Source organism: Lissotriton vulgaris, chromosome 7, assembly GCF_964263255.1.
Source record: "Lissotriton vulgaris chromosome 7, aLisVul1.2, whole genome shotgun sequence".
Classification (NCBI taxonomy): domain Eukaryota; kingdom Metazoa; phylum Chordata; class Amphibia; order Caudata; family Salamandridae; genus Lissotriton; species Lissotriton vulgaris.
In genome coordinates, this window is record NC_141695.1 from 1,687,890,828 (window position 1) to 1,688,035,006 (window position 144,179).

General features: G+C 45.7%; 1 protein-coding gene across 1 annotated transcript; it reads left to right on the top strand.

Moving 5' to 3' along the window:
• The first annotated feature begins 29,603 nt into the window (after positions 1-29,603).
• On the top strand, positions 29,604-84,532 carry LOC147706320 (uncharacterized). Its single transcript, XM_086929066.1, has 5 exons — positions 29,604-29,658; positions 33,663-34,025; positions 45,058-45,127; positions 66,397-66,489; positions 82,361-84,532. The coding sequence occupies exons 1-5, from the start codon at positions 29,631-29,633 to the stop codon at positions 82,821-82,823; spliced, it is 1,017 nt and encodes a 338-aa protein (XP_086785192.1). The 5' UTR covers positions 29,604-29,630; the 3' UTR covers positions 82,824-84,532.
• The last annotated feature ends 59,647 nt before the right edge of the window (positions 84,533-144,179 follow it).

The window sequence follows — 144,179 nt, forward strand, 5'->3', positions numbered from 1 at the left end:
GGAAACAGGTTAAACTCGCGTGAATGCGACACCTATTGCATTGCAAATGATTGTTGTCTTCTACCTGTCTTCAGTGTGCTCGAGGGCGCGTGGTTACATAAGAATGGGTGGTTGCACTTTCGTTACCCCTCTCAATTTGAATGATGACGTTCTTGTAAATCTCATTCTGCGCGAGAGTTGGCCTTCTTTTATCTCTGCACGTGCACACTGACCTGCCGCAGTAAGTGCGGCGTCTGATTGGTGGCGCAGTTTCACCTCCTGTCACGCATCAGACCGGGTGTAAATGGAATCCGTTCGCCGGAGCGGGAAGGCTTTTCAGCAAACTGTCAAAAGAGCGCGCCTTCGAAGATTGCTTTAACAGTTTCAATTGCAGAGTTTGCAGACCCGCAGTCTGGCGTGCAAGCCTTTGCCGCGTCTTTTTCAACCAATCTGGGCTTCGCGCGCGCCGCTTTACCACTTTGCGAACAATTGGAAGCCCGCTTTTCATATCCACTTAGCGTCGACGCCTGGGAAAATTGGAAACATTACTGCAAAGCTCGGGAACATCGAGTGACGCCGAAATATGGCGAAGTGCGACAGGAAACGACTGGTTTCATTGTCCCAGAAACAAAATGTGAAAAGACGCCGAGATTTTTGATTACTTTAATGCGCCTGCTGCAGGAATCTGCGTGCTACCTGCGTTGGTTCCATGATCTTTTGGGAAGGGGGGTGGGGGTGAGGGGAATGGGGGAGAGCAGTCGGCGGAAGAGGGTTGAGATAGTATATGTTCAGACAACGAGCCTAGACTCCACCCCCAGTGCAGAGACTCCGCACAGGTGACGTTAGGAGTGGTGAATTATTAGGTCCTTGGTGTTTCAATAAGGACCTGTAAAATGGAGACCCAAACTTCAGTCCTTTGGAAATCGATGAAAAAAAATTCAATTGAGTCGAAAAATAGTGCCATCTCATCTGTCACTTCAACCCAGGGCCACTGAAACTAAATGACAGGGGATGACCAAATTATGCGGCAATACAATACTTCTTATGTGGTGAATTGTGGCAGTATTGCTTGTGTTTTTTTGCTTTTGTTATGCGTTAACTCTGGGCGCAGGTTTCACCTCACTAGTAAAAGTTTATCACTACATCAACGTACAGGATCAACAACGTAAATGTGCGCAGCAGGAGGCCTTCCACCTTCTGCAACATCTATGGAACTTTTTTGCAGTAACTCTATATCCTTCTGAGCTAAAATAAAAAACATTTTCTTAAAATCTGTTCTCTATGCTGAAGATGCTGGATTTTATGGCATGTGCGGCTGATCTCAAATTATGCGGAAAATACTGCGGCTGAATGAAATAGGCAAGAGTTATTTATGTAAAAACAAGTTGTTATTATTCTTATCTTCCTTTTTAATATTGTTATTATTAGTAGTACTGTGATCGAGAGCAGTAGAGGGTTTGAATCAAGCATAGGTATGCGTCACAAATTATCAAAAAACTCCGGGTTCATTTTGTGGTGACGCCGGATCGCAAAGGAGAAACCAGGATAAAAACAGAGACTTAAATGCATTGCAGGCGCTGTAGACGTAAATGGGGCAGGCAGGCAGGTGAATGCTTCCTGCTCACATTTGTCATCAATAAACACCCTTATGTCAGATTAAATATTCAGGGCGTGCGGCACGGTGTGATCCTCTGCAATAATGCATGCTGGCATGGTTATCTGAGCTGTGATGGAGTTCCTAATGTTCCTTTCTATTGGCCTCTGGAGGCCCTGAAAGCCACAGAGCTGGTATTTAGGCAGATGTATGCCTCCAGCTGATCCCAACTTGGGTTATTTGATTATTTGTATGTGGAGTGGGAAGACATTTAGAGAACTTGCCAGAATGGTCTACAGGAGAATGTATGTTCAACCCATGATTGCGCTGGAAGAGCTGTGAGAGTCAGGGGCATATTACCAAGCAATAGCGATAATTATCGCTATTGCTTGGTTAGAGACAAAAAATTTACTGCAGCGTTGGGGCGATTTTTACCGCAAATAAACCTTGGTATTACCAAGGTTTAACGCAAATGCGGTAAAAATCGCCGCAAAACATGAATATCGCTGAAAAGTCAGCGATATTCATGCATTAGTGAGCTAATGCTCTTAGCCATGTTATCCACCTCCCATTGGATAACATGGCTAAGAACTGCTCAGGGCAGGTGTTAGCTTTTGGAGATATTCAAGCTTAGCGCGAATATCTCCAAAAGTTGGTAATAGGAGATAGCGATGTTAGCGACTGTTTCCAGTCGCTAACATCTTGGCACGCCCACTTTGCATGTCATTAGTGATAACTATCACTGACTTGCAAAGTGGGGCCCAAGATGGTCGCTATCTCCTACTAGCTGTCGCTAACTGGTGTTAGCGGCAGCTAGGTAATAGGGAGATAATTTTATCTCCGCTTTCTTGGCTTTTAAAGCCAAAAAAACGGAGATAAACCCCCTTGATAATATGCCCCTCAGTTTTGTGTTTATTCATTCTAGATGCGCTCTGGAATGGAAAGTAATCCAGAGGCATTCGAAATACAGACAGAGGTGGGATATAAAGTTCTGTAGGAGAGCCTGGAATGTGTCTGCCCGTGCACCAGCCCTCCTAGCCTTTCAGCGGCCTACCGATTCCCATTAGACAGAGGAACACGGTGCTGCCTTTTTCAGGTCTGCAAATCATATTGTTACCAGTTATATAAAATATACATACAGTGGGCTTTGGCTCCTCCCAGAGGAATATCATTATCTCAACAATTGTCTAGTTGGTGTATCGTTCCACCTTCCGGACAAAGCTTTTCATTGGAATGCATGAGGGACTATTTTACATCTGAAAAGTATACTCAATCATGATTCATGAGTAAGAAAGGAATGTGACTCTGTTTGTGTTGTGGATGGTATTAAGTGAATTAGATTGAATGAGATGAAGTCTGGTGGTTTGGCCTGATTTTGTGTTCCTTTAATTATGTCATATGGATGGTGTGATTTGAACGGCGAGGTGTGAGCAGAAGTAATGTGGTGCAATGTGGTTTTGTGTGTTGTCTAAATTTCTTGCTGAGGTACGGTAAGTGGTGGTGCTACTGCCAAATGATGCAGTGTGGTGTTCAATAAGATGTGTGGTGGTGATTCTTTTGGATGTATGACGTTACAACGCATGCATTTACATCGCATGCCTTTACAACGCAATTATTGCAACGCAGTCCATTACATCGCATAGTGCTTTGGGGCGCTGGATAGTGAATAGTTTAATTTACTATTCCAACTCCAGTCCCCGTGAACACTAGGGAAGGTTATTGGATAGTAAATTAACCTATTCCCTATCCTAGAGCGCCCCCCAGAGCAATGCGTTGTAATAGTTTGCGTTGTAATGGTTGCGTTGTAAAGGCTCTGCGATGTAAAAGTTGCGTTGTAAGTGTTGTTCACCGATTCTTTTCTATAGGGTAGTGAGGAGGGTTGTTGATTGGTTTGCGCTAAGGTTACTCTACTGTGGAATAATGTGATATCATGTGATCTGGTGAGCTTTAGTCGGATGGTCTAATCAGTTGTGTTGGAGCCGAATGTGGTGTTTTGTGTGGTATACGAGTTTGGTGTTTTTATTTTGTCTTGTATTATGTGGGATACTGTGCTAGGATGTGGCACTGGATGGTGTTTTAGGAGGAGGTGATGGGTTGTGATAGACAGGGGTGTGTTGTAGTTTGCAATGTTGGTGTTTCACTTTCCCAGGTATTGACTGACTGTTCTCTGATTAAATCTTTTTGGATGGTTATTTTGTTTTGGAGTATTTTTGCCTATAGGATTCTACGGAGTGCCGCTCCTGAATTAAGTCTTGGAATCTTTATTTAATGGAGGAAGTTGGAGAGCTATCATCAGAGGGTTGAAGGCTGGACCAATATTCGTCAGTCTAGTTGCTCATTTGCATAGAGATGAGGCAAAAACAGTCCTGAAAGGTTCAGCTGTCTGTCCTTTCCTTAAAAACCGATGGAGAACCAAATTCATTGTGTGCCGCAGTTTGGGATCTTCCGGTGCTCCTAGTCACCTCCCTCTGTGTTTCGTACTTCAGAGTCATCATTGGATGATGAGATTTGCTCTTGATGAATGGGGTCTAACTCTATTTGGGGTCTAAGTTGGTGCAAGTGTGTAGCTGTAGCCTGGGTCTTGCCCCAGTAGGGTGTATAGACTGTACAGATGGATGTCTATGTGATCCTTGTGTCCAGTGGGAGCAGGTGTAGCACTTTCAAGGCAAGTTTGATCATATTGATCATATTGACACGCAGCACTCTGCAAATCCAGCTTGCATTACATTACCTCACATTGCGCGTTCAGGCATTATTTTCAGCGGTCGTGGCATCCTTTGTGTTCTTTGTCTTTGACTGCACTGTAAAGAGTGGACTTGTGGCATCAGCCAGAAGCTGAAGAGAGGTGTTATGGGTTTAGTGCAAGGATCAGGTCTTCAGTAATCGGAGGGCCTATTAGAGTCACCTAGGGCTGTTTCCCTCAGCTTGTGTGGCCCTATTCAAGAATCCCTGGCATGAACTTCATGGGAGATGTGTTTACGTGCAAAACTTATTCAGCTGACCTAGGGTCACATGAGCCCCATTCAATCTCTGAGGGCAAAGGGGCTGAGGGTCCTCATTAAAAATGAAAAATAGCCTGGGGTGGGGGAGTGGTGGAGGCTTGTAACCTATGGTATCACAGAAACCACTATAGCTCCATCCATGGGAGAGTGGGGGGCGAGGTTTGGCAGCAGGAAAGAGCTAAAATGGGGAAGGAGCATAGGTGGGTCACTGAGAAGCAAGGACTCTCACGACTCATGGTCGCATGACCCTAATTCTCAAACTCTCAATTTCAGTGGTGGAGATAATGTTGTTTTATTAATCGCACAAGAAAAGGGGAAAAGGAGCAGCATTAGGGTCAATCACCCATGCTCCTTAGTAGGAATATGTTAATGGGGTGCCTGTTCCTGTAAAGAGAAAGGGATAGTAAAAGGTTGGAGTATACTACTTAGAGGGGGTCTCCCTTGCTAGAAAGTGTTGCCCTCACACACCCATATGGATGTCATGCTTCATTATTGGGCTTTTGCTCCTCGTGGGGCCGGCGCTTCAATGCCCCAGGGCACCCGCGGAGGGCCGTTTAACGGAGATCTTTTTATTTTAGCCGTGATGATGCGTGCAAGTGTGTGGAGATAGTGGAAAATTGTGGTGAAAAGTGAATGTAGTCTAAAACTACCTAGAGGGTACACAGGGATACGTTTATTCAAGGGTCCCTTAGGTAGGGTTAAAAACAATCAAGTGTAGATGGTCAGCACAAAGTTATGGAGCATGACTATCTGATATGTGATATATACAAAACTTCGGTTGACATGTTTCACACCTTGTTGGTCCAGGAGGATCTGTGGCATTTCTTCAGGACCAAGAACAAACATATACCCTACCCTACTCAGGATGGGTTATTTATTGTGAGAATTTGGTTTTATGAACCAATCTATAGTGGTGAAGCACAAGGTTAAAGTACCTAAGTATTGCCCACCTTTCTCTTTAGAGTAACATCCACCCCATTCTGATGGTAATCTAGTGTTGTCATGCAGATTAATGATCCCTTGCACAATTTGGTGTGAACAGGTAAAATGTAAATTAAGCATGTAAATACAAAGGTCAATGACTAAGCGTGGACCACCGAGGTGGTGGTCCACATGTACCGTTCTTCAAGTGCCAAGGGGTGGAGACTTCATGCTGGAAGGGGGGCTCCCTCGACCATAGAAAAACAAACCCACATTGCTCGACAACCAGGAAGGTAAAGTTACAAAGCACAGACTTATTAGCACCTGGAGGCTAGTGGAGCTCTAAGGAATATACTAAGCATGCCAGCAATTAACAAACATTATCAATGCCAATTAGTTTAGCTCTTCTTTACACCTGAAAGAACATATTTCTTGATTAGCAAGATTGTAAGTGTAGTTGGGTGAGTGGGTGAATTTGAGAATGAACCAATGAGGTGGTGAATGAACGTATGATTTCCTAACAGACCTATGTTGTCCATGCCCAGCACAGGTGCCACACAACCTTAGGAAGTATTCATGTACAACCCTGTACAGCTAGAGACTGAAGCAAAGATCACCTCCTAACATGGTGTCTCCTACAGTCCTTTCCCCCAGCCTGGAATGACATTTGTCGTTAACGTTGATGAGAGAGTACACAAAGATGGCAGACTGTGGCAGGGGGTGACTTTCCTGTGAAACCTGTTACCAGGATGGAAGATTCAGGTAGGCTCTGCTGTGTTGTCATGTTGAATGGATACAAATGGGCAGGGAGTGAGGGAAGGGCTTCACTTACTGCTGAGAAGTAAGCATTGGTGGATACTGGCTTCTGCTGTGAGCAGTGGACGCAGGGCCGTGGTATTGTGTACCCCACTTGCTGAAGTCATAATGGTGATTGGAGGAACAAACCAAGGAGTACCCCAACACTAAAGACTAATCTAGCCAAGTCCCCCAAAAGGCTAAAGTGTTTATGACACCCCAAGTTCACCTCATAGCTCTGAGTGAGACAGGAGAGGTGGAAATGAAGGATAATGGAAAGGATATGACAAATAAGAAGTAATTTAGTGAGGGTGGTAAAAGTAGGATCATAAGCCCGTGATATTGGGCAATTCGGGAAACGTCGCCATTTGTGAAGAAATCCAAAGTTTCTTGACTTCTCCTGTGTTCCTTGCAGCTGGATAGCTCTCCCAAATGCATAGGATTCAGACTGCAGGGAACTATCTTCCCTTTATCACTCATGACTGCTCTAACCATAAGTTCTACGGGGAAACATATTAGCACTGCGCTGCAGCCTCTTTACTCTAATTTCTTCTTCTGGAAGTCCCTCCCTGGGTCTTTCGAAAGTGGAAAATGAAATGTACGTGAAAGGGAACGGTAAGAGACCGCAGAGCAGTCCGCTCGCGTCCCTACATGGCATCAGCGACATTTCTGCTGCACGCAGGACTCCATTTGTTGTCCCATGTGGTGGGTGATGTGCCTGTAGACAGTTTAGCTGTCTTGTTGCCAACCTCAAATAAGTAATAAAAACATAAATAAGAAATACACACAAATATTCATACACATAGAAAGGCTTTCAGTCTGCTATTTTCAACCATTGGTTTGTTGAACTGTTGATCACATTTTTGTGTCACCTGCCACAGTACACAGCTGTGGCAGCGGGTCACCTTTCTTCATCCTTTGAACCTTTTTCACTGTGAGTGATACAATCTCCCTCATCATATGTGCACATGCACCTAAAAAGAGGTGCACTTTTTTGGCAGAACTCGTGGGTCAATACTTTACTTTGCCAATGCATTGGCCTTTCCGCTTTTTTTTAATTTATTTTTTTAGTATTCATTGTGCGTATCCATTAAGTTTTCAGGTCTGAGTAATTCAAAGTCAATAGTACATTTTGATTGCGGCAACAAAATGTTTCCTTTTATGTGCAATATAACTAACCAATTTGTGTAGCTACCTGCTAAGAAACACACACACTATTATATTAAAGTTATATGAAATGGTTAATTTTTCTTTAAATTTGCGATTGTTATTGAAAGGATATAGGCAGTATGTATAATCGGTGGCCCGTTAAAGTTTTTCTTTTTTGTGGCATATGTTTGCGAAAAAAAGTATACAAAGCACCCCACAGTGGCGGTTTCTTCATTAGGGCGTTGGGGTCCCGCCCCTCTGGTTTACAGGCATGTAGAACTTCAGTCATGCGCTTCTAATTGCCTGCTGCCTCGCGTTCTGAGCATCATCATGCAACTAAGCAATAACTGGATGACAATTGCACATGTGTATTAATCTCTCCATTAGGGCTTACTTTTAATAACCCTTGATTGTTATGCAAAAGATGCTGCAGGAGTGATGCCATCACACAGATGAAATTGAGTCTCACAGGGCATAGTACACAGAAGCCCAGCGTGAAGCTGTCAGACAAATGCCACTCATTCAGTGATAAACATCCGTTTCGTAGAAGTCTTCTGTAGTGTTTTAAGATGACATACTGTGTGCTTTGACTGTGTTGTGGTGCTCAGGGAATTACAGCAAATGCCGCGGTGTCATGTATTTTATTTACTGATGTAACATAGATCTGTAACTGGGCTTCTTGCTTTTTAGGGAAATTCCTCCATGAGCCTTTTTCCCAGTTAGTGATATAAGTCTTGATTTTAATTACCAAATGTTATTGAACCAGTTTAAGCCACACATCTTATTTCATTTTGTATAATACAGTTTTATATATGACCATAATCCTCTTAACAAGTGTCGGGAGACAGTTCTCCAAAAATTGTGTAATCAAGAAAATGAAGGCATGTTTCTGCTCTACTTGAAATTAATTTTAATTCATGAGAAGAGTGATTTTTACAGCCCTATCTTGGCAAAGACAAGCCTAAGCCGCTTGTACACTGGTTGTGTGGGTCTGCAAGACATGTTGTATTCACTATATGGACTGTAATCCTGCCTGCTGCTTACCATAGGTTGATTTCAGTGTCTCTCTTCTTTGCAGCCTCCTAACTGATTCCCAACCTGATACATCCCTTCTGTTTTCTTGCTCAGGGGCACCGCTCAACTACAACTTTCCTGTCTCGGGGTGGAAATTAACTCCCTTCCATATTCATACCGCCTGATTCATCAAGCTTTTTGGCGCTCGCAAAGGGCCAGATTCTGAGAATCCGGCCCTTTGCGAGAGCGATTTTTGCATTTGGGATTCAGCATCCCAAATGTAAAAATCGCTAATTGCGATCTCGCAATTTTGCGAGGAATGACATTTAAGGAATCTCTATTTGAGATTCCTTAAATGCAATTCAACATCCTATTTAAATTTGCGAATTCGCAATTTCTAGGCGCAATTTACCGCGAGGTCAGACCTTGCGGTAAATTGCGAAAACTCAGAAAAATGCATTTAAATGCATTTTTCTGAGTTGCATGTTACACACACACATGTCCTTTGGACATGTGTGTGTGCAACACCTGTGTCACAGATCATTTGTGTCGTGATTGGCAGTAGTGCAAGAACCAAGAACACCACTAACCTTATCCTGTGGCCAAGCAGAGACGATATCTGATGCTAAGTCCCTTATTTCCTCACAACACGAAACCCAGCAGAGAATATAAGATACTCTGTCAGACTCCGCGCCCCAGAGGAAAAAAGGGAAAGAGGATGAAGGTGTGTTCCCTCCTTTTCTCGCAGGGACTTGCTTTACTCTCTGGGCTGGGTCTAGTAAACCTTCAAGGCTTTAGGTGGGATGACAAAACACACAATTACTCATATACTCAATGACCCCTATTCACTGTATTGGGCAGTGCCTTTCCTTCACTCACCAGGATTCCTCTATTCCCCTCCTTTAGAACTCCAGAATAAACCCAGTCTTCTTTTTTGTTATGCCAAAATCAGAAACTACCAAAAATGCAGGTTCAGGAGGCTAATACCAAAACACGAGCCTCTCCACAGCACTAGTCTCTTTCACGAAAGGCACTTCTCTTTCCTTCTTGCTCCCTAGTATTGTTATTCCCACAATACAGGGACTAAAATTACCCACAACCAGATTCAGTGTCTCTGGCACAAAGAGTTAATGTAGGCTTCCTGAGAAATGCAAAATGTCTCGTAGAACAAAGAACAGGCGGTTTACTTTCTTCTCTCAGTACCCGCTTATGCACACAAAAAGAACCTCTCTACTAAATGAAAGCGTTTTTCCATGAACGCGTCCGGAATCCGGTCGCGTTGTAGAAATTGACACGCTTTTACTTTTCTTGCGGGTAGAATAGAAGCGTCTCGCGCCTCACACTAACACCGCGGCTACAATTACTAATAATCGGAAACAAAGTATCCAAAGTTCGATGTTCACAGTACATGGAGAGGAAAGGCGCGCCCGCGCTTTCCTCACAAAAACAAACAGAATGGGTTTACGATACCAGCCGGTATGCAATGACTCGTAATCCAGGACAAACAGGCTTCCTGAAGGCTGTATTCTTCACGCTGGGATCCGGCGGGGAACACCGTCCGCCCTTCCTAGATTCAACAGGTTAATTGACAAGCACCTTCCCCTTGGAGAAGAAGTGCTTATGTCCCACAAGGAAATCCCAGGGCAGTCTGGGACTTGTAGTTAAAAGAACTCTTCCCGTTTTCACTGCATATCTAGAATTCCGCCCTCGGGATTTCAGAATCGCCACAATTTGAGGGGTGCTACAGGGTGTCCTTTGGACACCCCTGGCACCCTTCAAATCGCTATCTAATTTGCGATTAGCAAATTGCTAATCGCAAATAAGGAATACTCACCATTCATTCCTATGGGCCTTTTGGCCCATAGGAATGCATGGGGAGTTTTTCCTTATTTGCGATTAGCAATTTGCTAATCGCAAATAAAGAATGTGTAGGAATCGCAAAAAATATTGCGATTCCTACATGAATCCCGTTTTGCGAGTCCTTAACCACTTGACTGCTAAGGTACAATTACTCTGGTGCTGTAATTTCCATTGAAATCAATGGAAAGTCCATGACGAGTTACCCTTGTCATTAGCGGCGAAGAGGTTAATAGCGATTCGCTATGAATCGCTATTAGGGCCTCGCAAAACGGGAGAATGATTAATCTGGCGGATAGTCCCACAATATATGATCTCTCAACAACACTGTTCCTGGGAGAAACCATCAACTCCCCCCCTCGCAGGGCCCTTCTTCTAAGAGTTGAGGTCCCATGTTTGACTTCCTCTATCAGAGCATTTCAGTATGGTTCTTTCTTCTCCACCATTTTTAGATTTTAACAGCCGTTACTGCCGTTTGTCAAGCCCAGACTTATTGGCTGGGCCAGTGCTTGTTCCAAAAACATTAACAGCTTCTCACTATACAGGGGTAGGAAGTTTAAAAGAAAATATGAAGTTGTGAGGTCATGAATTTCTCTATTTCGCACATCCCTAATGAGGTGGATAGAGTGAGCTTTCCATAAATATGGAATATGTCATTAAAACATCCCTGTGCCAGTGTCTCTAATCAGTGAATTTTTCAGATTATCAGCCCGATTGACACAGTAAAACAGATTTTCTCTTAAACTTAGCTGTCTGTAATCAGAAAAATATCTGCTACAAAGAAATTGCCAACAAAGACATTTGTGACAGTAAGTCTGTTCTAACTTACTTAATTAGCCACAAAGAGGCTGAATTTTAAAATATCCTACATGATTAGGACACCTGCTGCAGAGATCTGTGTTCCCAGAAAATTTGAGGGGAGTAAAATAGGGGTAAGTTAGCTTTAGTGGTTATCCCGGTTTGGGAGAGTTCTGTGTTTCGTCCGATCACAGTTTTGATTCATAAAGTTGCATAGAGGCATAAGGTGCCTACTGCAAAGCACATCGTGTAACATGCATATCACAGATTTGTTTTTTATGTGTATAGGTAAGTGGGCTACTGCTTTTGAAGTTGGGATAACTTTTTTTCTTCCAGTTCATTAATTGCAACCCTTCCAATATAGCACATTGATCTAATTACTAGCATCAAGGAGCTGTATGCAACCTGTAAATCATGGGCTTAGATCCTTATGTTTTTTTGCTCAATCGTTTGCTAATCTAAGATTGTAAAGAAGGGTTCCTCTTGGAAGTAATACAGTCTTGTTAGTACAGACAACCACAATCAATTTGTTAAGTTTTATATCCTGACTTTGTGTTTCTCCCGACCATTCACTCTTCACATATAAGGCCTGATTTAGATCTCGGGGGATGGGTTATTCCATCTCAGCTGTGACTGATAACCCATCTGCCTAAATTTAAATCCCATAGGATATAATGGGATTTATATTTCTGTGGACGGGATATCCGTCACCGTTGTGAAGGAGTAACCCATTAATTGAGATCTAAATCAGGCCCATAATGTCTGTCTACACGTATGGACGATATGTGAATCCCATCCCTTATAAACCCCATTGTCTTTTGTAACATTTCCTGTAATGATTTACACACTTTTATCATTTACTAGCAGCCCGTCCCGACCTTGTCCGGGAGCAATCAGGCTTCCCCAACCCCAGCCTGACCCGACATTGCCCAGCAGCCCGGGCACCCGGCTGCTCCGTCCCCCGCCTGCCCGACCCCCGCCTTCCCCGACATTGTCCCCAGATGTCACAAAGGCCCAGTGTTTAGGCACTCGGCATAAATCTCCATGGCAGATGCTGTAAGTCCCTGTCCCCCGCCTGCCCCGACTTTGTCCCCCGGAGCCTTTCCTCAGGCGATGTAAATTGTACCCTTCTGTTTTGTTGTAACTCCCGTCCCCCGCCTGACCCGACCGCCGCCTGGCCCGACATTGTCCCCCGGAGCCATACCTCAGCCGATCTAAATTCTATCCTTCTGTTTTGGTGTAAGTCCCCATCCCCGTATGCCCCGACCCCCGCCTGCCCGACATTGTTCCGCGGAGCCTTACCTCAGCCGCCGCTCCTCAGTTCACCGCTCCTCGCCGCTGGTCACCGCTCCTCCCGCCGGTCCGATGCTCCTCACCTCCTCCCCCGCGCCATGACCGCCGCTGATCACCGCTCCTCCCCCGCGCTATGTCCGCCGCTCCTCCTCGCGCTCCTGGACGCCGCACCTCCCCGCGCTCCTGACGTCAGCACGCAGGTAGCGGCCGGCGCTACTTCGATGGGACTACTTTTTTTATAATGTAAATTTTTTAAATATAACGTATTTTTTAACTTTATATAGCCTATGTCCATCTGCACACCCTGAGGATTACAACGATGTATCGGGTGTGTGGATTGGCGCTGTGGTTCCCGAGTTTACCCGCCTCAAAGCCTCAAAGTTCTTCCTTTATAATAGTAGTATAGATGGCGCCTCTGTGTTTGATGTAAAGCGCTCTGACGCCCAACACTAGGATGAGCAGTGCTGTAAAATAATTAAATAAAAATTAGTAGTGCTATTTAAGTCATTGTTCATGCAATTACTCATACACACAAATAATTTGTGCATTTTTACAGGGCATGCACATATCTTACATAAGGGAGTTGATCAAAGTCAAAAACCTTACCCAAGTCATAGTTTCTCTAAATTGCTTGTGAAGTGATAAGTTGAGTGCCTTCATTTCCTTTGATTGGATTGGCGTTTAGGTAATAGGATCCAGACAGCTCCCAGTCAGGGTGATACTTGAATTAAAGCAATGATGGCCCTTAAAACAGGTCATAGACTTGAGCCCAGCTACCAGTGAAAATAAGGAAGTCCCATCACTGCCTGCACATTGCTGCTCTGAGTGAATGTCATATCCCCGTGTTGGAAAATTACACCAAGACAAATTCTGCATGTTGCCCTGAGTCGGACGGATCTCAGATCTTGGTTGTGGCCAGAAATGTGATCCGGCAGAATCCCCCTGCTTTCCAGCACTGCTAATGGGAAGACATGGACGGCAGCAGAGAAGCCATAGTTGCCAGCAGGGTTACTAAAGGTGAGACATAGGAGGCCAAAGGAGACACATGCTGGCTCATGTGGACAATGTGGATGATAGGGACATCCTCAGGAATCCAAAGAAATACAGAGATCCCGATAAACAGCAAAGAGAGGAAAATGCGGGTGTTTTTGCAAATGCAAGAGAAATGGGACATCTGCACCAACTCTTCCTCTTACATGGTGCACATGTTCTTATAGCGTTCCAGGGAATAGAATGTTATCAGAATACCAGCTGGTTGAGAAAACGGATTGACTGGTAGGCATGTGCAACTTTGCGTAGCTTTTTTCCATGGAGTACGCAAAATTCTTGCGAGACTTGTAGACATTGCATGCACTGTGTGAAATTGGTCTTCCCTTTGAAAACCCAGACTTTCATAATGGTTTAAATCCAAGATCCAGCCGTCCACCCTCTGTTCGCTTATACAACCCAAGTTCTATAAATAAGACAATCCCACTTCTGACAACACATGCATCATCTATTATGTGTAAGTCGTGCAGGAGAAGATTGCTGGTGAAACGCAAATAAGTAACATCAGTGGCTTAGTAGAGGTGCCTTGGGCCCTAATGCAACAAAGGCAGATGAGCCGTCGATCCTTCGGAAATGAAACAAAAACAGCCATAATTGGGTACTATAGGCTCCTCACACCCCTGGACCCTGGACCAATGTAGCTGCTGCACCATTCATAGCCATGTATGACCTTTAGGGGGTGCCAGGGATCGCCGTTCGAACCCTGGCATTCCCCTTTCGACCCCTGGCATGCCCTATGCAACCCCTGGCTTCAGAAGTGGCAAACTCAATGCCTGGAATTCAGAAGAAGCATGTCCTAATGGACATTTTTGGGGCTCCACTTACCTAGTATTCTGTTGATTTGTTTACTACACAAATAGTGAATAATATTAATCATTATTAGTCTAAATCAAAAAAGAGTACAATTACCTGGAAGATGATCTTTCAGCACCACAAAAATTACAAAATTCAGTGGAATGACCCAGAAAAACACCATATGCCACTACAGAATGGATGAGCTCTTTCTTGAATCCAAAGTTCATCTCTTTGAAGGACTTGAATGACTATGTCTGTATGTGTTGTCTCTGTAGCGTGAACCTAGCCAAAAGGCAGCAGAGCTTTGTACAGTACCAAGACAAGCATAAGTTAAAGAGTGATAGGATAGGTAGCTGGGTTGTGGACAGTTAATGCATTGTGTTGTAGTGTTCTTTAAAAAGGTCTGTCTTCAAATCTTTTCTAAATTGAAGCAGCATTGGGATGATGCTGCTGGATATGTGGATGTTGTTCCAGATCCTGGGTGCAAAAATGGAAGAGGCCTGCTGTCTTCTTTGTTTTCACTTCTTAGTGTTCTGTCTGGTGGTGTCCTTGTTGTGACGAGAACCACAAGAGATGGTGAGCTTGTGTCTAAGATAAGCAAGAGTGCTGGTTGAGATGGGTTTATAAATAATGCAGATGGTTTTGAAGATGGTGCAAGCGAGCTAGCAGGGTCAGGCTGGGACAAAAAATAGGCCTGGGGCACAAAAATAAAAGTTGCTCCATTTAGTGAATTAGATATCTAAAAAAAAGTGGTCTATATTTTCAAATTGGGGCAGTTTTGAACCTATAAAGACATGCTGTTCAAGTATTTTTAAAGGTATGGAAGACTGCATGGATTTGAGATTGCTGCAGGCAATGTTTGCTTCAAATGAGGGAAATGAGCAGTAAAAACTGGCCCAGCAGCCCATAAAACCCATAAAACACACACAAACAACCAACAACATGGCCCACATGCTGACCTGTAACCAGCTGTAAAACATTGAGTTGTTGGTTTAGGTGGGTGGAACCCTTCTAAAGCAGCAACCACAATTCTTCTCAGGGTGAAGTCAAAAGCTACCCTAAATTAACCTGTGCTCAACCCTCGGGTAGCATGGCGCAGAGCAGTCAAGCTTAACTCAGGGCAATGTGTAAAGTACTTGTGCAACACTTCAAATACAGTGAAAACACGCCACAAAAGCAGTCCACAACAGAGTTCAAAACAATGCCAGGTCTAAGACATGTTTAAAAGGGCTTCTTAAGTGATGGCACAATCAGTCTTTTTTCTTTAAATAGGTTCTCTTGTTCAGTTGCAGTATTCCCAGGGTCAAGTATGTTCTCAGGAGATGGTGGCTGATGCCCTATCGTAACTAATTTCTCCTCCCCACCTCCAACTTCCTTTTAAAGCACCTCCTCTGTGCCTTACTTTGAAAGTACCCAAGAATCGTGTTTTCACGATGGTAGAAACATATTGTCACCAAGTAGGCCTTTCCTCAATGTTCTAGCCATTCCCCTAATTGAATGAGCACTCCTTCCACCTGACAGGTTCAGAACGGGTTCCCTCCGCAACTGTGAATGGTGTCAGACTGTCTAGAAGGGTCCTGGGGATGAATAAGACACCCCTGTCAGACATCTCCAACTGAAAACAATAAGTGCCAAGGATGAAGTGTGGCTCAACGGTTAGAGGCGGCAGCCGCAGAGGTCGGCCCGGGACCAGGGTTCAATTCCCCAAGTGGCCGGGTGCAAGACCAATGTCAGCGGGCCTGATACATCTCGCCTCGGTGCCACTCTAACCATGGGGTCCCACGCTGCAACTCTGGGCAATAGCTTGCTTAGTCTCCACTCCGGCCCCATCACCGCCGGGGATGCCTGGCTGCACCTTTGGGATGCCCAGTAAAGGGACCATCTCACAGGGAAAGCCAGGACGGGTTCCCCAGTGGTACAGCGCTGGGACGCTCCAGGGTAACCACGCGCTCTATAAATCCAACATTCGTTCATTCATTCATTCATTCATTCATTCATTCATTCATTCATTCATTCATTCATGTCCTTTGTCCAGCCGGTTGTGTTGCTGTTCACTCCCACATAGCTATTCCAACTTAAGGGGTCAGTAGTTAACCCCTCCGTGCTCTACCTGGGCTGGTGTCAGGCCCTTGGGCTAAGTTGCGCGGTACAAGTCTCCTTTTATTCATTCATTCAGGCTGTTGTTTTCTGAGCTGGAGTTGTTAACTCTCCCAGCAAATAATGTGTATTCCAGCTCTAGAGGAACTGAATGGCACAACTGGATCTGGACCAGTTTTATCTCAGGCAGCACAAAGTACATTTTGAGTCATGTTGGTTTTCCACAGAAGCTGTTATAAATCCGATTTCACCATTTAGTCAGCGATTGAACCTGAAGTGTGAAATAGTTTTGAATTATTTCTCTAGCATTTTCCCAATCAACAATGTAGAATAAATACTTTAGGCACATCTAGGTCTGTTCATGAAAAATCTAGCACAGCCTGCACAGTGAACCTAGCTTTTTAGTTTTATTCGACTGTGAGGGCACACCAAATTCATTATGCAGTGTTCCCTATTATTATTTTCACCCTACTCTGTGGTCTTACAATGTACACTTTAGATGTGACAGATGTATAAGTGAAATGTACTTTTCTACTCGGAAAAGCAAAGTTTCCTGTCAAGTGTTACTTTGGTGCATAGTCGGTGCATATCATACATTCATAGAAAGCTGCCTAAGAATAGAAAGCATGAACTATATAATATGAACATGATTAACTATTTAAGATTTATTTTTTGATCACTTACAGAAAATTTGGGGTCAAATAATGGACACAGGATCTCACATGCTGTAATATAGCAACAAAGATTAGAACACAGGTCACCTGGATCTCCTGCCTATAATTTAATCCTTTGACTAGATCAACTGTGTTTGGAACGATCATTTGCAATCATTCAGCTAATATTTCCACCACTGTTAATAGCTCATTGAAGCAAGATTTCACTGCATAAAGTGGTATTTGATGATTTGACATATGACTCTGTCCGGGGAACAAACACAGGTACTTCAGGAATTTAAGGAGGATGTATATTCTTTTAAATGGGAACTTGAGGATATGTCAACACACTTAATTCAACCAGAAAGACCCAAAAAAGAAGAGGAAAAGGCACACTAACACGAGAAGAGAAAGTGGATCATGAATATTACATTAGTCATCCTACACTACCCAGCAGGAAATTTCCCTAAAATGCTTTACTAGTATATGCAAGCCAGCAGGAGTTCATGTTCTGGCTTGCACTGTTCATTATTTATAGTACACAGGAGGCCTACCATATCTGTATGAAACCTTTATATTACACAGTAGTGCTAGTCTGACTGTTGTCATGGAAAAAGGGGAGAGAGAGAATTTTATAATAGGCTCTAATCCATCCATCCAGAATTGGCTAATATTACAAAATTGTATGCTATCCTCTGTACCAAAGAATCCAAACGAATTCTCTGCACCTATCCTGTCTCATGTCTCATGGTAGAGCCTTCATACTCTTTACGTGGCATGCTTCATCCTCTGGTTCCCTCATATAGTACCGGCTGAGGGAAAACAAGCTGTACAACGCAGTCATTATATCCCACTACATTTACAACTCAGTCATTACATCGCAACATCCTTTACGACGCATGTCACTACAATGCAGCAATTACATTGCATGTCACTACAACGCATGACACTACAACGCATGTCACTACAATGCAGGCATTACATCGCATGTCATTACAACGCATACCATTACAACGCATTGTACCCCTACACTATGCAACACTTACCCTAATGCTGCACCCCCTGGAGTTAGAATAGTAATTTTTACCCCTACACTATCCAAAACGTACCCTACTGTTGCACCCCCTGGAGTTAGAATAGTAATTTTTACCCCTACACTATCCAACACTTACACTACTGTTGCACCCCCTGGAGTTAGAATAGTAATTTTTACCCCTACACTATCCAACACTTACCTTAAATGCAATGTAATGGTATGCGCTGTAATGGTATGCATTGTAAAGATGTAATGCAATGTAAGGGAATGTGTTGTAAATGTAGTTCAAAAAAATTGTTGTTATGGTTTGCAATGTAAATGTATGCGTTGTAAAGGATGTTGCAATATAAAAGTGCACTGTAAATGCATGCGTTGTAAATGTATGCGTTGTAGCATCATACATTCCCGACTGAGTGGCCTAAGTGGGTCACTTGTGCCAGTCACAATTTGAATCCAATATAAATCTGCTGGAAAAAGGAAAGATATTGTCTGCTACTCTATTCTGGTAACGGATTTCTTGCAGCACTTGGCTCAACAGACATGACACAGATCTGTGAGGAGTTTGAACAAAATGAATAGACAGTGTGGGGGCTTGTAGTGTTTGTAAATTGCATGTGAGTAACATGGGACACAACCGATGTTTTAGGAGGTTACGGCAAATATACAGATGGGGCAAAAACTGTTTGGGTATACAACAGAGTGTGACAAGCTTGGGGTAAAGAGCAAAGTCTGAGAAGCTTGATTTTCGTGAATAAGCACAATGGCAGATGCGGGACAGATGAAAAGTTGTTGTGAGTAGCTAGGGACACATTGAGAGAGTGAAGAGATAAATGTACAACGAGAGAAGGCAGAAAGAGCTTGGGGCATATACATAGTCAGTGTAAAATGATTATGCAATACATTAGAAGTAAGAGGCTCTAGACCACCTGTACAGATATGGTGAGTGTTGGACCTGGACTTCGCTGCAGGGTCATGCCACACCTTTTGCCTTCACCCTCCTACTTTTTGCAGAATTCTTGTTGGCTGACATTATGACTGTGCCCTTTATCACTGCTAAAGTGATTGTGCTCTCTCCTTAAAATATGATTGAATTGGCTTACACCTAATTTGCATATTGAATTTACTTATAAGTCACTAGAAAAGTGGTACTTCATGTACCCAGGGCCTCTAAATTAAATGCTATTAGTGGACCTGCAGCACTGATAGTGCCACCCACTTCAGTAGTACCGTAAACATTTCTCAGGCCTGCCATAGCAGCCTTTGTGTGTAGTTTTAAACTACAATTTTGACCTGGCAAAACAAACAGTATCCCTTGTCTAAAACTTCCTTTAAAAAAAAGAAAAACTTGTTTTATTGAAGAGCAAAAAAAGGAAAAACAAGAAAAATTACAATTAATGCATGCAAAAGGAAGAACTACCGGAAGCAGTCAGCTTAATACAAAAGGAAACAAAAGAATAATATGAAAGTCATTAGGCACAGGTGATGGTCCTAGAGTAGATAACACAGAAGCCATAGAAAGCAAAACAATTGACAGCTCCAATAAATGTCCTATATGACCCATCCAGCTATTGTGCCACATATAAAGCAACCACCACATCTAAATTGAGTATAAACACAAGGGACTACGAGGATCCAAGTGGGGGGGCCCATGCATACTCAAGAAACCACTACACCTCCCAGCACACATCAGTCAGTGTAGCCTCCTTCATGGCCTGCAAGGCCCACAGTATCTATCAGACTATAGGGGCATGTCAGCACCTGCAGTGTGGATCTATCCTTTACCTATGTCAAGAAGGCGGTCCATGCTTTGTCGAAAGAAAGCCTTGTGCCGTGCTATGTGGCAGTCACACTTTCCATAGCATACAGGTCCCACATCTTGGCAAGAATCATGGTGAAAGCCTCTGGGCCCTTCCAACATAAACACAGCCACAAATCTAGCAGCAAGGAAGCAGGGTGTAATTAATTTGCCCAAAGGAGGGTTACGTGGGTAGAGGCGCTCCTCATGTGGCACCCCAAAAAGAGCCTGGAAGGGATGGGGGTGAAGCGTAACATTCAAGATCTCTGACATTTGGTGGAAGACCTGTCTCCAGAAATCAGCCATCACAGGACACTCCCAGCACATATGGAAATATGTTCTGCGATACCTACAACCCCGCCAACAGGTGAATCTGACAGCAGGGCAGGGTTGAGAAACCAGCCTAGGAGTCATTTATATATGTTTTCTCTTTATTGAGAACAATTGGAGGTCTAAGCTGCTTTTTGCCATATAGCACCCCAATATTAAGCATGGGCGAATTTTGCGAATCTCGCGTTCGCGAATTTTGCGGATTTGCGAACTCGCAATCCGCAAAATCCGCGAATTCTCGCGAATTTGCGGATTTTTTTTTGTGTGTTCGCGCGGGTTTCTGCCAGTTCGCGAGGGTTTTGTACAATTTCGCAAACGCGAACTTACCTGTCGGGTCGCAAGTTTTGCGAACTTGTTGTTTCTACGTGTCCAGCCTGTTTGGGACACTCTTCTTCATCACTGCCACTCTCTGTCACCACTGCCACTCTCTGACTACTCATGCCACCCTGTGGCCCACCCATGCCACCCTCTGTTTCATCACAGCACCCTCTGGTTGTCCAGTCAGTGTACATTATTGTGGCAAAGCAAAGCACACCTTCCCTGCCTCAGGTGACCTGAATTAATTTGGGGCTGATTAATGTGTCACAGAATATTTTTTTAGCTGGCACCTGCTTCCTTAGTGCTTCCTGATTAGTGATCTTTTGCACTTGCTAAGTGCTTTCATTGTTGCAAAATTAGTTACAACACCTGCCCTGCCCCAACTGACAATAATGAATTAGGGGCTAATTAATGGATTTGAACTTCCAGCCTGGCTCCTGCTTGTCTCCCTTAGCTGTAATTCAGGACCTTTGTGGCATATGTGTAACTATTCTGAGGTTCAGAGCAGGGTCACATAATAGTTGCAAGTAGGCAACTGAACTCTGAAGGGGCCCTTCAGGAAGCACTACAGAAAATGGCTACTAATGATGAGCCTGAACTTTTGAACCTGGTAAGTAGTTTCAGTTTTGCTAAGATCGTATTTCTGCAATTTAGCGCTTATTCGCGGGGCGCGAGTTTGTACTGGGAAGCCGCGAACTCACGCGAACAGTGCGAGCAAGCCATAAAATCCGCTGCTCGCGGATTTGCGGATTTTGCGGGAGATTCGCGAATCTCGCGGATTGCGAATTTACCGAAAATCCGCAAAATCCACGAGCGAAACGGATTTTCCGCCCATACTTACCCAATATCCCTCTTCTATGTCCATACCCAGGCCTCATGACCACTGTGCAATGTAGTTAACCATAGTGCTGTCTAGATTGGTTACCAGTGTTTTGTAAGGGCGTGAGATCCCTTTTGCCCTGTTACCTCCCTTCATGACACTTTCATCATTAGAGGCATGCTCCCTGGATTTTATGTTTCTTTTGAGCCCAGTGTGTGACCTATGTCACCCTGTATCGATCAGTGCGGCCTCGAGAGAAATTGGTTGAACATTGGTTTCTGGTTTTGGGAACCCTATCAACATACAAATCTTTATGGGTAAGGTCTGCAACCCCATGCCATTGCAGGATCCTCCTATCCAGTATTTCAAGAAAAAGTCTGAGGGGCATATTATCAAGGGGGTTTATCTCTGCTTTTTTGGCTTTAAAAGCCAAGAAAGCGGAGATAAAATTATCTCCCTATTACCTAGCTGTCGCTAACACCAGTTAGCGACAGCTAGTAGGAGATTGCGACCATCTTGGACCCCACTTTGCATGTCAGTGATATTTATCACTAATGACATGCAAAGTGGGCGTGCCAAGATGTTAGCGACTAAAAACAGTCTCTAACATCGCTATCTCCTATTACCAACATTTGGAGATATTCGCGCTAAGCGCAAATATCTCCAAAAGCTAACACCTGCCCTGAGCAGTTCTTAGCCATGTTATCCAATGGGAGGTGGATAACATGGCTAAGAGCATTAGCTCGGTAATGCATGAATATCGCTGACTTTTCAGCGATATTCATGCATTGCGGGGATTTTTATCGCATTTGCGATAAACCTTGGTAATACCAAGGTTTATTTGCGGTAAAAATCGCCGCAGCTCAGCGGTAAATTTTTGTCTCCAACCAAGCAATAGCGATAATTATCGCTATTGCTTGGTAATATGCCCCTGAGTTACCTATTATAGAGGAAAATAACTTAATTTGCCAAGTGCACACCACTTTCCTCCAATGATACAGGCTGGTCAGGTTAGAGGATAGCGAGGACCCTACAGCAGCAAGGATGTGCATTGTAGATGTTTAAGGGGAATCTTCTAGGAAAGTTGCTCTAAATTAACCCACAGTTCCGGCTTGGAGTAATCTAGGAAGCCAGAATGTTACAAGAAACGTTTGGAACACCCAGGCCACCCTCACATGAGGAATGATAAAGAGCTGTTCTAGCAATCCCAGGCGGTTTATTACTCCATATGAAGGCCCATACATTCCTCCGGATGAGGGAGATCACTGCTTTTGGGATTTGAAGCGGTGGAATTCTAACAGTATATAATAGCTGCAGTTAAAAAAAAATCTAAAGGCCGTTAATTCTACCCATCAAGGAAGCCTTGCGGTGACCCAACCTATGGAGGTCCTCGTATTTAGGAGAGGTGGGATGTTAAAAAGGAATATATCAGAGGGGATCCTGAAGTATGGATACACATAGGCATTGGAAGATGCTTTGCACCCATGAAAACCCTCAATAAGCTGTTGAAGGCTGGATGCCTCTGGGTCAATCCCCATTCCCACTAATTTGTTATAGTTTATTTTGATATTGGACAACTCCCTAAACTCTCGTAAAGTAGCTTGGAAGGTGACCAAAGGGGTCAGTGAGAGAGGTCAAAAAACAAAGCATATTATCTGCAAACATAGTGATTTTTAGTTGCATGTCACCCAATGGGAGCCCCCTTATGTTCTGTAAGCCATGATCTAGTTTAGTGACTGTGTTTTAAAATCCCCTCCTCACCCCCCCCCACACAGGTCTTTTCATAATTCATCTATCATCTCGCGGATATCAGCCTTAGTCACCAGGGCTGCAGTATCAGATGTTGGCGGTTGTGGATGATCTAGAGTTGCCATCATGGAAGTATGAGGGTCGCTAGGCTTGGGGGTGTTCTGAAGGAGTTCTGCTATGCTTGGGCCCTTGGGATTTTGCCTTCTTGGCAGACATTGGAAGAGAAAAGGGCCACACAAGACCATTGCGGGAGAGCAACATGTGTCTGCTGAATCCTATATCACAATCACCCCCTCAAAATGGTCACAAAAATGGGGGTGCAGGACAGACCCCACTAGCTCTGGGAATAAGTGGATGGCAACCCACTGTGCTATAGTGGAACACCATATTAGCGAGGGGGCTTCCTTCCGGGCCAGTGTTCCCAGGAAGTCCCCACAAGGAAAAATGTGATCCCAACAGGCTGATTTAGAATCAGGTTTCAGATGGACCCCTACAGGAAATCCATCATGATCTCACCACAAATCACTTCGGCTTGCGCTCAGTCAATCACCCAGCCCACCTCTGTTTAGTTTGTTCTCAGTACCTGTGCAGGCATCGCTGGGATGACATGAGATGGAGTGCTCCACACTAAGCATGGGCGAATTTTGCGAATTCGCGATACGCGAATTTGCGGATTTGCGAATTCGCGATCCGCAAAATTCACGAATTCGTGCGAATTTGTGGATTTTTTTAATTTTTGCGTGTTTGCGGGGCGCTTTGCGTGTTCGCGGGAATTCGCGGGGCGCTTTGCGTGTTCGCGGTTTTTGTTTTTTGCCTGGTTAATCACTGCCACCCTCTCATTTTTTATGCCCTTCTGCCCTCTGTACCACTCGTTTCTGTGCCCTTCTGCCCTCTGCCCCACTCATTTTTTGTCCCCTTCTGCCCTCTGTCCCACTTTTGTGCCCTTCTGCCCACAGCCCCACTTAGAATGGCGCCGGCAAGCTGCCAGCGCCATTCTAAAATAGCTACAAAGAGCTTCAACAGGAAGCACTAATAGATAAAGTAAAGCAGGTGCTCGAGTTGAAGGTCAAATTAAGTTACACAATCATTAATCACCCCAAGTTTGGGGTGATGAATGATTGTGTAACTGAATTTGAGCTCCAACTCGAGCACCTGCTTTACTTTATTGTTTAGAGCTTCCTGTTGAAGCTGACTTTTGTAACTATTTTAGAATGGCTCTGGCAGCTTGCCGGCGCCATTCTAAAAGAGTTACAAAAGTCAGCTTGAACTTTTGACCCAATCCGTTCCGCTCGCTGATTTTGCGGGAAATTAGCAATCCGCGAGCGGAACGGATTTTCCGCCCATGCTTACTTCACACCTCTAGGGAAGGCCAGAGGAGGCCTGTGTCCAAACTGTAGGCGTCTGTCACCCCTCAAGTTGGATTCCTTCCCCAAGGCAGCCACTCAGGCCCACAGGTTAGTGCCAGCAACTGGTCACAGGGAGCCATGCTCCACTCCATGAACACACATCTTCAACATACGGCCTCTGTTGACCCCCAGGCTGTTACCGAAGGAGTCCAGGAGGCTTGAATATGCCTCCCTTGAGCTCCCTGATGTATCTGACCACAATACCTTCAGCCGCTGGAGGTACTCCCTCTGCACTGTTAATCAGGGAGTGGCTGCACCCGGCGTTCAGAACTCATTGCAGTGTTACACGATCCTGGCATCAGAGGAGTCCGTGGAGCTCATAACGGGAGGGTAAGATGTTTACCCACCCTATTCACCAAGGCATTCTTCTCCCCAATCTGTTTATCTGCCATGTCAGGCATATGGGGTTGTCACACTGAAGGAGCTCGGCGAGGATACATCTATATGGGTTCTCGTTGTAGCGACGCCCCCCAAACCTTCCTTTTGAATACATATAGATCACCCCTAGCATAACTGCTGGAAAGCCCAGAAAGCAGGGTGCAGTGACTTAGAAAGTAGGAAATGTGCTTTTAAATTTGCAAGTCCTGATACTGAAAAACTCTTAAATTCATTGTTCACTACTGCAAGGCCTATCTCTCCTGTAGCATGATGTTGGAGTTACCTTACTACATTTTATAAGTGAAATTTACAAATGGGAATAGATAACCAGTTCATGTGTGGTGTCTCTGGGATCAAAATTTAAAATCTTAACATGGTGAAGTTGGATTTTAAATTGCAATTCTAAAAATGCCACTTTTAGAAAGTTGGTATTTTCTTTCCAAAGCCATTTAGTTCCTGTAGCCTGTCTCTGGTCCAATGACTGGGTGTAGCTAACAGTTGGGCTGTGTGCATTCCTTCTGGATAACCTCACACAATGGTGAGGTTAGGTGTAACTGGATAAGCCATCACTGAAAGGAGGGGTGGGAGGAGCTGGGCCCAACACCACCTGCAATTGATTAGGATGTACTGCCTGTAGTTAGACCAGAGTCAGGGCCAGGAAGGGAGGGTATCTGTGAACTTCAAAGGTGCGCCTTTAGAGCGTCTCTTCACTTCAAAGCCATAACTGTGAATAAAAGAAGGGCCTCAGACACAAAGTCCTCAGTGCACTTCTGGACCTGTGGATACTCTGTCAGGAAAAGGGCTGATGTGCTGCTACTGACTGCCACTCTCCTGGACTGCTGCTATAAATGACCTGCTGCCTGCTGTCCTTTGCCTGGGAAAAAATAACTGGATCTTCCACTTCATCTTGACCCAGAGTGAATCCAAGGGCTAGTCTGCTGGCCTGCTGATTTGAGCCCCAGGGACATAAAAGGCACACAAACCAGCTCCTGGACCCAGCTGCAGCGAATTCCTGACCCTCGGGTGATGTCACTCAGGTCTTTGACCCTTTGTGTGGCTCAGTGAGCTTAAGTCAAGCTTTTTTCATGACCACGAATGGGTCCATTTGCACTGAGACCGCATCGCTTCAAACGTAAATCAGTGTGAAGCTGTGTCAGCCCGACTACTCAGACTGCAGCTTCGACCACTAGCAGGGGTTCCCCACTGTGAAGCTCTAGTGACGCCCGCCCGTGAAGCCGGCCGGGTCAGAGCCCTCTGCCGACAGCATCCTGCGACACTCTCCTTGCTCCCTGCAGCCATCTGCAACACTAAGGCAACTCTTGGCATGAACTTGAGATGGTAAACATACAGCGGGACTAACCTGGGACTGTATCCAACCTGCACTCCATCGTAGTTGGCCTGAACTTTTGAATTTGACCCGGTCCTTTGGGACCACGTATCCCGAATTGGCACTTTATGCTTTTTGGGGCTATATTCACGATATTTAAAAATTCATAACTCCGGTTCTACTGATGGGATTTTTGTCATTCTGTTCTTGTTTTAATTATTAAATAGTGCTGTATTTTCCTATCTTAGTGCAGAATACTTTTTGCGTGGTGTTTTCATGGTGTTACTGTTTTAAGTGTTGCACAAATACTTTACACACTGCATTAAGCCTGACTGCAATGTGCCACCTACCAGAGGGCTGAGCACAGGTTAATTTGGGGTTCAATTGTGCTTTATCCTGCCAAGGAGTGGGTTGCTGCTTAAGCAGGACTCTTGCCTCAGTCAACCAGTAACCCAATATTTCAAACCCAGGAGCTTATGTGGATGATGACTAGAGAATGTGAACTGCATGGGGTGGCACAGTGTTAGGAATTTGCAAGACATGAGCAGGTAACGTGACAAACTTTAGGAACATGCATAAAGAGTGTGAGGGTCTTACAGCCTGTGAACTGACAGAGTGAAGAGTTTGGTGTCCATAGACAGCGTGAGGTTTATGAGGCACTAAGAATTGTGGGGCATGAACAGACAGTTGCCCGGAGAGTCGCTGTAATGAGTAAAGTATGTATGTAAACAGTGGGAGATTGGTGAACAGGGACAGTGGGAGATTATTGTGGGACAACTAACTGGAATTGTGGATACATGCACAGAAAGCATCAAGGGGATAAGGCCAATAGCCAGCCATTGTGAAGAGCTGTGGGCAGATGGACACACAGCAGGGATGAACTGAGGGCACTGGAATGAAAATATGCACCTCCAGTGATGGCAAATGGTCATATTCACTTGTGCTGAGGCAGGTCACCTTGAGGCAGTTTTGCTCAACCTAGTCACAATCCAATGGACGAGAAGCTACAGTCAATACAGAGCTCAATGAAAAAGACTAGTTCCAGATTGACAAGTAAAACAAGGCTCGAGTTTTTCATCCTACTTGTTCAACGTGTATGCTGACTACTTAACAAGACAATCTGGAAAGTGAGAGTGGATTAAAAATCAGCAGAAGAAACATAAAAAAGTATTCAGTGTAATTATGACACATTTCATGTAACCAATGGTGAGGCGGACATGATAAGCCCATGATAAAAGTCAAAGAACAGAATGAAAGAATGGGCCCAAGGCTAAATGTAAAAAAAGATTAAAGTGAAGGAAAAAGGTGCAGCAACCAACTTTAAGGTTGATGGTGAAAGCCTAGAATGGTGGACAGATTCTGTCCTCTGGGATCAACCATCAATAATAAAGAGGCATATTACCAACAGCTAGCGATAATTATCGCTATGTTGGTTTAGCGGCGATATTTTTATCGCCGAGCGGCGGCGATTTTTATCGCTTAGGAACCTTGCTATTATCAAGGTTTATCTCCTAAGTAATAAAAATCGGCCGAAATGCATGAATATCGCTGAAAAGTCAGCGATATTCATGCATTACCGAGCTAATGCTCTTAGCCATGTTATCCACCTACCATTGGTTAACATGGCTAAGAACTGTTAAGGGGCAGGTGTTAGCTTTTGGAGATATTCGCGCTTAGCGCGAATATCTCCAAAAGTTGGTAATAGCAGATAGCGATGTTAGCGACTGTTTCCAGTCGCTAACATCTTGGCACGCCCACTTTGCATGTCATAAGTGATTAATATCACTGACATGCAAAGCAGGGCCCAAGATGGTCGCTATCTCCTACTAGCTGTCGCAAACTGGTGTTAGCGACAGCTAGGTAATAGGGAGATAATTTTATCTCTGCTTTCTTGGCTTTTAAAGCCAAAAAAGCGGAAAAAAAACCCTTGATAATATGCCCCAAAGTTCCTTCAGTCATGACACACACCGCAGTTTAGCACTGGGCAGAGCTGAGTTGGCTTGCAAAAGATTTACAAATACAGGTCTGTCCCTACAAGAATAAAGATCAAGCATCTACAAGTGATGGTAATAGTCCTTGTGACTTCCTATGGTTGTAAATGTAGCACAATGAGGAATCGGGGCAGGAAGAAGATAGATGGCTTGGAACTGTGGTGCTTGGGGAGACTTCTAAGAATGCCATGGACCACTAGGAAAATAAACAGATGTGTGCTTTGTTCAACTGACCCAGTACTTTCATCGGATGAGCAGATTGTTGCTCTTACACTTTGGACACTTATGGCCTCATTCACGAGGCCCTACCGGCACTATTGCTCAGAAGAACACCACTTTTTTGACGTTCTGGTGGCGCAATGTGCCACTGGCATATTTATAAGGCCACGTAAATTCATGTTACATGGCTTTTCATGGCCTTATAAACATATGCCTCTTTCATGCAGAAAACTGCATGAAAGGGACGTTCCATGGGCGTTCCTGAGGGCGTTCCCAGCTGCATTCATGGCTTTTTGACGCTGCCCACATTATGAGAAATCGTAAATCTGAGGCAGCGCCAAAAACTTACACCTCCCCAGGGGAGGCCGAAGGGATGCACAAGGAGGAGAAATACCTTTATTCCTCCTCAGTTTTCCTCTTTCTATGTGTTCTGCAGCACTAATGGAAAGAGGAAGAAGCCTCTTGTGATTGTTTCTGTGCAGGAACATGTCCATTCCTGTACAAAAATAATCATCCCGCTACACAGACACCCTTGCACAATGGTGCAAAGGTGGCTGTGTTGGCGCACGGCAGCTCATTGTTTGGCAGCACAGGGGAAATGGACAGGAATGCACCATTATCTAGTAGATACGTTGCAGGCCTGCTGCGCTGTCCTACAGCAAAAAAACCATAAATGAGGCCCTTAATGCTCAATTCCAGGCCCTTGGAAAAGACCGTGGTGCATGGAAAAAAAGGAGGAGTGACTCCATCACAGCAGCAATGAGTGCGCCTTTCAGAAGTCCTAGGTGGTCTGCAGGAGGCTTCATAGACTTAATGACACATAATAGGACAAGAACCAAGATAAGGAAAATAATATATAATTCTTTTTTTCTTTTCACCTCCCTAAATAAGTTGAAAAAAACAGAATTACCTTTTTGGAGAGTTGGCCTGGATGTGTGTTACCTGCCTGCTCTCGCAGAATCGGATAATTATCCGCCTCCCCCCTGCGCTGGCGGGAAACATGATAACATTAATTATGTGTAATCCACTTCTCCCTCTAGCTCTTTTGTATTCGGCTCTTTTATCACAATGAACATGTTGTATGGGGACCCCCTGGCAATTTTTTGAGTAAAGAAGCAAGTGTGTGCATGTGTATAACCCACACTGTGTTTACATATGTGTGAGTGTATGTCAGTGTGCATACTTAAATGTGTGAACTATTTATTACCTCACCCAGCACCTCTTTCCTTCCACAGAACAGGAGGAGGCCTCAGAGAGAAAAAGAGGGATGGACAGAGAGTGCCTTGAAAGTTTAAGTAAGTAATGAACTTTCAGATCAGTGACAGGTGGATGTATGACGGTACCACGCGTACTTTCACAACGCGTACCGTTACAACGCTACTTTTACCACGCAAGTCGTTACAACGACTTCCGTGGAGGGGCGCTGGATAGTAAATTATTTAATTTACTATTCCAACTCCAGTCCCCGTGGACTCTAGGGAAAGGAGTTGGATAGTAAATTAAAGTATTTACTATCCTGGAGCGCCCCCCAGCGCATTTCGTTGTAATGACCTGCGTGGTAACAGTAGTGTTGTAACGGTACCACGTTGTAAAATATGCGTGGTAACCGTTGCATACCGTGACAGGTAGGCAAGTAGTTGATGTACTTGAGGTTGTTGTTACAAAGTCTGCACATTGGAAAACTGAAGCCTTTTGACTACAAAACACCAAATCACAATGTTCTAGATGTACATTGTGATCTGCAAATGTGTTTGGGACTTGCAATGTATGCACCGAGACTCCTTGCAAATCATTGCAAAATGGAGCTTCAACTGGGTTCTGGTTCCTAGGGATTCCTGAGATGAGCTCAATTTTGAATGCAAATGATCGATTTTACGCACACACACACACACACACACACATTAACACACATTACAGAGTGGTGGTAGCAACTTTGTAGTTATAGTTATGATTCGCAGAGAAAGGAATTCCTTGAATTTTTGATTTGTAATAGTTTTGCCACCGTTTGAAGAATCTCCACAAAACTTTACAGACCTATTGCTTTTTCTGCATTTGCTGACGATGCAAGGTTTTGTGCTGATAAGTTTAGGGGGCGCAAAAAAAATGGAGGTTCCAAAACACGTCTTTCCTAAATGCGTTTTCCACAGACTTTTTAGACTGACGTAGTGGCAAAATGACTGAACAAAGTTTTGGGGAATTAGGCATGGATGTAGATTTTGGTGTGGAAAGGACCATTTTTGGTATTAGATGTGAATTGGTTCAGTTGTTTTTTTAATAATAAGGGACAAAAATGTAATGATATACTGGGCTGAAGTCCATAGTGGTAGTTTTGCTGTACACAAAACAGCATATTATTGGTTAATAATAGCCCTTACAAAATTAAAAGGCAATCATTGTTTAGACCACACTTCAGCTGTGTTCTGGGTTTCCAAGTGAGATAAAGGTCATTACATATTTTAAGGTATAAGAAGACATGAGGCACTTTACAAAAGTTTTAATAGTTAGGGAAAAATATTTATACTGTTGTATACATTTAAAAATAATGTTTATGGAGTAGCGCAATACTATCTACATAGTTCTGCGTTAACTATTGAGATAAAAAAAAGAATTATGACAACAGACACTCTATAATACACAGTTCCATTCCACTCTATGGCATACTGCCCCACTCTACAGCACACCATTTCACTCTATGACATGTCACTCCACTCTGCAACATGCCTCTCCACTCCACTCTACATCACTCTGCAGCATTCTACGGTGCAACACACCACTAACTGTATGACACGCTATTCCACTCTATGACACACCACTCCACTCAACTGTACGACACACTACTCCACTTTGGGGTACCTGGTGAAATAACAAAATATATACATACGACAAAAGACACTCTATGACACTGTGCTCAACTCTACTGTAAGACACTCCACTCAACGACTGTCCAGTCTACGACACTCTACTCCACTCTATGCCACTTAACTCTACGCACTCTACTCTACTCCATGCCATTTTACGACACATGAAAGCTCCTCAATATTCCACAGAGTTCTGCAAAGGTGGGGGAACAAGCACGTAACGCTGCTCGCACTGATTTTTAGTTCCGGGAGACTGTTCTGTGCTGCAAAATCAGCACAAATGGTATCATGCACGTGCCAGAGGGTGCTGCTTCTTTGCTGCTGCTAGAGTAAAATTTATCCTGAAGTGACAGCTTTTTCACCACGAACGGTTGCGACGATTTGCGTTAAGAAAATCTCCTTGCGTGCCCTCTGTGCACCTGAAAATTGAACTAGGGGACGCCAATTCTCGCTTGCCCTCTCCAACTTACGATTTGCTAGTAATCATGATTTTATTGGTGCGGAAGGGCTACTAGCCATGGGGTTGACATGCGATGGGAATGAGCAAGATGTCAAAGGATTTCTAGGAGCTATGGAGGTACAAAAGGTCATATATATATATATACAAAGCATTTTGGAGGTCACAAATGGGCCAATTTGCAGAATCGAGCTGTTTGTGACAGCAAAAAGCATTTTAAATGTTCAAAAGTATAATTTTGATTCAGTAACTTGTTACCGAATTGCAATTTGGGTTTATTTGAAAGGTGCATGATAAGGAAGACCCTTCTAAATACCAATTTGCATTGGCATGTATTAATGTTTTGCGACTGCATTACGGTCACACATTTATTTTTACAGACTACTGGAAGGTAGTGGTAATCATTCGCAAATCGTAAGGGGTCCCCATGAGGCCCCTTCCCCTTTGAGAATTAAAAAAAAAACAATTTTTAGTAGTCCCATGGACCACTGCCTACTGTAAAAAAAATCTAACTTAAAAGTTTCATTTTTCTTTTGAAACGCATCCCGTTTTCCTTTCCCCAAAACGGGCTGCATTTCAAAGAAAAAGATGTTTGCTGGATTAAAAAGCAATCACAGACATGGTGAACCTGAGATTGCTCTGACTCTTAATGTGTCACAATTTGCAACCTTCATCGTTAATATTCATGAGGTAAATCAATTTGCAACCCCACTAGAAATCACTATTTTAAAATATATTATTTAGCACTTTAGGAATTGTTTTTCCAAATTGCAATTCGGTAAGAATCGCAATTTGTAAATCACTATTCCTAATTTTTGGACATATACCCCCAGATTCATCATTGTAATGTTTTGCGAGTCCTTAATAGCGATTTTTAAGGAATCGCTATTAAAGACTCGCAAAATTGGATTTATGTAGAAATCGCAATATTTTTAGCGATTCCTACTGATTCCTAATTTGCGATGAGCTAATTGCTAATCGCAAATAAGGAATGGCTTTCCCATTCATTCCTATGGGCCTAAAGGCCCATAAGAATGAATGGTGAGCCATTCCTTATTTGCGATTAGCAATTAGCTAATCGCAAATGTGTCGCAATTTCAAGGGTGCCAGGGTGTCCAAAGGACGCCCTGTTGCACCCCAGAAATGGTAATGTACACTGGTGTTGAGCACACACATGTCCAAAGGACATGTGTGTGTGTAACATACAACTTAGAAAAATGCACTAAAGTGCATTTTTCTAAGTTTTTGCTATTTACCACGTTATGTTATGTTATGTTATATTAACTTTTATATAGCGCACGGCTACTCAAAAAGAGTGTCCCGGCGCTTACTAGCGTCCCCAGATTGCGAATTCGCAATTTTATAATGGTTCATGAATTGCATTTAAGGAATCTCAAATTGAGATTCCTTAAATGCAATAAATCGCAATTTAGCGATTTCCCAAATGCAAAAATAGCGCTCGCAAAGGGCCAGATTCTCAGAATCTGGCCCTTTGCGAGCCGATTTCGGCTTCATGAATCTGGCAAATAGTCCATGGAGTCATGTGGATACTAGAAGGAATCACCAATGGGATGTGATAAGAGACATGAAAGGTGCAGTGTGTCCTGGAAGAGGGGTATAGGAGCTGGGAGAGAACTGTGGGAGATATTAATGGCTATGGTAACTGATGGTCAGGGCCGGACTGGGCGTAGCGGGCACTGGGCAATCCCCTGGTGCGCCGCACGGGTGGGGGCCGGTTTTGGGCCCCTGGGGGCCGATTTTGTTACAGGGCCGTTTTTGCAGCATAGCTGCAAAATCGACCCTGTAACAAAATCGGCCGAAAACCGGCCCTGGCAAAGAGCTCGGCGGCACCCACAACCGCGGGGGCGGCCGAGTACTTTGCCAGGGCCGGTTTTGGCTCCCAGTCTGGCCCTGCTGATGGTATGCATTACAAGATTGCTTTGGTGGCTAATTTTCTTATGGGTGTCTTTTTTTTCATTCCCAGAGGAAAGATCAACGCACCACAGCCAGCTCCCACCTGCGTCCAAAAGGCCAAGGAAAACCTCCCCAAAGCCATTGGCAGGAAATTCAATCAAGAGGTACCTGGGTGACCGCGTGCTGCGATTTGGGCCTGCAGGAGTGGCAAGGGTCCCTAAAAGCCCCCTCCCAGCAGGTCATCTCTTCGAGAGATCTGGGAGGAAACACACAGAGGATGAAGACGTTGGGCCCCACTGCAGGGTGCACTGGACAGACCAGATGAATGGGGGACTGGGGAGACCCCTCTCTCCATTCCAGAGTCATGCTGACCAGGGGTCTGCACAGGACAGAGATGGAAGCCCCAGCCAGAGCAAGGACAGCAGTGGCACAGGTGAATGAGTAAGTGAGTGAGGGAGTGAGTGAGTGAGCGAGTGAGCGAGCGAGTGAGTGAGTGAGCGAGTGAGTGAGTGAGTGAGCGAGTGAGCGAGCGAGTGAGCGAGCGAGTGAGTGAGCGAGCAAGTGAGTGAGCGAGCGAGTGAGTGAGTGAGTGAGTGAGTGAGTGAGTGAGTGAGCGAGTGAGCGAGCGAGCGAGCGAGTGAGTTAGATCGGTAAAAGTGAGTAAGGACAGCAATGTCAGTGGTACAGATGAATGAGTGAGTAAATCAGTGAATGAAGAAAGCAATCTAAGTGTTACAGGGGAGTAGGTGATGGAGTGAGTGAGTACAGCAATGTCAGGGGTACAAGTGACTGAATGAGGACAGTAATGTCAGGGGTACAGGTGAGTGAGTGAGTAAGTATGACAATGTCAGTTGTGCAGGCAAATGAGTGGGTACCACAATGTCATTGGTACAGATGAGTGAGTAAGAGAGTAAGTGAGTCAGTATAGCAATTTTGGTGCAGGTGAGTGAGTAAGGAAAGAGTAGTTGTGATACAGGTGAGTGAGTGAGTGAGTGAGTGAGTGAGTGAGTGAGTGAGTGTGTGTGTGTGTAGGTGAGTGAAATTTAAGTAGTTGTGTTTTGAGTTTAAAAGTTGATGACGAGAGTGTGGCACATATAAGATTCTTTGATAGGAAGATGTTTCACAGTTAAAGGCCATTAAGAAAGAGCAGGGTGCATTGTTACATTAAGGGACCATGATAGAGGAACCGATTCATAGTTTTGAGTTCATGAGTTGCTAGCCTTTAGAATTTGTTTTACCATCACAGCCGATGCAAGACAACCTGGAATACTGGAGAAGCGCTACAGAACCAGCGCCACTAGAAATTAATGTTAGTAGGGAGCACAATGCTTGTTACACTAGTTAATTCTCACTTAACTTCAGTAATTTCTTATTACATTTGTTATGTAAGATTCCAAAAATGATACAATTATGCCACATCATGTAATTACGTGATATTCATGGTAAAACGTTTGCACAAGCACTGGTGTACAAGGCAAACAACCAATATGCAAACTGCTTCTGTTTGCGCCACTTGTGGTTTTGTGCAAATTTTTCTAGCACAAAATGCATTTTTGTGTCCAGCAAAGATGGTTTATGTGCTAAAATATAGCCACGTGTTGGTTTTGCATTTCACCTGATTGCATGCAATATGGCTCAATTTTACAGCATTTTGTATAATTATGCAAATACAAATTCACGAGTTTACACACCCCTAGTGGCCACCAATAGTGAGTAATTGTGAAGAGCATAAGCATACATCTGTATTTGTATACTTAGTGTAAGCAGCACAGTACTGCCCTCACCTCAAGTGACACACTTAATGTAAAGTGATTTTGCATATGGTTTGCTTTGTCTACACATACCCAGTCCCAAAGCCATTACCTTGTCTCTTCGCACACTATTAGTGTATTACATAGTGACGTACATTGATATTGATGGTAGATGGTATTGACGGCAGATGAGGCCCATCCGATATGGCCATCTTCCTGCCTTGTAACCTCACAGACCCACTTAGTTACAGCCCCTGGATTTGTTACTGGTGTTTTAAGGCGGGTAGTGTGGACTGCATGTCCATATGTGTCTTTGTGCTTGTGTATACATGATATGGGTAAAGATACAGGGCGAAACACAAATTTGTTGAAGGTAGGGGTCGCTAGGTCCACGATTTTGCCAATTTTACTTTCTGCTATTTATTTTATTTTATTTATTTATGGGCTTATAAAGCGCTATGAATAAACTCCCAAGGGAGTATCTCCGCGCTGTAGCTGCCAGTGCAAAACAGAAAAGGGAGCGCAAAGTTGAGAGTGCTGTAAACAAGGAACACTTTAAAATGAACCAAACAGAAACGTTTTTAAATGTTTTCTAAATTGACAGTGGTCATTACATTGCCTTAGTGACAACGGAAGTGAGTTCCACAGTTTGGGACCCACAACAGATAATGCTCTTCCACCCAACCTGGTTTTCGTGATCTTGGGAACATTTAGTAGCAATTGGTCACTAGATCTAAGGGCACGGATGGGAACATAAGGAATAAATTTGTTCGCCAAATACTCAGGTCCCAATTGGTTGAGGCCCTTGTGTATCGTACAACATGTTTTAAACTTCACTCGTTGACGTATTGGCAACCAGTGAAGCTCATGAAGTAACGGTCTGGAGGGGGATCTAGGGGGTGCATTTAACACCAGCCTAGCTGCCGTGTTTTGCACCACCTGCAAACGGTCCAAAACCTCCTCGTTTGCACCTGCCAGAAGGCCGTTACAGTAGTCAAGCCGACTAATGATCAGAGCCTGGACCAGAGTTTTCCTATGAGAATCAGGGAGGAAAGGAAAGATTTTACGAAGGAGACCAATCACATGAAAGCATGCTCCTACAGTGATGTTAACATTTTGCTTCATGGTTAGCTCTGGTTCAAGTCTGACACCCAAGTTCTTGACCATAGTTTTTGGCACAGGGACCGGCCCCAATTCAGAGGGCCACCATTCAGGGGACCATTGAATCCTGGCTTCACCAAAGAGCATCACCTCTGTCTTTCCAACATTGCATTGTAAAAAGTTGGATGACATCCACCTTGCAACTGCCTTCATCCCATCGGAAAAAGATTGTAAAATATCCGAGGTGAGAGTTTTAAAAGGGAAGAGCAGTTGCGTATCGTCCGCGTAGGACACTGGACAGAAACCAAAAGCTCTAGTAACATCTGCCAAGGGGGCCACATAGGTGTTAAATAGCGTAGGGCTCAAACAAGAGCCCTGTGGAACCCCCTTGGAAATGCTAACTTCCCCCGATTTAAAATCACCCATGGTGACAGATTGGGTGCGATTGGAGAGAAAGCTTCTGATCCAGTCCAGTGCCCTTCCGCCGATTCCACTCGCAGACAGTCGTTCGATCAAGATGGTATGGGAAATCGTATTGAACGCTGCCGATAGATCCAGTAACACCAGGACAACAGAATAGCCTTTGTCCTGGTACAACCGTAGATCGTCAGTTACCGACATTAAAGCTGTTTCAGTACTAAATTTAGGTCTGAAACCTGACTGCGAGGGATCGAGACTACCAGAATGTTCTAGGTAGGTAGATAGGTGTTTATTGGTGTGCTTTTCGATGATTTTCCCTAGGAAAGGTAGAAGGGAAATAGGCCTCAAGTTGGACATGTTAGACCAAGGAATAGATGTGTTCTTTCTAATAGGTCTAACTAGGGCTTTTTTCCAGGCCAATGGGACCACTCCAGATGCCAGTGATAGGTTTACCAGTCTCTGCACATCAGGACCTAGTAAACTCCCCAGCGGACCCATAAGTCTGGCTGGAAGTAAGTCTGCCGGACTTCCGCTTTTAATATCAGAGAATAGTCTCTGAACTTCCAGCAGTGATATTTCAGGGAATTCGTTAAAGGCATAAGTATTAGTAGAAGTTGTCAGGATGGGGGTCCTGTCTAGGCTAGTTAAGTCAGGACCTAGTGCTTTTATTTTATCATAAATAGCCTCAATTTTCTCTGAGAAAAAACAGGAAATACTGTCACACAGGGGTTGTGAAGCCATGTCAGCACTTTCACAAGCTGTTGGTTTTATGAACGTGTTGACAATTTGATATAAAACTTTAGAATCATTACCAGCAGCATCTAGCTGAGCAGTAATATGATTTTTCCGTGCTAGCCTTAAGGCTTTGTGATAGATGTTGAGGTTGATTCTATAATGGTTTTTATCTTCCTCCCTGGCAGATTTTCTCCATGTTTTTTCCGACTTTCTAGCCAGGCGTTTAAGATTACGTAATTCCTCTGAATACCAGACCTCCTGTTTTCTGGCAAGTCTAGGTTTAAAAGTTTTTAGCGGGGCAGTATGCTGTACTGCAGCATCAACGGCATGCTCCCAATTCAAAAGAGCAATATCAATATCATCTGAACCATCAATTAAAGATGGGGAGTATTTAGGTGCAAAATTAGCAACATTAACTTTATGCCACTGTCTACGTTTAGGTTGGATATGGATACAGGGAGTGAGACATGGGTCATTCATTTGCATGGAGAACGCAAGCACAAAATGGTCAGTCCAGGGATGTTGGCTAGGAGCATTACATTTTATACCGGGAAAATTAGATATAATCATATCCAGAGTATGTCCTGCTTGATGCGTTGGTCCACTATTACATTGTTGTAATCCTAAAAAAGAAATGTCCGTGAGGAAAGACTGTGTCTCACTATTAAGCTTATCCTCACTATGGAGATTGAAATCACCAAGTAACAGGAATTCTTTATTGTGGCACACATGAGGGGCCAGTGCTTCCACTAATTCCTTGGACATATTTTTTAAAGGACCTGGGGGCCGATAAACTAAAGCACCTTTCCTACTATATTTGGGAGAGGAGCCAATCCTAAAAAGCAACATTTCAAAAGATGGAGTAGAATGTTGATCAATAACCGATATGGAGATCTCTTGTTTGAACTTAGCCTTTAGACTCCACCTTTAACTTTGGTTTGACACTATTTACCTTAACACTATAGAAATACCCTATATACAGAAATAGGTGTATGTGTTGTGTGCATGCACACATTTGTATATGAATGTGGCACACCTGTCCTGTCCATGTTCCTATTGTCTAAAACACTAGCTGCAGTCAACGGCTATGTCTTCGCTTATGTACTCTAATGTCATTGTAAGAGAGAGGACTAAATACATTCAAGGTCAGATGAGACTGGACACATGCAATTAGATTTCCCTTTTTCTTCCTCCTCTAACCTTAAAAAAACAATTTTGGCAGGCCCAGACTGGCCATAGCGGGCACCGGGCAATCCCCCAGTGCGCCGCACAGGTGGGGGCCGGTTTTGGGCCCCTGGGGGCCGTTTTTGTTACAAGGCTGTTTTTGCAGCATAGCTGAGCCAAGCACTTTGCCAGGGCCGGTTGTGGTTCCCTGTCCGGCCCTGAATTTAGGTGCTCATTCTACATTTTCTGGATTTTGGTTCAGGGATACTCTCTGATTCCAGCTGGGATCCCTGCGTCAACATTCGATAATCACAATCTTATCCCCAGAAAGGGAAATCAAGGAAGTAGCCAGGTGAAAGAAATGTGCGTTCCCAAGCATCAGTAGAAAGGTTGTGGGAAATGATCCCCTGAGGGGAAACAGGGTCAAAAAAGTATGCACTCAAACCATGATTTTAAAATAATTTGGCCAAACGGCTATTTCTTTTACGAGTTATTTCCATCTTTTTTTATTTCATTCTTCATTTCTTTTGTCTTTTTCAGTTATTCATTTGTTAGATCTTTCGTTCTTTGCCTTTCTTTCCTTCTTTCTATTCACCTTTCAATTGTTGTCTCTTTTGTTCTCTCCATTCTTATTTCATTCTCCCATCTCCTTGCTACATTCCAGTCCTTCTTTAGCCTTTCGGTGCCAATAGCTTGTCCGCTTTGCATACATTTTATGAAATCAACAATTGCATGAAGAAATTCGCCCTTCAAACAAAAAATGAGTGCATGTTGACATGACCTAATACTATGCTGGTTAAAAATTCTCCACAACAAACCCTTGCATTCCGTTAGCAGCAGGGCTCAGATTGAAATGTTAATTAAGCATTCTACTAGTAAATGACAAAGTCTGCACTTAGTTATGAATGGTTTTGGCAGCCATTTAGAACAGTCAATTGTTTGACATAAGCCAAAGCGCAAGTAGTGCAGCTTATTTTTAGGTCAAGCCGAAGCAGCGCACGCGCTGCTCTGGGAGGCATGCTGTATTTGAGTATGGAGTTGACGCTCTGACCACTCTCCGACATTTTTTTCATTGGCTTGGGCCATTGTCCTGTGTAAATGCTGGCTTCTGACTCGTTAAGAGGCTTTTTAGCCCCTCCGTAGTACCGCCCTGTCTTCATTTGTAATCTCCCATGAGGACTGGCCATTTTACTCCTGTTGTTACACGGTATGTCTTATTTAGTCTGTAAGCACTATTTTCTCTAATGAGTTTCTCATACTACAGGCACAGCATGTTTTCCAGGAACATTCAGCGCACCATGCATGCTTTCACTTTCCAAGCAGCCTGGGACGATGGCGGCCACTTCTCTGAAAAGAAATAGGTCCTTCATGTACAAGCGTTTCAGCTATTGGCATTGTAAATAATAATGCCTTTTATTTGAGTGTTAATTTATAAAAACAGATGAATAAAATGCATTGTCATTTACAATGGCAATAGCTTTAACTCTCGCAAATGTGAGACCTATTGCATTGCAAATGCTTTTTTCATGAATCTGCTCCTCCTTTAATACTTTTTCTTTCTCTTCTTTCATTGCCCTTCCTTCCTGCCTGTTTCCCGTCTTCCTTTGTCTTTCATTCCCTTTTTCCATATTTTTCTTCTTCCGCACACAAATGCAAGAGATTTTTTTTAACTTACCTTCAGCTGCCTGTGTTGGACTGCTTCAAATGTCAGTCTCGGAAAGACCCTTGGGGCAGACACACAAATCCCTACCGCCTCAGATACTGAAGCAGGAAACTGAGAGCTAGAGCCTGTGCAAGTACCAGCTTTCAATCTCTTGCATTTTCACCTCTCCCCATCACCTTAAAAGCAAATCGCCAATGGTCACTCAGTATCCATTGCCTTTCCAGTACAAATGCCAGCACATTTTCATCCCTGTAGCTCAAGAAAAACCTGCAGAAAAGGTTCTGTACAGTAGCGGCGATGCAGCGCACCTAATGTAGTTTATTTGACTTATTTATTTCTTCACTTACCTTCGTTCAGCCGTATGCCGGAGTTTACTACCCCCACCCTGCCACTCCCCCGCCCGCCTAACCACCCGCAGCACTCCCTTGAGAAGCCGCTACTGGTTCTGTATGGTAATGCCCGTCAAGGGAGTAGTGAAGCACCCGCTTTACCAGCCTCAGCTAGAGTCAGAATAACTGGCTCTTGATTTCTCCAATTTACTTTGCTAGGTGACCCCAAAGCACAAGAGAAAAGCTAGAAACTAATAAATACTTTACGGAAGGAACATGACTAAGCTGTGAGACAGGGGGAATCAAAAATGGAGAAGATAATGGAGTGAGAGAGATGGAAAAAGAGAAATAAGAAAGGGCATTAGTTTGAAAAAAAAAAGAAAAAGAAGATGGTTAACAAAGGAAACAGGATTGAAAGAATTAAATAAAACTAACGAATTAAAAGAAGGAAAGAATAAGAAAGAGTGGAAGAGAAAGATGATAAAGAGAAAAAAGAAAGAAACAAAGGTAAAGGATAGACTCAATAAATAAGGAGGGAATAAAGAAATATAAATTGGAAGAAGGAAAAAAATGAAGTTACATTTTAAAACAATGAAATAGCAAAGAAGAAAAATATGGAAGAAGGGCATGAAAGACAAAGAAGACTGGAAACAGGCAGGAAGGAAAGGCAATGGATACCGAGTGACCATTTGCGATTTGCTCTTAAGGCAATGGGGAGAGGTGAAAATGCAAGAGATTGAAAGCTGGAACATGCACAGGCTCTAGCTCTCAGTTTCCTGCTTCAGTATCTGAGGCGGTAGGGATTTGTGTGTCTGCCCCAAGGGTCTTTCCAAGACTGACATCTGAAGCAGTCCAACACAGGCAGCTGAAGGTAAGTTAAAAAGATATCTTGCATTTGTGTGTGGGTGAGAGTGTATGTGTGAGAGTGCTAGCATGAGTGAGAGTGTGTGTGTGGTTGCACTTGTGTGTCTGAGAGTAAATGAATGACAGATTAAATGGGGAAGTAAGGGAGATGGTAGGAAATGAATAAGATGAAATGATTCAGTCATAGTAAGTGTGAAGCCGTGAGACTGAGAGTGAGTAATAGCGCAAGTTGGTGACAGTGACAGTGAGGGCTAATGCATGAGAATGAATGACAGGGTGAGGGTCTAAATGTGAGTGAATGCACGATTTTGAAGTAGAATGTGTGGGAGTGAGTACATGTATGAGTGAGCGAGATTGTGAGTGTGTGATTGTGTAACATGTGACAAGTCTGCACTTTGCCCTTGCATACTGGAAGTAATTCTTGGCATATGGTATACCAGTGGCAAAATTCCAGAGCTGGAATATTTGAGGTAAGTCTTTGTAAAGAAGGCACCCATGGCAAAATCCTGGTACGGGAGCACTAAAGGTAATTATTGGCATAAGGGATACACAAGCCAAGATGTTTGGCATTATGGAGGATAGCAGGCATCCAGGACACACTACTGTCCTACTAAGGGTCAATTTTGACATATCAGTCACTGTGAGAAATTGGGTTGTTGGTTGACTGAGGTGTAAGCCTTGGTTAAGCAGCAACTACAATGCTTGTCAGGGTGAGACTCATATCAGCACTAAAGTATTCTGTGCTCAACCGTCTGGTAGCTAGGCACAGCATGTTCAGGCTTAATTTAGAGGCAATGTGCAAAGTATTTGTGCAACACTTCAAACAGTAATAAAGTGAAAAACCCTGCTCAAAAAGGATCCCACTACAAGTGTGGAAACAGAGCTTATTTTAATAAATAATACAAGACCAAAATGACAAAAATCCAATCAGTATGACATTTTAAAGATTTTTGGGAAAATAGCACCAAAAAGCACAACGCGACTAATGTAGATATCTGGTCTCACCAGACTAGAAAAAAGTCCAGACCAACTGAGATGGAGCGCAGGAAGGCTACACGGGCTAAGGTAGGCCAGCTGAACAAATTGCCTTAAATTATGGTTTACAAAGCGTTGCTTAGTTCCACGTTGGAGATGCATCACGCAGCCGAAGTGATGTGTCGTTTCCGAGGCTGTGATGCGAGGGCCTGTGCTGTCATCTAGGATCTCGTTGGTGGGGCTTGCAATGTGAAGTCTGGCGTTGAGGATGCGGCATGCAGCTGGGGCGATGCGTCAGTTCCGAAGAGCTGTGAGACTGTGATGCAGAGTCTGGCTTGTCGTTGAGGTTGCCATCAACGAGGGATGTGAGGGGCTGGGAAAAGGAAGCAACACACAGCAGCAGTTCCATGGGATTGCGAAGGCGGTGCAGGACTTTGTGACTGGTCCAATCCACTCAGGAGCTGCGATGCATGCATGGGTTCTGCTCAGGTTTGTGCTGTGAAGCAGAGGAGATGTGTTGCTTCCGCTGGGTCCACAGAGGATGACAGAATACATTAAGCCCATTTCCAATGGTCCAAGACTGGAGTGGCACCACTTGGCAGGGTAGACTTGCAGATGGCAGTGTCCAAGTGTTTGTGCAAGTTTGCTGGAAGCTTTTGTGTCTCTGAGGCTTCAGATCAGGAGGCCAGCCAACTAGCTCCTGACTCTGGGTAAAAGTGGTGCAGGTCCTGTCCTTCTCACCCAGGGAAGAAAGCAGCAGGTCAGCCTAGCAGCGCTGGAGTCCTCCGGAGCAGTAGTCCAGCAGAGTAGTAGTCCTTACAGCAGCACAGCAGACCTTCGTCCTAGCAGAATATCCACAGGTCCAGAAGTCTACTGAAAAGTTGGTGTCTGAGGTGCAGTATTTATTCCCATTTGTGCCTTTGAAGTGGGGAAAAGCTTCTAAAGGCATGCCATTGAAGTGCACGGGTTGCCTGCCTTCCTGGCCCTGGCTCTACACTAACTAGAGGGGTTATTCAGCTCTTTGTGCGGAGACAGGACACAGCCTATTCAAGTGTAAATAGGGGTGGGCTCCTCCCTCCCATCCTGCCAGTGATAGACCAACTAGTCACAACTAAGCTCCCCATTGTGTTTGGCTGTCAACTACACCCATACATGTAACTCAAAGACATGCTCCAGGCACCAAATAGCTAAGGCCAACTTTCGTAAGGTAGCATTTTCAAAATTGTAATTTGAAATACAAAACTTAACCATGTTAGGATTTTTGATTTCAACATTACATTTCCAGAGCACTAAACATGAAGTTGCTACCTGTTCCCATTTTGAAATTACATTTATAAAATGTAATAAGGTAAATCCAATGGTATCTTAAGGGAAAGGTAGGCCTTGAATTCGTGAAAAACAAATGTAAGAGTTTTTCACCACCAGGACATGTAAAACTCAAAAACACATGTTCCACTTTTCAAATATATTGCACCCTGCCCACTGGCCTGACCAGGGCCTTAACTAGGAGTGACTTATGTCTATTAAAAAGGAAGGTTTGGCCTAACCGAAGATTTTCATTGTTCGGTCAAAATGACAGTTTAAATCTGCACGCATACAGGCTGCAATTGCAGGCCTGAGATATGTTTAAAGTGCTACTTACGTGGGTGGCACAATCAGTGTTGCAGGCCCACTAGTGACATTTCATTTACGGGCCCTGGGCACAGGTAGTGCCACTTTACTGGGGGCTTGCAAGTACATTTAATATGATAATTGGGTGTAAGACAATTTACCATGTTTTAAGGAGAGAGCACAAGCACTTTAGCACTGGTTAGTAGTGGTAAAGTGTGCAGAGTCCTAAGACGAGCAAAAACAAAGTCAGTAAAAAGAGGGGGTTTGAAGGCAAAAAGTTAAGGGAACAACACCACCAAGGATGATCTATCAGTCTGCCCCAGGTTCATCTTTCCCAGGCCAAATACTCCAGGTTATTCCTGGTCTCAAGTTTCAATCGCAGATTTATAGTTTCACTTTGCATCTGAAAACCCTTATTGGGGTGTTTGTCGGATACAACTATTTAAAAGAGAAAACACATTTTTTAAGTAATCTGACTCTTGTTTGATTCATTCTTGGGATTTAACTTTAATAAGCTCATTTATTTCCATTTTTAATTGAAGCCATTATTATTCCTTTATTAAGGTTTGCTTGAGCCTCATTTAACAAATAACCTTGATACCTTGTGTAAATTGACCTCCCTGCTCACCTCTTACTAATGTGTGTTCACAAAACATGCTTGGTCTCACCTGTGGTTGTCCCTTCCTCAGTCTTTTGAGATATGCCAGCCTTTCAGTTAATCCCTTGATTTCCCCCCACACAGGCTAGTCCATTGCAGAGGAAGACATGTAGACTCAAGCTTGCAGTGTGTGTCCTCCATGAGGACAAAACTCAGCCCTGTATTTCATTTGTGCCTCCCTTTATTTCTTTCAGAATACACGGCTGTGACTTTGAAGCCAAAAACGGAGCCCAACGTGGACCAATGGCAGCAGGTCTATACCAGGTGAGGCCATACACTAGCTGAAAGCAGATTAGAGACCTAAATGGTCTCACCGGAAAGGTACATGATGAAAGATTGTCTTAATTATTGATTATCACATTGACAGTATGGGCTGGATCACAAATGTTCCAGTTTTCCTTCACTAGGATTTCCCACTAACATCTTATTTTCACAGTAAAATTGCACGAGGCTGTGGTTGCAACAGCAATAAACCATCATTCATCTCAAAGCCCTTGCCAAGTTTTGTCTGCCAAAAATATTCTTCCCATTTTTCTCTCCCGCCATCCCTCCAACCCCAACGTAAGATTGAATCATGGCTGCTCCCTTTTACCACCTGTTCCGAGACATGACGAGCCCATGCATTTCGACGAGTTAAAGTAACCTTTTCGTAATATTTCATTACCAACACATCTTATACTATTGTATTTATTTCTTATATATTGTATGGGTTTGACAAATATATTTTTGTTAATGGTGACTTCCCTAAACAACTTGTAATGTAAATTTATTTTTGGATTTCTCTATATGCATATATGATTATCAATTTCTAGGGTTATCACTATCAGAAACCTGTACCACAGAGTACTATCAAAACCTCATGCCTCTCTGTGGTTGGAGGATATATAGAACTGTCCACAGTTTTATTTTCAGAAGGACACTAACAGACGTTACATGTTAAAAAGGGATGTAGTGTTAGGTGGAGAGTTTGGGGTGTGACACCCCTCAAATAAATGCATCATTGGCTTTGTAGATGGGTCCGGGGGCCGTGAGTCAGGTCTGCTATCTCTGTGTTGAGTTTTCCTATCCTGAGCCAAGAATGAAAGACAATAAAGAAAGACAAGACAGTGACCTTTGATGTAAAATGGAGGAAGAGACAGAGATATCAATCTGGTGGCTGAATATTAAAATGTGAAACCAGATAAACTGGAATCAATACCAGCCTCCCCGGATGTCTAAATTGTGTGATCCTAGGCAAATATTTTATTTTGCAGAGCCTCCTTTTTTTCATTATCACATATAAGCGCACTTGTAAATATTTGAGTTCTGGGTGTGCTATTTGCTAGCACCTCTTATATTTGATTTAGTAAACTAGTTTAGTAGATATTACCTCATCTATAGCAATTACTCCATCCGTAATAAGAATCTAGACCACATTTAGGGGTTACAGGACTACTGACTTTCCTCTTAGTTCACTAATGGCACTGCTCTTGGGGTGCGGGATCCATTAATTTTTCTAAAAAATTTCCATTTTAATTAATTTCTGTCGATGCAATGATATAATCTGATGTATTAGGGTGAAATGCTTCCGCATATTAAATACATAAACTGTTTTGAATTTTGTTTTCATAGCTAGCTCCTAAAGCGAAACCAGAACAATGTCTCGTCTCTGATTCGGCTCACCTTGTTCATTTACCGGCACACCCTCCTCTATTTGCATTGGGCTGCCAGACACTTCAGAAAATTATTTGTCAAAAGTGAGGCCTAGAAACATAGAACCCTGCCCACAGGCACTGGTTTTATGGCTCTACCATCAAGGCTTTGTGTAGCAAAGATGAACAAGTGTGCCTGCAGTGAAAATACATTAGTTTAGTCAATGAAATTTAGTCAATGTGAACTCTCCACCCTGCAGCCCACTGTTTTTTAGTTGTGAAATTTAGGATTCACATTCACTGAATTTCATTGACTAAGCTAAGTAATGGTGATATGGACCATGATGGAACGCGCACAAGTATGCGACAGCCCGACTGAGTATGTGCTGCGTCCGTTTTTAATCGAAAGGTGCGTTAAAATGTAGAGTATCAGGAGGAGAAACACATTTTCTTGTTTATCAGGGGGGTATTTTTGTAGCCTTGTACTCTGCTGTGGTATCCTCCAACAGAGTAGAGCCTCCTCTGTCAGAATTTCAATTGCTATTTAAACAGCTGCAGAGTTTAGGAAAAATAAACCAGATTTCAGTAAACTTTAATGTATGAATTGATAAACAGTCAGTACTGTTGAAAACTTTTTTAATTAGTGCATTTAGACTGTGCTCATGAAGCCCAACTAATACACAATGCCTCTTGCTTTATTAAGCTTTAGATTTGAACCTGACCCCTCAGGCTAATGGGAGTTTTGTTTTTCATTTTCAGAACATGTTTAAATTCAATTTGTTTGGTCTATTCCAGTTAGCAATAAATCTACTAGATCTGCAGTAAAAACCAACTCCACAGTGCTTTGAGATTATAAAGAATGATTGCTTACCATTTTTTCAGATGTGTATTTAAAATCTGATAAGATGATAAATTCACTCAAGCTCCAGATTCATTTCTGGAACAATTTGCTGATAAGCTGAAGGTCACCTTGGCTGAGGGGACTCCTTAGAGGAGACAGAAATGTTCTTTCATAAAGCATGCAAGCAGTGATCCGCTTCCCTCTAATCCTCCTATAATGGAACTACAGGGTAGGAAACCAAAAAAACATTGAAGCAAGACTAAGCGGAAGAAAGAACAACATCATTTGCAAAAAATCATTACAGCCTGTCATTTAAGCTGTCCTGGTTGAAGACATACTCTCATAAACGTTTGATTATTTAATCCAGTGACTCCAGCCCAGTTATTTTTCATTCTGTATACAGCAAACAGTGCTGATTTTCTAAATTATTAGGTGCCAAGGTCCTGTCAGGTGGACACTGCAGCTTGCACCATCTATTTCCTCTGCCAGTGCTACCAATGACAGTACCAACACAACTACTTACCATCACACTCTTTTAAGTTTAACAAGTCACATTATTTCATTCCTCCAACGTTGTGTGTTGTGCTCATACCTAAATAAAGGCAGATAGCGCCATCATGTGGCAGACTGTCATTAGCGCCGGTGATGACAATTCATTGTTGGTGCCAAGCACTGGATACCACCGGCTCAAATTAAGCACTGACAGCAACTGTTGGGTAACAAGCAAATGAAAAGTGCAGACTGACTCCTGCTGCCACCTTGTCTCAGAGTTGTCCATTTAATACCTGATTAAGACATTAGCGGGTGACAAGAACTCCAGGAAAACAAGGGAATAAAACAATGGAGGAGTCAGATGTTGGCCACAGAAAGGGGAGAGCTAAAGGTTATAAAGGTAGTTGGTGAAAAATGCAGGCATTGGAAATGTGACAATTTGAATAAGCAATTCTAGTAACAAAATGAAATGAACTTGTCTCTACTGTTCTGTCAAGTGACAAAGAAGCAGACAGATGGTGTCTCCATGCACTTTTCAGGGCAGCAGTAGTTTACTAAGTAAATGCAATTGAGATGAAGGAAGGCCAGAAAAGCACAGGTGAATTTTCAAGGGAACCTGGGGAGATAAGTGAGGGGAAAACAAGAAAGGGGCACATCTAAGGAGAGACTTCATATGAAATACACAAAACTCAAGTAAACTCACTGACAGGCAATATTGCCAGCACAGACTTCAACTCTTTTACTGCCACCACCAACTCTCCCTTGGAAAAGGAAGTACTACTGATGTAAATGAATGAGGCAGCCATATTGGATAAGTACAGATTGTCACAAAAAGTCACTGTGAGCATGAGGGTGCTCCCTCCCTCGATTCCTAGAGATCGACTCAGCCCCCCTCGAATTAGGTCAAGGAAGGTAACAAAATCCCATACAGAGGGGAAAAGTGGTGAGTAAACAAAGAGAGAGAGAAAGACATTCCCCCTATAGGTTGGTAGTGGAAGATCAGGACTGGATGCCTCGGGAACAAGGTCTGAGTTCAGACTATCAAGTTTAGGTCTCCATCTACTGTTGAGAACACAAATACCTAACAGGTCAAACCGCAGGAGGAAAGTAAGGCATGCATATGTCAAAGATTGGGACTTACCCAGGGCCAGCAGATGGCACACTTTAACTGGACCCGGTGTACCACGAAATCAACACAGAAGCCGGAGATGAAGACACCTGCAGCACTAGGATGGAGGAAGTCTGGAAGAGAAAGGCAAACTAAACAAATGGGCAAGGAGGCAAAGAACAAGTCCCAACAGGAGGATTGAGTGGAGTGGAAGAGGGAAAAACAGCAAAGGTGAATGAAAAAGTCAAGCTGGTTGCAAAGTAAAGCGAATAGCGAGGAGTCACAACATCAACTGTTGCTAGACAAAGCAGCTCAGAGTTAGTCAGGCATCTGTGTGTGTCACTATTGACCAGGAAGTTTGTCTGATTGTGCTGTGCTGGTCCTCTGGTGACTGGGGCTGCGCCTCTGCCTCTGGAAAATGTAGTTTTACATATAAAATGGTGTAATTTCCATTGTCCCCTTGCCGTCTCTTCCATGTTTGTCTTCCCTTGTGCCTCACTGTGTCTCATGACCTGACACATATTTCTTTCTAGAACTATGGGACATGGTGGTCTCGACACAATTCAATATGGGCAACCCATGTCTCCCCCCACGAGATCCTCCATACTTTCCAAGGCGACCAGACTCTCCGACCCCTTACATAAATCTGCATTCTCCTCAACATCTCCTACGGAGTATATTGCATAGTATGTGTTCCTAAGTGTATATATCAAGGACCCCCTGAACACAAATTCGTTCAATTCCTAGGTCAGAAAAAAACAATTATGAAGAGAAATAAACCTAGGCAATTGTATATTACTGTCTACACAATGGTATATGGGACAATTAGCACATCCAAGCGAATTCAGTTGTTACTGTTGAAAATGTTTTAATCAGTCATAAAAACAATATAATTTAATACATTTGTTAAAAAACTGTATAACCATACAGTCAGAAATAAATCAAACATAGAATAATAGTTGACAGTTCATTTAAAAACAACAATGTTGAAGGAAAAATAAAAATACAAATATACAACAACGGCAAAATATATAGTGGCACAATAATTATCGACGCGTGTTTCGGCGAACTAGCGCCTTCTTCAGGATTAGCCACAAGTTACTGAATCTCAATCACGACACCCATACGGAAAGGACAGTCAGAAAGTGCCAATTTTACTGGTAATTAAAATCATCAAATTTCTTAAGCGTTTTAGTTCTAGGATAAAGTCTCCGTTGGTCGTTAAAATCGAAATAAAAAGGTAGAACTTTGTGAACATTCTTCCGGTTCCTGTGACGTAAGACGCCAGGACTTATCGTTCGCCTTCGGTTTTAATAATTTTTATCATTGCTAATAGCTATCGGCTACACTGGCTTGAACCGAAGGCCACATTTTCTGTCAAGCTTCGCCAGAGATGCAGCAATCAGGTCGTCTCTCCGGAACGTAACACGAAGTTCTACCTTTTTATTTCGATCTTTTATTTAGATCTTTAGTATAAAATAGTTGAACCCCTCCATTTAAAAACTTTAGCAATGCATTTCTGCCACCGTCGCTAACCTGCTCTTAAACGCCTACCACACATCAGAGCCTGTAAATGTGCTACAACTATGAAGATGGCAGACAGTTACTCCTAAACATGGAAATATCTAACCTGGAAGCTTCGCTGCAGGCCCTCGTCTACTTGCAGTGGACCACTGGATGGCTCTAAATCACCTAAAACTGAGTTTTTATTTTAAATCTGACGACTTCACTTGTGGAAAAAGTTCCTAGCAGCTTCACAGTGTTAAGTAGCTTCTGGAACTCTGACCTCCTCTGGAAAAGTAAGCAACCCCTGTGTGATTATGAGCTCTGAACTCTTCCTCCTACAGCAGGTAAACTTGGTGGCCAGACCTTCTTCTACATGTTGAGGACACAGAGAAACCTCTTCTCCAGCCTGAGCTTCCCACCTGAGTGTACAAGTTGCCATGGCTCTAGTCCTTTGTTGTCTAGTCTATGACAAAACCCTTAAAATATGGTGCTCCAGCAGGCTCCTGTGTGCAAACTACTGCACATGCTGCGCACTACCAATAGATTTCTTCTTCTGAGGACACATACATTCAGCCATTTAAGCTCCCTAAATCTCTCTGTGGCCAGACCTTTTCTTTCAGGAATCTCTGCATAGACCATCGATCATTTCATGGATCAGGGCCAAAGGTTTATCAACAAAACCTTTCAACATAGCCGACTAAAAAGGAAGCTCAGGTCAAGACTGACAGTCCCTACAATGCAATACAAAGCATTTCCTTTTCTGACCATCCTTTTGTCGCAGAAATCATGCATTGTTGGGACACGCTTGACTGTACAAATTGACAAACGCTGCAACATCTTCTCAACCTGGATCAGAAGGCTTTCGAATCACCTGCAGTTCTGCAATGCAATAACGACTTGGCTACTGCCCACTGCCTTTCTACTCACATTTTAACATTGTCAATGAATATGGGAGTAAGTGAGGCTCGAAGCTCAAGTGTTCCTTATGTGGGATGCTACTGAACAATAAAGCTCTACCCTGACAGCCACTGTTTTTCCAACAAGAGTCTACACAACGCCAATTCTGCAGCGAAAAGATGGATCCCCTCTGCTCTTTACCCACAAAACTCAACATTTCCATCATTGGTCACATTATAAAGATATGTTGTGCCTCCCATACATGCATAGCAGTGCTGGGACAATCCATGAAAAATCTTACCCAAGTTATTTTGAATTTTGAACTCATCGCGAGTCGCGATGGTATTAATAGACTAGATGAAATGAGAACCTCCAGCTCCTACATGTATACTCCAATGAATTGAATCGTTAGTCAAGGTTCATGCAAATATTTCAGCTGAGGGTTTGGCACTCACTGCTAATGCTTCTCCACACTTTGGGTCATAACCTGATGACATCAAACAAGCCGTTTTCTTTACACCATTTAAAAAACAAAACTTTATCCATCTGATCCTGCAAATTTCACGGGTTATTAGCGTATGCAGTAAAAACTAAGGAAGCAGAAGTTACCAATTACTTTCAGGGCTATCTTGAAGCAATTGGCTTTGGGCTGATCTACAATTCCGCCATTGAGGACCTGAAACCTCTCTCAAAGATGTGAAATAAAACGTACAAGATCTGAGAGTCTAAGATGGACCGGCTGAATTGATCTTGCATTTTATGTCAGTGACATTTGAAATTGTGGATCGTGATATTCTCCTTGGTCACAAGACCTGGTGATTGGAACTCAACCCAAGGCACTTGGAATGGATTTGCGGCTTTCCTAGGGGAAGGGCAAATATACTGATATAGGCCACCTTCCCTTATATTCAGTGCCACTGAGCTGTGGGGCCCTCCATGGCTCAACACTGGTGTCTCATCACTTTTAATTATTTGTAAAATGTCTCTGGAACAAGTAATCGGAGATTATTATCTTTGGTACCAAATGTTTACCAACAATGCCAAGATTTGTCTTGACCTCCATGGATGTTCTGGTGAAGAGTCTCACATGTGGAAAGATGGATGCAGGAACCCTGTAAGATTTCATTGAAGATAAGAGGGTGATCTGCCTAATCAGATGCAGCACTGTTGAGTCACTGCTTTTGGAGTGTCCTCCATCTGCAGGTGGACTAGCAAAGTAACAGCTGTAGGGAATCTACGGGATATGAGAGTGAATACATATTTTAGCTATCATTCAGCAGTACTAGTAAGGTGGCACATAATTATTTTAATGTAGAGTCCTGATCTGTCCTGGGCTCTACCTTCAGTATTATAAGCCTCTGATTCAGATGTAGTTTTCTACAGCCTTCACTTCTGTATGGCTATATAGCTAAATTTGTCCAGCAAAGTATTAAAAGGACCATCCGGTGACCAATGTTATAGTGCATTTCACAACCCAAACTGACATCACCAAGCAAAGGAACATTCTAGAATGTCTGTTGTTAGTGAGTATTGGAAATGCGATAACGGCAAACAGTTTTTTTCTCTACACTGAATGGTCACTTCAGCAACAGTCAGAGCAAAATCATCCTATTAGGTTTATTTATCCTCAGCTGAAGACATTTTGACAGAATCACAACAGCAACTGTGTGGGTTGAAAATTGAATCCCTAATTAAAAATGAGAAGTACCAGCGTTCATGCGGAAAGCTGTCCACAGACGGTTATCACAATATTTTTCAGTCTTAGCTATTTAGCAGTCCTCTGGGTCTCTTCGCTCAGCTCTGATGCTATACTGGTGACCCCATGACGTTTACTGATTTACCTCTGTGGAACATCGTAAGTAGCAGGAGCCCGCATCTATTGTTGTACCTGGAAAAAATGTATTTGACATGGTACAAGGATCTAGATTTTGAAAAAGAGAGAGTAAAATCATTTCCACTTACCATCAAATTGAAGCTCTATACAGCGAGTAGCCGCTACTCAGGAACCCAAGGTTAGAGGTAAATTGGTAGTAGTTGCTAAATAGTTACATGTGCTTCCTTTTCCTGGTAGGCTTAGTTGTGTTAAGTTTGTTTAGTTTGTGCTCTTGAGAACTCATGCATTTACCCTGTTGTTTTGAATAGGAATAGATTAATGTAAGTGGAATAATAATGGGAAGATGAGAGATGTCAGTTACAAGCATGTCGTCAGATAGCACACTTATTGTATGCGTGTCAGCAAACAGTTATATGCACACTCATTTTATGCATGTCAAAGGTCAGTGATTCGCACATTAAAAAAGCAAAACTACACTTACAGGTGTGTCCATAATACGTGATACGCAAACTAATTTTAAGGATGTCAACAGTCAGTGATATGCACGTTTAATTAAAAGCTACACTAACAAGTGTCAACAGCAAGTGATGAATGTATGACGTTACAACTGATATATTTACAACGCATGCCTTTACAACGCAGTATTTACATCGCAACATCCTTTACAATGCATACATTTACATTGCATACCACTACATCGATTTTTATTTTTAACTACACTTACGCATTCCATTACATCACATTAAACCTTTACAACACATGCCATTACAACGCATACCAGCACATTGCATTTAAGGTAAGTGTTGGATAGTGTAGGGGTAAAAATTACTATTCTAAAACTCCAGGGGGTGCAACAGTAGGGTAAGTGTTGACTAGTGTAGGGGTACTATGGTATGAGTTGTAATGACATGCGATGTAATGCCTGCGTTGTAGTGACATGCGATGTAGTGTCATGCGTTGTAGTGACATGCGATGTAATGGATGCGTTGTAGTGACATGCATTGTAAAGGATGTTGGGATGTAATGCCTGCATTGTAAATGTAGTGCGATGTAATGGTTTCATTGCAAAGGTTGTTTCCCGCAACTCATTTACAAGCATGTCTGGAGTGGTATCACATTAATAACCCCTTTCTTTTGCTGTTCCCTCAACTGTGTCTCAAACGTCAGTCAGTGATTGGTACACTTTGAGAGAAGTTCTATTTTGAAAGCGCGTGCAATCAGTGAATCTACCTCCTCCTGTCTTGCAATCCTCTGGTTATCCCCATGTAAAGTGAAGGGACTGGTTGGATTCATTCCAGACTTACTTGGGTGGCATTGGTGCATCAAAACTTCACCCAGAAACAAAAAGATACCTTCTTTTACATTCAACTGGCTTTGTAGGTTGGTCTATTCTTAAACGTTTACTTGATGTGGCAAGAGCAGAGGGTGAGGTAATTGTTGAATATATGGAAGCCATAAAGAAATTGGAGGCTAGGTTTGATGTACAACCAAGCATTGTGGTACTTGCACAATAAATATTTTATGAGAAAGTAACATACTGGTGAAAATATTGATACCTATTTCTCGGAACTTAGGAGATCAGTGGCAGAATACAACTTAGAACGTTTTATAGATCAGTTGGTCCGCAACCAATTTATTAGTCATTGTACTAACAAAGCAATCCAACAAAAATGGTTGTGCTTCAGCAATGCAACGTTGGATGAGACATTACGCAGTGCTAAAAGTATAAAACGTGTCAGATCTCTGTAAAGGAATTGGAAGAAAAAAATGGCACTGCGAATGTTGTAAAACTCAGAGACAGTAATGTTACTAAAAATGTTCAAGCTAAGGAAAGTAGATAACCGGGAAGATTGATTAAAAGTAAGTTTTTCAATCAAACTAATTTTTGCTTCAGGTGTGGAAACCCCAATCATCTAAAAGGAGGGAGATTCTGCCCGGCAAAAATGGTCACATGCAGCAATTGCAACAAAGTGGGACATTTTGCCCAGGTATATCAGAGGGCAAAGAGAAATCCAGGCAAAGGGATGAATGTGGTCATGGAAGATTTAGGAGAAGGGTCCAATTGCAGTTTTGAACAAATTCAGAACGATTCGAAGGATATGGTATTAGTAATCAATGGAGGAGAGGTCAGGTCATTGGATTCATCAGATTATGGTGACCCCTACATTGATGTATTTGTGGGTGAAAAAAATAATAAAATTACTGGATGATTTAGGAGCCAGGATCACAATGATTACTGATGAACTGTTCCAGGAGAAATGGCCTGGCAAAGTTTTATAGCTCCTGGATTGTGCCACTGTTTCATACGAGGGTACGAGAATTGAGTTAGCCGGATTTTTCAAAGAAACTTTGGCTTTCTGGGGTAATGAAATCTTTAGGAAAATATATGTGGCAATCAAAGGTTTGTGCATTTTGAATTGGTTCCACCAAGGGCTTTTCAAAAAGGTTTTGAGACAGGGAACAAAAGACCAAGGGCTAGATGTAGGTAGAATAGATTTACCGATTTTAAATTACCGAATTTTACCGATTCGGTAATTGAAAATCGGTAAATCTATGGTGTCAACATGTAGGTATTCCAGATGTGCTGGAATACCGAATCGGATGATTTCGGTATTTACCGATTCGGTAAATACCGAATCGGTAATGCCCTTCATTCCTATGGGCTTTGAAGCCCATAGGAATGAATGGGCATTACCGATTCGGTATTTACCGAATCGGTAAATACCGATTTACACAAGTGTGCAGGGGGTGTCACTTTGACACCCTCTGGCACCCCCAAAACAGGCTCGGGTGCCATGTGGCAGGCATACATGCCCTAAAGGCAGGTCTGCCTGTCACATGGCATAGGTTTGCATGCACACATGTGCATGCACACTGGAATCGGTATTTTACCATCAAATTGGATTTGATGGTAAAATACCGATTCGTTAAGGCTCCTGGGACTCTGAAGAGTCCCACTACATATGGGTGGCTCAGAATCGGTAAATTTACCGATTTTTGATTTTGCCGAATCGGTAAAATTACCGAATCAGTAATTTTACCGATTCGGTAAAATAATGCCCCCTACATACCATTCACCTATTTACCGAACGGTAACGGCCGAAAATACCGATTTTCGGCCGTTACCGACCGACCTACATCGGGCCTCAAGTCTCTGTCATTGTGTATATCACATGGAAGAAGTAAGATCCAAATATTCTTTAGTATTTTCTGAGAAGGTAGTCATGATCAATGGATTTTATCATGAAATAAAGGTTAAAGAGGGGTCCATTCCCATAAAGCATAAACTTCACAGCACACCCATTCTCAGTCAGAGATGATCTAGGGAAAGAGTTGAGAGGTTTGTGTGACAAAGGTAGAATAGAGCCCATTGAATCATGTCTTTTGTTGTCTCCATTGGTGGGTGCAAACAAACAGAACAGGGAAATAAGGGTTTGCATTAACAAAACAATATGTGTAGATTTTACATCGACACCCAAAGATTTCCAACCTGTTGCAACTCATTACTGGGCTAAGAGGTTCAGCAAGTTGGACTTATCCTTAGTATAGCATCAGCAGCCACAGCCCGTGCAGGTAAGAGTGGTGAGGTGATGGGGGAGATTTCGAGAAACGAGGATGAGGGAAAATTACTTATTTATTTTATTTTCCCTCATCATTGTCTGTTGAAATCACCCCACCCAGACCCACCTCCCCACATATTTTTACCTGCACGGTCCCCGGCTGACCATCAGGTGGTCAGGGCCGGACTGAGAACCAAAACCGGCCCTGGCAAAGAGCTCGGCCGCCCCCCCCCCCCCACCCCCCGGGGGGGTTTGGGGGTGCGACAACGCTCTTTGCCAGGGCCGGTTTTCGGCCGATTTTGTTACAGGGCCGTTTTTGCAGCAACGCTCTTTGCCAGGGCCGGTTTTCGGCCGATTTTGTTACAGGGCCGTTTTTGCATCACCGCTGCAAAAACGGCCCTGTAACAAAAACGGCCCTCAGGGGCCCAAAACCGCCCACACCCTTGCGGCGCACCGGGGGATTGCCCGGTGCCCGCAACGGCCAGTCCGGGCCTGTAGGTGGTCTTATAACCTGAATCCAGAAAAAAGGCAGCTTTTGTCTCACCGTTTGGCACGTTCCAGTACTGCAGGAGGCTATTTAAGTTGGCTACTGTTGGGGCAGTATTTTAATGAATAATGAACCACCTTTTTAAGGGAATGAACGCAGTGGTAGCATTTCCGGATAACGTGTTGATCTTTGCAGCATCCAGAGAAGAACATGACAGCATTCTTGACCAAGTGCTGTCCATTTTCCAAGAAAAAGGGGTTCTGCTTAAAATGGAAATATATGAATTGCGCAATGACAAAGTGAAATATTGCAGCCATGTTGTATCAGGAGACGGCATCGGACCGAGGCCAGGTTTAGTTGATGCCCTTATCAATGCAGTGACACCCATTGATAAAACAACTCTAAAGTAATTTATGGGTTTATGTGAATATAATGACAGTTTTACTTCAGATTATGCCTCTCACATTAAAGCGTTTGACTGGACTGTTAAAAAGGTGTTGTTTGATTGGTATATCAAGTGTCAGGAGGTGTCTAAAAGACATTTAGCAAGTTCCAAGGTTTGTGAACCTTTCCACCCCAAAGTGTCTTGCTGCATAGCTGTTGATGCCAGCAATCATGGTTTAGGGACTGTACTTACTCAGAGTGAGGAAGGTGTAGAAAACACTATTGGTATGCGTCCAGAAAACTCAGGAAGTCCAAGACTTGCTTCTCCACTATTGAGACAGAACTTTTGGCTTGTTGGTGGGTTATAAGAATAAGCCCTATATGCGGGGAACTAAGTTCACTGTAAAGACAAACCACAACCTTTGGTGACAATATGAAGTTTTGATAGGGTAAAAGATCAAACTACTTGCATAGCTAGGTTGTCAATGAAGCTCTTGCAATTTCAATTCGACATTGTTCACATTCAAAGAGTGAAATATGCAAGAGATGATTCCTTGTCTAGATGCTGCTCAAAAGAATATGTTGATGTGGATGATGAACGATGCAAGGAAAGTTGTTTGATTGCAGCAATCAACTTGGAGCAGATGTATGCGATATTTGAAGCAGAATGGAGGACGAAAATTGTAGCTGATGAAGTCATTAAAAAACCCATCAAGTATGTCATGAAAGGATGGCCTTATGAGAAATCTGTTGAGGTAGCATGCCAGCATTTTTGGAAAGTTGCGGATGATCTGTCAGTGGAGTACGGCTTGATGCTCAGAGTTGAGAAATTGGTACCACCTACTGGGTTGAGGTACAGGCTTATCAAAATGGCTGATGAGGGACACTTAGGGCGTACCTTTACCAAATGCCAGCTAAGGCAAATGTTTTGGTGGCCTTCGATGGATAGAGAGGTAGATGAATTTGTCAGTAAGTGTGCCATTTGAGCCACTTTAGAGAAACTTTTTGTTGTCAAAAAACTCCCTTAACAACCGATTGAGTGGGCATCTCGTGCATGGGAAAAAATTGGGATTGACCTTGCTGGCCCATTTTATGTCCTTTCAAGCTAGTGCAGCTTTGAATTAGTTTAGGTTGAATTATATTCTAAGTGTCCTGAGCCTAATGCAAATACTGTAGTTTTTGATGAATATTTTCATGCGAGAAGGCTTTCCACAGTTTCTATTGTCAGACAAATTTGTCCAATTTGTAAATGAAGAAGTGAAAAAAATTTTAAGGTCTGGAGATGTAAAGCACTTGAGAACATCACTGTACCATCCCCAAAGTAATGGTCAGGTGGAGCGCATGAATTGGGTGATGGTACAGTGTGTTTGATGGCCAGTTTCAAATAAGTATGCTGTAAGTTCCATGCTATGGTTCTATTGTAATAGCCTACAAAGTTCTACGCTGGTATCTCCCTTTGAATTGTTGAGAAGAAGAAAGCCATTCACTAAGTTATGCCAAGTTGAATGGGGAAATTGATAAAATTCAGATTGTTGTGAGATGAATGTGATGTGACAGTCAAGAAAAACACTGTTGAGGTAAAGGCCAAGCAAAAATAGGTCTGTGAAAGTCAGTCTAGGGGGAGTGAGATGAAGTTAAAAATAAGTGATGTAATCGGTATCCGGAAGGGAGTGCATGTGCAAAGGCGAAGAAAAGTTTTAATGGTCCTGTTCTGATAGACAATGTCTGCGGTAACGCAGTCAGAGATGATCATAATGAGTTTGTGCTCCAGTGAGAGGTGATGATAAAGCCAAAGGATGGTGGTCTCAGGAGCTAAGGTACCTACCAAAGGGTAAGGGGTGTTACGTGCCTCACCAATGGACCACTCTTAAGAAAGTGGGGAAGGAAAAAGATCCCTTTTTAGGTCGAGCCTAGGCAGTGCATGCGCTGTCTGCAAGACCTGAAGTAATGACAATACAGAGTGTAAACCCGCCTGCTGCTTGGCATTGGTTCACTCCTATATGCAGGCTCCCTATTAGTCGGTGCTGGCAAAACGTAATTTCCATTTTAGCCTAGCAGTTCCGACCAACTACAGTTTCATTACACTGTAGGTGCTGATGTGTTTTGTTTGAGGACTACTTATTTTTACCATGGCGCCCGCTTAAGGGGCTGCCATTCACATAGGTTTTATGTACACTGGCGGGTGCCATGCTTTGTTTCAGCACGGCGCCAGCTTTAATGTTTAACACCAAACATCACAGGCCTTATTTATGAAGGCCTTGCGTCAGTTTTGCGCCGCCGGTGCGTCACTTTTTGTGACGCACCAGCGGTGTAAAAAATGCGCCCTGTTGCGCCATTTTTAAACCCCTGCGCCACATTATACTTGCGTCAGGTATAATGTATGCAGAGGGGGCGTTCCTCCGCAAAAAGCCTTGTAATAGTGACGCAGTGAAATCTATGAGATTTCACTGTGTCACTGTTAGGACGCTGTTGCGTCAAAATCTTGCGCCTGCCTCACAGCAGGCGTAAGACTGACGCAAGCCCTTTCACATGGGGCTTTCCCCATGTGAAAGGACGCATTGCTGGAGTTGCGTCACTTTTGTGACACACTCCAGCAATGCGTCACTTTTGCGCTTACAGATACGTCAGAAATACTGACGTATCTGTAACTCCTTGCGACATGATGCGTCATACATTAAATATGACGCATTAGGAATGTCGCAAGGAGTGCGCAGTGAAAAGTGACGCATCGCTGTTTTCACGCAGCAATGCGTCACTTTTCATAAATGAGGCCCCACGTACTTAAGTTTTAAGCCAAGGCTCTGCCGAATGAAGACAAATTTTTCAAGGTAAGCACTGATTTTGGTTTTCAGGACAGGGAAATGTCTTCCTGCTCACACCTAACTTAAAACAAAACCACTCGGTAGCATATAATTATAAAAGCTGTTTTTTCTACTGAGACTCCGGCGGACACGCTTCATGCATGTTTGCCATAAATTACCTCATCTTCCTGTGGCTCCCCCCACCTCCTCCCGCACATTGCTACCGCTCCGACAGAGGAAATCCAAATGTATGTGGCCCTTTGCATTGGGAATCACGTATTTAACATACAATGTGAATGGCTGGTGGAAATATTTGCACGTCCTGTTTTAACACGAAGCAATGTCAGCATAAGTGTTGTGCCAGGGGGCCAGGGGTGACTGGGGGGGTCAACTCCGGGGCCTACTCTCAATGGGGCACTTTGATTGAGATCTAAGGCCTTCACTTGGCCACACTTTAAATAAGGCACGGACACTGGGATAACTGTGTTGCTCTGCACGTCACCGCCAAGTGCCAACGTACGTACGGGCCCCTTTATTAAGAACCCGGTCACGTGTCTCCCACACTGCACGCCTGTTGCGTCACAGGCGTGCAGACACTAGAACACAACACATAAGGGCCTTCTTTTTGAAGTCTTTTTTTTAAAATTGTACAGCAATCCTAGAAAAAGGATAATGGCCTAACGGTCTAAGTAGTGGGGGCTACTATTCCAATCACTCCCAAGGCACGAGTTCGAGTCGGACTGCTGCCAGGCTGCCAGCTAATTTTATTCTCCTGCAATGTCCTATCGTATTTTGATGATGTTTAGGGCATCTTTATTTTAAAGATATTAGGATCTGGTCTCTTCATCACTAAACATTTTTATTTTAAAAATATTAGGTTCTGGTCTCTTCCTCAAGAAACTACATTACAGGAACATTGCTACTAATGTTAACAGTAGCAAATGCATGACGAAATCTGTTTTGATGTGTGCAGAGTTAAAGATATTTGACTAACACGATGTTTCTGGTCACCTCCCAAGATCAGCTAATTTTTAAGTATCTCATGTTGACACACTCAAGTGTCAAAAACATAATTTAAGATTTAGTCAGCAAATGGGTAAAGTCTATGATGACTGTGGCACAGGAGAAATGAAATTGTGAGCATTGTGTGATTCTGCAAATTAGCAGGATTTAGAATCGTGCCTAAAGCAGCCACAAGGGCTTGAGGACGTGTGCAGTTCTGAGTTGCAGGCTTCTAAAACTAAATTAGTAATGTTCTTTAATCAACATGATTTAAATATTTACTTATACACACTCTAACCACAGCGGCCAGTGCGAGTCTGCATCTGAGGCTCAGAGTGACTGAAAACCATGGCCCCGACGAGGAGTCTCCAGCAGCCTGGATCAGTCGCATGGTACCATGATGAGAGACACAGACGGGGTGCAAGCAGCGGCGGACACCAAAACTGAATTACAAACTTCCACCCGCTAGCACCACCCACTCAGCTGACTTAAATTTGGTCCCTCATTTGTGTTGGCCTGTGTTTTTCTCCCTATTGCCTTACCGTGCCCTCCATCTTCTGTCCCCCCACCTGCGTCATCTGTGTTCCTTTACAATAACCCCTATGTTGCTGCCCCGTCCGTCCTGTCCGCCTATGCTCCTTCAATATCCTCCTTCCCTGTGTTGCTCTCCCCCTTGTTTCTTCTACACCGTTTGCATCTTGCTACCACTAATACACAACAACACCCTGTCTCTTGGTGTTTTACTATTGGCCTGTGTGCATTGATTCCTTATCTTTATGAGTCTTTGTGGACAAGTGTCTGATCTGTTGGACTTTGTAAATAAATAGGTGTCTGTAGGTGTGTCATTGTGTGCATGCTTTTTGGGTGCATGTGTATCCGTATGCTGCTTGCCTGTATGAACATACACAGAAAACAAGCATTGGAAATGCAATTGGTCTCGCATTTGTTGGAGTTTGTAGCTATTGGCATTGTAGATGGCAATGTTTTGTACTTGCGCAATAGGTCTTGTATTTTTTGAAGCTACTCTTACGCGAGTTTAAGCTATTGGCATTGTAAATGACAATGCCTTTTTTTAATGTTTTTAAAACCAAAACAAAAATAAAAGGCATTGTTATTAGCAATGTCAATAGTTCAAACTCGCTTAAATGCGAGACTTATTGCATTGCAAATGCTTGTTTAATATAGCCCTCGCCCACTTTAATAGTGGCATGCTAAATTATCAGGTTCACCCTCACTCCTAAAGATCAGGCTGGGCTTAAACCTATTTCAGGGACAACTTATGAAGATAGTTAAATACCTGAAGAGATAAAAATTCCTCATCCACTCCCGGGGTATCCCTTTATTAGTGGGGTGGATGGGAAAGATTAAAAATATATAATATACGATTGGGGTTTAGGATGCAATGGTCCTATGACCCTAAAATTACCATCATGTTTCAGCCCTATACTAATAACTTGAAGAGGTCCTGTGCTTTTGTCTGGGTGGGTTCATAAATTTAACAATCCCCCAGGGATGTATTTTACCTGTTCTTGTGCGGCATGCAAATATACCCAAAGCTTGCACAGGCAGCGCAATACTGGCCACTCTTGATTGTACCTGCAATTACAAAATATGTGTGGCACGAGGAAAGGTGCCATCAAGCGGCTTCTCATACGTGACACGCACATCTTCCCTTTTTGTGTGCCTAATCACATGCTACTAATTGTGAGCATTATTTGTCACTCATTGTTGTCTTTTTGACCTAGTTTCTATTTGAAACGTTTTATAGTGAATCACCAAGCGGGTGTCGAGAAAAAGGAGCATTCCCAAAACGCAAAATCTCCATGCATTTTTCATGGACATTTTAGGCAACTCCACCATAAAAACTGCTGCACAGATTGACACCAAATTTGGCAGGAAGCAAGATCTTGGCCCAGAAAGTGTGCTTTTTGTTAACCCAGGGTGGAGCTTGCATAGTGGTACTCCTCGGAATTTTTAACGGAATTACTGGAAATCACTCTAAAATTCCATGGCCTGGCAGAGTCACTCATTGTCCCCCCCATCCCACCCGCCCCGTGAAACCCCTACCCCCTTCCGCTAAACCCTTTTCCACCCTCCCTGCATAGTAAGGCCTGATGGCTGGGAGACTTACCTTCCTCCCAAATCGGTGCTCTGCTCCTGCTGCTGGCTCCATTCGGCTTCCACTGCTCCAGGTCAATTAACAAGAAAAACTGTAGTGCGCATGGCATACTGCGTGAAGGCATGTCTGACTCTATGAAATCCCATTTTATTTTTTTTCAAATTCTACATATACGTATATCCTTATAAACAGAAGAATAAGCCTATATCCCAACACAAATATATACAACCTCATGTACTTATACCATAACCATACACAAATATTTTGTTATGTTAGAATATAATTTTTATTTAATAGCTAAATATATTGTTATACCCTTAGAAAAAGCTTGAAAACTAATATGCGTAGGTTCAGGCACCTATCCTATAGTCATATTTACATAATCTGACATATTAATTATCAAGCATAAAACCCATATGCAAAGACTCATGCACATATAAGTTATCTACATACTATGACTTAAATGTATATGTAAAGCATAAACGTACATTTATTGACATAGACATAACAGTTTTTTTTTAGTTTCTTTTACAAATATCATATATCCTATATCCATAAAATAAGGACAAGCCTACCTCCTCTGTCTCAGTCCACAATCTGCGCCAAAACCTTGATAATTTGCAGCGTGATCCTAAGTTGGCGTGACTATTGCAATTCTCTCCTCTTAGGTTCCCCTGACTTTTTAATAAATAAACTGTATAGAGTTCAAGCTCCTGCAGCCAAATTGCCTTTGAACCGGTCCAAATCGTCCGCTTCTGGCGCTATTAAAGAGCTAGACTGGCTACCAGTCAAGCAGAGAATGGTTTTTCAATTCTTATGCATTGTCTTCAAAGGTTTTCATGGCATTGGACCAATCTCTCTGCAGAACTATTTTCAAAGATATTCCCAGAGGAGATGTCTGTGCTCCTCTTTGGCCAACCTAATCTGTAACCCTAAATTCAAGGCAACCAGGAAAGGGGGTGGGCTTTTGCAGTGAGAGCAGCTCTACTCTGGAATCTGGTTCCTGTCTCCCTTAGTTTTCAGTGGGCTTGCTGCATTTCAGAAAAGCCCTGAAAACTTGGGGGCAGATTTACAAGGCCCTTGCACCACGTTTGCGTCAATTTTCCCATGTTAAAAGTGACTCAAAAGTGGTGCGAGGGGTTTGTAAATCTGCCCCCTTGGGGCCTCATTTATGAAAAGTGACGCATCGCTGCGTGAAAACAGCAATGCGTCACTTTTCTTTGCGCCCTCCTTGCGACACCAATGATGTGTCATATTTACATTATGACGCATCATTGCGCAAGGAGTTACAGATACGTCAGTATTTCTGACGTATCTGTAAGCGCAAAAGTGACGCATTGCTGAAGTGTGTCACAAAATTGACGCAACTCCAGCAATGCGTCCTTTCACATGGGGCAAGCCCCATGTGAAATGGCCTGCGTCAGTCTTACGCCTGCTGTGAAGCAGGCGCAAGATTTTCCAGAAGTGACGCAGTGAAATCTCATAGATTTCACTGCGTCACTTCTACGACCCTTTCTTGCGTCAATACGCCCCCCTTGCATACATTATACCTGGCGCAGGTACAATGTGGCGCAGGGGTTTACAAAGTGACGCATCTACCGAGATGCGTCACTTTGTAAACATGGCGCAACAAGGCACATTTTTTACGCCACTGGTGCGTCACAAAAAGTGACGCACCGGCGGCGTAAAAGTGACGCAAGGGCTCATAAACGAGGCCCTTGGTTCTTTCCTTAGTAATTCTCGCGCTCTTTTGTCGGCTGCACAGCTAGAATGCCCATGGTACTTAAGGTTACTAGCGCCATGATACCTTTTTGGTAAGAAGTGCACTCTATAAATCTAAAGGTTAATAAAATAAATAAAACTATACAAGGCATACTCTCAAGTACATGTATACATCTACATGGCCATATTTACATAAGTGGACTTACATGTCCGTGTCATACATACAAGTCCATGTCTTCATCTAATAGTAAATGGTTTTTTTGTACATTTTTGCACATCACACCATTTGAACTTGAACGCTGGCATTTCAGCCTAGGATGTCAAAATATTTAATATTTTGAGGGGCAGATTTATGTTGGACTTGCGCCACGTTTGCGTCACGCAATGGCGGTGTAAATGTGGCGCATCCCTGCGACCTATTTACAACGTGACGCATCTAGGCAGATGCGTCACGTTGTAAAGCCCTGCGCCACATGTGGGCGTTCCGGCGCAGGGCTACAAGATTTCACTCAGTCACTTTTAGGCCAATGCTGCTTCAAAACCCTGCGCCTGCTTGAAGCAGGCGTAAGGCTTGACACAGCCTTGGACAGATAGGGCACCCCCGAGCCTTGCAGGAGCTGCGTCGTGCTTGCGACGCAACTCCAGCAATGCGTCACCTTTACGGCACAGATGCGTCACGCATCTGTGCCGTTTTTGCCCCAATGCGGCGCCCCATGGGTGGCGGAGCTGCGGCGCACAATAACTGCCGCATCCCTGGGGATGCACCAGTTATTGTAAATCTGCCCCATATGTTTCAGTTTGCTTCCTTCTGATCACCTTCAGGATAAGAGGCTCTCGTTGAAGAATAGAGCCTTGTCCAGAAATATCCTTTCTAGTGGGACTAATTGAACTTTATTTTTACTTTCTGGGTCTCTGACAAGAAAACGATAAAGCAGGAAACAGACAAAAAAACAAGAGAATAGAGAATTGGTCCATCTTATGCCGAGGCAGAATTCTTCCAACCGAACTGCACTCCTTAATAACACAGGGGAAATGAAAACAGGCGACGAAATGGCAGGCTTTAATTAATTTTGAAAGAATATTGCGGATAGAGCTGTCGGCCACCCAGTGGTGGTTAACTTTCTAAATCTGGTCTTTTCCTTTTTCCAGCTGTGACGATGCGCAGAGTGAAGATTCGCAGCCCCCCGAGGCTGAGAGCTTCGAGATGCTTCGGAGAGGCTGCAGATACTGTGCGGGGCAGAGGTAAGTCTGACCCACTGTGATCAGTGTGACCGACAGTACCTAAGGCCTGTCCCACATTTATGAAATATTCACATAATACAGACCAGAAACTAAGGGGCTTTATTGCAAGCCCCTTGCGCCACCGGTGGGTCACTTTTACTATGACTTGTAAATAAGCCACATAGGGCCATATATATCAAGATACCAATTAGCGATTCTGTAATAGCAATTTTTAAGAAATCGCTATTTCAGAATCGCTAATTGGTATGTATCAAGAAAATCGCAATTTTTTAGCGATTTCTTGATATCCCTTAATTGTGAATTCGCAAATTGCGAATTCGCACTTAAGGAATACTTTCCCATTCATTGGAAGGAATGGGAAATTATTCTCAATTTGCGATTCGCAATTTGCTAATCGCAAATTGAGAATAATTTCAAGGGTGCAGGGGTATCCAAAGGACACCCTGTTGCACCCCTGAAATATGCATGGGTGCACATGTGGCGCACATACATGCCCTAAGGGCATGTATGTGCGTCACATGGCACTTTGAAAAATGTTGAAATGTGCATTTTTCAAGGAAATCGCAACTTACCACCAACTAAAAGTTGGTGGTAATTTGCGATTCCTTAAGGGCATTTTTGAATTTTTTTTTGCTTAATACATTGCATTTAAGGAATCGCAAAATTTGCGATTCCTTAAATGCAATCGCAAAATAAGGAATCGCAAATTTTGAGATTCCTTATTGTGCACCCAAATTCTTTCATACATACCATTTTGCGAAAATGATTTTGCAACATATGGCCCTTAAATTGCTACTCTGGATTGCGTGTAAGTGTGAGAGCAGAAGAGTGCCATACCATACCTACTACAATATAGCACTGTTTTCCTCTCTACATGCCCTAGTGAACTTTAGGCTGTTATGCATCCTTGTGCAATAGTGCAAGAGGGGGCATTTTGTAAGGAATCGTTTTTTTTTTTTTTACAGATGGGGCTCTTCCCCACCTGTAAAAAATCTGGGGCCCTGTTCCTGCTTTTTGTGTGTGCTTTACAATGCAGCACACATACAAAGTAGTGAAAACGTGGAGGAATTAAAACATTTCTACTCATTATGCCTGCTTTGAGAAGGTGTAAGATTTAGTCCATAAATGGTTGTTGATAGGGATTCGCATCAAAACCCATGGGTGGCTGCTTGGGAACGCCCTATATACCACTCATGGAATTCCCCCTTGACACAAAGTAATACAATGTGCAACTTTATATTACTTTGAGAACCTACCCAACGCAGTATGGCCGGGATGCCCGCCACCCCCTCCCAACACCAATCCCCAAAGGATGGGAGAAGTCGGACACAGGTTGGAACTTTTGGAAGGCGGGGGGGAGTTACCCCCCCGGCCGTATTTATTAAAATACTAGCAGCCCGTCCCGACGTTGCCCGGGAGCAATTATGCTTCAGGGCCTCCTCCCGCCCCGCTTTTGTAACCTGCAGATGTAACTTTTCCCTCCTGTATTTTACTTTGCTTCTGTGGCCCCGCCCGCCCCACTTTTGTAACTGCACATGGCTTCCCAGAGTAAGACTGATCTGAAAGTTCATCCTCCTCACTCTGTTCTCCCAAAGATGAGTGTGTTGTTGTCAGACATCATACATAAGGATACTTGAATTGAGGTAAAACAACTTGTGCAATGGCGTGCTGCCTAGTGCTGTCTCAATGATCTTTCCCCCTCCCCCAGCCCCCACCACTGCACTGTGGTCAGTTACTGGAAGGCATTTCCCTCCAGCCCCACATTTCCTATTTTTCTTAATGCAGTACCTGCTGTTTGAGATGCTCCTGTCACAATAAGCAGTGCTGTCCGAAAAGCGCTCTGTTGCTCTCTGGAGGCTTCTTTGCTCTTTGATAATGGCCACTGTTTTCAACGAAATTCCACGTTGGACAGTGGCAGCCCCCCCTCTACAGATCCAGACAGCAAAGACTCCAAAGGCATTTTTCTTGTTTTTCAATTAGTCTAATTGTCATGCGCCATGGTTTTTGCAGGTGCCTGTTTCTGTGTTACGTTTTAAACTTTATTAAGGAGTAATCGTGCACTATACTTCCTTTATTTATGGCAATCCCTATCTGTTCAGGATTATGTTTAAAACCCCTCAAATGTTTCCCGAGTTAATATGCATTGAGAGCTCATTATGAGTCGCTCACTACGGGAAGGTTATCCTTCTGTAAACAATTCCCTTTCTTGGTTCTGCTCTTCAACTCTTCCGCTCTCCCCGACCCCCGCCTGCCCCTACATGAGTTCACTAACTTACCTCCGCCGGCGCTGCTTGGCGCTACACTGGCTTAACTGGAAGACTGCACTGAGATGCCACACTGCAGCGGCAACTGAAGTACGGGCAGTAGTGAGAAGAGTTAATGTGATTGACTCCAGAGTAAGGAGAACAGGGCAATGAAACCGAGTTCACCAGCTTCTAAAATGGTTAGGTGCTTTACCGACTGGTTTGGAATGGGAGCCCCCGAGCCACGTATTAGAGCTCAGTGAGAGGCAGGGAGAGGACGGAGTCTCACAATGGGGGCATTGAGGGGTCCTGTGGGCCATGAGTCCCGCCTGGCCTGGCCCAGAGATATGACAAACTAAATGTTGACGTAGGGATTGCACGTGGACAATATTTACGGCCTGACCCCACGCTATACATGGAGATGTAGTGATAGCCATAGCCTCAGTTGTGAGCTAAGGTCACTCGGGAACAATGCACCCCCTCAGTGCGGCAGGCCGAACACAGAGATATGACGATAGTTGCAGTGATGACGTCGGAGGTCACAGGGGAACAGTATATGCCCTCTGACCGTCCAGGCTGAAAGATGCGACGATAACCTCAGATCTGACGTGGGCCACTTGTGAACAATGTCTCCACTCTGCCCAGTTGTCTTTATTTCGGGCCTTCCAGTGGGTCCTTGGACGATGGGCTGGGCGGTCTCTGGGCACGACCTTTGGCATCCTCAGACGTGCGGATTTGGCGTCGCTGGGCCCTTCTCTACCCAATAGAAAATGCTTGTTCCGGACTTGTGTGAATGGAACAAATTCATAGTGCCCGGCAGAGCTGCGCTGGCAGCCCCTGAATAAAGGACCAGAAGTGAGAGCTGGGGGCACAGGGAGCGGCCTACAGTCGTCGGGTGCCCCTGTGTGACCATGGCATGCAAATGAAGTATAGGGGTCGCCACAAACACTGAGCACTCCCTAGGAGTAATCGTGCACTATACTTCCTTTATTTATGGCAATCCCTATTTGTTCAGGATTATGTTTAAAACCCCTCAAATGTTTCCCGAGTTAATATGCATTGAGAGCTCATTATGAGTCGCTCACTACGGGAAGGTTATCCTTCTGTAAACAATTCCCTTTCTTGGTTCTGCTCTTCAACTCTTCCGCTCTTCCCGACCCCCGCCTGCCCCTACATGAGTTCACTTACCTCCGCTGGCGCTGCTCCTGCCTGTCAGCTCGCACTACCGCTCCTCCCCTGCGCCATGTCCGCCGCTCATCTTCCTTTGCCGGTCCTCTGCTCCTGACGTCACCACTCCTCCCCTGCGCCATGACCACAGCTCCTGGGACGCCGCTCCTCCCCTGCTCCTAACGTGACGACGCACGTCGCGGCCGGCGCTACTTTGGGGGGACTACTTTTTTTTTTAATTAATTTTTTTATTAAGGTTTATTTTTTAAGTTAATAAATAACCCTGCCGATTTCAACGGTGTATCGGGTGTGTAGATTGGCGCTGTGGTTCCCGAGTTTACCTTGCCAAAAGGTGCAAGTTCTCTCTTTATAATAGTAGTATAGATGAGACAAAATTTAAAACATTAAATAAAAGTTTCATGAATTATGTACAATTTTACATTTATTACATTTCGATGAAGACATGTTCTTTGGCTAACCTTAACAGATCTCTAATACAAAGGTTTCCTAGCCGAGTCTAGCATCCTGAAAATGCATATATTCTAAATTAAAATTGTACATCCTAGCATTAAGGGCCAACGGCAAGGTCTTAACCGGTGTCAGATCCCTACTACCAAAATCTCGCCCTCGCAGTGTGAGTGGCACATGCGCAGAGGACTCTACCCTCATTGCCAACTGTAACTTCCCTTGTCGTGGTGGGGGCCCCCTTTCCACTCGACGCCATCTTAAAGGTCGTCCGAGTTCCCGTGTGAGGTATCTGTAGGAAGGACAGCGTGGACTCCCCCCCCATCCCCACACTCTCTATCCGCCGTCGCGGATATCCGGCCCCCGGGAAATTCGTAGGAGGGGCATCTAGCCGCCTCCCCCTGGGAGGGGCCTATGGCTGTCTCCCCCTAGGCGACCCATCCTTAGGGGGTGCCGCCTCCCCGTGGAAGGGGTCAATGGCCGCCTCCCCCCAGGCGCTCCCATCCATTCTGGGTGGCGCCTCCCTCTAGGGACCTTGAAATTACTGCTCACCGATCATGACCTTACCGCCCAACCAAAAAATAAAAACGACAGTTGTTTACCTACTAAGGAAAGAAAAAATTCTGACATAGCCTTGATGTGTCATCAACTGCTCTCTCCTACAAGGGAAAAACATTATCCTAAAGGCAGAAATCACATCATTATCTGAAACATTCCTTTACCTCTTCTACAAAGGAAAAAAGGCCTATACATTTCTCTCTAAGCAAAACTTTATTTAAATAAACATTGCCATAAGGGGCTGGTGGGTGGGTCAAAATTGCCGCTTGTTCCGTCGAGGGCTCACGAGCAACGAGTGGGTGCAGCCTTCAGAGCACAGGAACAAGAGGACGCTTCTTTGGATTCCCGCTCTATTTATCCTTCTGCGGGAGGGCGGGTACCCTCCTCCGGTACACCTACTGGGCGTGGTCTTCCGTGTGGGTGTCTAGGACAACCCATCTTGGGTGGGAAAAGGTGCGCCCCGGCTACGCCACTTCGGGCATACCAGCCGAGCCACACCCCCCGCCCAAAATGGTTTCCCGGGGGGATCGGGGCACCCAACCATACGTTCGGTGGGACCGAGTGGTCGCCCCTTTCCATATGGCCGGGATGCCCGCCACCCCCTCCAAACACCAAACCCCAAAGGATGGGAGAAGTCGGACACAGGTTTGAACTTTTGAAGGCGGGGGGGAGTTACCCCCCGGCCGTATTTATTAAAATATGAAACAAAATTTAAAACATTAAATAAAAGTTTCATGAATTATGTACAATTTTACATTTATTACATTTCGATGAAGACATGTTCTTTGGCTAACCTTAACAGATCTCTAATACAAAGGTTTCCTAGCCGAGTCTAGCATCCTGAATTAAAATTGTACATCCTAGCATTAAGGGCCAACGGCAAGGTCTTAACCGGTGTCAGATCCCTACTACCAAAATCTCGCCCTCGCAGTGTGAGTGGCGCATGCGCAGAGGACTCTACCCTCATTGCCAACTGTAACTTCCCTTGTCGTGGTGGGGGCCCCCTTTCCACTCGATGCCATCTTAAAGGTCGTCCGGGTTCCCGTGTGAGGTATCTGTAGGAAGGACAGCGTGGACTCCCCCCCATCCCCACACTCTCTATCCGCCGTCGCGGATATCTGGCCCCCGGTAAATTCGTAGGAGGGGCATCTAGCCGCCTCCCCCCTGGGAGGGGCCTATGGCCGTCTCCCCCTAGGCGACCCATCCTTAGTGGGTGCCGCCTCCCCGTGGAAGGGGCCAATGGCCGCCTCCCCCTGGGCGCTCCCATCCATTCTGGGTGGCGCCCCCCTCTAGGGACCTTGAAATTACTGCTCACCGATCATGACCTTACCGCCACAGGCCGGATAGTTGACCGACTATCCGCCCCCCCCTTCTCCTCCTAAAGGTCATGCTTCCTCAAACCCCTTAGCCATGCTATGAAGTCTCCTATGAGTAAGTCATTCCCCTCCCTGGACAGGTGAACCCCATCATTCAGATACATGTGATCACCCCGAATACACCCGTGTGGAATGCTATGCAACTGCCAAGAGCGAAACAATTTACCAATTTTATTGTTAACCCTTTTCACTGAATGGTTCAGCGCTGACACCGAAAGGCCCCCCCGCCATACCTTCCTGGGGATCATGTGGGACCAGGCAATCGTGCATCCCGGGAGTTTTTTAGCCAACCAGCTAACAGCCAACAGAATGTGTTCCAATAACACTCGTCTACCCAGTGTCACCAAGTCATTGCCCCCCAGGTGTACTATGACTACAGATGGCGGTGACCTTTGCCGCCCTAAAAGACCCTCAAAAAACGATTCGAATTGGTCAAAACAGAGCCCGCCCTTCCCATGAAAGGTAACTCTGTACCCGTATTCCCCAGCTGCGTGAGTCGCGTCACCTGCCTTGAATACGTCCCCAGCGCGTCTCACATATGAGTGGCCCACGACCCATACCACTCTCTCTCCAGTCGGTGATCCTTGACCGCTGGTCTCCTGGTGCTGGGTCGACTTCAAATTCCGCCCCGCGTGACAGGCTCGCGAAACTGTAATTCAAACAAAAGGCAAGAAGCGTGAGTGCATGTTAATTGATCTTTACAACATGTGCAATCGCACATACCTTTTGAAGCAATTCGAGGACCAACGTCCCAACTGTTTTACTTCCTCCGCACTCTGACCCCTGGCTGTAGCCTCAGTAGCAGCCCCTATCCTAAAGGAGTGGGTCCCAAAATCGCACGGGTCCATGCCCGCGGCAGCGATTGACAGTGCTAGCACCCTCTGAAACTGAAATCACGTCAGTGGGGTGCCATCCTTGTGCCTAAGCAAACTCCCCCCCCATGTAGCCGTCCTTAGTGCCAAGTATTCCTCTATACACTTTATCGGGCACGTAGGGGACCCTCGAGCGCGCTGCACGATAACACTATTTCCCATAGCTCCCTGGTCAGTCCTGGACCTGGCTATTGAGATCACCATCAAATCACCCCTTATTTGGACGTGATCCCTGCACAAGCCTCCCTCCATATCTTTCTTGTTCCTTGCGACAAGTTCGCTCACCCGCATAGCCCCATGGAATGCCAATGCGAAAGCTGCCCGGAACCGAACTGCTTCGAAAGGGGAGGAGCACGATCTCATCCAGTTTTGCTACAAGTAGAGACAACCTGTCTAAGCCAATCGGGCGCCTCACATCTTGCTTGCAACCCTCGAGGCGTTGCCAGCCGCGGAGGGCCTTCTTAACCAAAAAGGAACCCGTCGGGTCTTTTATGCCATGCACCTGCGCCATGAATGAAATGGCCGCCCTATGCCTATTGGCCGTTGCCGCTGATCGGCCTTCTCTGTGCAGCGCTACCAGGAACCCCAGGAAGGATTCCTCCTGACCCCAGCTCTGTCTCCCTGTTGGACCCAAAAATGTGCAGTAGGAACAAAACGCTCCTTCGTATGCCTTCCTTGTCCTGGGGCTAGACTGGCTACCACGAGGTCTTGTAATCCGGGGCACCGATTAGCCATAGTGCTTCGGGGAACGGTGCCGCCACTAGGTCCGCTGTGGGCAGATATCCCCTGAAAGCCTGCATACGTGAACGAGAGAGTGCGTCAGCAGCATGATTCAGTACACCTGGCACATGTTTTGCCCTCAACTGTACATTCAATCTCATGCACAGTAGTACAATTTCCTTCAACAATCTCAAGATCCACTTGCAGCGAGCTGCCTGCTGGTTAATGCACTCAACTACAGTCATATTGTCAGACCAAAACACCACTGAGCGGTCACTGAAATGGTCTGGCCATGCCAACAGCGCAACCCAAATGGGGAACAGTTCCAAGAACCCAATGTTACCTGTCAGACCGCTGGAGTGCCACCACGTCGGCCATATTTGCGCCGACCATTGGTTACCAAAGATGGCGCCAAATCCCACGCTCCCAGCTGAGTCAGTCCAGAGACCCAATTCCTCTGAAGACGCTGGTGGCTTGTTCCACACAACTCGACCGTTGAAGTCCGCCAGAAATGCCAACCAAATGCGCATATCCTGGCGAACCTCTGCCGACAGTCTCGTACGGTGGTGTCCCTCCTTGAGACCCACCATAGCTTGTGCAATAGAGCGTGAGAAGGGGCGGGCCATTGGTACCACCCTCAAGGCAAAGTTAAGCTGACCCACTGTTAGCTGTAACTGGTGCAGGGTCACCTTCTCCTTGCCCAGGCATTGTGTCAAGGAAGCCCTAAACTTGGCCACTTTTTCAATCGGTAAACGGAAACACCCCTCCACAGAATCGAGCTCAATTCCCAGAAACTCCAGTGAAGTAGATGGTCCGACCGTCTTACCTGGTGCCAATGGGACTCCAAACTCCCGCATGAGGATGCAGAAGTCCTGCAGCGCCTGCGCACATTTCGTATCGCCGGCTGCTCCCAAGAACAGGAAGTCATCCAGATAGTGCATCACATGCCTATGCCCTGTGGCCTCGGTGAATGCCCACTCCAAAAAACAGCTGAACATTTCAAAATAGGCACAAGAAATCGAGCAACCCATAGGCATGTATTTATCCATGTAATAACTCCCTTGAAAAGCAAAGCCTAGCAATTGCTGATCTCGCGGGTGTACCGGGAGCAACCGGAATGTTGATTCGATGTCTGATTTCGCCATCAGCGCTCCGGAGCCCAGGTGATTTAACATGGCCACGGCATCGTCGAACGATGCGTACCGCACTGAACAAATATCCGGGTCGATGGCTTCGTTCACCGAAGAACCTTTTGGGGCAGACAAGTTGTGAATGAGTCTAAACTCCCCCGGGTCTTACTTTGGGATTACCCCTAGCGGAGAACACACAAAATCCGCCATTGGCGGGCGATGAAAAGGGCCTGCCACCCGCCCCAAGCTGACTTCTTTGGAAATCTTTCTTGCCACTACGCTTGGGTTGTGTTGGACAGATAACTGATTTTTACTAAAGGAGTCCCCCCGAAAATCCCCCGCCGGGATGTTGAAGCCATATAGGAATCCATTCCTCAACACCCCGGCGGATACATTATCCGGGTATTTGTTCAACCAAGGAGTCATAGCCATGATATCGACAGGTGTAGGCAATCGGTTACCAAGCATCACCTCACTCTTGCTTAGACCCCCCTTTTCCTCCCGTTCCGCTGTTCTTAGATCTACAGCTACTTTCTGGGTGTGAGGAGTTCCCACAGCCCGCACACGCATGCCGGAACCTACATGCACCCTGGGGCCTGTTACAGTTGCCTCGATTGAAGCCCCAACAAACCCCCCACTTGCCGCCATTCCCGCCGGTCTTAGGCTGATAATCCCCGCCGGCGCCCGCTCGAAAGGGCACCGCAGGTTTTTGGCGGACTGACCCTGACCCGCTCCCACCCGGCGAGGACGTCCCTGCCGCCCCAGGCAAGAGCTGCTTGTGCCATGACACCGAGTCGAGGCAGTCCCAGGTCAAAGTCGCATCAAACTCTTTCGCTTTTTGGAATTTCATATCATAGCCTTTCCACTCATCCCCCTCATACATGGTATAAAAATCCATAATCCTATTCTGATAACAGGTCAGCTCAGTCATGATTTCTGGTTTGCGTTCCCCCATGACTGCCGTAAATATTGAAAAGGCCTTGACCCAATTTGCTACAGTCTCATCGACCCTAAATTCTGCCATCTTAGCCCGCCATACACTGGGGTGCCATAAATCCTTCTGGGATTTTGTATATTCCATCTCACGATGGTCAGTCAACAAGGAAAACATATTCACATACTTCTCTCCCCATATCAGTTCCTTCGTGGCCGCAGGGATGTGCTGGGCAACCCTTTCCCGCCTTGAAGGTAATGAACCCTCCCCTGCCATTGGCAATGTGTGCTTACCAGGTTCAACCGTCGTGTCTGCCGCCTTTTTCCCGGCTAACTGCAGGTCCTCCCGGCGCCACCTGTGAGGGAACAAGAGGAACACTCGCCGTCGCGGCCTCTCTCGACTGCCGTAACTGCTCGATTATTAGCCTAGCTTCCTCAGCCGGGTCTCCCGCAGCCACTGCCCCCCCCGTTTTCTTTTTGAGCCAGGGCAACACTGCCGCTAACTAGATGGCCAGTTCCGGGGGCATCGCCTCGCCATTAACAGGGGTAACTACAATCGGGATCGGTAAACCTATATCTGGGTTTGGCACCTGGCTGACCACTGGTGTAATGGGGGCGACTGGGGGTACCACAGGAACCGGAACTTCCCCAGAAACCGCCCTCCTCTTCACACGCTTCCCCCTACCCTCAGGGACTACTCCCGGCGAGCCCGGGCCTATTACCTTTTTAGGGCGGCCTGAGCTTTTCTGGGCCGCTAACTGTCTCTTAACTTCGGCCAAACCCCGGCCGATTGAGTCAACTCTTCCGAGCTTTCGGTCCATGCTTGCCATTCGGTTCGACAAATGGCGCAATACCTTCTCCATCTCGGAGCCCTTTCCTGCTTTCTTGCCGGCCATGGCTTCGAGTAATCTTGCTCTAGTTGATCAACGAGGTCCTGGATCCTACGTACTCCAAATAACTGAAAGAAAAACAACAAGATTACAAGTTCTCAAAATTGCCGCTTGTTCCGTCGAGGGCTCACGAGCAACGAGTGGGTGCAGCCTTCAGAGCACAGGAACAAGAGGACGCTTCTTCGGATTCCCGCTCTATTTATCCTTGTGCGGGAGGGCGGGTACCCTCCTCCGGTACGCCTACTGGGCGTGGTCTTCCGTGTGGGTGTCTAGGACAACCCCTCTTGGGCGGGAAAAGGCGCGCCCCGGCTACGCCACTTCGAGCATACCAGCCGAGCCACGCCCCCCGCCCAAAATGGTTTCCCGGGGGGATCGGGGCACCCAACCATACGTTCGGGGGGACCGAGTGGTCGCCCCTTTCCAATTGCGTTGGAAAGTAAATCCCAGCATAACACTTTGCAGCGTGTTTACTTTATGAAAGTAAAGCACACCCATAGCAAAGCGTTAGAAAATCTGTGCCCTAATTTCTCTAATTTAGGCCCTAATTTAACTACAATATCTGATATTTGGTTCCAACAGTCTAGTTTTGTCTTTTTCCCAAATTTAAATATTGTTGAGAATCAATTCCACTTCTGCTTCTTGACAACATCACCAAAGGAATTTAAACCTACCCATACCTCAGAACATAGAACAAGAAGAGGCATCCATGGGTGGGTGCCTGGAAATGCCCATGCTCCACCTAAGTAATGCCTCCGCAACGCAATGTAACACAAGCCCATGCTATACCCTGCGTTCCATTACTTTTTTTTTTATAAATTCACACATAGCCACACAAATTGGCCTTTGCATCTCTTTGTCAATACCAAAATAGATTTTGCTTTGGGCTTGCAGTGGGCCCCTATTGGTGTTGACTTAAGATTTGTGCAGCTTAGCATTACAGATTTTCATTCGGCGTCACATCAATGTTTGTTAATGTGAACCTGTGTTTTATATACATATACCACTAGTTCAGCAGCAACTGTTATGGTAAATACAGCTATATTCAGGAAGATGTCTTTGTGACCACATTAAAAAAGATGCAGAGGTTGTGATTTGCAAAATTAGCAAAACAAACTCACTGATTTACAGCTGAGTAGAGCGAAGAATTTGCTGAGTTTTGGCCATGCTTGTGAATGCTTTCATAATATATGTGCTAAATGACCTAGGGCCAGATGCACGCTTTTTCATTTAGTGCCTTGCATTTTGCGACTCATTGCGAGTCACAAATTGTGAGGCGCTAAATGAAATGTGCAACAGTGTTATTACACTATTTTGCGATTCCCAATGGGGTCGCAAATTGTGAGGCTCATTAATATTAATGAGCCTCTCACAATTTGCGAGCCCATTGGGAATGACAGCCCTCCCAGTGATAGTAGCCTGCTGGGCTCAGCAGACCACCATGTCTGGGACTGCTTTTAATAAAGCAGCTTTAAAAAAAAAAAAAAATGCAGCCTGTTTTCCTTAACGGAAAACGGGTTGCATTTTTTAAAAAAAATGAAATGTGTTTGTTTGATTTTTTAAGGGCAGGCAGTGGTCCCAGGGACCACTGCCTGCCCTTAAAAAATATTGTTAGAGACAGTCACAAAGTGAAAGGGGTCCCCCGGGGACCCCTTCCAAATTGCGACTGCATTACCACCCTCTTGAAGAGGGTGGTAGTTTGCGAGTGTTTTTTGCAACTGCAATTGCGGTCACAAAACATTCACACATAGCATTGCAGATGCAATTAGGAAGGAAACGCCCCTTCCTGCGACTCTCGATTCCTAAATAGCGAGTCTCAAATAAATTGTGACTCGCTATTTAGGAATTGTATATGGCCAACAGTGATTTTGCATGTGCAAACGGGTTCACAAACCCGTTTGCGCATGCAAAATCACGTCATACACCTCTGGCCCATGGTCTTGCGACAGTTGTATTGTAGATGAAAGTCTAGCCTACGACTCCACCCTGGATGGGTCTGAGAGACCCTCAACAAAGTTCGTGGATGGATGAACTAAGACTCGGCACAATGCACTGTTTACCAGTCAATTTTGGTTTATCCCGAGCTATTACTCAAACTCAGATCCATCTGGATTTTGCTCACTTTTTTGTGGCCCAAATCTGCCTACTGGGATTTGGTCTAACTTACCAGTGCTGATATCTTGGAGGCTGGCGTGGAAACCAGAAGTTGGTCCAATCAATTTAGAGGAAACTGGTATAGCAGAAAAACCACTGGACCTAGGTTAAACCTACCAAACTCCACCACCACCAATCTCCCCCCCAATCACCAGTCATATGGGTGTTACTATTCTCCATGTTTCATCACACGCTGGACTCGTGGTCTCAGGGTGATTTATTTTAGAAAGATTTTGCCTCCCCCTATCTTATTAATTGTGTCTTATCAGTGATATTGTATTCAGTACCTCGAGATAGCTGGAACCTGTGAGTTCCCAGGACTCTGTTAAGGGATTCTCCAAAAAGAGGGCCCACAATGTGTCACATTGTGCATTTTATATATTAATCTCAGGGGTAGCTTTTCAATCCCCATGGCAGTGATGCCATTTGAGGGTCATGAGAACCTTGGTCAATTTCCATTTGGCTGTCATCCTAGTATTGCAGCAGCAAGTGCTACAGACATTCACATGCCTCTTCATGAGAGGAGTGGGAAATTGTGCCCATTTGGGAGCCCTAGTAATACATAATCAGGAAATCTGGGAATCTTCATCTGGAAGATACATTCTACAGCGTGTGAAACCAGTGCCCAGTATCCCTGAAGTTCGGGGATTCCTGAGAGCAGACACCCCAACATTTGAACTCACCGACACTCTCTCCCAACTATGCAGATTGTTGGGAACATGGTACCAATAGCCAATGACTTTTAGCATGGCTTACCTCTTAGAATTGACTCCTGGGATCCTCTGAATTCTGGCATGGATCTGATCCCATTCCTTATCTAACAGATCGCTGCCAAGATCACCCTTCTACCGCCGTTGGCCTGGTCCTTGCGTTTTAAGAGAAATTTGTAGATGTCTAAAATCACAACCTTGTCTCCTTCCAGAAGGAGCCCCTTCTCAAAGTTGATCAGGGCCTGGCAGGCACTCACTTTGACTCAAGGCTGTTCACCCAATATTGACTTGCCAGTCACAAAAACTCCTTTCTTTTGCGGGCTATATTCTTTCCTAAGCTGGTCGAGGTCCTTGAATCCCAGACCAGTGGAAAGTCACCTATTCTATGGCATCTTTCTATTGTCCTGGCTGAAACAAGAGGGACTCCTCTAGTGGAGTCAACAAATGATCTCCCACGGTTTGGTTGAATGGAGAGGGAAAGGACGTGAGTGTACTGTGAATGGCCACCCTGTCCCAGACTCCAATATTGGCCCTGGTGACTAGGGAGTGGTACAGCCCCCATGGCCTGTGTTTTTGTCCATTCAAGGCACTTTGCATTTATGAGTGCTTGTGATCACTGCATCAATGAAGCACTACTGCTTTTCAGATTCTGCTTGTTCCCTCTCCACTAGGAAGTGTAGCTGTGTTGCTTGGTAATTCTTTGCTGTAACAGACAAGCCTATCCTCCTGTGGCAGGGTCAACCCTGTCTTGAAGTTCTTAGGTGCCTCCACCCCCAGATAAAGTTTCCAATCAAGTGTTGCAGCGATCAAATGGTGGAAACTCATGGGAGTGGGAGGGAGAGGTATCAGATGCATGACAAAGAGTATCCTGGGTAGATCATCATATTGATGGCCTCTACTCCGCCATACCATAATAGACCCCCCCTTGTGTGACAATACTACAGATCCTTTCAATTATAGTGCAGTACGGATCTGTATTTGGCTTCCACAAGATGGAACCAGGAAACCAGGAAACCAGGAAACACATTATTTGTATCCCCAACTACTCAATGTGGCATGTAGCCCATGGAAAATACATCCATTTGAGCCACGGGCATTGAAAGGGTGAATGCTCCGGATTTTATGAACATTTATATGGAATCCAGAGACTGCTCCATATTCTTGCAATTCTCCCATCAGCAGCAGGATGGAGCTGCAGAGGTCATTGAACATTATCAATACTTCCTCCACATATATTGCCATTTTATAGGTGCCTAACTAATCTTGACCCCTTGGCTCTCCATATGGTTGTGATTTGTTTCAGCTAAAATCTCCATCTTGAGTGCAAAGATGACAGGGGACAGACAGCATCCATGCCTCATGCCATAACTAATCCCAAAGGCCACCATTTACTCTAACACATGCATGTGGGTTCTTATAACTACACTGAATCGATTCTCTACCTCAAGAGCAAGTCCAAACTTCTCTAGGGTGAAGCTTAAAAATTGCCTAGCAACCTGGTCAAAAGCTTTCTCTGTGTCTAGGGAGAGCAGGATCACAGTTTTCCGGGTCCTGTGAATGTTATCACTGATGTGCATATTCCAACTTGTGTTGTCCCCACAACTTCCTCCAAGAATAAAACCTGATGCCCACTTTTTCAAAGACATACCCTACGACTGCTCTGGGTCCCCAAAATCACTAATCTGGGCTGCAATTAACATTGATAATAAATGTCCAACCATAGATTGATCATTATTCATGAAGCAATTTCTAGCTGATTTTAATATGGACTCAGTACAGAAGCATGTATGCTGTTTTTAATATTTAGTAATATTGAGTAAACACATTTCCTTTAAGGAAGATCATTAAAGAATTTTGGGGGCATATTATCAAGGATGGAGTTAAAATTATCGCTGCTTTTCAGAATTTCAATAGAAGCCCATGTTCACACCAGAACATGGGCTTTTATGGGAATTCACAAGGACAAATTATCAAGCCCATTATCGCCGTTATAGCGGCAGTTTTATGCCGCTAAAGCGGCGATAATTGTAATGCTGTTTCTTGATAATATGCCCCCAAGGAAGAAGAAACACTCAGGCAATATTGTAGAGTCTTAAAGCCTAGACAAAGCCCAATCTATTTTTCTACCAATCAAGACAATTTGGAAGTTTCAACTCTTGCTTTTGTTGTTTATTCCTGTGCGCCAGTTTAGACAGAGACAGGCGATATCAGCAGCTAATTTATAGGTATGAGTCTCACTTATTGTCCACATATTGTGCCAGTCCAGTCCTTGAACTCTTTTCCAAGTTTTTCAGAAAATGAGATTTAACAGGTTAGGTATGAATGACATTGAGATGCTTTCTTTGCACAATTAATTGTATATTTATTAGTAACTTTTTTATTGTATGGATGCGCGTTAGTGACTTTGAGAAAACTGTTGGTAACCAACCTTATGCCCATGCAGAACTTAATTGAATCTCTATTCCATCTAGAGGACACTTTGGTGTAATTATATATGGGGTTAATTGGTGGTTTTTATTGTTGGAATTGTGTTGATTAACCACACAATAAACATGGACTTGATTTGACATGAACACATCAATGACACAATGTTTTTGATTTGATCTCCTCCGCTCTCTTTTTTTGTCACAAGTCTCTCTTTGCATGTTTCCTGCAGACTGTCCCTGCCCAGAGATGAGAAGCTCCGCCGCCTGGAAAAGATGGTCTTCCACCTCCAGCGGGAGTTGATGTACTTGAAAAGGAAGGTGCAACACCTGGAGGCCACACCTCTTTATGAGGAAGCTTGCCCCCCGCCCCGCCCTGCACCAGAGCTGTTCAATGGCCACACCCGCGAGCAGCTACGTGAGGCTATCCGCTTCGACCAGAAGATCAGCACAGCCTGCAAGACCTTGCTCCACAAGCTCTTCACTTCTGACTACATTCAGAGCCACTCCATCACTGGTCGCCGCGGCAACACGTTCCGCAAGGCCAAGCCCATGATGGACGAGCGATGCATCAAAGTTATCCGTGTGCTGCTGAAGCAAAGGTTCGGGGACCACCTGAGTGACACTGTAATCACAGAGAAAATCCAGAACGTGCAGAAAGCGCTGCGACAGAAATTCAAGACAGAAAGGACCTGAACCCTCATCTCTTGGGTGCCACCTGCTTATGTCATAATTATTATGATTTTCTTCTCTGTTTCTTAATCCATAAAGATTCAGCACCCCTTGCTATCACCAATCTCAATTATAATGTAGGAGGATAAAAGGCAAAGTTGACTGACCTTAATTAGGAACTTTGTCCATGCGGGTATACAGAGATTTCTGTATGAGTTGCTTAAAGCACCAGAGTTTTGACCATGCATCTTACTAGCTCCTGGTCAAAACTGTCTTAGTTCTACTGCACATCTGGGCCTGAAAAGAGAGAGTGAGAGAGAGAGAGAGAAAGAAGAAGAGATAGAGAAGGAGAGAAAGAGAGAGAGAGACTGAGCAAGTGAGAGAGAGTCTGTGAATGTGTGTGTCTGTGTGTGTATGTGCGTGTGTGTGTGTGTGTGTACACGTACACAGGACTGCGTGTATACTCTTCTGCATGCTACCCCTCTTTCCTATGTCCTATTTACTCCCTGTGTCTATCCCCACACCCTGCTTTAGATATATGTTTGCAATTGTCTAGTTTTAGTGTTAAGTCCCTGAATATATAATTCCAGCTCCATCTAGCAGGAAATGCTTTTTGGAATTTCAGCTTCTGAAGATCCTGAAATTCTAGCTTTTTCTCTGACTCCCGATAGGAATTTCAGTGAGACTTTCCTCTCTGGTTAGAAGTTCACTACATCTGAATATATAGTGAATAGCTATGTTCAGTAGGTCATTCATTTTGTCTTGTAGGTCTTGTTTATTGCTTAATCTCAGAAACAGGATCATTTCTGGTCCACTCCCTCCAAGCTAGAACTAATTTGGTACATTGACTGTCTATCTCCTGGCTGTAGAGCTACCTGGGGAGGTCAAGACTGCCCTAGCACATGGATCAGGCCTTAGGTCAGGACCCTAGACCGCCCTTTTCACAGAATATGGATGTGCCTGGAGTGATCAACAAGTGATGGCAAAAAAACTGTTCCAGGAGCTCAAGAGAACCTCGATAACCTGGAGCATAGAGGTGAGCAGACCCGGATGATTGGCTTTGTATGACCCCGGATCAATGAAAGAACACATACCTATCCTAGTAGGTTAGCACGCTAGCTACTACCTCATCTTCCACTTGTTGTGTATCCAAGCTGGTCGGTGGTCTGTTGTCCATACCCTCCCTCTTGGGCTATTAGTTCATCTGGGAACACAAAATGGTTCCTGATCCCAGAGTTGAGCTTTTGCTTGGATTTTCTTTCGATGACTTCAAGTTCCTTTGCTCCTGCAACATTGTCACGCCAGACTCTGGAAAAAAATCTTGCAACAACATGTCCTTAAGGACCATGAGACCAAGCTTGGGTCTGTCCATCCATTGTTAATTTCCCAGTTGGGGACTTCAGGTCATTTCCCAGGTACTCAATTGCTGCAACCTAAATCCAAACCAGACAAAGCACACAGAGATTCCATGGACAAGAAAGAAGTGAAGCATGAGTGCTAGACTTGGCTAGCGCCTCCTGATTCTAGGCACCTTGTTTTTCACATTTGTGATTTGTGACCTACTCTATTTTTCTATTTGTTCATTGTAGAAGTAATTGGTAGACAATAAATACTTGCAACTAAACATCCAGCTTTATTATCTGTAAAAACTGTTGTGTTATGTTATGCAATCTTGTGAAATATGACTTAGCTGCTGAAACACAGCTGACACTTGAGAAGAAAAAGAATAGAGTCTTGACCAACCTTTGCAAACAACAGTAGCCATATTCTTGGGTCAGCGAGCAGGAACAACATTAGCAAAAATAGGTACTGCTCCATGTTCTGGAAATGCATGCGCCAGCATCCTTGTATTCCTCTTTTATTACAAAGTTCTTCTTTTTTTGTGCCTGTTACCAGCTCTTTAGGCCAAGACACTGTAAAGCATGCAAGGTGCTTGCAGATACAACAGAATCATTTACAATTTTATACTGAAATTGATGTGGTCCAGCATTCTATTCTAGGGTTATTAAGGAGGCAAGAAGGTGATGTATAAAGGGTGGCGTTGCCTCAAACAGGGCATCATATAAATTGTAAAGGTAGAGTCTTTCAGCCTTAGGTCGATTCACTTGTGTTCTTGGAAATTGTCTCCTTAGGTCGAACCTCATGCACCTCTTAATGGCTGGAGGCTGTGCCTTTGTGGGACCCCCTAAATTGTACACCCTAAAGTATTATTTCAACAGCGCAAACACAGGTGGATTTATGGGAGATGGCATGAAACCTCAATTTCATGACAAAATGTGTCCCCGTGATAAAGCAACATAGAGAATATATAAATTGCAGTCAGTTAAGTAGGACAGACTCAATAATTGACTTATAGGGCAGAAATAAGAATTGTAAAAGATTGGTTACAAAAATTCAGTAGATGTGGTCCTGAAATTGTAAATGCCAATGCATAACATCATAACCATTAACGCTCTCAGCAAATCGAGCAATACAGGATAAGGTGCAAAATCAGACATTTCTAAGAGCCTGATTTAGATCTCGGTGGACGGGTTACTGCGTCACAATGGAGACAGTGTTCCATTATATCCTAAGGGATTTATATTTCGGCTCTTAGCAAATCGAGCAATACAGGATAAGGTGCAAAATCAGAAAATTCTAAGAGCCTGATTTAGAGCTCGGTGAACGGGTTACTGCGTCACAATGGAGACAGTGTTCCATTATATCCTATGGGATTTATATTTCGGCTCTCAGCAAATCGAGCAATACAGGATAAGGTGCAAAATCATACATTTCTAAGAGCCTGATTTAGATCTCGGTGGACGGGTTACTGCGTCACAATGGAGACAGTGTTCCATTATATCCTATGGGATTTATATTTCGGCTCTCAGCAAACCGAGCAATACAGGATAAGGTGCAAAATCAGACATTTCTAAGAGCCTGATTTAGATCTCGGTGGACGGGTTACTGCGTCACAATGGAGACAGTGTTCCATTATATCCTATGGGATTTATATTTCGGCTCCCAGCAAATCGAGCAATACAGGATAAGGTGCAAAATCAGAAAATTCTAAGAGCCTGATTTAGAGCTCGGTGAACGGGTTACTGCGTCACAATGGAGACAGTGTTCCATTATATCCTATGGGATTTATATTTCGGCGGACAGGATCGTTGCCACTGTTGTGATGGAGTAACCCGACTGCCGGAAATAAAATCAGGCCGTAAGTCCCAAATGAGCAGAAAAATCAAAAGGAAATCAGACATCTTCATTAGCAGCACCCAAGGGAATCGGGAAAGTCTTCTGGCTTACCCCCAAATTCAATGCTTTCGTTGCAGTTTTCCCGCATAGGAAAACATTAATTTCTGCACATTCACCATGGTGTGAGCAAAATAATTATATTTCCAACAAATCAGAGCACAATTCAATTAAATGGCACATTGTCTTGCAATATAAGCATTATACAATAATATTGATTCTGCCCATTCCATGCCATTGTCATCCGGAAATGGTAGAGCAAAGAAGTTACAAGAACAACAGCAAACTATTATGAATGAATGCAGTACAGTGAGTCAGCGGAAGGGCCTTGGAAAATGCAACATTACTGTGTCCATGTTGAAACTTTTGTCTTCCAAAACAGCAAGAACAATGTCAATGGAAATAAACAAACATGACTCTGCTTGATTGTGTTTTGTAGAAATAATTAACAGTAAAAATGCATAAGAAGGCATTCATTATAATCTACATTGTGTTGTGGCCTAACTGAGGCCTAGTTAGCATACTCAGCATTTACAATAGTATTAAGACATTTTGACAAAGCGTAGCAAATTCATTTCAAGTGCTACAACACCATATTAGTATAGATATGTTAATTCGAAAGTAAATCTACATTCTGCATGTTGTTAACCCCTTCGCTGCGGCGGCTATTCCGCCGCAGCACTAAGGGGGCGGGGCGGCCGCGCGGCGGGTCCATACTGGTGAAGGAACCGCTCCGTCACCAGCCGCGGTTGAGCTGTGCTGATGACGGAGCCGTTCCGTCATGGCCCCGCCCGCTTAATAGAACGCCCAGCGCAGGCATGGAATCAGCGCCGCGCAGGCGCGTTGGGCGGGCCATGACGGAACCGCTCCGTCATCAGCACAGCGCCACCGCGGCTGATGACGGAGCGGTTCCGTCATCAGCACGGAAAAGGTTAATAATACAAAAAAAATTGAAATGCACAAAAACTCCAAAACCTTCCTAAAGAGATTTGAGCACATCATGAAGGCAGAGTGTTCTAGTGATGGGTGGATTCTCATATGTCCTAATAGGGTTAGATGTTGCTATCTCAGATCAAGTCTCCTGTACATCATGAGGACGTTATGTTGAAGCTTCAAATGGAGTCTTGTGTACAGGTGCAGACAAGGCCTCAAATACAATCCTGTGTGCTTCAGGCAGAAGATTAGATATTGTCCAGTTCACAACAGGGGCTGCCATAGTTTGGGACGTCTTCCATAAATATGGAGGGTCTGATGTTTTTGGCTCAGATGTAGTTCCATACACAAGATAGGAAATTGTGATGCAACCCAAACTTAAGTAGGATTGATCCCATATTCAGAGCCATTGGAAATATGTGATTTTGCAGCTGCAATGTTTTTCGCATAATTATGGATTTTCTGCATTTGCAACATAATCCCTCGTCTGCGGCAAACAAAATAAAACTTTACTTCTAGCAAAAATGGATGAAAAGTTAATGAATACCCAGCAATGCATGTTTACGCACAATGTAAGGCCCTTACAAATGTTGACTTGTCATCTGTCTGTTGCTTACTGGTGTACTTGTGTGTTAAAAAAGTTCTAATGAGAAGAAACATTTTCTCATACTGTTAAAATGTGTACAAATGACAAAATAATGAAGTATTATATCATAAAATGTGCAGCATTACGCTGCAGAATTTGCCTTTTCTTGCCACATAATTTAGTAAACCCTGCCACATAATTTGGTTCTCCCCTGCAACTTACTTCCAGTGGCCATGCCCACAGACTGAGTTTCCATGCCCCATGCACAGTGCACTGGCACAGCAGGCATGCTGGTAATGTAAGGGCAATATCAAGTGTACTCAATGGCATATCAAGGGTAGCATCAGAAAAACGGGGCAGCAAGTACTGACCCAGGTTATACATCATGGGTACTCACAAACTTTCTCTCGGGGGCCAAATTTACAGTGTGGTTTGTGGCTGAGGGCCGCACCGGTGGGTGCGGGGACAGAGGGGATGGGGCAGGGCTAAAGCAAACAAAAATTGTGACCATGAGGTTAAACACAGGTCCCTGCAGCAGACACCTTCGTCCACTGAGCACCAGACCCAGCATACACACATATTTCTCTCTCTCCCTCCTTCTATCCCTCCTTCTCTCTCTCTCCCTCTCTCTCTCTCTCCCTCTCTCTCTCTCTCTCCCTCCCTCCCTCTCCCGGTGTGTCTCCCTCCCTGTCTCCCACTCTCCCTCTGTGTCTCCCTCCCTGTCTCCCACTCTCCCTCTGTGTCTCCCTCCCGTTTTCCCTCTCCCTCTGTGTCTCCCTTCCAGTCTCCCTCCCAGTCTCCCACTCTCCCTCTGTGTCTCCCTCCCTGTCTCCCTCTCTCCCTCTGTGTCTCCCTCCCAGTCTCCCACTCTCTCTCTGTGTCTCCCTCCCTGTCTCCCACTCTCCCTCTGTGTCTCCCTCCCAGTCTCCCACTCTCCCTCTGTCTCCCTCTGTGTCTCCCTTCCAGTCTCCCACTCTCCCTCTGTGTCTCCCTTCCAGTCTCCCACTCTCCCTCTGTGTTTCCCTCCCAGTCTCCCACTCTCCCTCTGTGCCTCCCTCCCTGTCTCCCACTCTGTTTCCCTCCCTCCCTTTGTGTCTCCCTTCGTGTCTCCCACTCTCCCTCTGTGTCTCCCTCCCAGTCTCCCACTCTCCCTCTGTGTCTTCCTCCCTGTCTCCCACTCTCCCTCTGTGTCTCCCTCCCAGTCTCCCACTCTCCCTCTGTGTCTCCCTCCCAGTCTCCCTCTCCCTCTGTGTCTCCCTTCCAGTCTCCCACTCTCCCTCTGTGTCTCCCTCCCAGTCTCCCACTCTCCCTCTGTGTCTCCCTCCCTGTCTCCCACTCTGTTTCCCTCTCTCCGTGTCTCCCTCCCTCCCTCTGTGTCTCCCTCCCACTGTGTCTCCCTCCCTCCCACTGTGTCTCCCTCCCTGTCTCCCACTCTCTGTTTCCCTCCCTCCCTCCCTCTGTGTCTCCTTCCTTGTCTCCCTCCCTCTCTCTGTGTCTCCCTCTCTCCCTCTGTGTCTCCCTCCCTGTCTCCCACTCTGTTTCCCTCCCTCCCTCCCTCTGTGTCTCCCTCCCCCCTCCCTGTCTCCCTCCCTTCCTCCCTCCCTCCCTCTGTGTCTCCCTCCCTCCCTCTGTGTCTCCCACTCTCTGTTTCCCACTCTCCCTCTGTGTCTCCCTCCCTGTCTCCCACTCTCTGTTTCCCTCCCTCCTGCCCTCTCTCTGTGTTTCCCTTCTCCCCGGCTGAGACAGCTTCCCCGGCCGCACACACACAGCCGCACCAAGTACTTCGTGGGTCTTTAAAAGACCATTTACATGTTAATTAGGCTTTGTTGAATTTCACCTCTTAGGCCCCTGCAGCTCCCCTCTGACAATCACTGGAATCACCCGGCGCTGTATTTGTGAAGACTATTTAATTTATTTAATTTTAAACACAGGTGTCTGCAATGTCCACGGGCCGCCTAGGAAGGCTTGCCGGGCCGCCACCGGCCCGCGGGCCGTACTATGAGTACCCCTGTTATACATGATGTATGTCCGTTTGGCAGATTATACTAAAATACCTCATTTTGGCTCAGTGTTCACCCTTCACCAAAAATTTATATTTTTGTTTTTTTTCATATTGGCTTTTAATGTGTTCACAGTGTTATGTTATGTTATATAAATTTTTTAAGCTCAACGGTTACCCGGGGGTGTCCTGGCACTGGTAGCTAACTCTTCTGAGATCAGGTTTGTAGTGTTATATAAGCGTTATATAAATCGAGGGCTTTTATTTCTGGTAGAGTCCAGTGTCAACATATCGTCCACAGATTGTAATATTTGCATGGCCTATTTCTCAATTTTCTGGGGAAAGGGTCTCACATTTTCAAGGGTTATACTTAGATGAGCTGTATATAAGATGAAGAAAAGGGGTGCCAACACGGATCAGTGTTTCAGTTCCTTTGCTTTTTCAGCCCCTTGACCTATGACTTGACCCTTTCCCATTTTTCTCCCATACCTATGTGTCTGTATGTAATGATTTGCTTTCCCTAGGAAGTTTCGTTGGATGTCCAATGCACTAGGTCTACTCCATGGAAACCAGTATTGTAATCAACAAGCAAGTCTAAAGCAGCTGAGGTTTCTTCACAAGGGCGGGGAGGCATCACCCCCGCCCGCTGCGCGCCCCAAAGAAAAAAATTAAATGGAAAAGAAAAGATTAAATTGCCATTTACTTTTTCACCAATGTGTTCGCACTTTAGCAGCCAGCCTACCATGAGCCCAGACACATGCGGGGCGTGTCCTCTGCTGCCAATTGACAGCAGGACGGACTGAAGCAGTCTCTGGCCAGACACTTCAAAGTGTGCATGTCACTTTGACTGGCTGTCTTGAGCTGGACAAAGTGGCATGCACACCTTAGAAGCTCTCTACCCAGCTGTCTTAGACAGCTGGGTGGAGACCAGTCCCTGTAGGAGCATTCAGCAAGCCCATAATTATATAAAATGTTTTTGGAGTTGTTTGTTTTGGCTTTTGGAGGGAGAGGTTGTTTTATTTTGGACTTTTGGAGGGAGGGGTATTTTATTTTGGCCTTTTGGAGGAAGGGGTGTTTTATTTTGAGGTTTTGGAGGGAGGATGTTTTATTTAGTTTTTTGAGTAGTGGTGGGGCACTTTACTCGCCCCACCACTTTCAGTGTACCAGTCAACCCTGGTTTAAAGGCAACATTTCAGAATATCTATTGCCTGGTGAATTAACAAGCATTTACAATGCAATGGTCTCTGCATTATTAAAGGTAGAGCTATTGGCATTGCTCATGGTATTTTTTTTATTTTTTTATTTTTTATTAAATCATAAATAATAGCATTGTCATTTACATTGCCAATAGCTTAATCGTTAAATAAATGGCATTGTCATTTACAATGCCAATAGCTTATTCGCTTGCATATGCATGACCTATTGCATTTACACCCTCACAGAGCCACACACACACACATACGGAGCCACCAACACAGAGTCATTCACATAGAGCCACCCTCACACAGACAGAGCCACCCACACATAGAGCTACCTACAAAAAAAGCTATCCACACACACATAGCCACACACACATACACAGAGCCACACACACACACACACACAGAGCCAAACACGCACACACAGAGCCACACACACACACAGAGCCATACACACACACATAGAGCCACACACACACAGAGCCACACACACACACACAGAGTCACACACACACACACAGAGCCACACACACACACACACACAGAGCCACACACACACACAGCCACACACACACACATACAGAGCCACACATCGAGCCACACACACACACAGAGCCACACACACACACAGAGCCCCCCACACACAGAGCCCCACACACACAGAGCCCCCCCACACACAGAGCCCCCCCACACACAGAGCCCCCCACACACACAGAGTCCCCCACACACACAGAGCCCCCCACACACAGAGCCCCACACTCACGGCAAGAGTCGAGGGAGGAGGGTGGAGGGAAGGGAGAGAACCTAAGAGGAGAGCCGGCGCGAAGAGGGAGAGCAAGCAGAGGTGGAGGAAAGCAGCACCAGCGAAGGGAAAGAGCACAGCGAGAAGGAGGGGAGGCAGTTCATGTGTAGGGAGAGCAGACAAGTGACGGAGGAAAGGGAACAGACAGGCGGTAGGAGGGTGATTCGAGAGGCGACAGAGAGGGATGGGAAAGAACTGAGACGTGAGAGATGAGACGAAGACAAGCAGAGGCGACCAGACCAGTCGGAGAAAGAATAGAGAAAGATGGCTTATCTGTAAAATTGCCATTCATTTTAGAAGCGTCGTTAATTATCATGCAAAGTTGTAAATGATGTTGATTTTTATGATAAACTGAGCATATATGTTTTTTATGTTTATAGTGTTTCATAAACCGATGATAAACTATTATTTTGATAAACAGTAGATCAGCGGGAGCAAGCAGGAGGCGAGAACTGCTGGGGTGAGAGCCGGAAGTGGGTTCTAGGTCAAGGAATGGAGAGATAGCAGAGGTGTGGAGAACAAGAACAGATTGAGAGAGAGAGAGAGAGAGTGCAGGAGAAGAAAAAGTAGGGGAAAGAGGGAGCAGGGAAACTGCAAAAGCGGGGGGTGGGGGCAGTGAGCAGAGGGGGAGAGGGACAGGTCAGACCGGAAAAGAGAGGGCAGACAGAGACAGAAGAGGGGGAGCAGAGGGCAGCAGCGAAGAGGGAAGGGGGAAGGGAAGGCTGGAGGGATGGGTACAGGGCAGACAGAGGGACATGAGAAAGCGAAGGGGAGATGGAAGGGGCGAGGGTACAGACAGAGCAGAATATACAGAGGGGGTGGAGGCGAGTTTAGGAGAAAGAACGGAGATAGGACTGAAGAGAGGAAAAGAACAGATGGGTGAGAGGGAGAAGAAACAGCAGCGACACCAGGAGAGAGGAATACATCCAGGGGATCAGGGAGAGGATAAGAGTGAGGAGAAGCGAGATCAGAGGGAAGGAAGACAGGGGAGAGGGCTGGGGACAAGTAGAGAACAGGGGAACTCCAGAAACCGGGGGTGCGGAGGGATGCATGCACTTTAAGGAGAGAGGGCAGAGGGAGTACGTGGAGGCGAAAGGAGAAATATGAAAGAGGATGAAAGAGCGGGCGTTGTGATGCGATATGAGGGGCGGAGGTGAGGGTGGTGTGGGTGGAGGCGATGGTGGGGGGGCAGAGAGGAGCGGATGAGGAGATAAAGTTCCGGTCTGAGTTAATGAATGAGAGCTGAGGTGGTGGGGAACTGGAGGTACGCCTTGTAGAAAATACATTGATTAATATCCTGGATAGAATTAAATAAGTAGGAAAAAGTCCAGGAGAAAAAACCCATTCATGGGCAAACAACAGGCAGGGGTAGAGAGCCGGAAGTGGGTTCTAGGTCAAGGAATGGAGAGATAGCAGAGGTGTGGAGAACAAGAACAGATTTAGAGAGAGGGAGAGTGCAGGAGAAGACGAGCATGCGGGCGGCAGAGCTGTAACCCGAGGCGCTATACTCTGCAGGCACTGCCCTGAGGGAAGCCGAGCAACGCATTCCTGCCAACGGTGACTTCACTCCAGCTCGGCCTGTGAAGCGCTGCGGGATTACAGCGCCTGAGGCCACAGAGCGCAGAGTGTGGCCCGGGGCTGCATATAGAACACGATTGTGCGGTGAAATATATACATGTAAAAGCAAACACCATATTCCTGCACAGCAGAGCCCAGCCGTGCTGCACGGGCGCAACTGCAGGGCCAACTTACTCCTTCAGCCTCCAAAAGTCTACAAATGAAGGACTGCTGTAATATTGTATCAGCAGCAAGACACAGCTCGGTCTGTGGCCTGCGTTATATGAGGGGGGCTGTAACCGTGGGCGCTATGTCCAAGACACCACGGCGTGGAAGGCCTACCCCACACACAGCTTCAGCAAGGGTCTGAGAAAACACTATTGCAAGGCCTCAAGGGACACTGGAGGAGTCCACAGAGGGGGCAGTGGGGATATGAGGGCAGGGGCTACCCCACAATCCAGGAAAGTGGCAGCTTGGGCGTGAACCGTCCCCACCTCTGGCTCCCTGGTGAGGTCTTTAGTGAGGATTTACGTTTATCGTGTTTTTCCCTGTCTTAATGTTATGCCGCACACCTGCCACCAGAAGGGGGTGCTGGCACCGGAAGCAGGGGTCTTCATCCAGCCCTCAGGGCTCCACCTGAGGCTGGCAGACACCGGGGGGCCTCACAGCTCGCACCCCCTCTGATGCAACACACATTCCAACATGTAGCACGAAGCAGCTACAACCAGTCAAAAGAACAAGTTAGAGAGCAAGGAAGCAACAGCAGCAAGGAGAGTTTCCCGTACAGTTTCACGGCGGAGTTAGGCCAGCCCCCCCCCCCCCTCGAAAATGACGGGCGTTTCTCTGAGCCATTTGTGAATGATCTCGGAGAAACATGGTGGTGTGGAGTGCTCCTCTCTTGCCTTACGATCTCGGAAGGCAAGAGAGGAGCGCTCCACACCACCATGTTTCTCCGAGGTCATTCACAAATGGCTCGGAGAAACACCCATAATTTTTGGGATTGAGGAGCGTGTTTTTCTTTCTCTCAGCCAATGAGTAGAAAAGGAGCACAAAACTAAACAAGAGGTAGCAAAAGGTACATTACAGGAGGAATAGACTGGGACCTCAGCGAAAGGGAGGGTGTAACGCCCACCACGAGAAAAGAGGCGGGCTTAAAAAACTAAAGAAAAACGCCCCCGAATCTGCTCAAGCCAGGGCTAGAACCGAGTGACGCCCCTCTCCTCCAATGGCTGGCCAGCATTTACGAGGCCAGCAATGGAGAAGAGGGGCAGGTTCAAGCCCCCATACTAGACATCATTAAATCTTTGGCTCCGCCCACCACTGCTTACAGCAGTGCGGACGAGGCCTCGACCTAAAAAGGAGAAAGCGAGCATGCTAGAGTGCTACATTGCGTCTAAACCATGTTTGATAGGAAGGGACATTTTCACGGTCCTTAACCTATACTTCAAGCTCCCTGTATAAAACTCTTGCACTTTGTCATCTATGTCGAAAAGAGCAATTAGATAATCATTTGATGGGTCAGATGGTATCATTTATTAGGAAAGGTGTGTAATATTGATCATGTCCAGTAACCTGCAACTAAATAAATGGGTAAGTTGGCCACCAAAATAATATTTTTTTGAGTTTCAAATGCTTTATTGAGGTTATAAAAACAATGTAAAACATCAGTACAAAATAATAGCAATAATTGGAAAAATTGACAACTTGGAATATAAAGCAAAGGCGAAGTCAAAATAATATTTACTTTAATGATAAAGGCTTGGATGTTATTCAGCCCGCACACCATCAGTCTTGGTTTCTCTTCTGCTTTTTCTGACTCATGTAGGTGTGATGGTTCGTCAAAAGTAGGATCTATGAATATTAGGGAGACATTTATTGTTCGTCAGGTCCGAACTGGCCCTAGCAGGCACTGGGCATTTCCCCGGTGGGTTGGAGTGGTCGGGCCGGTTTTGTGGCCGTGGGGGCCGGTTTTGCAGCAGCGCCACAATATCGCCCCCCTGTAACAAAATAAAAGCTGCAGCAGTGCTCGTAACTAGAGATTCTCACTGCAACTCTCCCAACCCCACGCTCCCCACCCGGGGTCAGTCGAGTGGAATTGCCAGAGCTGGTTTCTCTTCCCAGTCCAGCCCTGTAGTTCGGAGTTTGCTAAAACGTTCTTCATTTTTTTGTCCTTTACATCACTGTTTATATAGTACACCTCAGGACACTACTTTTATGATTGAATAGGCATGAGTAAGTTCAAACTTTGGACCACAGATAATACAGGCTGATTTGAGTTTGGAGGGTGGCAATCATGCAAGCATTTCTCATGCCAGCCACCAGTCTGGATCTGATGATGTTGTCAAAGCTCTTTGTTGATATACAGACACTACAATTGCCTAATTGAGATGATCCCATTCAAGTAATGTGGTTACATTGCTTGTGTACCATACACATTTTTGTTTTTAACTCTTTTTATTCAAACCATGCTCTTCATACAGTATGTACAGGAAATGTATGCTGAATATCATGCTACATACATGACAATTAAAATGTACAATGTTAAAGGTAGAGCATGGAAGTGATGTGAGAATGGTGCTTTTATGGCCCGTAACTTTTCACATGGCTTATGTAAGTGGCCGGTCAACCATGGTGTTCTATCCTTCCCTTAGAAGAACTACACTCCATGTCAATAAACACACAAGTCCAGCCAGACACCACCACACCTTATCCCACTTCTTAGGGCAGCCCCTGCTCTGATTTACTAACTTTTCCACTCTCTGACACCAGTCTAGATCAAACTCCCAATCTACAAGCCTTGGGGGGAAGGACACTGCCCTCGATTTTAACTGCAGTTAGGAACTGTTTTTTATTTATGTTATTTTTATTTATTTTGAGAGTTTTATATAGCGCTGGCTAGACCCGGAGGTATCAGAGCGCTTTACATAAGGTTCCACATTAATTACAAAATTACATCAGTTACACGTTACATCAGTTACTAGAAAAACATTTTAAGAGCGTGGAAGACGATAATAAATGGAGCTTAAAAGGATGAGGGGGCGGGGTAAAGGGGTAGGAGGTGGATAAGATGGAGAGATGAAAGGAGAGTCTGTCCAAAGTCCGGTTGGGTAGGTGATGGCCAAGGAGGATGTCCAAAAGCCCATCTCCTCTTTAGCTATTAAGTAGCTCCACTGGGCATCAGCCAAACAGCTAGGTCTCTGTAGTTATTCTCGGCCCAGCTCTCTCTGCGGAGCCAGTTGTCAAATCCACTGGCAAGACAGTACCAGCTGTCAGCAATGGAAAGTTCCTTGTACACTATAAATAGGGCTCCTGGTTTTATGGTATTTTTTTTTTTTACATTTCCGTCTGTATTTAACCATATTTATTTTTTGGACATTTTGTCTGTATTTATCCATATTTATTTTGTGTTTTGTGTATAAATGAAGTTGTAAAAATGTACATTTCCATATTTGTTTAACTGATACACGAGCACTCATACTTGGATGTCTGTCATGTTTTAGCTATTTAAGCTGCTACATATCAATGCATCCACTGGTAAATACTGGCATTACACCACTGAAGTATATTGACACGTACTGTAATTTAAAGAAATGTCATCCTGTTTTTTTAATTTCCCATGCTGTCCATCTGCGCAGCTGTTGGGCTATAATTCATGAAAGACAGCACATAGAGTCACTTAAAAGCAGCACATTTTTCTGTATTTGTCCTCTTTTAAAAATAAATGCAGACAGAAAACACATTGTTTTCTGCCTGTATTTATCTGTAAATATCAGTAAAAACGGAAAACAGGGAGCCTTAACTATAAACAAGGGTGGGCAAGGGGATACGGAAGATACCACTATAAGAGTTATAGGGGAATTGATCAGTATCTTCCAGTTTGTCAAAGAGAATAGAATTGATTTCAATGAGAGAAACATACATCTATAGCATTTTTGGCAAGAGCAGGGATTGCCAACGTTGGTCCGGGAGGGCCAAATCCAGGCCAGATGTTCTGAGCAATCAGTAAATGTATGCCAATCAGATTTTGAATATGCAAATGTATTTTAACACAATATCATATAAACCCGGCATGGATCCATTCTGCTGGAGTTATGTTTGACATCTCCGGGTTAGACCTATATGCCTGTGATCACACTTCTCCAGGACATCGAGAGCATCCTCAAACCATTAGGGGCATTGCTCCAAAGAGCTTGGTCATTGGTAACCACCTACCAATATTTTCCCACCCGTCAACCTATATCAATAACATGAATAAGGATTGTGTACTGTAGGGTCTCAGAAATCACTAATTTTAGCCCCCTTTTAGGTCGAGCATTTGAGACCTCTTTAATACATATATATATATATATATATATATATACAGTGTGTGACCAAGGGCAAGTGTTGCCCGAAACGGGTTACCAGGAAGCAAGAATAAATAATTAATTTGCCTGCAGTTCCAGTGGTTCGTGTATCTTTTCGTGGCAGAAGCAGTGTGAAATGGCGCTGTGAGCTGACGAGGGATCTGGATGATCTTTTCATATATAGATATATATAGATATGTTTTAGTATATACTTTAGTATATACTTATATGTGTGTGTGCTTTGGTGCTTACTTTTCCTCCATGTTAAAGAACAGTAGATGTTTCTGCACCCGGGCTAATGTGCTGCATAGCTTAATACATATAATGTCCCAATGGCGAGACTGATTGCATTGGAAATGCTTGTTCTTTTGGCCAGCAGAACATTGTCTTTGGCTGGTGTTCAAAACAACTGTGGGGTCGAGACATGGGCGAAAGGTCTTGGAGGCTGGCTTGGAAGAGGACAGAAAGAGAAAATCTGCTAAGAAAAGCAGCTATAGCGTTAGTGCCTGCATTGTCGCATTTCCCCTCTTTGGAGTGCGGTGGACATCCCACCACCATCTTCCATACAGAAGCTGTTTTGTTCCACCACTAGGTCTGCTAATGTAAATAGGCAACTCCATCACAAATAGTCCTTCGGAGTGCATCATATGAAGTGTGGCAGACATTCTGTGAGTGACAACTACAGTGTATTGAGCATCCGTAGGATGTCAGGGAGACTAGATATCTTGTCACTCAATAGGTGCTCACATTTGTTGGCAGAATGTCTACCACCAGTGATAGATTTGGAAAGATTTTCCAAAAGCGGTTTCTTCCATGGCAGATACAGCCACTAAATTGCGGAATCTTTTTGGAGAGCTATAAATTGAGCATATGTTTAACCCCTTCGCTGCGGGGGTTATTCCCCCGCTGTGCTGGGGGGCGGGGTGGCGCACACAGCGCCCCGGTGCTGATGACGAGCTCAGCTCGTCATCAGCCACGGTGCTCGTATGCTGATGAAGAGCTGAGCTCGTCACGGCCACGCCCGTTCCTTAGAACGCTCAGCACAGCAGGGGAATTATCCCCGCGTGTGAGCGTTCTAACGGCCATGACGAGCTCAGCTCGTCATCAGCACACGAGCAGCGTGGCTGATGACGAGCTGAGCTTGTCATCAGCATGGGAGGTGTTAACAGGTATTCACCCTCACACACCCCTCACCCCCACCCCCCTCTTCATACCTCTCCCCACCGACCTGGCAGAGGAAGGAAAACCTGAAGGGTCTTTATAAGGTAAATTGTATTTGTGAAATGACTGTGTGGAACATATATGGACGAAATGAATAAAATAACATGGCATCACATGGCATCCATCGATTAGCCTGGGATGAAAGAAGCATCCTGGTCCTTGCTACAAAATGCTGGTCTCTCGCGTTATTTTTTCATGTGCATCTCACCCCCCGCTTAAGTAGTGAGCAGGGATTTCTGGCATCTGCTGCACATCCTCTGTCTTGTTAACGACTTAATGAGAGGAAGTGTTCCTGCACTTTGCACAGCCTGCTGTGGTACATTGGGGACCGCTCATCTCTCGCTGACAGCGACAACTGTGTGCTTCCAAATTAAAACAAGTTATCTTTTCCCCAGAGGGCATGAGTCTCTCTGATCCACGTGATCCATACTACAGTGTGTGGGCTGGGTCTGGCAGAGAGAGGTGAGAGCTGGGGCCAGTAGAGGGATATGGTCCTCAGTGCCCAGCAGAGATGAACCCTGGAGGGATCTTTACTTATGGATTAAAGGTGGAGGTCTAAGGTGTGGGGTGGTGGATAGGTGGAGAGGTGGTCACGGGCATGAGCCTGTTAACCCCTTCCATGCTCATGACGAGCTCAGCTCGTCAGGAGGCACAGTGGGGCTGCACTCATGACGAGCTGAGCTCGTCCTGACCACACCCGTTTCCATTGACCTTCAGCGCAGGAGAGGAATATCTCAAGCAGCGATGAGGTTGAAGATGGCAGTCTAAGCCGTGGGGTGGTGGAGAGGTGGTCACGGGCATGAGCCTGTCAAAGATGGAGGTCTAAGTTGTGGGGTGATTGCGAGATGGTCTTAGACATGCGCCTGTCAAAAATGGCGGTCTCGGTGTGGGTAATTGAGAGGTCGGCCTAGATATAAGCCTGTAAATATGGTGATCTTGGGTAGTGAAAGGTGGTCCCTGGCATGAGCCACTTAAATCTGGAGGTATACGGTGTGGGGGTGGTGGAGAGGTGGTCCTAGGCATGAGCCTGTTAAAGCTGGAGGTCTACAGTGTGGGGTGGTGGAGAGGTGGTCCTAGGCATGAGCCTGTTAAAGCTGGAGGTATACGGTGTGGGGTGGTGGAGAGGTGGTCCTAGGCATGAGCCTGTTAAAGGTGGAGGTCTACAGTGTGGGGTGGTGGAGAGGTGGTCCTAGGCATGAGCCTGTTAAAGGTGGAGGTCTACAGTGTGGGGTGGTGGAGAGGTGGTCCTAGGCACGAGCCTGTTAAAGGTGGAGGTATACGGTGGGGGGTGGGGAGAGGTGGTCCTAGGCATGAGCCTGTTAAAGGTGGAGGTCTACAGTGTGGGGTGGTGGAGAGGTGGTCCTAGGCATGAGCCTGTTAAAGGTGGAGGTCTACAGTGTGGGGTGGTGGAGAGGTGGTCCTAGGCATGAGCCTGGTAAAGGTGGAGGTCTACAGTGTGGGGTGGTGGAGAGGTGGACCTAGGCATGAGCCTGTTAAAGGTGGAGGTCTACGGTGTGGGGGTGGGGAGAGGTGGTCCTAGGCATGAGCCTGTTAAAGGTGGAGGTCTACAGTGTGGGGTGGTGGAGAGGTGGTCCTAGGCATGAGCCTGTTAAAGGTGGAGGTATAAGGTGTGGGGGTGGTGAAGAGGTGGTCACAGGCATGAGCCTGTCAAATATGGAGGTCTTAGGTGTAGGGTGGCAAAGAGGTGCTCCTAGACATGAGTCTGTTAAAGATGGCAGTCTAGGGTGGTGGAGAGGTGGTCACGGGCATGAGCTTGTTAAATATGGAGGTCTTAGGTGTGGGGTGGTTGGCATGAGCCTGTCAAAGATGGCAGTCTAGGGTGTGGGTGATGGAGAGGTCTTCCTAGATATAAGCCTGTGAATATGGTGATCTATGGTGGTGGAGAGGTGGCCCTAGACCTGAGCCAGTTAAAGATGAGGTCTAGGGTGTTGGTAGTGTAGAGGTGGTCCTAGGCATGAGCCTGTTAACGCTGGAGCTGTAAGGTGCGGGTGGTGGAAAGTTGGTCCTAGGCATGAGCCTGTTAGAGCTGGAGGTCTATGTTGTGGAGATGGTGGAGAGGTGGTCCTAGGCATGAGCCTGTTAAAGGTGGAGGTCTACGGTGTGGGGGTGGTGGAGAGGTGGTCCTAGGCATGAGTCATTTAAAGATGGAGGTCCATGCTGTGGGTGGTGGAGAGGTGGGACCAGGCATGAGTCTGTTAAAGGTGGAGGTCTACGGTGTGGGGGGGGTGGAGAGGTGGTCCTAGGCATGAGCTTGCTAAAGCTGGAGGCCTACGGTGTGGGGGTGGTGGAGAGGTGGAGAGGTGGTCCTAGGCATGAGCCTGTTAAAGCTGGAGGCCTACGGTGTGGGGTGGGGGAGAAGTGCAGAGAAGTCAGCAGTGCTCCTTGCAGGGACAGCATCCAATACCAGAGTTTATGGGATTTCTCACTAAGCACAGGCTTTTATCAAGCAATTTGCTTTTATTATTGCCTCTGACAGCAGAAAGAAAACAGAATGTTCAAATAAACAATTTTAAAATTAGATTTCTTTAAAACGGTAAAGACACTGGACTAACTCGAATAGGTCTGCTTACTTCTCCCCTGGCAGCTTAACATTGTTGATGTTGTCGGTCGAGTCATTTTTGTAGGCGCTGGGACACGTAGGGGTAATGGCCAACACCATTGGTTGGGGCTGTGATGGCTCCTGCTGTAGTAGGATGGAAGTAGACACTGGCTATTAATCAGTTAGCCAAATACTCATTCGCTTTGTGTCCTCATCTGTTCAGTGCAGCTGTGGTCGAGCAGGTAACGTCTACTGGAGGAAGTGTTTGAGTGTTACGGGTCAGATACAGTATGGCACATGTAATTACTCTTGATAAAGGCTGGGGTGTTTTTGTGTTCTTGGATCAGTTGTATTCTTGAAGAAGCATTGCCAAAGTCAATAGGTCTGGGGTAATAGTGAAAGAGCTTCTTCAGTGTTTGTATATTCAGGTGTGTGGAAAAGTGGGAGTATGAATATATACATGGATAGATACATGAGTTCCTAGGTGAATGAATGAGTTATTGAGTGCATGGATAGATGAGTGAATGCATGAACGGGCAGCTCCCTCTGCAGGTTAAGTGGACTAATTGATCCATTCCATGCACATGTGTGACTTCACGGAATCACAGTAACTGTACTCACATCTACGATCTACTGAGCAGGTTAACAGTAAACATCTGTTATTTAGCACCAAGATACTCAAGAAGTGGACATCCACTTTGCATATACATGTTCTGTCTTATGCTCGGTGGGTGAGTGAGCTCATAAACGAAGGCTCAAGGAGGTGGGGGTTGGAGCGGAGAGACTGGACCAGTGTGGGAGAGAGGGTAGGGTGTCTTTGGATTCTATCACAGTATTGAAGGCTCACCGTGGCAAGCATCCTGCCTAGTGCCCTCTCTGTGGGTCACCGGCATTCTTTTTGTATTCGTTTTTATTGTGACTTTCAATGGCATAAAATACAAATACAGAATTAATGTACCAGCCAACAAAGTAAGATCCACTCTACTCCTTACCTAAACCTGTGAGAGCCCTCTTTAAATACCTGCAGTCTTGTAATGTTATACCTGCCAACAGACCCAACTCAGGCGGGAGACTCACGGTTCCTTGCTTCGGGGGAGACGATGCGTCGCGCCTCAATGCTTGCGCAAATAGTAGGGGATGCGTCTTGTTCCTTACCAGAGAGGAGGTGATGCGTAGATTCTCGTGATGCGTTTCGGTTGCGATGCAGCAAGATAGTGCCTCGATACAATGCGACGATCCGGTGCTGTGCAATAAAATGTCGATGCGACGACGTGAAGACGATGCGTGCACACCCGGCGGCCATGCGGCGAACTCTGTAGCTTTGGAGCCGCAACAGATCCTGCGACACGCTTCTCCGATTTGTGAAGCCTAGCCAATTGAATTTTTTTACCGACCTCTGAAAGTTGAGAAGTTGAATGGATCTGGAGCAGGGATTGAAGCCTGGGATCTTCAGGAGTAGCATGGATTTCCAGACAAGTCAGACCCTCTCAAAGGCTTGCAGGGTCGGTGAAGAGTCAGTTTTGTGTAAGACAAGTGCTGAAGTCCTACCAGCCTACCAGAAGCCACATGAAGGAGGAACATATTGCAATGTCTATAGAAGGCAAACTGCTCTGTATTCTTATTACAAGGCCGCAAGTCAATTACAAAATAAAATAAGATCTCATCCAATGCAACCTAATTCCTAAGAGAGGAGATGAACTCTGAAAACAATGAGATTAGACAAAATCTCGACAAGGAGGAAGAAACACTCACCTGCGCTGCTGCAAATTACTTTTAGATAAAGTTATGAGGTAACTCTCTGTCACGTAATGTGGTACTTCAATCCTGAGATGTTCTTTTTTTTATATATATATATATCTTTTTATTGGTATTTACATGTTCCAGAATACAAAAATGACATACAACAAATTACATGTTTGTCAGGCAGTTGCATAGGGTCTTGCAGGTTTCAGTGCTGGTTGTGCCCATATCTGCCCCTAGTTTCTGCGCACGTCTGACATTTTAGCATAGGGGTTGGTGCAGTTGGTTGTGCTATTGTTGGAACATTGAACGTACCATAAAACATAGAATTGGCGGGCGGATATTTGGTGTCAGGTTGACCGGTTATCCTGGAATCGGGTTTGGCTGGTTTAGACCTGGGTTTTTGTTCTTCATGGCGGTCCTGAGATTTTCTATTTACAAACTATTGTCCTTAGGTTTCCGAGTGTAATTTGGCCAACTGAACAGATCCAGGACTAGAAATCCCAGAGTGCATTAGGCTCGCAGTTCTGGAGCCCCGTGTCCATGGTGTCACAGTCACCTTGTATCTTTACAAATGGTCATTATTGACGTGTTTTGTTATAGGTGAGAAAGGTCTTTTTCATTTGAAAACATCTTCCCACAACGAGTTGCCTCAGATGCACATGCATTATCCTATCAGCACATGCAACAATGGATGGAAGCACGCCCATGGTCAAGGAGCCAGCGAGGGTCAGAGGGCGCAGAACACGGCATCAGCGTCTCCATGGAAACTGCCTCACTCGCGCTGCTGATGCAGATAAGCACATGTTGTGCTTGAAAGAGAATCAGAGCCTGGTATTGTTAATTTATTATGAGAGGGACTAGAATCAGTTCAATCTGCGATACGAGTTCCACAAATATTGCTATTAAACCTATTTTTGTTATTATGTTTATTATCTATGATAAAAGTTATCAGCAGATTCTGCTGTTCTGTTATATTATGTTAAATTAGTTTTATAAGGGGCACAGCTACCCAAAAAGGGATTTCCAATGTTAGCCTGAGGAATGGAAAAAAGTTTTTTTTTTTTTTTTTTTTCTGAGTTTTATATAGCGCCTGGTTACCAGAAAGGCATCCCAGCGCTCACCAGGGAATGAAACTACAGAGTAATGCGGGGGTTTAAGCAGAAAACAGAAAAGTTTTTAAAAGCTTGCGGAACCGAAGCAAACTGGCTTCCGAGCGAAGTTGTAGGGGAAGAGAATTCCACAGAGTGGCTACGTTTATAGAGAACCTTCTGCCACCAGTTCTTACTTTCTTCACCCTCCCAACCTGCAAAAGATGTTGGTGGTCAGACCGGAGAGAGCGGAGGGCTTTGTAGGGCTGAACCATCTTCCCCAGAATAGGTGGACCTGCCCCCTGCAGGACTTTATGAGCGATGCAGAGTGACTTGAACTTCACCCTGTCCCTCACAGGGAGCCAATGCAGTGCCTTGAGCGCAGGGCGAGCAGATTGATGTCTGGGGATACCCGTCAGAAGCCTGGCGGCCGCATTCTGCACTTGCTGCAGTTTGTTCATAGTAGATTCTGGAGCACCCAGGAACAACGCGTTGCTGAAATCCAGCCGCGAGATGATAAGCCCCTGGATGAGAAGTCTCCTAGTGGCCGCTGGGAGCAGCGGTAGAATCTTCCGAGCCGAGCGGAGCAGGCCAAAGCACACGCCAGCCGTCTTTTTGGCATGGGTTTTAAACGACAGGTCCTGCTCAAGCCAAACCCCGAGGCTCTTAATCTCCTGCTTGGGGGTGGGTACAGGTCCAAGGCAGTCGGGCCAGCTGCTGGGAGACAGAGATGGAGAGGAGTTTCCCAGCAGCATCAGCTCCGTCTTGGAGCCGTTGAGCTTTAAAGCTGAGCTGCACATCCATGTGTAGATCTTCTCCAGACACGAGTGCAGCCGGTCAGGATGGTAAGCCGACTGGGAAAGGCCTACCACCAACTGAGTATCATCAGCATAACTGATGATTTTGATACCCAGCGGCAGTACCACACTCTCCAGGGGGGCCATATAGACGTTGAATAACGTAGGGCTCAATGAAGAGCCCTGTGGCACACCACACTGGAGAGGGATTGAAGATGATTTTTCAGGGCCTTCCCATACCTCGAATGTGCGACCTTCCAAGAAGGAAGCAAACCACTTGAGGGCCAGACCGGTGATCCCCAACCCTGCCAGCCGTTGGAGAAGCACCTGATGATCCACGGTGTCAAAAGCAGCACTGAGGTCCAGGAGGATCACTGCCACTGATCCCCCTGAATCCAAAATGCTCCTAGCGTTCTCCACAACCGCCAGCAGGGCGGTGTCAGTCCCCTGACCGGGACGGAAACCGGTTTGGGAGTCACCTAAGAGGGAATTGGCCTCCAAGAAGTCCGACAGGCGGCTGTTGACCAGCTTCTCAGCGATCTTACTAAGGCCCGGCAGCAGCGAGATAGGCCTGAAGTTGGCAAGGTCGGCGGGGTCCAGATTAGGCTTTTTTAAAAGGGCCTTCACGACCGCCCCTTTCCAACTGGGGGGTACTACCCCTTGAGTGAGGGACAAGTTTATAAGGTCCGTCACTGGGCCACCAATGGTAGATGCCACCTGTTTTAGATATTTAACAGGTACCGGATCTTTCGGGGAGCCACTCTTCATGGTCCTCAAAATCAAGAGAACTTCCTCCATGGTAACAGTACCAAAGGAGGTCAGCTCCACTGATCGCATCCTACCCTGCGGACCAGGGATATCACCCGGGGAAGATACCTCACCTGGGCGGGGAAGGGAAGCCAGTATATTATCAATTTTTGTTTTAAAAAAGGACGCCAGTTCTGTGCATTTTTTGCGTGGGTCCTCATGGATAATCTGGGGTTCGGGGATGTTCAGTAATTCCTTGATAACTCTGAATGATTCTTTAGAAGAGTTGGCCGCGGAGCCTATTCTCTCTTCAAAGAATCCAGATTTTGCCGCACGAATGGCGGATTTGTATATACTCAGGGCCTCCCGATACTCCTTCCGCTTCGTTTCACACCAGTCCTTCCTCCAGGACCGCTCTAGCCTCTTGCATCCCTTCCTTAGGGATCTCAATTCGGGCGTATACCACGGCGCCGAACCCACTCTCTTCCCCTTCATGAGTTGTTTCTTTTTGGGAAGAAGGATATCTAACGAGTCCGTAAGCCAAGTGTGTACATTCGCTTCCACGACTAACGGGTTAGGACCAGGAAGGGGCCGCGTTGCCTCCAGATGTGCCGACCAGGTGTCAATCGAGAGCCTCGACCAGGCTCTTTCCAAAGTGTGGACCCTTGGGACCATTGCAGCTAGATTATCAAATTGCCACACTGCGGACACCAAGAAATGGTCTGTCCAGGGCAGGGGCAGCGCCGAAGATGGAGTAAAGTGGCCCAGGTTAGAGAAAATGGGGTCAAGCAGGTGACCCTTCTCATGGGTCGGCCCCGGGTTGGCCAGAGTGATTCCAAACGCTTTGAGATCATCCAACAGATCTACTCCCGGGGCGTTAGAGGGGTCGTCAAGTAGCAGTATTATTAGTTGAACAGCCATGTCTTTAAACCTTTGCGAACATTTGCAAAGCTGGATTCATTGCGAAGGGCTGCAAGAAGAGAGTTCCACAGGGTAGGGCCAAGAAAAGCAAAAGAGTGGATGCAACATGGATGCTGAGGTGGGCATGGCCGTTTAGATGCGGTAGGGGTAGTCAATAACTTTATTAGGGCCGTCAAAAGGGAAGAGGAGCAGAGTGCTACTGACCCAGGCCCACTCTTTTTAGGGACCCACGCTGCCACTTCTGAAGGTATCTATCATAAAAGCAGATAGTGTGAGATATAAGGATCTGGGACCATAGGCTGGTTTATTACCAAGGCCCTGCAAAAACCTCTGACAGGCCTGTCCCTAAAGCACTTCAGACAGTTGGCACCCAGAAGTCTGGTGGTAACTAGTAACTAGCAATATTGGCAATTTCCTCAGTCGGTAAGGCTTATTACAGATGTATCTCTTAGAATAAGTACTGTTGTGTTTGTATGAATGACTATAACCACTAGACCTACCTCCCATACTCATAATTTCTGATTTAGATTAACCCTGGGCGAAGCACTACGCTCCGTTTGCGGAGTTTGCGGAGTTTTGGCAACTCCGCGTTCCGCGGAGTTCGCGTAGCTGTCGATAACTCCGCTATCCGGTGCGGAGCGTAGTTGTCGCGCGCTAAATAACATTGTCGCGCGCTAAATAACATTATCGCGTGCGCGGCAATGGCTTACCTTGGTTCTGCGTTCGCTTTTTCCCGGTCGCGTCGGCCACCATGTTTGTAAACCCTTCCGTGCAGCTGTGCGAACGCGATAACGTCATTGGAAGCGCGATAAAGCCATAAGGACGCGCGAGTATGTTTGTTGGTAAGATCGAGTTGCCGAACACGCAGAACCTGCAATCTTGCACAGAATAACTCGCGAGCATGTTAAAAGTTAAACCATAATAATAAATTACCATTTTGGTTAGCAAACAAGTGAGAAACCCCTCAAAGTTGTACCTTTGGATGTATTTTTTGGGGGGAAGGAGTCCTCTTTCTGTTTCTACTGTATTTTTGAATATTAAGGAGGAAGGGCTCTGGAGTTTACAACTTCCTGTTCCTGTCCACCAGGCTCCTCCCAGTGCTTTGTCCATGAGGTGGTCACTTTCATTTGGATTTTGAGCTGGCAGGATCACTTTCTGTGTGTGTTGGCTGCATTACTGCTTTTTTTGAATCTTACTGAGGACTTTTGGATTTTGAATTCTCTTTTTCAAGTAAGTTCAGTAATGTATGAGTGAGTATGATGTTGTAGACTTGTGTTTGTTTGATTTAAAATGTTTTAACTACATTATTCATTCCTTGATTTAAATTATTGATGGGTGCCTACTTTTATGAGGTCCCAACTTGTATTTCTTTTTAAATTTCATCCAGGCTACATAGAGAGGTACCCATGGGTAAAATCATAATTCTGTGTTTAAATTTTTATTCAAGTTTGTAAACAAACATCATGGCTGGCATTGGATTATGGTCATCATTATGCAATAGCAATGTCTGCTGTGGAATTTCTGTTTGTGTAATGAAAAAGTTTTTTTATTTTTTTAAGCCAATAGCTGACCCTAGTACTCCATGTAGTTAGTGTGTAGGCATGTTTGAGTTCATTGTAATAACTTTCTGTGGTTGGCCTGGCCATGTGTTGTTGGCGGCCATTTTATGTTTCCCAGCCACTTTGGTCTTGCCATAGGCCTCCAAACTTGTGGCCTACTCTTCCAGTAGGCCAGAGGTACTAGTCATAGGGTCATGAAAGGTAATCAACTGTTTTTCTGGTGTACCTCTAATTAGGAAATCATGGATGGACTGGATTGATTTAGAAAATCTTATGTTTATGTGTGGGGTATGTCAGGTTTCGGGTGTCTGTCAATTTCTGCCATTAGGTAACCCTAGGAATACAGCTCGGGTAGTTTTGGTAACGTCGCGCCGTGTGGGAACGCGACCTTACCTTTTTTGTCTTTTTCGCGCGCTCAATGTACTGGCTCGGGAACGCGATAACGACTTTTTACTCGATTCGCGTTGCCGAACACGCCGATTTTGCATTCTCGCGAACAATATGTCCCGAGTTGCATAAAAGTTCCTCGAAAATGTTTAATGTGTCCCCTGTGCTACCAAAAAGTCCTCATTTTTTGTGTTATTTACTTCTTTGGTTGTAGTTTTGTCTTCCTGGAGCATGGGCCACTCCCAGTTCCTTTCTGTCCTCTATGTAATGATTTCTTGTTTATTGTTGGGGTGACCAATTTGGGGGGTGGTGTCTGGTGTGTTCATTTTGTGAAGCAAAGCATTGTCCCTTTGGCATAGGCATTTATTGTCTGTCCGCTCTTTCTTTTCATGTAGTGGTGAGGGCCATTTTGTGTGTACTTCCTTTGTGATGATTCTGCTATGTTGTTGTTGGTGGGCAGGCTATGTGGTGGCGGCCATTTTGTGTATGCTTCCTTTGTGACTGATTTTGCCATGTGGTGGAGGCCATTTTGGGTGCATCCCCTTTCCATGTTGTCTTTGGGTGTCCCTGTCCTCCTGGCCCTATGGAGGCGGCCATTTTCTGTGTCCTTCCCTGGTCCTCTTCTTTTGCCATAGCCATCCAAGGCTTTTGTAGGTACTACCACTCAAAGCCATAGGTGCATTCAAGTTAATCAACTATTTTTGTGGTGTAACTTTAATTACACCGTGTATGGCTTTGGATTGCTTCACATTTTTTTGTAATGGTGGTACTTTTAGTTTTTTGGTTGCTTTTGTGTAGCTATTATGGCACTCCCTGCCATTAGGTAACCCTAGGAATACAGCTCGGGTAGTTTTGGTAACGTCGCGCCGTGTGGGAACGCGACCTTACCTTTTTTGTCTTTTTCGCGCGCTCAATGTACTGGCTCGGGAACGCGATAACGACTTTTTACTCGATTCGCGTTGCCGAACACGCCGATTTTGCATTCTCGCGAACAATATGTCCCGAGTTGCATAAAAGTTCCTCGAAAATGTTTAATGTGTCCCCTGTGCTACCAAAAAGTCCTCATTTTTTGTGTTATTTACTTCTTTGGTTGTAGTTTTGTCTTCCTGGAGCATGGGCCACTCCCAGTTCCTTTCTGTCCTCTATGTAATGATTTCTTGTTTATGGTTGGGGTGACCAATTTGGGGGGTGGTGTCTGGTGTGTTCATTTTGTGAAGCAAAGCATTGTCCCTTTGGCATAGGCATTTATTGTCTGTCCTCTCTTTCTTTTCATGTAGTGGTGAGGGCCATTTTGTGTGTACTTCCTTTGTGATGATTCTGCTATGTTGTTGTTGGTGGGCAGGCTATGTGGTGGCGGCCATTTTGTGTATGCTTCCTTTGTGACTGATTTTGCCATGTGGTGGAGGCCATTTTGGGTGCATCCCCTTTCCATGTTGTCTTTGGGTGTCCCTGTCCTCCTGGCCCTATGGAGGCGGCCATTTTCTGTGTCCTCCCCTGGTCCTCTTCTTTTGCCATAGCCATCCAAGGCTTTTGTAGGTACTACCACTCAAAGCCATAGGTGCATTCAAGTTAATCAACTATTTTTGTGGTGTAACTTTAATTACACCGTGTATGGCTTTGGATTGCTTCACATTTTTTTGTAATGGTGGTACTTTTAGTTTTTTGGTTGCTTGTGTGTAGCTATTATGGCACTCCCTGCCATTAGGTAACCCTAGGAATACAGCTCGGGTAGTTTTGGTAACGTCGCGCCGTGTGGGAACGCGACCTTACCTTTTTTGTCTTTTTCGCGCGCTCAATGTACTGGCTCGGGAACGCGATAACGACTTTTTACTCGATTCGCGTTGCCGAACACGCCGATTTTGCATTCTCGCGAACAATATGTCCCGAGTTGCATAAAAGTTCCTCGAAAATGTTTAATGTGTCCCCTGTGCTACCAAAAAGTCCTCATTTTTTGTGTTATTTACTTCTTTGGTTGTAGTTTTGTCTTCCTGGAGCATGGGCCACTCCCAGTTCCTTTCTGTCCTCTATGTAATGATTTCTTGTTTATGGTTGGGGTGACCAATTTGGGGGGTGGTGTCTGGTGTGTTCATTTTGTGAAGCAAAGCATTGTCCCTTTGGCATAGGCATTTATTGTCTGTCCTCTCTTTCTTTTCATGTAGTGGTGAGGGCCATTTTGTGTGTACTTCCTTTGTGATGATTCTGCTATGTTGTTGTTGGTGGGCAGGCTATGTGGTGGCGGCCATTTTGTGTATGCTTCCTTTGTGACTGATTTTGCCATGTGGTGGAGGCCATTTTGGGTGCATCCCCTTTCCATGTTGTCTTTGGGTGTCCCTGTCCTCCTGGCCCTATGGAGGCGGCCATTTTCTGTGTCCTCCCCTGGTCCTCTTCTTTTGCCATAGCCATCCAAGGCTTTTGTAGGTACTACCACTCAAAGCCATAGGTGCATTCAAGTTAATCAACTATTTTTGTGGTGTAACTTTAATTACACCGTGTATGGCTTTGGATTGCTTCACATTTTTTTGTAATGGTGGTACTTTTAGTTTTTTGGTTGCTTGTGTGTAGCTATTATGGCACTCCCTGCCATTAGGTAACCCTAGGAATACAGCTCGGGTAGTTTTGGTAACGTCGCGCCGTGTGGGAACGCGACCTTACCTTTTTTGTCTTTTTCGCGCGCTCAATGTACTGGCTCGGGAACGCGATAACGACTTTTTACTCGATTCGCGTTGCCGAACACGCCGATTTTGCATTCTCGCGAACAATATGTCCCGAGTTGCATAAAAGTTCCTCGAAAATGTTTAATGTGTCCCCTGTGCTACCAAAAAGTCCTCATTTTTTGTGTTATTTACTTCTTTGGTTGTAGTTTTGTCTTCCTGGACAGGCCATGTGGTGGCGGCCATTTTGTAGGTACTTCCTTTGTGCATTTATCATTGGCCTCCCTGCTTTTGGTCTGATCTGATAGTAGGACAGACTCCCAGAGGTGGTAGTTAGTTACTAGTGAGCGGGGCTGCTTTATGTAGCTGTTTCTATTTGGTCTATTTAATTACCATCATTACGGCATGTGTGTATGCCATTGCATTTCCAAGTTGGTTGTCTGGGCAGGGGGGTAGGTAACTTTTTTGTGTGTGGAATAATTTTATGACTTGTATGTGTTTTTGCCGTGAAGTTTTACAAACTCTTAGCCATGGTGTATTTTGATTTTCCTTGCATTAACCTGTCATGACTCATGTGTAGCAGGCAACCTCCTTTTTCTGTCCATGTTGGTATATGCTTGACTTTATTATTGGTTATTTCTAGCTGGGAGCTGTGGTGCTCGTACTATTAGTCTTCTTTTTTGTGTTTTATACATTGCCCTGTGTGTCTTTCAATTGTTCATGTGTTGTTGGCTTACTGCTTGTTTGACTGACGTTTTCTGTCTTCTTTGCTTGTAGGTGCACAGAAAAAGACTGAGGAGGTGCTGGCTGTTTTCATCCATCGCCCGTTCAACTGCCAGACGGACGTCCTTCAATTGTACGCCACGTGTGGGGTGTGACTCATCTGACCACACATCTCTGCAATTTGTGCTACTGAGTGCTGCTGTGTGCTGCTGACATCAGAAGAAGATGGGTCCTAAGAGAGCAGTTACCAGGTCCTCCACCACCAAGAAAGTTGCTGAGAAGAAGGTACAGAAAAAGGAAGTGTCACTTAAGGCTGGTATGGACCCCCAAACCTTTTTTGGGCCCCCAAAACGTACGCCTGCAGCAGCGGTGTCCATGGTGCAAGCTGGAGCCAGCACATCGGCATTAGCGGGGGCAAGCCACCAACCCAGGGCCAAGCACATGAGGGTCGAAGAGGTAGCCGACCTAGTGTTACAAAGCAGTGATACTGAGCCTGAACTTAACTTATCGCTGTCTCAAAGTAGCACACAATCTATGCAAGCTGAAAGTGCTGACCAACCGCCGCCAGCAGTAGATGTTCAACAACCACAACCACTTCCCGCAATAGTTGTTGAAAAACCACAACCACCGCCCGCAATAGTTGTTCAACAACAACAACCAAATCCCACAGTAGTAGTTGTTGAAGAACCACAGCACGCTATAGTACTTCCTCAAGAACAACAACCACCGTCTCCACACGCAATAGTGGAAGTTGTTCCTCCCGATGTCGGGGCAGTTCAGGAAGTAGAGCCTCATTCCGAGCAAGAAGAAGAGGAAGCCACTTCTGGAGGTGATCTACTGTCTTTAAATTTACGAAAGGAAAGGAGGGTTAGTGGCAGTGCATCGAGTTCTTCGCATAGCATCCCTTCAGATGACCTTGATAAGGATTATCATCCACGACGAAGAACTGAGCATTCAAAGGAGAGGCATCAAAAGACCAGGCTGGGAAAAAGGAAGGATCCGTCAAGGCTTGAACTTCCGGAGTTCGATGTAGGTGAACAGGATACTGATGGTGATAAAGACGGGTCTGACACTGACAATGTCATCATCACAAGCGTTATTCCTGGTGCAGAGGATGTAGAGACCAGCATTTTCACCCTATCTAGAAGGGCTGCGATTAGTGATGAGCAGGTAGCACGTGTAACTCCTACACACTCAGCGCCCAAAGTAACACCAGCTCCCATTTTTGCATCAGCGAAGGCCCGGCAGCGTGCGACATCCAGCGCAAGCGCCACCTCAACAGAAGGAGGTAGTGGCAGTACTAGTACTGAACTGTCACATAGGGAAATGCAACCAAAAGGCTCCAGTTCATCCGGGATTGGAAGTGGGTCCTCCTCTTCCTATGGCAGGAGACAAAAGTTTAGCTCCCCAGTCTGGGATTTTTTTACGGTTCACCCACATCAGGAGAACATTGCTATATGCTCCATTTGTCACACCCACGTTAGTCGTGGTAAGATTGGTACAAACTATGGTACTGGAGGCCCAACGACCCATATGAAAAAAACACACACAATTGTATGGGAGAACCACCTTGCAAGCTTACAAAAAGATGTAAGCACTGGTGTTGGTGGGGAGGATACAGTACTACAAGGTCCACTCATGGAAGAAGAGGGAGACGATGACCTTCTATCTGGGAGTGGTACACCAATGAGCCCTGTCGCCAGCACTGGAGTGGTGCAGTCCAAATCCTCAGCATCAGCAACTTCTCAGTGGCACCAGAGTCAGCCGGAGACACCAAGGGCAAGGAGTGAAAAGTCTGCGTTGAAAGGTGGTCCGTCTAGCAGAACAGACAGAATTACCAAGCAGCTTACCATTACTGGCATGTTTAGGCAGGAGGGAAAGTACGAGCGGAACCACCCAACAACACGTTTGTACAATGCGAAACTTGCAAAAATGTTGGCACTGGACCTTCTCCCATTTTCATTTGTTGAGGCAGTGGGATTTCGGCAATTAGTGGCAACACTCGCCCCAAAATGGGACGTTCCCAGTCGCTACTATTTTGCAAGAGTTGCTATTCCAGCACTACACCACGACGTGCTGGGATTGATTGGGAAAGCCTTACAACAGAGTGTTGTCCATTGTATCCACCTGACAACCGACATGTGGAGCAGTCGCGAAGCCACAGCAGATTACATGTGCATCACCGCACACTGGATCTCTTTTGCAGGTGTGAAAGACAAGTTAACATCAGGCCTTCTTGATGTTGCTGGGATTTTCAATGACACTCGCAAACATGCAACTGTAGCCATGTTTGGTATGGAGAAAACTCATACTGCTGACAACATTTTGTCTGACTTTAACAGCAAGGTCTTTGAATGGCTGAAACCAAGAGGCCTTAAGATTGGTTTTGTTGCCACCGACAATGGCAGTAATGTAGTGAGGGCAATGAAAGATGGACAGTATTTCAGGGTACCCTGTTTGGCACACTGCATTAACTTAGTCGTGCAAGACTTTCTGAAACATGAACAACAAGTCAGCAACATACTGACCATCTGCAGAAGAATATGCACGCATTTTAACCATTCTTTCAAAGCGCGGAAGCTGCTACGCGTCATTCAGCGGGAGCATAATTTGCCAGTCAAAGCACTGATCCAGGAGGTCCCAACACGTTGGAACTCGACTTATTTCATGCTTGAGCGTCTCTTTGAGCAGTACATACCACTGAATGCTTATGTAATGTCAAGAAGATTAGTGGATCCTACTGTTAATCTTAAAAGCCTGACCGTTGAGATGTGGCAGTGGGACATCATTAAATGCTTGACAGAGATGCTACAACCTTTTGAGGTGTTCACACGTGCAGTTAGCAGGGAGGACTGTACTATGGGCCAAGCCATCCCATTGTTGTACATGCTCGAGCAACAGCTGAAGGAGGTCTGTGAAGCATACGAAGGTGACGAAGAAAAAGTTGATGCATGTACCTTGGCCAAGGCCTTACGCAACCGCTTATCTGTAAATGCAAGGCTTAAAATGATTGTGTCAGATCCAAATTACATAACTGCAACAATCTTGGATCCACGGTACAAATTGTTTGTCAGCAGTAGCGCAGTCATTCCTTTTTCAGATGGGGATGTTGCCAATTACAAAAGTTCCATAGCTGTGGAAGCTAATGATTTCGAAACTGAACGGCTGTTACTTAAAGGCCTGACAGTGCCAGCCCAGGACAGTCAAAGTACTCCAGGCCATCCTCCTGAGGCAACTCTGGCAAGTTCATCACAGCATGAGAGCGGTGCGTCCGCTTCCCAGCAGGCACCAACAGTACCAAAAGCAGCACCTGCACGATCTGATTCAGCAGACACAACCAAAAGCATAACTGCTTTTTTTCTACAGAAGGGAATGGGTAAGTCCGTTGCTGTTGCAAAGGGGAAAGAGGAGCAGCAAAGCCGAGCACCATTGAACACTGAGCGGATGGTTCAGGCCTATCTGGATGACACAACAGAGGTGTTCATGGAGCAAAGCCCATTGGTCTATTGGTATGAAAGAAGGAGACAGTGGCCAGTGCTGAGCAGGCTGGCGATAAAGTATTTGGCTTGTCCTGTAGCCAGTGTCGCCTCTGAGCGGGTTTTCAGTGCTGCTGGTGCCATTGTGACATCGAAAAGGACCAGTCTCTCCCCCAAAAGCGTCGAGAGGCTGACAATGATAAAAATGAATCAACACTTCATACCACCAGACTATACTGTACGTGAATCAGAGCAGGATGAAGAAAGCGAGCCCGAAGAATTTATCACTGCTGGGTTACATGACCTACTGCTGTCCGGACCCGCAGAGTTTGAGGACGAGCACCTCTTCCCTGACCAATAGGCTGTTAAATTGTGACTTTTTCCCTTCTTTTATTTGTGTTATTTATTTTCTTATTAAAAATGACTTTCTGGTGCATAACTGCTAATCTTAAAATAAAAAGCTCAACCAAATCCATCCCCACCACTCATTCTTTTAATGTACCTACTGGAGTTGCACACCTGTGCATTTTATTTTCGCTGTATCTTTTTTAGTTACCTCCTGGAGTTGCACGCCTGTGCATTTATGTTCCATGTTGACTGCACTCCTCAGAGTCTTGCTGCATCTTCTTGACTCCCACTCAAGTCAATACAATTCCATCTTGGCAGCCATACATTTGATGTTGTAGATGGAGTATAGTACAATAACAATAATGTAGCCTCTAACAGTCCCTCCATAATAAGTGAACCGTACATGACTACAGCCATCCTCTATTTCATTTGAAATCTGCAACTCATAATAACTGCCTTGCTGAGTCTTACTGTTAAGGCTACCACCTCTGTCTGCAGGCATTCAGAGACGACTCTTCTGTGTCAAAAGAAACTTGAGCAGGCATCCACAACTGAAGTCAACTTGTTGTGATGATGACTCGCATTACAAAGGCTCGGCAGCATCTGTGATCAATCTTCTGACAGTGAAAGAGAAGAAGAGCAAAACAGGTATAAAAATGAATGCCATGCATTGCATGGGATGTATTTTTTGGCTGACTCTGAGCTAATGTGCATGGAGTTGAAGTATATTAGTAACTTCAGTTCAGACTCACGTGATAGCCAATTCTTCCATGTTATTTACTAATAATAGAAATTATTTACGCACTTGTGTTCCTACTACTACAGATGCAGTCAGGACTTAATTTATCTTTGCTGTCCGGCGGTTGGATCTGAGCTGATTGATGCACGATGTTTCTTGGAGTGGAATACAAGGTAATAAATAAAATACAAATAAGAGTCACAGCACAGTAGACCCAGGCTACTACATGTTTGTGCACAGTGCTGTGGTAGAGTACAATAGTGGTATGATTGATGACTGAGAATGACGCATTGATTTTGTTGATTAATTTTGTAAATGCTAGGTTGCTTTTTCAATTTCATTCACCTTTCTGTGGGTCTGAAATTTTTAGGGAAATGCAGTTTGTATAACGGCCAAACCTGTGTCGTCGTGGGCCTGTTGTTGTGTGCTTGCTCCTGTCTTTTTTTGTACTTCTACATTAAAAATGATATGCAACTAGTAGACTTATACAAATTGTATCCAAGCCGCCTCAGTCTGAAAGTCCTCTCATACGACTACTCCTCTTGTTTTGTATTGTTTTTTTATCTTCACTGTATTACAATTTGTTTAGGTCATTCACATTCTTTTGTATTTGCCTTTTCTTTTTCAGGCTGGACATCTTTCACGGTTCACCCACTGCTTTATAGTATGAGCATCAACTCTCATCCTTACCACAGATCCTCATCATCAAGCAATTGGATTGCGGGAAACCAAGAATCATATTCAGCGTGTCCTTTTCTTACGTCCATTGCTTACAATCATTAGCTAGCTGATCAACATCATAAATCATCGTCTTCATTGTTTTGCTTTTGTTGTCTCCAATCTCCATGCGTACTGTTTTTCTTTCTCAAACCTTTCCCAAAACCCCCGTACCCATCCATTAAACAATCCCTAACCCTCTTCCCCCGGGCTGCGTGGTTACATTGAGGTGTGATGTTTCTTACATTAAATATACACCAACAATTTGATCACGCGCTTGCTGGGGCAGATGTGGTCAAAGCAACAATAGTGAAATGTCAACAAGGCATGGCCAGGATCTTCTGCGGCTTCCCAACTCAAGCTCTGTGTATAACGCCAAATAATTTACCATTTAACATCAAACAACGAATGCATCTAATGAATTGGCGTAATTTATTTTTTGGGTTTAAAGTGTAAAGCATTTATGATTTAGAAAAGTTTGACGTTGCCGTGAGTACTACAAGTAACGTTGAACTTCTTATCTTCTCTTGCACTTTGTTTCCAGTCCCCAAAACCATTGTTTTGTTTCAGTTTAGCAGTTGCAATATTGGGTCACCCATGCAATGTACTGTACTTACTTATACCACCCCCACATTGTCTGTCACGCGAATGACTGTCTCTTTCTTTTTGTCGCTACTGGCAGGGTCTGTCTACTATCACAGAAGTTCTGATTCTGAACCACAGATTCTTCGCCATTGTCTTGGAAATCAAATGCAGCCCTTGCAGTGCCACACTTCATGATAAATCATCATCATCTCATCAGCAATCACAGGTAAGATAAGTTTGCAGTGAGGTATAACGCAAGACAGACTGGTCGTTCTTCTAATACTACCAATATAACTCGGTGAGGGTTTACTGCATCTATCTGTTTGCATGTTAAAGATGTGGGCAATATATTTTATTATTAAAAAGCACTGTCCGCCGACCTGCATGGCCAAATTAAACCTTGCGAGGTTGCACAACGTACATTATTTGGTGAAACACTCCCCCCTCCAACCCCACAAGAAACGCAAATGAACTTCAAATGTTTTCTTTTTACAATAACTTTGTCTCGTTTATTGTAACATAATGTAATATATATATAACTAAAGATGATACAAAAATAAAATATATATAAATCCTACACCAAGCTGTCCCCCTACCCGCCTCCCCTAACCCCAACCAAATTCCCACGCTCAATGTCATGTAAAAAAAAAGTAAAAACCCAACACCCAATTCCCACCCACCAACAAAAGGATTGAAAAAGGGGCAAACAGGGTCCATCTCATAGCCGGCGGGCTTTTAAGTGTTGATCCACCAGGATCTTGACACGCTCCTCTATCTGTTTTTTAGTCTGACTGCTTTGAGCCTCCAGCCTGGCTACCCGGAGGAGAATTTTTCGCTGGAACTGGCGGCACCTACATTGGCAGCCATGTTGTTGTGGGGGGGTGGACGATGCAGGGAAAATCTGGCGGCGGGCGGCTGCCTGAGCACGCTGACGTACTCCTGCAGGCTTGGGGGCCGGGGCATTGGAAGAGGCAGCAGCTGCTGCCGCCGCCTCCTCCTCCTCCTCCTCGGCCTGAGCCACCAGCCGGCGGTAGGCCTCAAAGATGGCCTGCAGTTTCCGCTGACGGGCCCGGACTGCCAGCTCCTTCCTGGTTGGTTTAGAAGGAGTAACTATAAAGAAAGAGACAGAATTGTTGTAATCAAAAATCCCAGCAAATAAAGAACGCAAAATGGATCCAACACATAGTGGGCGGCACAGTACAGTAGCAATAGCAAGCAAGTTGAGTACCTAAAATGTTGTTTTATCTATTTTGAACATTCTATTCTACGCCTTATATACTTCATTTGTCTGCCTTTTTGGCACGGCATTATGCCTGCCCTAGTAACATAGTATGGGTGTACTTGAACGGTCACATACGAACACCTGTCTTTTTCATATCTCGTTCTTTTATATCATATACTCTGTGCTTCCGGGAAAAGTGACAGTCTCAAACTAACATTAAATTAACAGTGGCCAGCTAGTACTAATAAATGTCTACTCTAGAGACTATCATTCTTTATATCGCCAACAAACGTTAGGTGGTTTGTGTTTCGCCAGCAACGACCCAGAATGCATCCAGTGGTCCCCTCCTTCCCTTGCCTTTGTGTTTAACCAAAACACCGCTGCCAACACTAGTATCCACTATCCACTAACCACCAATATTGGATGTGTCTCCCACCCACGCAGGCAGCTGTGTTTTCCACTTTCTATGCTTCCACAACAACCCACGCATCCAACTGCTCTCAAACACCTGCATTGCTGATTCCAAAGTATCCTTCTATATTATATGATTAGAGCTTTTTCCTTGCAACTTTCATCATACTTTAGTTAAAATCAATCTCATGTTAATCCATTGCGGTCATGTAATGTTGTGGATAAGACTTTTTTAGTCTGCCACCAACCTTTCACAGCTGAGTTGTAGTCACATAGAAGAGGCATGTATAACTAATTTTATCAATTCTGGCCGGTGGTAATGCTTTTGCTAAGCTTGGTAATGAGAACAGTGGCGTCATATATTGTCCAGTAGAACTTCAAGTTCACTATAAATATCAGAGTACAGTGAGGAAGTTTTCCCCACCCACCAAGTAATGCGGATCACTATTGAATGTAACTTACCATCGCCCACCGTTGTTGTCTCCTCCCCCGCTGCTGCCGGTGCTGCTGTAGGTGCCTGTGGTGGTCCTCCATTCCCCTCCGGGATCGCCTCTGCTGACGGCGTTGCAGCGCCGCTGCCCCCGTCGGCACTGGTGGATGGTACCGGTTCTGCAAAAATAAAAATAAGTAATTAAGTACACCTTTTTAGATGGATGCACAGCCCCCATTGTACTTGTTCACCAAGAACGGAGTTCTGCAAAACAGTTAAGTACAACGTAATCACTAGTAGTCCACATTGCCTAGTACAGCAGAGTAAGTAACACACTACACATATCAGCATTTATTTGGTATGGTATGGTACCCAAGCTCATCTCATCTATTCTATACTGGTACTCTAGTCCTTGGAAAGTTAGACTGAACCATGTAACCTAACCAGTTTACTTTGTACATCAATGACATGTCTACAGTTTTGCGCATGCTACCTCACAGCTTGTTGCGCAGTACGAGGAGACGCCTTTGAGGCCACATGATAGTTCAAAGCATACACCTGAAGAGTTTGGAAAATAGAGGCCCGTATTTACTTTTTGAATGTGGATTGTGGAGTCCAGTTTCCTTACAGCCTCAGGTTACACCTTCTTTTTTGCATGACAGCTAAAAAGTTGAATAAATGTATGTAATGTTTTCATACTGTCTAACGTGCACCACTTTTGTCATTATCTTTCGGCAGATGAGAAGATTTACTTCTACGAAGCAAAGATTTGCAGAGCTTACCAACAAGAGGCATATGCAACCAGTATACGTTCAATGGTGAGGGGTCTCGGACATTTCCCACATTTCCCTATCGTGCACTGGTAGCTGTACAAATGTAGGATACTTTTTATTGAGCCTTTTTTAACTCTGGATTTCTTCTGGTGGCCCTGCCCTTGACGTATTTGACAGAACAACTTAAAAACATTGATGTTACTTACTTAGTTACTTCTAACAAAATAAAGGTTTTGAAGTACCACATTGACTCGGGAGTATATTTTCAGTGTCTGTTGTCTTGTAGACTTACACGAGAGAGTGAGAAAAAGGGGGTTACTTAGGTTATGGATTGTGTAATAAAAAAAGCATTTGGCATCTTCATATTGGGGTTCAGGAAAGGGGTAATTGAATAATTGACCAATGACTGAGCCCATATAGGTTGTCGTTCATTGAATTGTGGGTTCCTCTGAGTTCTGTGACTGAGGTGTAAGACTGTAAGTAAGTAAGGTCCAACCTGCCGATCAACAACAACATCCAATTTTGGGGTGCATACATAGTTATGTATGTCACTGCATAGAAGAATACCCGCAAGAGTAGTAGTGGTATTCTTACTAACGCTTACAAAATAGTAGACCATTATCTGCATGCATACTTGGTTGGTGTCAATTGCCAAAGAAGAGACATTATAGAGGAAAAAGCATAAGACAGGAGTGGACCCTGTGCCTTCCGCTATTCGATCACAGATTTTTTGAAAAGATTGATACCTTAACTAAACAGTTAGGTGAAATGTCATTAATCGGTTGGAAAAAAAGCTCCGTTAGAAAGTTAGGGAAATATCATTGTTCCAAAAGAAAACACTGTTGGACTTACTAGGGACAGCAGCAGGATCCTCAGTAGAGGAGCTCTGTGCCTCTGGTTCACAATCACGTTCACCCGCCGACTCGGTCCCAGCCTTCTGCTTGCCCCTGGGTTCTGTGGTTCATGTAAGAAATAATAAAGAAAGAGAAAACATTGAGTGCTGTGAAACATAGACAGCAAGCATTTCAAAAACCACTGCTACAACATTAAAAGAAACAAACATTGGTCTACCAAATGACTACTGCCTTGCATGATTCACTGACTAGTGTACTTGGTGAAAACAAATCAAATGTTCCATAAACATTCTGATTGCAGATTACTAAGTAACACAGAGGCAGTAAGACCTGAACAACACCACAGATTCAAGAATGTAAGTAGCCATTTCTTTTTCATTTTTTGCCAGCAAAATACATAGATCGCAAGGAGGAGACAAGCTTAACTTTGTGCATACTAACTAACACGAAATTGTACGTTCATGGCATCATATTTTGTTTTGCTACTGACTGAATGCTACTGCTGCCCTACCCACTCAATAAACAAACTACATCAGTTCTATGGAGGGCTGAGGCAGGGGCAGCTATAGGCTCATGGTGGTCCTGGACTCCTGGCCAGGGAGCGTAGGTGGGGGGCCCGGAAGAGGAGGTCGGGGCGGAGCACGGAGGCCAGTGAAGAGGGGGGAGTCAGGGTGTTTGGAAGTGGAACAGAGCCGGAGGCACCAAATCCCTGCCAGGGGCCGCCACGCAAATATGTATCCATCCTCTGAGGATTATTAAATTAAGGATATATATTGGTGGGGTGGCCCCTGGCGTTTGGTGGCCCTGTGCAGTTGCACAGCTTGAACATGCCTAAATCCGGCCCTGGCTGAGGTAAGAAGAACAAAGTAACTTTTGCATTCATTGCCAGAGGAGTATTATTCATGCAGAAGAGAAGGCTGTGAAAAAAAGATACAATATGCATTGCAAACACGTACAATTATCCATCAACGGCTATTTCACTGACGGACAAAGGAAGGACAAGACTCTATTAATAGCATTAACTAACTTCAGTTCTCTACAATAAAGAAAATCTCACACCAATAAACAGCAAAAGCTAGCGCCAAATTGAACACGCAAGAGTCAGTGAAGATGAAGAAGCGCAGCATAGACCAGTGTCATACAATTACAGTAGATATAATAACGGAATACATCGGAAATGTAACTAGGAGCACCAGTCATTGCGTTACTTATTCAGCCAAGATTTACAAAGATACAACAACAATACTTATACTACTATAGAGATATATTACACACACTTTTTTTTTGGGTAGCCACTCACCAAGACCCACGACCTCGACGCCAAGCAGGTCCAACAGGTCCTGCTCCCGGTCCAAAATGTCTGCCCAACGGTGGGTCAGCTGGTGGTGGGTACGCCGGATACCGGAGCAGCGGAAGACTGCCCGGCGCACCTTCACCCACCGCCGGAGACGCTCCTCAATATGCTGGTAGCCGGAGCCGGGCCTGCCACCTGCTGCCAACATCAAGGGGAGGTAGCGCTGGATAAAAAAAACAAGGGCAGCCACCTCCTCCTCCCCAAAAAGTTGGTGGGCCTCACCCCTTGGGGGCGCATTCTGCCGCAAGGCAGCCTAGTTTTTTGGGGCACTGGCGCCTTGCCCTTTGAGCCGCCGCTGCTGCTGGCGCCCTTGACCATGGTTCTGGGTGGAGGGTAGAAGAAAACTAAAAGTTCAAGACAAAAAGGTAGGGGAAAGAAGAAGCAAGGTAAAAGAACAAGAAGGAAGTAAAAAGCAATAGAAAAGTTGTAAAAGTAGAAATAAAATGAAAAATATAAACCTAGGCACAGAGAGAAATAGGTAATAACTAAAGAAAGTTAGAAAAAGTGGGTAAAAAGACAAGGATTAAAGAGATTTTAACAGGATGCAAAAGTAGGCCCAAAACCATAGCCAGAGTGTGTGATCCACAAGATGGCTGCGCCCATCGCGACCGCATGGGTAGGTTCGCGCGATATTTAGCGCGATCACGCACTTTTGTAGTGCGAACGAGAAGATGAGTTCCCGAACATGTCTTGCACAACGCGACCACGTTAATTGTGACCCGGAACAGGAAATAAGGGAACGCAAGCAGGCGGGACAAACCTCTGTGGTAATTTAGCGCGCTAGCCATCCCGAGCATGCAGGCAACGCCCCGAACACGCGCACCGCGCTCCCGAAGACGAAAAACGGCGCGCGAACGGGCCCAGCAAGCAACTCCGCATGCTTGCGGAGCTACGCGTAGTTCGCGGAGTGCAACTACAACTTCGCGTAGCTCCGCGGAGTCCGACTCCGCGAACTACGCCCAGGGTTAATTTAGATGAGACTAATTTTTGGGGCTACTTGGGAAGGAAGGAGAGCTACAGTATGAGCCAAAAGCATCCTGGGAAAATGTCCTTCTTGGCTCATATTTAAGAAAGACAGTATTGATGGGCCTGGGGTGGTTGCAGAGCGGGCATTAAGTCACTCCCAGAAATAAACAGTGGTGGCTCGCAAAGGGAGTGCTGCGGGGGCGGTGGAGGGGGCGGGGCAAAGGAGGGGCAGGATAAGGGGGTAGTGGAGTCAGACATACGACGGTCAGGAGCAAGTAGGTAAATAAATAAATAAAGCTATTCACCTTGCGCTCGCTGCATCGCCAACTCGGCGATGCAGCGAGCACAAGGTAAACAGTTGTATTTATTTATTTACTTACTTTACTCCTGGCCGTCGTATGTCCTATTCCACTACCCCCCCACCCTGCCCTTTCCCCGCTCCACCGTCCGCAGCACTAAGCGCTCCCTCTGCGAGCCGCAACTGGAAATAAATATAGAAAAGAATGTGAATTCTGGAATTTATGTGACACCTGTCCATTTGTTGTGAAATCAGGAGAAGGCCTGTGATTAGTGAGACACTTAGGGGCATATTTATCAAATATTCACGCAACACAATGCAGCAAGCCACTTAGCTTAGCTGCGCTGTACTGCCTGAAAGGGAGGGGGCAGGAATGCGCCAAACTGAGCATTATTCGGCAGATTCCTGGTTTCTGCCTGCACTGGTGTGCATGCTACTGCCCAGTGCCAATGTAGGCACACTTGCACCATGGTGTGAGGGTGCCTGTGTTGTAGGCAGGATTGTTTCAGGAAGGGGCACCTTCATGCACATAAACAATCCTCCCTGAGTCATTTACCTCTTTCTAAGTGTGATGCAGAATGCAGCACACTTAGAGAGAGGAAACAATGAGGACAATTTAAGATATGTCTCCTCGTCGCATCTTTGGAGCCGTACTACAGATAGGGAACACTTTCCCTGTTTGCACCATGGTGCACCTTTAAACAGGTGCTCCAGGTGCAAACAGGGAAAGTGCACCTTTTATGAAGTATATGCTACCCTCAGGGCAGCTGCAAACTTGTGCTCCCCCCAGGTCAACACATTCAAGAGGAATACAGAGCAGATGTTTAAAAGCTGCTCCATGATTCTCTGTGCAGGGGCAACCCGACTTCACTTTCAAGAGGGAAGAGAGATCCCCTTGCAGGCGGGTGCCATGAGTGACGGCACCCACCAGCAAGGGGTTGTCTCGGGGTTCCATGGATCACCCTTTCTTCCCTCCAGAGAGCTGCCGTTAGGAGGCCCACTGAATGTCGGCCACTTTTCATGGAAGAAGATGTGCTATATCACAGCATTTGCCGTGGCTAAGGTTTGTTGGTGGTCAGGCTAATTACTGATTGCTTTACTCACGCAACAAGAAGCGGGAAACATCCTGCACTCCTCAACTTCTGTGGCATAGTTGTCCCAAACCTGTCTGCAATGGCACGCCTGATAAAGTCAGTCCTTGCAGCTCCCGTTCAGCACCACGGATAGCCAGGTACACCTCTGCCCCAAGACGCCTAAGCTAGGTAGAGCTGTTCTGCCTGGTGATTCCTGGGCCTTGGGCCCCTCCAAGCATAACCTCCAAGGGGCTCCTCTGAACACAACCTGTAAGTGACCGAGTGTCACAAGGGTGTTTTTGACAGCTACAGCACCAAGGACAGCCAAGTCACCTCTACACCCGGCCTATGAGAAAGGTAAAATTGTTCTGACTGTCTAGGCTGGGTCTGGGGCCTCACTAGACCTTAACTGCAAGTGGGTTCCATTAAACTAACCCCGCAAGTGACAGAGTGTCACATAGGGGCTGATTAGCATGGCGGGCGGACTTTGTCCGCCGCCATAGCCCAGGGAAATGGGACCGCCCGCAATGCATGCAGCGGTCATGCATTTTAAACATTGCGGCGGGCAGTGCTGCCAGCAGGACCCACCGCAAGGTTAAAAATGCAAGTTGTGCATTTGAAAGCACAACGTGACAGGCACCGCGCGGTGCCTGCCACGTTGTACATGCAAATGCAGGGGGGGTACCATAGGTACCCCCGTGTGCACCCCCCACCCTCCAAAATACCTGGGGGCCGGCTACGGGCCCCCAATGTCAAAGACCGCATGCCTTTCTGTGGCGGCAATGCCGTCACGGAAAGGCAAATCCCCGCATGTATCCTAATATGGATGGCGGTGTCTACCAGACACCGCCACCATATTAGAACCTTTTCCAGCCAGTTGACTCATCGACCGGGCAGAAAATCGGCTGACGGTCTTTCCGTCTGCCGGGGTCCCCCCGCCATAGCAATATAGCGGGGGGAATTGGGTGGCGGACAATGGATTATAGCGGGCAGTAATTTTAGAACATAACCACTTTGGTACTATCCCTAAGGCTTGCTGCAGCCTCCTTCTAAGGCTAGGCCCAAAAGCCAGGGGTTGATATTTAGTAGGGCATGACCCCAAAGGATAAGTACAGCACAAAGGGGCTTCGGGGTGAACAGGGATGTGAGTCACCTACAATATCTTTTCAGAAAAGGTTTAATATAGTGAGATTTGAAAAGAACACAGCATATTTGGTGGCATTTCTTAAAGTATTCCACCTTCCACCTCGTAGGAAGCGGCCGCTCCCCGTGCATCCTGCCTGACTGCCACAGCGCTTTACAGAGACTGGTATTGTAGCGCTATACGCCTGCCTGCCATAGTTTTGCCTGCCACTGCTGCCGCCTTGTATACCTGCACTTTATGTTTAAAAATTGCATTGTGCGCTCAATTCCGATTTTGCTAACGTGCACCTCGGCATTTTAACATCGATTGTCAGCCAGCGCTCAGACTCACTTTTCTAACTCTACGTAGCGCCGGTGCCACTGCCCTCAGCGTCTCTCCTCTCATCCACCCAACCTCGCCCAGGCTGTATTTCGATCCCCCCACCATTTTGGTTGTTGTGCCTAACTAGCACCTAGAGCCCACCTCCCGCCTCCCAGCTGCCCCTCCCCCGCACGGACTCAGAAGGCTTGCCCTGCCTGCTGGTCCTCTGTGACCTCTCCTACCTCGTAGGAAGCGGCCGCTCCCCGTGCATCCTGCCTGACTGCCACAGCGCTTTACAGAGACTGGTATTGTAGCGCTATACGCCTGCCTGCCATAGTTTTGCCTGCCACTGCTGCCGCCTTGTATACCTGCACTTTATGTTTAAAAATTGCATTGTGCGCTCAATTCCGATTTTGCTAACGTGCACCTTGGCATTTTAACATCGATTGTCAGCCAGCGCTCAGACTCACTTTTCTAACTCTACGTAGCGCCCGTGCCACTGCCCTCAGCGTCTCTCCTCTCATCCACCCCAACCTCGCCCAGGCTGTATTTCGATCCCCCCACCATTTTGGTTGTTGTGCCTAACTAGCACCTAGAGCCCACCTCCCGCCTCCCAGCTGCCCCTCCCCCGCTCCGCCCCTCCACTATCCATTAATGTCAGATGTCCCAACGCGCAGCGTCCACGCGCTACGGCCGCGCCGAAGGTGCGCCAAAGGTAAGCCCGTCTACGCCCGTCCGCGCCTGGACCGCGCCCAGCGCCAGTCCCCCTGGCCCCCCGTCCCACCCACCCCACCGCATTACTTACGCCGCCTCCACCCTCCTAGCCCTTAACCCCGGCCGACTCTTCAACTGCGCCCAAGCCGCCCCTGGCCACACCCATGGACCCTTCTCTTGCAATTCCTGCAAGTTCGACGGCACCAAGACCAACTCCTCATCCACGAACACCAAACAGAGCTCCGACGCTAACCACCTTAAATGCATCCTGCTCAACACCCGATCAGTCCACAGGCACGCCATCGACCTCTGGAATCTACTAGACACCATCTCCCCGGACGTAGCCTTCCTAACAGAAACATGGATGAACGCCTCCTCAGCCCATTGCCATCCCGGAAGGATACAAGATCATCCGTAAGGACCGCACCGACCAAACAGGAGGAGGCATCGCTATCGTCCACAAGAATTCCATCCGCATCTCAACAAGCTCAGACGTCAACCTTGCCAGCGCCGAACACCTTCACTTCCAGATCCACACTGACCCCAAGACAACACTCAGAGGCACTCTCCTTTACCGGCCTCCAAGGCCCCGTGCACAATTCAGTGACGACATCACTGACTTTATCACCCCACACGCCATCCCCTCCGAGGAATACATTCTATTGGGTGATTTCAACTTTCACCTGGAAAAGAGCAACAACAGTAACACTACCACCCTCCTGGACAACCTCGCCAACCTTGGACTCAAACAACTTGTCACCACCCCCACCCACATTGCAGGTCACACACTCGACCCTATCTTTACTTCCAGCAAACATGTCTCCTTCAGTCACACCACAGCTCTCCATTGGACGGACCACAGCTGCGTTCACTTTATCTACAATAAGACCACAACCCACAACCATCCTCATCCTACCCTGCGAAGAAACTGGAACAAAATCACCATCGACCAGATCTCCTCTGTGCTTCTTCAAAACCCCCCTGCCCACCCCTCAAACCCCGACCAAGCAGCCATTAACCTCACCCAATGGCTATCCAACAGCGCCGACATCCTAGCACCGCTGAAAAAACGTCAAACCAAACTAGGCAGCAAAAACGCCTCCTGGTTCAACGATGATCTTAAGAAATCGAAGAAACTGTGTCGCTCCCTCGAGAAGGCCTGGAAAAAAGACCCAAACACCAGCACCAGTGACGCCTTCAAAAATGCCACCCGCATACACCGCCAACTAATCCGGTCTGCCAAGAAAGCCGCATTCAAAGACCGACTAGATAACAACGCCCACAACAGCAAGGAATTATTCAACATCGTCAAAGAATTCACCAACCCATCAGCCAACTCCAACGACATCACCCCCTCCCAAGCCCTATGCGACTCACTAGCTTCCCTCTTCCACAACAAAATCGCAGACATTCACAACAGCTTCGACAACCGACCCGGAGACCAACCCACCCAACCTTCTGCCGTACCTTCACCCCCCTTGAACATCCTTCATGACTGGAACCCAATCTCCACTGAGGACACCATCCGCCTGATGAACTCCATCCACTCAGGATCCCCAACAGACCCATGCCCTCACCACATCTTCAACAAAGCAGACTCCTTTATAGCTCCACACCTCCGAGACGTCATCAACTGCTCCCTCAACTCCGCCACCTTCCCGGAAAGCTGGAAACACGCCGAACTCAGCGCCCTTCTGAAAAAACCCACAGCTGACCCCACCGAACTCAAAAACTACCGCCCCATCTCGCTCCTTCCATTCCCGGCAAAAGTCATCGAGAAAGCTGTCAACAACCAGCTCACCGCCTTCCTCGAAACCAACAAATCCCTCGACTCCTCACAGTCCGGCTTCCGAGCCAAACACAGCACTGAGACCGCCCTCATCGCAGCAACAGACGACATTCGAACTCTACTGGACAATGGAGACACAGTCGCCCTCATCCTCCTCGACCTCTCCGCAGCCTTCGACACAGTCTGTCATAGCACCCTTCTACAGCGCCTCAGAAACATCAGAATCCAAGGAAAAGCACTGGAATGGATCACCTCGTTCCTCACCGGAAGAACCCAGAGAGTCCACCTCCCACCATTCAAGTCTGAGGCCACTGAAGTCATCTGCGGTGTACCACAAGGATCTTCTCTCATCCCCACCCTCTTCAACGTATACATGAGCCCCCTCGCGGCCTTGCGCGCCAACACAACCTCAACATCATCTCCTACGCTGACGACACTCAACTGATCCTCTCACTCACCAAAGACCCTAACACCGCCAAAACCAACCTACATGTAGGAATGAAAGAAGTAGCCGAGTGGATGAAGCACAGCCGTCTGAAACTGAATTCAGACAAAACAGAAGTCCTTATCTTAGGTACCTCCCCCTCCGCCTGGGATGATTCTTGGTGGCCAGAGGCCCTTGGAAAAGCACCCATCCCGACGGACCACGCACGGAACCTGGGCGTCATCCTGGACTCCTCGCTCTCCATGAACAGACAAGTCAACGCCGTTTCATCATCCTGCTTCAACATTCTTCGCATGCTCAAAAAAACATTTCGCTGGATCCCCACCGAAACTAGAAAAACAGTCACCCACGCACTGGTCACGAGCCGCCTGGACTACGGAAACACCCTATACGCCGGTACCACCGCAAAAATCCAGAAAAAACTCCAACGCATCCAGAGCGCTCAGCCAGACTCATACTAGACATCCCGCGTAAAGACCACATCTCTGGTCACCTGAAAAACCTCCACTGGCTCCCCGTCAATAAGAGGATCACTTTCCGCCTCCTAACCCACGCACACAAAGCACTTTACGAACTGGGACCTGAATGCCTCAACGTACGACTCTCCTTCTACACCCCCTCTCGCCAGCTACAATCCTCCAACCAAGCCCTTGCTACTGTACCTCGCATCAACAAAACAACCATGGGAGGTAGATCCTTCTCCTACCTAGCAGCTAAAACCTGGAACTCCCTCCCTACCCACCTTCGTCTCACTCAGAACCACCGAGCATTCAGAAAGCAACTTAAAACATGGATATTTGACAAGTAATTCCCCACCCTTCTTCAAGCGCCTTGAGACCCTCTGGGTATGTAGCGCGCTATATAAATCTTTTGACTTGACTTGACTTGACTTGAAATCTACATGTAATAAGTAGTAGGAAATTGTCCTGTCGAAACACTGTCAGAAAGAAACATTGGTAATTTGTTTGGACATGTATGTCACATGGTGTTCTGAAATCACGTCTTGGCATAAAAAAATATTATGACAACTGAATAGAGTGGGAATACAGTTGTACGTTGTTTTATGTATTCTCTTTCAAGCAACTTTGGGGAGATTGGTGGCAAACGCTACCCATGTATGGACATGTTTTAATAATAACCATTGAAGATAAGTGAATGTGTTACACAGGCAGTTGTAAAGCCATTGAGAGAGCCATGAGTACAGAGACATGATGCATAAATTGCCTATCTTTGAACTCCAATAAAAAATTATGACACAAAAAAAAGATGTGGTCCCACAGTCAGTCAGCCCAGTGCTCTTCCTGGCTTCCGCGGAACAGGCCTCAGTAGTTATCAGGACAGAAAGACAAGAGAGGCATTGGTTTTTGGGGGCGCATGAGCACAACGCAGGGACCAAGGTTGGCAGGATGCCCTCTTGCTCTAGTCAAAGGAGCTAGAACTGTATGTCCATCATTCCAAAGTGAGGGCACAGTGCTTGACCAGTGTAAGTGATTGAAAGTGGTGGGCACCAGCACTCATTTATAGGAACCTGGATTTCATTTTCATCATCAAACGTTGAACCAGACCAAAAGAGAGGAATGGATAACGAAGATAAGGCAACAGGGGCAAAGGAGGATAGCAGGTATAAAAATGAACCTGCAAGAGAATGAAAAAGAGGCACAAAGTGTCCTGTGGTGGAAGAAAGAGGCACATAGTGGAATCAAAAGTAGACAGCCCCAGAATTCAGCAGAACAGGCATTCAGCAATGCTGTGACAGCATCTTAAGAAACACCTTCAGCCTCTGCACTAATTTCACTATTTTGTTTCACAAAATTGACTGGGCAGATGGAAGACAGTGCAATTTATATGATGAAGGACGTTCAACCAATCAGTGAACACAGAGTCCCTGTTGTCCTCTAAATGGGGCCTTTTCACATTGGAGCCCCTTTCCTTTACTGTGACAGCAGAAAAGATGTGGCCATCTCCTGTTCTGGAAACCAAAAAGGTGCATTTTGGGAACTTATATTGGCATGGTTCTAGTTATTTTGCGTATGGCTGTGCAGTCGTGTTCGGGAGCAAATAGGCTGCTTTTTTGACTCAAGAATATTCGCAAATATTGCAGACGAACTGCAAATGTCAATGTTATGCCCTCTTGATGCTAAAAGCCAGTGTATAACGATGTTTTTTAGTGTAGACCAGGGTTCTCCAAAGTTGGTCCTGGAGGGCCGGAGGTTTGTAAGATTACTAAAAATCTGGCATGGATCCGGCCCTCCAGTGTTGACCACAGACTTGTTTGTTTTTATGCTCATGGTCGAAAGGCCATGGTTTCTCAGTTTATCACACAGGCCTTGTCTTTGTGTCCATGCATTAGTGTGCCTATTTCCTCATTTTCCAGTGCCAGTGGCATTGTGTTACTTTCAGTGTCCTTGCCAGTACACTGTGTGCCTGTATCCCTATTTCGAAATATCAGTGTCACAGTGTCTCCAATATTAATTCACATTGTCCATATATCGGTGTCCTCACATCATTGTCCAAATGCTAATGTCCAAATTAAAGTGCCATTGTCTCCTTGTCCATGTGTCCCTTTGCCAGTCTGTGTCCCTGAGTCAATGCCCCGGTGTCAATATTCTCATCTCATTGTATATGTCACTGTCCCAGTGCCTCATTTCCAATGCCAGTGTCCCATGTGACTTAACTGTCCCAGTCCAGTGTCTGAGCTGTGTGCTAGTGGCAGCCATGGGCTTCTCCATGTACAGGCTGGTGTTGGTTCCCATGTCTGTGTTTCTCCTGGAAGTTTCCTTGTGTCAGCTTTGGTACTCAAGTGTCAGAGACCCACTGTCAGTGCCACCATCCTGGTGTGTGGTGTTGAGACATTTCCTAGTGTGAGTGTCCATGCACTGTAGCATCCTGCATGTCGCAGGGGTGGTGCCCTTGTGGCAGTGTCTCAGTGTTAGTGTCTGTGGACTTATCTGTGTTCCTGGGCAGTGTCCCCATGTCCATGCTAGTGCATATGTGTCAGTGCCCCTCTGTTACCTCCATCTGTGTTATAGTATCAAGACCAATGTCCCCATATACCTATCTGTCCAGTGTCCATGCCTCGGTGTCAGTGTCTAAGGGTCAATGTCCCCATTTCATTAATGTTGTTTCATTGTCCAACTGCCAATGGCAGTATCACAATATCAGTGTTTCTGTGTCAGTGTCTTCTTGTCCAGTGTCTGTCTTCCCAGGCAGTGTCACTGTGGCACCAACCAACTTGTGGCAGCTCCTTGAGACCCTCGGGGATGAGTAGTGCGCTATATAAACCCCTGAGTGATTGATTGAGTGGTGTAGTGTCCAATGTACATGTTAGTGTCAAATTATCAGTGCCTGTGTCAGTGTCCTTGTGTCAGTATGACCCATGTCAGCAACCAGAGGTCAATACCCCAGTGTTGAGTCTGTCTGGTAAGAGCACTTGTGGTAGTGTAATTGTGCCATTTCACCTCCTGCTGTGGTGTCCAATCATAAGTAATATAGATTGAGTATCCTAATAGCCCCATTTCAATCTCCAAGTGTCACTGCCCTTTGCCATTTTCCAGCATCTATGTTTGAGCGCCCTATTGGTGTTCCTGTTTTGCTGTTTTCAAATCAATGTTCCCATCTCAGTGTTGATGCTCCTGTGTCCCATTGCATGTATCCTTGTGTCAGTGATGCAGTGAAAACTGCTGGTGCCCCCTTGAGGGAGCCCTAGTGTCAGTTTCGGGGCTCCTGTTCAGGGTGTTAGTGTCAAAATGTTGCCCCATGTAAATATTCCAATTTCATTGTCCCCACGTCAAAATACAAATTTAGTGTTGGTGTCCCTTTGTCATTTTCCCAGTGGCTTCTCAGATGCTCTCCAGCAAAGGCTAAAGAAAACAAAAAAAGGTGCAATAATTAAGCAGCCTTGTCATTTAGAAGACATGCGCACCACACATGCACCGGCCTACTACATGACGTGAGCGTTTTTTATTTATTTACTGAGTTGGTTTGGTGAATAAAAAAACAAGTATTATGAAATATTTTATTTTAAAGCACGGTTAGGGGGAGCAACATGGAGGGTGCAGGTGGGAGAAGCATCACAAAAGATGCGGGTGGAAGGCATCATTACAAATGAGGTGGGGAGGGACAAGAAACACAGCAGGTGTGGGTGGGGGGCAACAACTCTGAAGGCGTGGGTGGGCTGGAAGCAGCACAGAGGACAGGGGTGGGGGACGAAGTAATTAATGAGAGAGAGCAACGTGGAGCAGGTGGGGGCGAACCACACATGAGAGAAGGCAAGGCAGAAGGCGAGAAGTACCCAAGGGCAAATTCAACATGAATTCTGTGGGGAAGAAGCACATGGGTGGCGGGGAGAAACACGGAGCTTATCCAGGAAAGAGAAGTGCACGCGGCAGACAGCTGGAAAACACATACACTCATGGAGCGTTTCACCCAAAAGAAAAAAGTAATGCTTGAAAATCAAGCAGTGGAAGGGCACAATTAAAGCGTACATGCTCCCGGGGAGGGACAAACACAAAAAGAGGAAAGAAAGCCCACAAAAGCAAACAAACACGCAAAGAGAGTGACAGTAAAGCCAACTAAGAGTAGACAATGGGTGGGCTTCAAACCCACAGTAAACTGACAATAGGTATTTTCACCAACAGACAGCTTTCTCTCTTCCTCTGTGCTGGTGCCACACAGGCTTCGTAGTGGCATCCCAAACCTCAGTACCATGGTGAAATGGAGTGTGTATGTGTGAAATGACTAGCATCGATTTTGTCCTAGAGGTATACCCTTCTAGTACAATGCGCCATATGTATCAAGCCTTTTTTGATTTGCAAAGGCCGGAATTCGTCGAATTTCGGCCTTTGCGAATCGCAAAAGGCTGTTTTGCATTTATTGATATGTATCAAAAAATCGCATCTTAAGGAATCGCAAATATTTGCGATTTCTTATTTTGCTATAGCATTTAAGGAATCGCAATTTTGCGATTCCTTAAATGCTATGTATGAAGCATTTTACTGTAGCGAATTTAGCTTAAGAAATCGCAATTTACCACCAACTTTCAGTTGGTGGCAAATTGCGATTTCTTTTCAAAATACACTAATTGGCATTTTTGAATGTGCGGGCGGCCCTGCATGTGCATTGGTATCCAAGACGGCGGCGCGAACGAAAAGAGGGAGCCCCGGGACGCAGCGGACAAGGTAAGTGCCTTTTATTTACTTTTCTTTGAGCATTTACAAAAAATAGATATGTAGGGGAGGGGGGTAGGCGGCGCGTAGTGGGGCTACGCGAAGTTCGTAGGTGGGCATAGTTTCTCACCCACTTTGCGTAGCTTCACATAGCCCAACTACGCATACTGCGCCCACCCTTAAATAAAAGTACCTTTTTCGCCCATCAAAATGAAGTGTGTAGGAAAAGTGTTTGGGAAGCAACCCACTTCTGTATTTTATCATCAGCTGGAGGTTAGAAGAGGCTTCCAAGATTACCTGTCAGTAGTAACCAGACCATCTCATCGTTTTGTTTTAATTCGTTTGAGATTAGGCATAGTTTATCATCTGGTTGCTTTTCCCACCACTAAAATGTGTCTGCAGATTTTATGCCCATGCAATGGGATATCCAAAAAAAGCACCATCCATTTTTTACTATTTTGTAAGCTCTATTCTTATTTAAGACGTTTTTATCTGAAACCAATTTTCTTAAAATTTAATGTGAGAACAACCTACGCTGCTATGAATTTATTAGTGATGCTTAATGACCCGGGGTTATGTTTCTATGCTGCTTCTTACATTCTAAAATCAATTACTGCTAGGAAATCCATTATACTTGTTAATTTAACTGGATTGTTTTATGCATTGGATACTGTTATTAACTATTTGCAGCTAGAATATGTATCATGCACTATTATCGGACCATTATATGTATTGAATGCTTTTACATGTGTGTTTTAAAATCATGTTTTTCTGCTTTTATGGATGTTGCACAAACCGAATAAAGCCTTTTGAAAATTGATAGACATAAGTGTCTGGCCAGGAGAGAGTCAGATTTGTTTGAATGCTCATAGAATTGTTTTCAGATCTATCTATGACTCAATCTGGCATCGGATTGAGGTTACTTTCCACAAACCACCAGGGACTCCATGGTCTTCAACCCCTCCTCACCCCTCCTCCAGGGATCTTATGGCCTGGATACCCGCCACCCCCTCTCAACACAATCCCCAAGAATTGGGAAACCGGAAACAGTTCTGAACTTTTGGAAGGCGGGAGGGAGTTACCCTCCCGGCCGTATTTATTAAAATATGAAACAAAATCAAAACATTAAAATAACAGTTTCATATCATGTACAATTTCATATCCACATTACGATGTTTGGCTAACCTTAACACATATCTAATACAAAGGTTCTCCTAGCCGATACTAACATCCTTACAAAATGCATTTCAAATTGAAATTGTCCATCCTAACGTTAAGGGCCAACGGCAAGGTCGTAACCGGTGTCAGATCCCTAAACCAGAACTCCCCCCTCACTTGTGAGGGGCGGCCGCACAGAGGACTGCACCTCATGTGCCATACCAATTTCCCTTGTCTTGACGGGGGCCCCTGTTAACTCGACGCCATGTACGTGGTCGTCCGAGGACTCGTGTGAGGTGTCTAGAAGGTAGTGTAGACCCCCCTCCCCACCCTACACAACTTACCACATCTGCCGTCGCAGATGTCCTGGCCCCGGGAAATTCCCAGGAGGGGCCCGTAGCCCCTCCTATCCAGAGAGGGGCCTTGATCGCCTTCCCTTTCCTTTAGGCGTCCCGTCCTTTAGAAGGGACCGCCTCCCCGTTGAGGGGCCAATGGCCACCTCCCCCCGGGCGCTCCCATCCGTAATGGGTGACGCCCCCCCTAGGGATCTACCGCCCGACCAAACAATAAATACGACAAGACTAAGACTAAAAGAAAGAGACATTCCTACTTAAAACAGATCAAGTATCAACCCTCTAAAACATCTAAAACATTACCAATCACTCTGATGAAAGTCTTTAATAAAGCATACTGCACAGAGTTATCCACTTTATTGCAACCGAATCACAAACTTTATTCAGAAACAACCTGCAAGAAAACAACTACTACGTAAAAAGACTTTATACTACAACAACTTGCTGTCTTCAGGGGATGGTGGGTGGGTTCAAAATTGGCTCTTCGTTCCGTCTCGAGCTCACGTGCAGCGAGGAGGTGCAGCTTCAGAGCACAGGAACAAGAGGATGCTTCCATGACTTGTGGCTCCTTTTATTCTTCTCTGGGCGGGCGTAAACCCGCCTCTTCCCGCCTCCAGGGGTGTGGCGGACGGCTTCAGTGTCTAGGACAACCCACTCTTGGGCGGGAAAAAGCGCGCCCCGGCTACGCCGCTTCGGGCATACCAGCCGAGACGCGCCTCCCGCCCAAAATGGCTTCCCGGGGGGATCGGGGTACTCCACCATACGTTCGGGGCGACCGATTGGTCGCCCCTTTCCATATGGCTGAGATACCCGCCACCCCCTCTCAACACAATCCCCAAGAATTGGGAAACCGGAAACAGTTCTGAACTTTTGGAAGGCGGGAGGGAGTTACCCTCCCGGCCGTATTTATTAAAATATGAAACAAAATCAAAACATTAAAATAACAGTTTCATATCATGTACAATTTCATATCCACATTACGATGTTTGGCTAACCTTAACACATATCTAATACAAAGGTTCTCCTAGCCGATACTAACATCCTTACAAAATGCATTTCAAATTGAAATTGTCCATCCTAACGTTAAGGGCCAACGGCAAGGTCGTAACCGGTGTCAGATCCCTAAACCAGAACTCCCCCCTCACTTGTGAGGGGCGGCCGAACAGAGGACTGCACCTCATGTGCCATACCAATTTCCCTTGTCTTGACGGGGCCCCTGTTAACTCGACGCCATGTACGTGGTCGTCCGAGGACTCGTGTGAGGTGTCTAGAAGGTAGCGTAGACCCCCCTCCCCACCCTACACAACTTACCACATCTGCCGTCGCAGATGTCCTGGCCCCGGGAAATTCCCAGGAGGGGCCCGTAGCCCCTCCTATCCAGGGAGGGGCCTTGACCGCCTTCCCTTTCCTTTAGGCGTCCCGTCCTTTAGAAGGGACCGCCTCCCCGTTGAGGGGCCAATGGCCACCTCCCCCCGGGCGTTCCCATCCGTAATGGGTGACGCCCCCCCCTAGGGATCTTCCAATGACTGCTCACCGATCATGACCTTACCGCCACAGGCCGGATAGTTGACCGGCTATCCGGACCCCCCACAAAACTCCTACCTAAAGGTCATGCTGTAACCTCCTCAACCAGGCTACGAAGTCTCCTATGCGTAAAGAATTCCCCACCCGGGACAAATGGACCCCATCCTCTAGATACATATTGTCCCCCCTGATACAACCATGAGGAATCGAATGCAATGTACTGGTACGGAACAGTCTACCCAACTTGTTATTCACCTTTTTCACAGAATGATTTATAGCAGACACTGAATTAGCCCCCCGCCATACCTTTCGTGGAATCATATGGGACCATGCAATCGTGCACCCTGGAACTCTTCTCGCCAACCAACTTACTGTGGATAGTATCGCCTCGAGAAGTAGTCGTCTACCAGTGGTCACCAAATCATTGCCCCCAAGATGTACTATGAGTATCGATGGCGGTGACCTTGTCCGCCCTAACAAACCCTCAAAAAACTGTTGAAACTGGTCAATACAGAGCCCGCCCCTTCCGTAGAAGGTCACCCTGTACCCGTATTCCCCAGCTGTGTGAATCATGTCACCTGCTTTGAATACGTCCGCGGCACGCCTCACGTATGAGTGGCCCACGACCCACACCACTCTTTCCGCAGCCGGTGATCTCTGACCGCTGATTCCCAGGTGTCAGGTCGACTGCACAGTCCGCCCCGCCTCGTAGGTTTGCGAAACTGTAACCAAACAAAGACAAGAAGCGTGAGTACACGATATCAGCTTCACAACATGTGCAACCGCACATACCTTTTGTAACAATTCGAGGACCAACGCCCCAACTGTTTCACTTTTTCCACACTCAGACCCCTGGCTGTAGCCTCTGTAGCAGCCCCTATCCGGAAGGAATGAGTCCCAAACTCGCCCGGGTTCAAGCCCGCGCCCGAAATTGCCATTGCAAACACCCGCTGGAACTGAAACCTTGTCAGTGGGGTGGCATCTGCGTGCCTCAGCAATGTCCCCCCCCATGATGCCGCCCTCTGCGCCAAATACTCCTCAACGCATGCCACCGGGCACATGGGAGATCCGGGAATCCGCTGGACTACTACACTGTCCCCGATCGCCCCCTGATCGGTCTTGGACCTGACAAACGAGACAATCATCGTCTCCCCTTTTACCTGAATGTGCTCTCGGCACAAACCCCCCCCCCCGTATCCTGCTTGTTTCTTGCCACCAGTTCGCTTACCCGCATCGCCCCATAGAATGCTAATGCAAAAGCGGCCCGGAATAACACTGTTTCCGACTGGGATGAACATGTTGCAGGGAGTACGGACAGTAACAGGGTCAACCTATCCAGACCTATCGGGTGCCTTTCATCTACTCTGCGACCCTCAAGGCGTTGCCACCCCCGCAGCGCTTTCTGTACTACGAAAGACGCTGTAGGATCCTGGATACCATGGGCCCGCGCCATGAAGGAAATGGCGGCCCGATGCCTCTGGGCCGTAGCCACCGATTTGCCTGCCCTGCGTAATGACAGTAAAAATTCTATGACAAATTCCTCCTGGCCCCAAAACTCCCTCCTAGCAGAACCCAAAAAGGACCAATAGGAACGGAACGCCCCTTCATATGCCTTCCTTGTCCTGGGTGCTAAACTCCGTCCCACGAGGTTTTGTAGTTCGGGGCACCGAGAGACCAGAGAGCTTCGGGAAATGGTGCCGGCACCGGGTCCGCTGTGGGCAGAAAACCCCAGAAGGCCTGCATACGGAAACGAGAAAGCGCATCAGCAGCCTGATTCAGCACCCCTGGCACATGCCTCGCTCTAAAGAGCACGTTCAATTGCATACATAGTAAAACAATTTCCTTGAGCAACCTCAGGATCCACTTGCATCGTGCTGCCTGACTATTGATACACTCAACCACGGTCATGTTATCAGACCAGAACACCACAGAGTGATCCCTAAACCCCTCAGGCCATGTTTTCAAAGCCACCAGAATAGGGAATAGTTCAAGAAAAGCAATGTTACTTGTAAGTCCACACTCGTGCCACCATGACGGCCATGTTTGCGCCGACCAATGATTGCCAAATATGGCGCCAAAGCCTATACTCCCCGCCGAATCTGTCCACAGCCCCAACTCTTCGGAGGACACCGCTGGCTTGGTCCAGACAACCCGACCATTGAAGTCCGCCAGGAATGCCAACCAAATGCGCATGTCCTGGCGAATCTCAGCCGAGAGCCTCGTGCGGTGGTGCCCCTCTTTAAGACCGACCATGGCTTGTGCAATCGAGCGGGAAAAGGGGCGGGCCATTGGCATTATCCTAAGGGCAAAATTCAACTGACCCACAGTCTGCTGCAATTGATGCAAGTTCACCTTAGTTTCTCTAATACATGCTTCAAGCGAAGCCCTGAATTTCCGCACTTTTTCTTCTGGCAACCGGAAACAACCTTCTTCGGAATCGAGCTCTATTCCAAGAAACTCGAGCGAAGTTGATGGCCCCACAGTTTTGCCTGGCGCCAATGGCACACCGAACTGTCTCATCAGATCACAAAATTCTTTTAAAGCCTGTGCACATTCTGTGTCCCCGGCTGCCCCCAGAAACAGAAAATCGTCTAGATAATGCATGACATGCTGAAAACCCGTCATCCTTGTGAATGCCCATTGCAGGAAACAACTGAATTTTTCAAAATAAGCACAAGATATGGAACAGCCCATTGGCATACATTTATCCATGTAATAGCACCCCTGAAACATGAAGCCCAGGAGACGCTGATCGTCCGGGTGTACCGGGAGCAACCGGAACGCGGACTCAATGTCAGATTTGGCCATCAGCGCTCCGGGCCCCAGGCGATTCAACATGGCGACTGCATCATCGAAGGATGCGTACCGCACCGAACAAAGCTCTGGGTCTTATGCATCATTAACTGACAAATCCCTCGGGGCTGACAAATTATGTATCAGTCTAAACTCACCCGGGTCCTTCTTGGGGACCACTCCCAAGGGTGAACAAACAAAATTAGGAACTGGTGGCATGTTGAATGGTCCCGCCACCCGACCCCGGGCTATTTCTTTCCCAATCTTCGCTTGCACCACTGCCGTATTATGCAGGACCGATAGTTGGTTCCTACACTGTGCTTTACCCTGAAAATTCCCCACCGGGATGCGGAAACCGTAAGAAAAACCGTCCCGCAACACCCCAGCGGAGACATGATCAGGGTATTCGCTGAGCCAAGGAATCATAGCCATGGTATCAACCGGTGTAGGTAAAGCCGCCCCTCGGACTATGTCAGACCTGTTTGGCGCTTGCCCTACTTCCGTTATCACCCGTTTTGGCTCTGCACATGGTCTCGGGATGCGAAGACTGTCCACACCCCCCACAGTCATGCCTAAACTTGCATGACCCCTGGGGCCTCGTACACTTTCCCCTGTTAAAGTTCCAGCATACCCCTTTTTTACCTGTATTGCCGTTCGGCCTTGGGTGATGCTCATTACTTGCCCCTGTCCGAAAGGGCGCCCCGGATGGTTGGCGGGAAAGCTCACCCCCGCCCCCCCCCAACAATGGCACCTTTAACATGCCTGAGTTTTCCATTTTTTGCCAAGAAATGGAGTCGTAACAATCCCACGTCAGGCACGTATCGAACTCTTTAGCCTTACGAAAAATATTATCATAACAAAACCACTCATTGCCAACATATGTGTGAGAATATTCCATAATACGTGACTGGTACACAGGTAACTCGGTCAACAAATCAGGTCTCCGTTCCCCCATAATCGAAGTGAATATGCCAAATGCTCTACCCCAGTTACCTATGTCTCATCGACTCTAAAGGCGGCCATTTTTGCGCGCCAAACACTCGGATGCATAAGTTCTTTCTGAACTTTCACATGCTCAATCTCATAATGATCAGTTAGCAAAAATTATGGAGACGGTCTAGAAGGCTGGAGGATAAAACACTCTACAAATCCTCTCTTAAGTTGTACCATAAAGCCATCAGGACTGCTCGGAAAAACCATATTGCAGCACAACTTATAGAGGCAGGGAAAGATTCTAGAGTTTTGTATAACATCTTACAAACCTTTACCAGTCCTGCAGCCTGTGAGACTGCTGAGGTAGCCACCCAAGAGCTGTGCAATGAGATCTCTACCTTCTTTATGAAGAAGATAGAGGCTATCTATGAGAAGATAATGGCCTCAAAGACGGCTGAGGGAATGAATAATAACAACAGATCCCAGTCGAGTGTACAATCAGGACCACCTACTCAATGTCTCTCTAGCTTTCCTCCTATCTCTTTGGAGGAGGTAATCTCTTTGGTTGCACAGATCAAGAGTGGAAGTCCTTATGATAGCATTCCTGCCCGTATCTTGCCTAAACTGGTAGAAGTTCTTGGACCAGAAATCCAGAACTTGATTAATCTTTCCCTTTGTACAGGGCAGGTCCCTATGGACTGGAAGAGGGCGTTAGTAAGGCCATTGAGGAAAAACACTGCCATTCCCTGGACGGAGTTGGCGAATTTAAGGCCCATCTCTCTTCTCCCCTTTCTGGGGAAAATTATAGAGAAATATGTAAATCGCCACCTATCCAGCTATATTGAGCTAGTAGGCGGTCTGGATCCATCCCAGTCGGGCTTTAGACCAAGACACAGTACTGAGACCGCCTTGCTGTCAGTCGCAGACGATCTACGCATGTTCCAGGATAAAGGTCATTCTGTTATCCTGGTTCTGCTGGATCTGTCTGCGGCGTTTGACACCGTGTCATACGACATCATGACAACCAGGCTAGCTAACATCGGCCTGGAAGGCAAGGCGCTGTCATGGCTGAGGAGTTTCCTGACAGGTCGTACCCAAAGGGTCACCCTGGGGGATTATCGGTCAGAGGAGTTGGAGATCTCTAAGGGGGTGCCACAGGGCTCCTGTCTGAGCCCTACTCTTTTTAATATCTATGTGGCCCCCCTAGCTAACATCATGAGATCGTATGGATTTATTCCTGTGTCATATGCAGATGACACCCAACTCCTCTTTCCGTTTGAGACCCTTACGGTGGAGGTCAGGAACTCCTTTGCTCAGGGGATGAAGGCGGTGGCACACTGGATGGCATCTAACCTCCTGCAGTGTAATGTTGCAAAAACGGAGGTGATGCTGTTCGGTGAGGCCAAACTTCTGTGGACCCCAGACTGGTGGCCTCAAGATCTTGGCCCGGCTCCAGAGCCCAAGCAGGTAGTGAAAAACCTTGGCGTCCGACTTGATCAGGAGCTTTCATTAAAACATCATAGCAATCAAGTGGTGGGCTCCTGCTTCCATATCATCGGGATGCTACGAAAGGTATTTCCTCTACTACCAGACTCTACTAGGCGAACTTTGGTGCAGGCCCTAGTATTGAGTCGCTTGGACTACTGCAATGGGTTGCTGCTGTCAACAAATGAAGCGGTAGTCTCTAGACTCCAGGTGGTCCAGAATACAGCTGCCCGTCTGGTCCTGAACCAGCCCTCTCGCACCCCCTCTAAACCCCTTCTGGAGAAGTTACATTGGTTATCCATCAAACAGAGGGTAAAGTTTAAGATCTGCTGTACAATGCATAAGTGTCTACAGGGAAATGGCCCAGCATATTTGATTAAGAAATTCTCCTGGTACACACCGACACGCTCTTTGAGATCTAGTGAGCAGGCATTGTTACAGATTCCAAAATTTAGAAAAGTAAGACAAGGGGGAAGATCTCTTACGGTTGCTGGTCCAACCTTGTGGAACAGCCTCCCACTGTTTCTGAGACAGTGCAAGGACCACCTTCCTTTTAGGAAGCAATTAAAGACATTCCTTTTTCAAAATTGATCTATGTTTATGGTTAGGGTCCGCTATTTGCTTTTCTTTTTTGGTCGCCAAAGGCGCGGAGATACTCCTTCGGGAGGTGATCCTAGCGCGGTATAAACACGCAAATAAATAAATAAATAAATAAAGAGAACATGTTTACGTATTTCTCAGCCCATATCCGTTCTTTGACTTCCATCGGGATATGCTGAGCCAATTTCTCCCTTCTCGAGGGTACAGACCCCTTCCCCGCAATCGGCATTAGCTGCTTACCTGAGCTAGAAGCTGTAACCGCCGTTGCCGCCGAACTCGTGCCAGCTGCGGGTTGCTCTACTGGAGCCTGCGGGGAAACAAACGGACAAGGAGGTTTCGCGGCCTCTCGTGACTGCCGCAACTGCCTCATTAATTGCTTGGCCTCCTCGGCCGTGTCCCCCGGAGCCACGGAACCCCCGCTGCTATTACCCAGCCATGCCGCCAACTGGGCGGCCAACTCCGGGGGCATGTCCCCCTCGTCCACTGGGGTAACCACAACGGGAATCCGCTGGCCCTCGGCAGGAGCCGGCGCGGGAATCTCCGCTGGTCTAGGAGGGCTCGCCGGGGGAGCCTCCGGAACTGGGACCTCGTCCTCGTTTGACCCATTCCTGGCCCTCTTCCTTCTTCCGGCCGGGGCCTCCGTCGGGTTGGGTCTTTTTGGCCTTCCCGCACCGTCCCTGG

Bases quoted from the DNA above. Each gene is read 5' to 3' on its own strand.
- LOC147706320 (XM_086929066.1), top strand. From the start codon at position 29,631: ATGGACAGAGAGTGCCTTGAAAGTTTAA. The intron at 34,026-45,057 runs GTGAATGAGTAA...TATTTCTTTCAG, and splicing joins CAAGGACAGCAGTGGCACAG to AATACACGGCTGTGACTTTG. The intron at 45,128-66,396 runs GTGAGGCCATAC...TCCTTTTTCCAG, and splicing joins TGGCAGCAGGTCTATACCAG to CTGTGACGATGCGCAGAGTG.